Source organism: Labeo rohita, chromosome 18 (genome assembly GCF_022985175.1).
Source record: "Labeo rohita strain BAU-BD-2019 chromosome 18, IGBB_LRoh.1.0, whole genome shotgun sequence".
NCBI lineage: Eukaryota > Metazoa > Chordata > Actinopteri > Cypriniformes > Cyprinidae > Labeo > Labeo rohita.
Genome location: NC_066886.1, coordinates 7,714,995 through 7,859,173, shown reverse-complemented (window position 1 = coordinate 7,859,173; position 144,179 = coordinate 7,714,995). Strand labels below are relative to the sequence as shown.

The window sequence follows — 144,179 nt, the reverse complement described above, 5'->3', positions numbered from 1 at the left end:
AATGATATAAAGCTACGACAACACTTTTTGTGCACAAAGAAAATAAAAATAACGACTTTAACAATTTCAGCTTCATAAAATTATGGTCACATGGACTATTTTAAGGATGTCAGTTGCATTGCTGTCTATGCAGAGTCAGAAAGCTCTTGGATTTAATCAAAACCATCTTAATTTGTGTTTAGAAGATGAATGAAGGTCTTACGGGTTTGGAACGACATAAGGTTGAGTTATTAACGACAGAATTTTCATTTTTGGGTGAACTAACCCTTTAATTAATGTGTTGTTCATTGTTAGCTCGTGATAACTAATGAATTAACTAAAGGGACCTTGTTTTGAAACACAAACTAGTATCAAAAAAATCCACCTAAAATAACAAACTGGCTCCGTTTTGCATTTTGCTGCAGTAGTCTCATATTAAAAAAACTTGTTAATTTATTTAAAGGCAGGAATGTAGCTAAGAGTGAGTCGACTGCTGATCAATAGAAAGCTTTTTAAAAGGATTACATCTCACGCTCTAATCAATAGAAGGGTATTAGAGGTGAAATTACCACAGATCGCATGTCTTGCAAATATTACAAGTACCTGAAACCTTTTTACAAACAGACAGAAGTTGTGTAATTCTGACATATTCCTGTCTGCTTAAATTGAATAATCCATATTTCTGAACTATATTTAAAATGAATAAATATCCACCTTATTCTTCAACGGTTCATTAGCCGCTATAGGAAAAAAACGAGAGGAATAACAACGTGCTGTAAACAATAAGACTGTGCACTACAAACCAGTGTGTTCGTAATTAAGATAGCACATTATAATAATATCAAGCAGCAAAACAAGCTGTTTTGTACAGCTAAAAATAGCTGGACGCAGATGAGACCAGAAGCCAAACCCTTTTAATTTACAAATGGCCGCACCCACTCTTACGGAAGAAATAAGGTGGATAGATTGAAAATAACAAAAATAAATAAATACAGAAATTCTAATCTTTGTGTCCATGTATTAGTAACACATACCAGCTATTATAAGCCAAAATAACCAGTCAGAGATAAATAAATTCTAATTAGGATGGTTACTAAGTCAAAAAGCTGTAGACTAAAAGGGTAGCGAATAGGTAATGGACTCATGACCAAGTCATGAACCTTTGTGTGGTCGCATTAGATCTGAAAGTGCTCTTTAGAAGCATGACAGGATTAGGTCATCGCCATCTTGCTTTTACCCCGGAGACACATGCCTCATCAAAACTGGATGAAGGGTAAATATTCTTGTCTGTCAAGATGAGGATGTCAGGGTTCGGAGGAGTTTGCTCATGTTTGTCATGAATTAGATCCAAGGACCATGTAAAATTAAAAGCATACATGTATAAATTCATGTATATTAATTGCATTGAATTGTTTTCCCACATTGTCTTGAAATGTCCTGTCTTTACAATGTTACCAAAAACCCATTTTTGGTGACATAAATTGGATGGAATAATGCAAAAGCATTATGTTTTCATAGCATGCTTTAGAATTCAAAAATTTTATGTTGTCTTTTGCTTAGGATTTCTCCATCAGAGGGTGACTCCATAGGCAGTGATCCACCCAGCGACAGAGGATCCCCCGAGGAGGGCATGAGACCCTCTGGTCTGCCCACTGATCCAAAGCAACCACGCAAAGTAGCTGTTAATGGATTAAACGGTAAGTCGGCATACCTTTTTGACACTGGTGGTACAGTCATGTATTGATTTTGCAATTCTTTTTCTCATGCTATTGAATCGCAGAGAGATTGAATCTGGTCCCACGCATTTGACACAGTTGCAATTGTGACCTACGTAATTGTGATATGACAGACACATGTCCAGACAATTATGCATGAAATCGTGAAGGTGATAATATAACCAATGGAGTACTAGGAGTGCTACAAATAATACATTTGAAAGTTAATAATAATAATATTTTTATGAGGTAGACGTTTAGTATTTTTATCTTAAATGTCTTCTTAGTTTAGGAAATTTAAATTAATGTTTAAAAATATAGTATAATTTGATTTTATTGTTTACTAAAACGATTACAAATATTTTTAGTTTTAAAAAAAATTTTAAATAAAGCTGAACCAAAATAAAATATAAATTTCAGATGAAAAACACATGAAAATTAATTAATGCTAATTAGAAATATTTTTTAAAAAATGTATAAAAATAACAGAAGCACATAACAAATTACTAAAACCTACACTAAATTATTTTATCACAGTGTTATTTCAGTATTATTTATATATTATAATAGTGTTTATGTTTTGAATTAGCTTTTTTATATCTTAAATTTAATTAAAGCTAAATATAATTTTTTTTAATTAATAAAAATAACAAGCACATAACAAATTACTAAAACTTAAACTTAAATGATAACAAAAGTTAAAAAAAGCGGTAACATTACAATAAGGTTCATTAGTTAACGTTATTAATTAACTACTTTACTTAACATGTACTAAGAATGAACAGTACTTCTACAGCATTTATTAATCTTAATGTTAATTTCAGCATTTACTAATGCAATATTAAAATCACAAATTGTGTTTGTTAACATTAGTTTCTGCACTGTGAATTAACATGAACTAACAATGAACAACTGTATTTTCATTAACTACCATTAAGAAAGATTAGTAAATACTGTAATAAATTTTCATTGTTTGTTCATGTTAACTAATGTACATTAACTAGTGGAATCTTATTTTAAAGTGTTACCAAAATATACAATACTATCATAATATATAAATAATACTGAAATAACATTGTAATAAAATACATAATTTAAAATGTAACTTTTACATTTAATGACTAAAATGCTTTTCTTGTGAATTTCATTTGTGAATTTATTTCTACTTAAGATGGGTAACACTTTACAGTAAGGTGTCATTTGTTAACATTAGGAAATGTATTAACTAAAATAAATGAACAATGAATAATACAATTATTACACTATTTATTAATCGTTGTTAATGTTGGTTAATAAAAACAGACTAATGCATTAGTAAATGCTGAAATTAACATTAACTAAGATTAATAAATGCTTTAGAAGTATTGTTCTGTATTCTTACTTCATGTTAACTAATGTTATTGTAAAGTGTTACCACAAAATGTAATTGGACAGTTTACCTGTGGAGGTTAAGACACGCCCCTTTTGTTTTGTTTTTGTTGTTTGTTGACTGCCAAGAAAGGCAAATGATTCCTTGTTTTTATTAAGTATCAGTCCTAGTCCTCCATAATAGCCAGTGGAAGAAGAACACACGATGTAAGATGTACAGAGAGGGGAAAGTAATAAAACCTGCATCTTTCAGCTGAAGATTTGTGGCTCTTCCTCTTGATTTCCTCTCTAGTCAGCCCAGCCTCATTCATCCTGCCTCCTTTGTGAAGAATGACTAACACTCGTCTTTACTCTTGGCTGCTAGGGCTTTTTTTTCCACTCTCTTGCTCTCTTTGCCTTTATCTCTCTCTCTCTGTGTGTTCCTCTCTTGTCAAACAGTGCCTGTGGCGATGACCCTCTCTCAACACTCATTTCTGCCTTACCAGACTAAATAGGCTACAGTCTGACTAGCCAAGAAATTACATGGAATTCAGTTGTAGCACCTCACATTCTCTCCTTGTCTGATGGCTGTTCGCTTTTAACGCCCTTCCCTTACGAAATCCTTTTCATCCTCCTCTTCCCAGTGTTTTCTTACTGTCTTATCCAGCATTCCACTCAAACGTGCTTTTATGTATAACTTATGCTATATTCCATCTCAGTAAATCTATCTCCATTACATCAGCCATCATTTAACTTTTCTTTCTCTCTTTTACACTCCCTCCATCCGCTCATCCATGTGTTTCTGGCGCACAGGGAAAAATAGAATTGGTAAGAGTGGTGCTGATTTGTACAGTAGCATTAGATTTCATAGTTTTTATTTTTAATGTTCAGATTTTTCTTGAACATCATCCTGCTGTATTTTTTTTAAAACAATGTATCATCCTTCAGCTCTTTCACATTTGATTGAAAGCGAGTCTTTTTAGAACCAGTAAGACGCTGCCCCCATCTGGTGTGAAATGATACTCAAAATTCAGATGCTTTCTTTGTTAGTTGTTGGCGTATATGAGGCATATATATGTATATATACAAACAGTTGAAGTCAAAAGTTTACACACACCTTGTAGAATCAAATTGCATGTTCTTTTAGTACTGACCTGAATAAGATATTTCACATAAAAGATGTTTACATATAGACCACAAGAGAAAATAATGAGTTTATAAAATTGACCCTTCAAAAGTTTACATACACTTCTTACTAACAGTTAAACTGCCTGCTGTTCTTCAGAGAAATTATGCAGGTCCCACAAATTCTTTGTTTTTTTAAATATTTTTGTGTATTTGAACCCTTTCCAGTTATGACTGTATGGTTTTGAAAACCATCTTTTCACACTGAGGACAACTGAGGGACTCATATGCAACTATTATAGAAGGTTCAAACCTTTAGAAGGAAAAATAATGCATTAAGAGTAGGGGGTGAAAACTTTTGAAATTTGAAGTTCAGGGTAAATTTAACTTATTTTGTCTTTTGGGAGACATGTAAGTATCTTCTATAGCTTCTGAAGGGCAGTACTACATGAAAAAAATATGATATTTAGGCAAAATAAGAAAAATGTACACATCTTCATTCTGTTCAAAAGTTTTCACCCCCCAGCTCTTAATGCATTGCGTTTCCTTCTGAAGCATCAGTGAGCATTTGAACCTTCTGTAATAGTTGCATATGACTCCCTCAGTTGTCCTCAGTGTGAAAAGATGCATCTCAAAATCATACAGTTGTTGTTGGAAAGGGTTCAAATACTATATACTATATAAAATAAATGGTGAAAAACCAAACAATTTGTGGGACCTGAAGGATTTTTCAGAATTTTCTTGAACTGTTCAGGACAAACAAGGGACTCATGAACAACTAACACTAAACAAAAAAAAAAACACATCCATGTATCATTCAGGTAACAACACAGTATTAAGAATCAAGTGTATATAAACTATGTATGTAAACCTCAGTTGTGCTGTTTAATGTTATTGTGGAAACCATAATACAAATAATATCAGTCTTTTGAATATAGGTCTTTTGATCAATTTAATGCATCCTTGCTAAATAAAAAGTATTGTCTTTAAAAACAATTACTGATCTCGAACTTCTGAACAGTCATTTGCATCTGTGAAGTCTGACACTTTTTTATATTCGTTCCTGTAGGTCCACCTCCAATGAATGGCATGGATGAGCCTTTATCTTCAGCCTCCATTTTTGAGCATGTGGATCGAATGTCTCGCCCAACTGACGGCCCTAAACGCCCCCCTAATAAAATCCAGCTCATCGCGATGCAGCCGATGCCAGCCCTGCCTTTACCCAGCCCTACAGCCAATGACAGAGCTGCAGAGAACGCCAAGCTCAACAAAGAGGTATCTTTCAGCACCCATACATCTTATCCACATTCATTTCATTTGGCTTTTCCTTAGGGACCCATTTTAAACTTCAGGGTCCCTACGATTATGAATTTGATTCATAGCGTCTAAAAAGCCCCATCACCAATAATCAATATGTGCTTCTCATTGACTCCAAGATCTTGACTGTTCTTTCTCCTCCAGATCCAGGTGGCTTTAAGGCACAAGTCTGAAATCGAACACCATCGCAATAAGATCCGCCTGAGGGCCAAAAGGAAAGGCCATTATGACTTTCCGGCAATGGATGATCTCATCGATGGTCTAGGCGACCCCAAAGAGCAGGACCGAATCTACCAGAAGGCCCAGATGCAGATAGACAAGATACTTGATCCAGATATTCACATGCCGTCACTGTACACCGAGCCTAAGAAAAGGTAAAAAGGGCCTGCAAGTGACAATTAAAATAATCCTGAAGATAGAATTAAAGCCTTTTCTGAATTTTCTCCACAAAATAATGCTCAAGAAAAAATAAAATGCAAAAAAGTATCTTTGTGAATGTCTTAAATATCATACTCTGATAGTACTTTTCCATTGCAACAGTTCTAGAACAAGAAAGTTTTCATGTAACTTAAATATTTAATGGCCAAATGCTCACTTAAGTGTGTTTGTGTGTGTTTTGCAGCAACAGAGGCAAGCGTTCTCCTAAACAGAGAAGGAAACAACAGCTGAACGGTGATCTGACAGACGCTGACCGAGACAGGCTCATAACAACGGACAGCGATGGGACATATAGGAAATACCCAGGAGTCAATAACATTGCATATGTGGTCAGTGTCCTGAAGAGAGCTGTTTATTTTTCTCACTAGACTGTACTTCTGCATGTGACTGTGTAATCAACTCCACGCTGTTTCTTCCCCTTCTTTCCATATATTTGTAATTCAAAACATTTTGTAATCAGCTCCATGTAGTGAATTAGCAGGTGCTAATTTTCTTTATTTTCTGGGAAAATGCTGTGTAATTTTAGTCAGATTTAATTTATCATATTTGAATAAATATAATAAATAGTTTACTTTCATTTTAGAGATTAGAGAGTAGATTTGTTTAAAGAAATTAATCATTTTATTTGACAAGGATGCTTTAATTTGATCAAAAGTAAGATTTCTACTTTAGATAAATGTTGTTGGTTTTTTTATATTCATCATATAATTTTTAAAAAAGATATAGCAGTTACCACAGTGTTTTTCAACAATGATAACAGCAAGAAATGTTTCTTCAGCATTAAATCAGCATATTAGAATGATTTCTGAAGGATCAGGTGATGCTGAAGGCTGCTAAAAATTCAGCTTTTACAGGAATAAATTTGATTTTAAAATGTATTTACGGAGAAACCAGTCATCTAAAATCATAATAATATTTCATAATATTACTGTTTTTACTCTGTTTTTGAACAATTAAATGCAGCCTATATATGTGACCCTGGACAACAAAACCAATCATAAGGGTCAATTATTTGAAATTAAGATTTATACATCTGAATAAATAGGCTTTCCACTGATATAGTTTGTTAAGATAGGACAATATTTGGCCAAGATACAAAAAAGTATCTAAATTAAGTTATCTAAATTAAGTTCTTAACAATGCACATTACTAATCAAAAATAAAATTTTGATATATTTACAGTAGAAAATTTACAAAATATCTTGATGGAACGTGATCTTTACTTAATATCCTATTGATTTCAGTCGGACCCAGACCAGGGCCCCGAGCACCCTAGCCCATCCCCGACGGATGACGTGTTCCACGGTCCGATTTCTCCTCCTCCTGGCCACCCTCCTCCACCACCCCCATACCTACCCCCTCAGCCCTCTATAGAGGAGGCCCGGCAGCAAATGCACTCTCTACTGGACGATGCCTTCGCCCTCGTGTCTCCTTCGTCTCAGGGCAGCACAGCTGGCATCACTCTGCCTGGGGTCGGACTTAACCCTGGACCCCCACCAGCCTCGAGCCCACCATCCCGTGGCCCGCGGCCCTGGGGCCCAGGATACCTGCCCTTAAATCCCTACACAGGGGTAAGAACAATCTGCAGTACTTGGGTATAGAGATTTGAGCACTGTTAAAGGTCCACTGAAGTTGTTTGAGAAACACTGTCATTTCATGTGTTAGCATCAACTGAAACAAAAAGACAGGGTGGGACATATCAAGAAGCCCCGCCCCCTTTTTTAAATAGCCAATAGCATTTCGTCTATTTCACAGCTTGGACCAAAGCCGCATTTGACAGCCACAATCTCAACCATATCGCTATAAATAATAGTATTGTGTGTATTCAAATGGGTCTGAGTGCAGGGTGATGTCATCGAAATCACTGATCCATATTGGCAGAAGTTAAAGACTGGAAGTTTCTCATATCTTCTAAATGTGAATTTTGTCATTGTTTTGGAGCACACCAGCTTATGCTAAAAGCCAAAAAACTTCAATTTTGATTTCATGGGGACTTTAATGCTAAGCATTTGCCTCATAAATTGTCCTGCTATGCCTCAAATTGTACGGTTTGTTAATAAGAGATGCTATTGCTTTTCTAAGCGATTAGACTATGATTTTCCAGTGTCTTGAGAACACAGCCTGTTTGAGAAACCACTAGATGATCCACATTTATGCGTTTAAAAAGCTTTATACAGTCCAATACTTAAATGATTTCCCCTTGTCTAAATCTGCGGTCAAACTAGACGTCACGCTCCATTCACTTGCATTCTCTTCCAAGATTTGTCTTTCATTGCATACCAAAAATTTGGTGACCTCAGACCTACAAATTTGCATGTGTCTGGAAAATAAAAATAAATGAATCAGTTATTTAATATGAAATAAATCTTTTATAAAATAATTTATTTTGGCTTCACAGTATTATAATTTACATAATGAATCTTTTGCTTAAAATTAACTTTTTTAAAAGATGTTTTTTAAAGATTAACTTAAAGCGAGCATAGGATGTGCAGGGCAGCAAAAGTAATCTAAAAAGTAATCTAAAAATACCAAAAATGAGCATTCACAATTAAATATCAGTCTATTTGATTAATAAAATAAAAGAAAGAAAGAAAGAAACTATAATATGTGACCCTGGACCACAAAACCAGTCTTAAGTAGCACAGGTATATTTGTAGCAATAGTCAGCAATACATTGTATGGGTCAAAATTATTGTTAATTATTTTTTAATCACAAAAATCATTAGGATATTAAGATGTTCCATGAAGACATTTTGTACATTTTCTACTGTAAATATATCAAAACTTAATTTTTGATTAGCAATAAACCTTGCTAAAAACTTCATTTGGACAACTTTAAAGGTGATTTTCTCAATATTTAGATTTTTTTGCACCCTCAGATTCCAGAAGGCTTATTTATTCAGCTTTCAGGTGACGAATAAATCTCAATTTCAAAAACAAATTGACCCTTATGACTGGTTTTGTGGTCCAGGGACACATATTGGCTGGTGAACATTATGGTTTCATCACAACTCAAAGCTCAGTTAAGCTGCAAATGTGGGGCATTTAGAAATGCAAATGCATCACAACCATGATCATATTAATATAAGACCATCCATATATACATATGAATGTTTAAGCATGTATAAATCGTATATAAATCAGCTTTTTCAATCTAGAGATGTAGTAACTAAGTACACTTGTGATTTCTGGTTATGGTGGTTTTCAGTAAGTTGGATTCAATAAGTTGATTTGTCGATTTCATTATGAATGTGTTTTGGTGTGTGTTAAACCGTACTAGAGTGATTTAAAGCAAATTGGATGTACTGGAATCACATCAGAAGAACACACTCTTGGGCTTTTCCATGGATTGAGAATAAACTACCAAGAATGGAAGCCTCATCTGTCAACACTGTGTCCTGAATGAAGTATTTCTGTCAGATTGAGGCTTTTTTCGTGGAAGGGGAAAAGGAGATTGCAAAGGCCAACCGAGGCAAAATATGAACTGTCTAATAACTCAAAGGTTGATTTAAGAGTCAAGATGAAGTAGGGAACGGTCCGCTGTCCTTAAAATGGCATTTCCAGCTTAGCTATGTAAAAGCTTTTCAGTTTTCTGGGTCACAAGGTTTATTTAGGCTGATAATGTGTGTTTTTAGACTTAGCAAAGTATTAAATTAATCCTTTTATGCAGTAAAGTACAATAACATGCCAAGAATTATCAACGTTTTAAGATCAACGACAGCATGTTTGTGTGTATTTCTTTTTCAGAGATATGCTGAATTAGGTCTGCCACTTTCCAGTGTGCAAGGTTTACACAGGTGAGTATATTGAGTCTATTCAGGTGTATACAGAGTTAATGACTGTAATGGGAAAGATTAAGTCTTTTTATTAGAGTATAGTGTGGTCTAATATCTTTGTACCTCTACAGACAGGGTTTAGGTTCCGGCTACATCCCATCAGCAGAGGCCCTTCCTGTTGAACAGATACAGCCGGAGTCGCTTTACACTGGTCGAGGCGGAAACACAGATGAGCTGCCCTCTTCCGCCAGGCCACGACCTGTAGGTGGGACTACAGGTATGAGCTCAAAACCTCACAAAGTTTCTAGCAAAGCCTTTATGTCACAATATAAAGTATACTTTATGCAACATATATGTCTGTTCACAGGTGCTCAGCTACATCATTTAGCCCATGTTGGTCTGACAGGTCGTGTAGGTGACGGCCGGCAGCCGGGTGGGTTAAACTGGAGCCCGTATCATGAGGACGACAACAAGCTTGCTAACAACAGAGAGCCTGTAAGTCCTGAAACACTCTCTTGCTTAGATTAAGGACCAAATGGGATGCTGGACCACAAAACCAGTCCTAAGTAGCAGGGGTGTATTTGTAGCAATAGCCAAAACTACAGTGTATGGGTCGAAATTACATTTACTTCCGTAAATATATCAAAACTTAAGTTTTGATTAGTAATATGCATTGCTAAGAACTTCATTTGGACAACTTTAAAGGCTATTTTCTCAATATTTAGATTTTTTTTCACCCTCAGATTTTCAAATAGTTAAATCTCTGCCAAATACTGTCCTATTCTAACAAACCGTATGTCAATGGAAAGCTTATTTATTTAGCTTTCAGATTATGTATAAATCTCAATTTCAACAAAATTGACACTTAGGACTGGTTTTGTGGTCCAGGGTAACATATAATGTATAATAGGATTTTATTTCCTCTTTTAAAATGGTGTTTAGAATATTATTTTAATATTTTAACAACACATTCACATATCAATGGTTCTGTGAGTAAGCATATATATTTTTATTATTTTATATTTTTTAAATGAATTAGTTATTAGCTTTCCATCTATTCACAAAACCCCAGTTTGGGAAATAATAAACAAAAATGTAAAAAAAAAATCTGTTATTAGACTTAAAATTTAAAGTTAAACATCTTCAAGTATATAATGTTACAAAAGCTTTTTATTTCAGATAAATGACAATCTTTGGATCTTTCTACTCATCAAAGAATCCTGGAAAAAATGTACTCAACTATTTTAAATATTGAGAATAATACTAAATCTTCTAAATAAAGTTTAATTTACAAAACCACCGGACTTACAAACATATTTAAAAATGTTACAGAGTTACTTCCTGTGCACCAAACAGCTGATGAAGGTGTTTGGATGAACACTGAAACGTCTTGTGTTTTTTAAATATGTTTGTAAGTCCAGTGGTTTTGTAAATTAAACTTTATTTAGAAGAAACTTCTACTTGGATGAATGAATCTTCACAGACAGTAATACTAAATGTTTCTTGAACAGCAAATCAGCATATTAGAATGATTTCTAAAGGATCATGTGATACTGAAGACTGGAGTAATGATGCTGAAAATTTAGTTTTGATCACAGAAATAAATTACATTTTTAAATATATTCAAATAGAAAACAGCTATTTGATATAGTAAAAATATTTCATAATATTACTGCTTTTGCTGTATTTTGGATCAAATAAATGCAGGCTTGGAGAGCAGAAGAGACTTCTTTGAAAAACATTAAAAAAATCATACTGTCCAAAAACGTTTGTGCTCCCTAATCTAAAGTGTTTCTACTTTTTCTAACTTTACTCTGTCTTTACCAAACTCTATAAACTAACTTTACTAAACTCTTAAACTCTCTAAAATCTGCTTTCTGTCCTTCCTTCCTTCCATCCTTTCTTCCTTTATTTTTTGTTTAGGTTCTTGGCTCTCTTGACTACAGCTCCATCTCTCTATTCCAGACCTCCAGGAATGGCTTGAAGGAGCCATCTGCCACTCCTGCCCACCTGGACTCCCTCGGCCTGGGCTACGCTCCCTCCGCTCCCCTGGAGGAGCCTTCCCCTCCCAACCACTCTTCCGCTTCGCTCATCAAAGCCATTCGAGAGGAACTGATGCGCCTCTCCCAGAAACAGGCAGCGGTACCCAGCTACCACAGCTGAGACCTGCCCCCCCCCTTCAGCTCCATCAGGCAAAAACTGCACTACACTGTACTTCCCATGGAAGTGGCTTTTTTGAGAGGACGATGACTGTACGTCATGCAGCCTCTGCTGCCGCCCAGTGGCAGAGAGCATTAGGACAGGAAGAGCAGACGATTATCCTTTATTCCCACGTTCCTCTCTGGTTTTCCCAAAACATAAACAGCGTCATGAGACTGAAAACTGATGGTTTTTTTTTTATTCCTTTACAGACCGGGATAACAAAGCTAAAATATGGCTGCCACACATTCCTTTGGTCTTCTGTTAGAAGTGTGCGTGTGTTTTTCACATTGTGTTGTTTCTTTGCTGTGTACACTGCCTTCACATTTGAACAATTTTATACCTTGCACTGGCTCTTGTAGATTTTCGTCACTGAAAATTGAACTGCTTTTGATACCTTAAATTAATCTCTATGATCTGCAATTTTATTTTTAGGTTGTTTTATTTCTCTGTGCATCTCTTTCACGTTCTCTCATGGTGCTGGTTCTTTTATCTCCGTTAAATGGCCATCAAGCACACATTGCCTTCACAATACAGTATTGAACCCTACACAGTATTGTCTTATACTTTAGGGTCCAAAAATAGTATTTGAAGTAGTGATGTTTTCCATCTTCATATGCCTTCATTTGGTTTGGCATCTACAAGAGGACATTGTGTTAACATTAAAGAAATGTTCAGTACAACTTGACATCGTAAACAAATAAAAATGTTTTCAGTAATGTACTTACAATAAAATAATCGATTGGTGGTCCATGAAGGTGGTCCAGCAAGTTGATTTGCTGATTATAATAATAATAACAATTAATTAATTAAAAAATTAAATAAAAAATAGTTGAATTATATTGATTAAATAACAAAATGATTATAAAATATAGAATAATAAAAAAATGTAACTGACTGTTCACATTAATTTGGATAAAGTAACTCATGTCTGTCTTCAGTATATACATTACCATTCAAAAGCTGGACATCGGTAAGATTTTAGTAATATTTTTAATTATTCATAATGTATTATATCTTTTCACATATAATTCAAATGCATTATAATAATGGTTTAATGCATTATACTTTTAAAAGTGTTAAATGAATAAATAAACATTATAATGTATTATAACTGTGCTTATAATTATTCATGAGATCATACAATGCATTATAAGGTGCATTGCAAGGCATAATTACTGCATTAAAAATAATTTTATAATGTATTATAGATAAAGGCTTTAAGTAAAGTGTTACTGAAGTCTCTTATACTTACCAAGGCTGAATTTTAAAATCAAAAATACAGAAAAAGAGTAATATTATAAGTAATATTTGCTAAAAAAAAAAAAAAAAAAAAAAAAAAAAAAAAAACCTTACTGACCCCAAACTTTTGAATGGTTGCATGTTGCATTATACAGGGCAGATGATCTGAGAATTTCTGCAATAGAATTTCACTTCAGCAAAAGCAAAAATGCCCATTTTGGCTCTTAAATCCACCCGGAATGCCTTGCTCCCATTGTAAGTGCATTAATGTGAACATGTTTTATGTTTTACAAACTGAGGGACGAGCCAAAATGATTGTCTGTGGTAATCAACATGTCACAGATGCTGGAGAGCATCTGCATATGGAGCTTAACTCATTTAGATCCCAAAATTTTCTCTAAACTGTCCATTTGTTCGTTTTTAGTCCATCTGTTTCTCAAAAACAGACATTGGGATAATTGAATCCTGAATAAGTCAATACTTCCAGTATTACCACTCTGTGTAAATGGTATTGCATTTTGAATTATTTAAACAAAGTATTGATTAAGATCAGGCTTACGTTTTTAAAAAAGTTCATTTTTAAGTCTGACTCCTTTTCCCAACTGTATTTTTATTGCCATGAAGTGCTTATCATTTCATAGCGGAAAGTGTTTTTTATTATAAGATGCACTATTGCTCATTAAACTGCTGTTGATTAAATGGGTGCAGTATATTCCTCTGTCTTCATGCTTTTGATGTGTTAGAAAAGCATAAAACTGTAGTATTAGACTGGCTAAAACACTGATCCCTTGGCTGTTTGTACTTTATTTCATGCTGAAATTGTTCTTGCCTTTGTGCTGAAACTATTTAGTGTTCATGTTGCAAACAGGAGCATCATTTGCTCTACGAAAAAGGACACTTTTGTTACTTCGTCACTTGATCTGCCCTTGTTTATTTGTTGGAGTTTTTTGATTTTTGTTAAGTTTGTCTCATTGGAACTACCTTGACCTGTAGTTAAAAATCTGCTGATTCTTTATTTAAGTGACAATTAAAAATGATTACCGTATGATCGACTGTTGTTTGTCTTATGAAATTTTACCAAGTTATAAATACTGAGTGCCGAATACTGACTGGTAAGTGTTCATGTTTGAATTAAATTACAAAAGCATTCATCAAAACTAAAATGCATGTAATTGCTGTTCACTTCAAGAAATACTTAAAGAAAGTTGCTTTGAGCTGATTTATTTGTGTATGAACTGGATTACTTTGTAGTTAAAGTAAAATTTCTGATGCATTCTTACTAAAATGCATTTCCTATTATTGCTAAATATTAGGGGTTTTATATGGTGTATGTACACTACCGTTCAAAAGTTTGGGGTCAGTACATTTTTATTGTTTCTTTTTCTTTCTTTTTTTTTTAAGAAATTAATACTTATATTCACCAAGGATGTATTAAGTTAATAATTAAACGTTTATTAAAAGTTCATAATAAATAATTTACATTGTTATAAAATATTTATATTTTGAATAAACACTGTACTTTTTAAACTTGTTATTCATGAAAGAATCCTGAAAAAAAAAAATCACAGGTTCCAAAAAATATTTGGCAGCACAACTGTTGATATTATCCAACATTGATCATTCTAATAATAAATCTGCATATTAGAATGATTTCTGAAGGATCATGTGACACTTAAGACTGGAGTAACAGCTGATAAAAAATCAGCTTTTCATCACAGGAATAAATTCTATTTTAAAGTATGTTAAAATAAAAAACATTATTTTATATTGTAAAAACATTTTGCAATATTACTGTTTTTTTTTTCTATATTTTTAATCAAATAAATGCAGCCTTGATGATCATAAGAGACTTTTTTTAAAGACTATTACAAGTCTTACTGACCCCAAACTTTTGAACGGTAGTGTAGCTTTTATGGGGTTAAGCGTTATGCTTATACTTTTTAATCCTTAAAATACATATTAGCTCATGCATTAAATAATGCAGAAAAAGTGACTTCTCTAAAACATGCCTTTATATGGTATTTTTCATCTATACAAATTAGTCACTTACTTCATTTTGCATTTACAGTTTAAAACCAATAGATGGCGCCAAATGCTTGTCTTGGTTAGTTTAGTTAGTTGCTCAAAATGACCCATTGACTACTATTGTATGGACAAAAAAATTAAAATAATTTCTCACAATATCTTTTATGTTTCGCAGAATACAATTTTGGAACAACATGAAAACTTATAGGGAACTATCCTTTTAAAAAATTAATTAAATAACTTATTTTTTTACCTTTTTTTCTTCATGTTCTTGTTATTTTTTTTCTACGAGACGTTATTTGCAACCCATCCATAATACTTATTTACTTTTGTATTTTATTATTTATACAAGGTTGTGATCTGCAGTGTTTAGAATTTCAAACTGTCTTTTTTCCATGCACTAATGAAAACTAACGATGGAACAACTGTATAGGATCATGAGACAAACCAAAATAACTCCAGGCTTGTTGTTTTCTTTAATTATGCAGGTCTAAATAAGCAGGCTTTCTCTGAAAAATTCCACCCACCTGCACAGCCTGTCTTTTAAAAATACACATAAAAGCATTGTTATTAAGTCATAGTAACTTCACATCACGATTCAGACGCTCAGACTCCCTGAGCTCATGTTTCTCTGGTGCACATATGGTACCTCGGCTCCTCGTGGAGTGGAAACTGCAGTCCTGTTTACATTCTCGAATAAAAGGGCTCATCAATGTTTCAGCGGCTCCGCATTGTTCAATTTGTCCACCTTGTGTAATGTGGCGACCTAGTGCTAATATTTGCCTTGTCCAATGTGGACATATTTTCAGACCAGTCTATATTTACTCCCAAAGGGTGTAACGCATATTATATTGAGTCGTAGTATGGCTGCCTACCTGCCTTTATATTATATGCTCTTGTTTTCACAAGGTATTTTTTAAGTTTTAGTCTCTCAAACGCTGGGGGCGTGTCCGCTGTCACTGAAACCACGCCCACTCACGGGAAAGCCGCCGCCTCTCTCAACGGTCAAATACAAATTTGAATAAGGAGACCGAGCTATTTTGTAAATTATGGCAATCAGGTAATATCATTTACGTGGAAGGCATAGCTAGCTAGCAAACTGTAGGTTGTAGTAACTAAATGTAATGACTGTACTGATGCACGTACTTCACGGTTGGGTCAGTTACCCGGATGCGCGGCCATATTGGAGATATTCGGATGTTAACAACAGCATTGATTGCACGGTTAATGTACTACTGAATACGTTGCTCTGCTAATTTATGGTCTAAACCACAGAAAAAACGTGTAGAAGCTGCTAAATCATATAGAGAAGGACTTAGTAAGCAGGAAAGGGCGCAATAATTTGACAAACGTAAGTTAATAGGTGGTAAAGATACGTACGAGGAGTGTTAATTAAGATATTAGCCTAATATTTCACCTACGTGACTGGAAATGATAAGAACAAACCTGAATGTTGTCAAGATTCTTGCCTTGGAAATCCTGGTTCAGTTTGGCCAACCACAAACGCTTTTTGTTCCTCAGTTTTTTGCACTCTTCTTGATTTGTTATAACTTTTGACACTCGATAGTACTCCAAATGTCTATCCTGGTCTGACCGATTAGATTACAGTCCAAGACATGACAATAATTGACCATTTTCAGCAGCAATAATCAGCAAATATGCAAGTTTCGCTCGGTTCAGTGGCATTGTTTACATTCAGTGCAGCCAATATGGCCGATTGACGACGCGTCATGAAAATACTTTATAGTGTTAGGGGAGGGGCCATGCTCAGTGGCTTCAGTACGCCATTGAGACAAAATTTCAGGCTGCCTAAAAAACCCTGAACTGTTTAACTGTTCAACGGGAACTTCACATGAATGCTTGGCAGTAAATTCGGCAGTACACTTAAAACCATATTTCAAAGAAAATATGGGCTAAGTAATTACTCTTTTTAAAAACTATGCTAAATTGTATTTTTTTCACAAGGGTATGCTAGTATGGTGCTAGACTCTAAACCACTTTTAACTTTTATTAGTGCTACCTGTAAACATTCTGTTTTATAGACAATTCATAATCTTAACATATTAATATTTCACATTCAGTGACCCCTGACTAGTTGACTTTGGTTTTTTTGTAGCCAATTGTTTTTGTTCAGTCCAGCAACCGGTTCTGATGTCTCTGATAACGCTTTCTCACTCTTTTGCTCCCTGCCTTAACCCACCACAGTTGAGTTTCACTAAGAGCCTATCAGTTACCGTGTCCCTGAAACCCAACACCTCCGCTTGGCACAGTGGGATGCGCAAGGACAATGCCACAGGCCCTTGGCAGGGGGAGTACCTGCTCAGGTAACCAGACACTCGGACACCCCCACGAACCCATCGCTCGCAAAAGCCCAGAGCCTCACATTCACCCTCAAAGAGACCAGGTTAGGAGGAAGAACCAGTACGGAGGAGACTTAAGTGTTTTTTAGCAGGTTTTTAATTGATAATGTGACAAGGATGTGTTTAGAAATTTCTCAGATTCACTCATGGAGAAGGTTTATGTTGCTTTACAACACACGTTGAGCCTGTGAGCACAACTTGATCGTTTGCCGGAAGGTCTCTGGAGGTCAATATTTCTTGCATCTTTTGCGTGGAACCAAAACTGTCAAACTGTGATGGTATCCTGAAATGTTTTTGCGTATTGGGATCTCATCCATAAACTGGAGCTTCATTATCTGATTGGACGCTCAAAGCTTGTATCTTCTGGCGTGATGCATGGGCTCCCGTGCTCAGCACTACAGTACTGTTTTGGTGGTCCTCCAGATGTTTCTGCTGACCCTGCTTCATACCAGGACCCAGAACTCTCAAAAACTGGGCCGGATCCTGCCATGGGCCTGGCTGTTCTCACTCAGCCTGGTCCTATAAAGCCAGTGAGGACTGACAGCCAGCCTTCATTTAGCTGCATTTCCGTCCAGACCAAGACTAATGGGACTAACTCCAAAACCAAAGAACTGGACACAGAGAACCAGGACACACTTTATTCCTACCCAAGCTCAGAAGGGCTCTCAGAAGAAGATGATGCCCAGGATAAGAGCCCTGTTCTGGACACAAAACGACCACATATTCCCCGTCCATCTATCATCAGGCCACAGAAGGTAAGAACTTTATATTACTAGATTTTGCACTCAGGTTTTAGCTGGTTATATATTGAAAACCCATTTCTGCCACAAAATTAAAAAAAAGAAAAAATCAAAAATCAAAAAGGTAATTGCAACTTATTACAAAATTTTTACCTTTTTGATTTTTTATAAGTTCATAAAATGTGAAATTACAAGAAAGAGTAAATTCTAAGTTTTTATCTTCTTTCTCAGAATTGTGAGGAAAAAGTCTGATTGTGAGATTTTTACTAAATTGCAAGAATTTTTATTATATATATATATATATATTTTTTTTTTTTTTTTTTTTTTTTTTTTTTAAATAAATGACTATTACTATTCATTTTTTGTTCTGTGGTTGAAACAGGCTTGGCTTAACTGGTTCCTGAACTCTTAAAGCTCCTTCTGAGATTCTAGAAAGTTCAGACTGATGTTCATTGACTCATTGAATTATTTCATTAAAAATTCCATTTTCTGCTGAAGTTCTTTTTTTAAGTTACATTCAAAAAACGTAACATTTCTGTCTTCATATGGCAGAAAATTGTTTATATGGCAGAAATAGTATGCAGTTCTGATGAACTATGTCACTGCCTTGGTTCGTGATTAACTACTTGCTAGTCAGCTGAAGATTCTATTTAATAAGGGGGAGGGGCATTCTTATTCTAGAGAGCATTTGATTGGACAGAAATCTTTGTAGTGCAAGATGATGTCATCAGTATGTTGGTTCTTTATCCAACAAGAGCTGAAGCTATTGTTGTGTACCAACTGACGTACTGAACATGTATAATATGCACTACACTACTGTGAATACATTTTAAAAGGTTATTTTGTAATATAGCATCAAAGTCTGAATCAATATAGCATCAAAGTGAGTCAACACACTTTTCACACTCTTTACTATGTTGTAAAAGTACATAAATTGGGACACAATTTGAATGCAGATGCCTCAAAGCTAATAGACATGGGCTGATTTCATTCAGCTCTTTATCAATAAGTGTGCATGTTAAGACACGCCATTTAACACAAGTCAAACTGGTTGCACTTTAGCTGAAGTTTTACATAACTGAACTAACGTTGTCTTTCTTAGTTAAGTCAGATGATCAACTTAAACAACCACTAACCATTTTTAGGCTTGTTTGATGTTTAAAAGAATGAAGGCTTTTCAGTTGGCTTGGCCTTTTAAGTTTAACGTAATTGTGAGTCACTATAAAGGTTAGGACTAGCCAGGTCTGCTATTGAGATTTATTGAGGTCTCAGACTGTGAACAAGACTTAAAGGCTCCTCATTAGCAATGCTATTAAACTTCTGTGTGTGCGGGTTTCTGACTGCTAAAGCAATGTTTTGCTAATTAAAGCATAGTCTCTCCGTGTGAAAGCATTTTCTCATTCTAATGGGCAAATTTACTAATATCATTTCATCAGACGAACAGTCATTGCTTAAACTGCTTTCTTATGCAGAACACAAAACAAGATTGAAGAATGTTGTGGACCAGACAACAATTTTGACGACAAAAACAACGCACGATTAATCAGTGCATCACGATTCATGGATTGATTTTAGGCTTTTCGAAATGCTTCACGATTCTCTCTGGAATCGATTCTAAGCCTTTTTTTTAACAGCAGATCTAGTCTTTAACCACAAACTCAAATGTTCATGAAGAATAGCGCTTAAATTCGTTTTAACGCAAGATTAATGTAAACACAGCACACTGTGAACACCCTTGTAATTCGCGTCTTTGAACTTTATGAATGATTATTTGAGGTTCAAGTGTGTGTAACGAATTAGAAGCAAGCAGAGTATTCTAAAGCATGCAGTGCCTGTTAGAAAAAATAAACAAATGATTCGAGAGAGAATCGAGATGCAGAATTTTAGAATCGATGCAGAATAATTTCTTTTAGCCTAATATTTCACCTACCTGACCGAAAATGAGATAAATAAAATAAATAAGAACAAACACAAATGTTGTCAAGATTTTTTACTGGAAATCTAGGTTCAGTTTGACCAACCACAAACGCCTTTTGTTCCTCAGACAGTTTTTTGCACTCTTCTCCTTGATTTGTCATAACATTTGACGGTCTATAGTACTATAGTATAGTGTTTTTCCCGGTTTGACCGATTAGTACAGGCCAAAACATGACAGTAACTGACCATTTTCAGCAGCAATAATCAGCACAAGTTTCGTTGGATTCAGTGGCGCTGTTTACGTTTAGATTGATGACGCATCATGAAAACAGTCTATTGTTATTTTTTCGGGTGAACTATACCTATAAGGACTGATCTATAATAGATTGATAGATCTGTGCCTATAAGTTATATTATGTATAATCCTTCTCGGATAGTTTTCTAGTGTCTAAGATTAAAATATGAAGAGGTGAGATAAAAGATGAAAGAATATTTAAGAAGTATACATTTCCTCCCATCATAGCATTCAATTATAAATAATGGACATTTCCTGTCTGCTGTCTTTAACGTCACACTTCAGTAAAGTCCTGAAGTGCTTGAGTTTCTGTGTTTTCTGTCCAAAACTCAGTGTCCATGAGCAAAGATGGCAGATTTAAAATCCTGTACTTCCAGAACCGTCATGGCATTGAGATGAATGGGAATGCTAATGGATAGCAGTCTCCAGGTATTGTAGAGCTCCATGAATGCTTCTCATCCCACGTCATCACTGCCCATAAATCCAGCATCCTGCTCTCCTTGAGGATGATTGATCTTCCCCGTGTTTAACCTCTAGGTGAACACCCTGTCCTTAACATCCCCTGTTGCGACAATGACTCTGTTTAGATTTATGCCAAGAGACTTTTTCCATTCTTTGTGTTTTAGTTTAATTTAAATAAAGCATCTCTAAAGGCACACACAAACTCTCACATGGTGGTGAGCGCTCATGTTGAAGTAATAATATGTTAGTATAAGACACCTGGCACCCACAAAGATAGGTCAGCTACGGTCTCGAGTTCAAATGCAGTGAAAATGTGTGCATGGTCAATTAAAGAGAAGTGGGGGAATGGATGCCATTAAAGGGCTATCGCTTTTCAACGGGAGCCTCTAACTGCTGCATATGTGTATGTGTGTTTGTGATGTGTGCTCATGTACACACTCATGAAACATGATTCAGAGATAAAACCATGCTATAGCTATCAAGTTTTCAAGGCCTGTATATTTCGTGCCTCATATAATAGCCATGAAGTAACTATTATATAAACCCCTGTATGTATGTGTGTGTGTGTGTGTGAGATAGAGAGAGAGAGAGAGAGAGAGAGAATGTATAATATGCAAATAGGCCTATATGGGCTATTCTACAGAATTGGTCCAAACTGCTGTCCCACAACCAAAAAACACATTTAAAAGTATTTAAGTATTCAAGTCTTCGATGTTTACTAAGATACTTCTATTATCTATTGAAATAGGGAGGTGGCTGTCCTGAACCCTTACCCTAACCCCTAAATTTCAACTTATGATAAAGATTTTGAAATAATTTTTGTGTTTTTTTCCATTGCATGCATTTCCATTCCATATCTTTTTGATGCTTTGAAAAAGTGAAGTTCAAAAAAATATTTATTTTATATTTTCTTTGTAAACATTTTATGTAAAAAAAAAATAAATAAAAATGTTCCGCATTTTCATATCACTACCAAAACAGTGTATTTTTTAGTCCATTGGCTGAGACTGATTTTAACTACACTCCTACATTTATGATCAGTAAATATTCCTGTGTCCCTCTCTCTCATACCTACAAGGTGTGAGTAGATAGGTCCCATAATTTTGAGATAAATGTGTTCAAACGCACGCTTTTTGGGGAAGCACACTTTTTGGGGAGTTTGTAGTGACATTATAGATTTTATGGGTGTTATTCCATGCAATTGTCACTACCGAAACAGTCACGACCAAAACATGTCATCATTGTTTCAGTAGTGACAAAAGGGAACACATAATCCTCATATCTGAGGGGACATAAACAAAATGTTTGTACAGTTATGCAAATTTTTTGTATTTTAGTATATTTTAGTTGTAGTATGTGAGTTAAAATACTGTAATGTGATGTGGTCACTACCAAAGCATTACTTTTACTACTGAAAATGTCAAGTCACAACCAAAACATGGGATGTTTTGTCAGAAATAAAGTATACTGAATTATCAACTAAGATGTTTTTGGTTCAATGTATATTCAAACTAACGAATCCTTAACTTTGAAATCAGTATGATGAACTTTTCAAATTTTACAAAGAAAAATTGGTTTAAAAATACAACAAACCTCATAAATTACTCTTGAAATAATGTTAAAAAATGTAATTGTTATTAATTTACCACTTACAAAAATTAATAAAATAGCAAATAATATATATTTACACTGTAGATGTAAGCAAATTCTTAAAATATCATTATAACCCCTCTAATTAAATTATTTGGGGAGAGGACAAATATCCCAAAACTTTCTAAAAATACAATATGAGAATTAACTGAACAATTGCTAGAAATGTGTACCTTGGATATTATACAATTTGCATACAAAAAGACATTTACAACTCTGACTTTGGACCAATTCTGTAGAATGACCTGTATCAAATTCTTGAGATAATATAGTACAAATGCACTCCTAACTAGATTAACAATTCTAAAGACAATGTGAGTGGTGCTAAGGTGTTATGAGTGGTTGCAAATGATTTGGTCACTAAATTTGGCTCACATCCCTCTTTAATGCTTAATGTGGTTAATACTTCCAGTTAGAGGTTTATTCAATCCATTAACCAAAATACAAGCAATAGTAATAGTCATGCCTGACTTGCAAACACTTCTGGAAACAAGAACCACAGCACGGTTATCGTAAACTTTAGTTTGACCGCGATATTTGAAAAGAAATCTGAGAGTATGTGTGAAGTGTGAAGATGTTTTGTGATGTTCAGCGGAAAATCCAGATGAATCAAACCACACCTCACTTATCTAGGCTACAGGAAAAAGGAAAGCATGTCAAACAAGGGGAAACCTGAATGTTTGTGTGCATGTGTGCAGTGGCGTGTGTATGAACTTCTGAGAGCCAGTTTTCAGAGTTTTGTTAACATGTTTGTGGGTTTGGCAGTTCTCTGCAAATATTAAAGTAGGGCAAGAGATGTTGTGGCGAGGCAGTGTAGAAAGTAGTACTTTTAGCTGAATGCTACAAGGGCAAAACACACAAAAAAGGCCATTAGAATTTCATGCAATCACTGGGAGTTGAACCCTTGACCTTGATGTTTCTAGCAACATGTTCTACTGTTTGAGCTACTGGAAATATTGAACTTGTAGTAACTTGCATTTATATACACATTCATTGCAATTTCACCCACATGTTTTCTATTATATTCGTTATGTAAAATTATACAGCAAGTCACTCTGGAATGCAAGTTTCCTTCCTTATTCTGGAAGTCATAGTGCTATTTTTTCATGTCATAAGTTTGGAAAAAGAGCCATGTTGACTAGCTGTAGCAGGAATGTCTGCCTTCAGGGGGCTGTTATTTAGTCCTGTGATTATTATGTCACTCTGGGTCACAGCATTAAAATGATGTGTTTAAAACAGATTGATTGACAGTGTTCTTGTTTCTGTGTGTTCTGGAAATAGGAACAACCAATCCAGGACAGCCTGCCAGTCAGAACGGATTATATTGTGCCAGAGGATGGACCGTTATCAGGTACAGAAAACACACATGCACACACTCCAAGGGCAGATAATTACAAAAGGGCAAAGGATAGACAGCTGTCAAAAAAACAACACAGGTTTCCTCCTTTTCTTTCCGAGCTGGAGATGGAGAGGAAACCAATTCAAGCACACAGTGGAAAAAGGCAGCAGTTTTGCAGTCTTTGTGGAAAATATAATCACACTGAATCATGGCCTTGAATTTTGGGCTATCTGCAGCATGATGCTTTGAGTGCTGACCTAGTCTCCTGCTCGGTCAGGGACCTTTAATAAACAAGGGGAAACTCGGTTTTATTTCTTCTTCCACGTCTCATTATGGCTGGACCGTGAGGGGATGTTTTAAGGACATATGGCAGCGTAACAAGACATTTAGTCTGTCTGTGACTCAAACATTGGCTAAAAGCAAGAGCACTACACTGAAAAATTGCCATGGATGAAATAAAATGTTTTACCAGCATTTTTTAAGATTTGTAATGTTTTTTAAAGAGTTCTCTTCTACTTCCCAAGCATGTATTTATTTGATCCAAAGTACAGCAAAAATACTAACAAATAGTTTTACTATTTTAAATTTTAAAAATATAATTTATTCCTGTGATCAAAGCTAAATTTTCAGCATCATTACTCCAGTCTTCGGAGTCATTCTAATATGCTTATTTGCTGTTCTCTAAAAAATTTTTTATTATTATTATGAATATTTAAAACATTTTTTCAGGATTCCTTGATGAATAGAAAGATCCAAAGATCAGCATTTATCTAAAATAAATAAATTTATAATGTTACAAAAAATTTCTATTCCAGATAAATGCTGTTCTTCTGAACTTTCTATTCATTAAAAAAACCTGAAACATTCTGCTCAGCTGTTTTTAACATAATAATAAATGTTTTTTGGTTTTTTTTGTTTTTTTGAGCAGCAAATCAGAATATTAGAATTATTTCTGAAGAATCGTGACTGGAGTAACGATGCTAAAAATACAGCCTTGAAATCACAGGAATAAATTGCATTTTAAAATATATTTAAATAGAAAACAGTTATTTTAAAGACTAAAAATATTTCCAAATTTGACTGTTTTTGCTGTACTTTAGATCAAATACATGCAGGCCTGGTGAGCAGAAGAGACTTCTTTAAAAATGTTAAAAATCTTACTGTTCAAAAACTTTTGACTACTAGTGTAGATGTCAAAAAAATGCATTTTCATTCAAAGGGATATATATATATATATATATATATATATATATATATATTGGTCCATTATGACAAAAGTGAAAGACTAAACTTTAAATGTGTATGTCTACAAAACATTTTGCATACTATAGATCCTTAAACCTAACACACATGCGTTATAAACCACAAAACTCCACTTTTGATTTCATGGGGTTTCTGTGGTTTTCCATAGTTTAGATCAGTTTTGAGGATTCTTTTCACTCAGTTCTCATATGCTGGATTCTTTGTGTGTGTGTGTTTGTGTGTTGCCAAACTGCATGGAACAAAAGTGAAGCATTCACGCACACATCTGTCCCATCCATCTGCACAGGCCTTTAAGTCAGTTCATGCAATGTAGACAGTTGTGACCTTACAAAGACCCAATTAACACTCATCAGTGATTGATAGAAAACAAGCAAATGTAATTATACACTCCATCTATGCATGTTTTTTCTCAGTATGGAGTGTGTTTGTGTATATGTGAGCATGTATGTTTTGGAAAACATGCTGAAAAATCATTAGTGGCTTCAGCACTGTTAATTCAGCAGAACAATAAACCACAAGGGAAACCAAATAAAAATCATCCTACATCACTGCAGAAGTACCGACCCAGTCTTTGCAAAGTGAACATGCAAAGAAGATCAAACACCCTTAACAAAAAAGGTAAAACAGCGATATAGGATGTTTTTGAAGTTGAGGGAGAACATGAGATGGGAGTTTTTCGACATACCCTAACTGTCATGAACCAGAAAAAAACAGTCCAGGCAGAGTAAGACAAGACGAGCGTGTGACATTAAAAAGTGTATGAATTGTATTATTTTTATAAAAATAACCGATCGTTTCACTAGTTAAGACCCTTCTTTCTCAGCTGGGATCGTTTACAAACGCATTTGGGATCGTTTGAAGCCGCATTTAAACTGCATTTTGGAAGTTCAAAATCGGGGCACCATATCAGTCCATTATATGGAGAAAAATGCTGAAATGTTTTACTCGAAAAACATAATTTTTTTTACGACTTTCACTTTAAACCATCGCTTCAGGCCAAAATATGGGTCCATAGTACATAATAACGCTTTCCTTAGTTAAAAAAGTCCATCGCCTGTTGTCCTTTCACATCAAAATCCAGCAACATATTTGTTCAGAAGTGTTTTGGACTGTTTTCACTTGTAAACGGTGCGTAATCTGTGCATATTTCTCTCCTGATTTAGACAAGACAATTTTTTTAACTGGAAAAAGCAATATTATGTTAATTGATGGACTGGAGACAAGTGGATTACTTGTGGATTATTGTTTTGTTTTTATCAGCTGTTTGGACATTCTGACGGCACCCATTCACTGCAAGGATCCATTGGTGAGCAAGTAATGTCATGCTAAATTTATCCAAAGCTGTTCTACATTTTGGATGTCCTGTGTCAGTAAATTTTAATTTTTGGGTAAACATTTCTTTCAGTGGTTGTTTTTGACGATCTGCATGTGTGTGTGTGTATATACGCACACATGCAGGAATGCATCTGTGTGTCTGTTCTGTCAGAGGACCTGCTGATTCAGCATATTTATTGTCAGCTGGTCGGTCAGTAAGGCTGCTCTCTATTGTTTTCTCCGGTTCTGTCCACCTCCAGTGCGTCACATGTTTGGTGTCCCCAGAGGAGCAGATCTGGCATACAAAACCTTTGTTTATGCTACACGTCTAAGTGTATGTTTGTGTAACCTTATGAGAGGAAATCAGTGTGTGGTAGATACAACAGACAACCTTAATTCAGTGTTTCTTGTCATGTCTCACTAGAATATAAGTGAGGAAGTGGACTGTACAGTGCAACAAAGTAGACCGGACCCCGTGACCTTGTGGCAGATTTTGACGTCCAAGGGACGTCAGCTGAATATGAATCAGAAGCTGTAAAAAAGTAAACAATGAGAATATTACAGATTCAGTTTTTGTACACTACCAGTCAAAAGTTTTTTTTTTTTCCTCTTCTGCTCACCAAGCCATTTATTTTATCCAAAATACAGCAAAAGCAGTAATATTGTGAAATATTTTACTATTTAAAATAACTGCTTTCTAATAGAATATATTTAAAATGTAATTTATTCCTGTGATCAAAGCTGAATTTTCTGCATCATTAATCGAGTCTCCTGTGTCACATGATTGTTCAGAAATCATTCTAATATGCTGATTTGCTGTTCAAGAAACATTTATTATTATTATTATTATTATTATTATTAAAAATATTTAAAACAGTTAAGTATTTTTTTTTCAGGATTCTTTGATGAATAGAAAGATCCAAAGATCAGAATTTATCTGAAAAAAAAAAAAGCATTTGTAACTTTTGAGAAATAAATTACAGAAGTGAATAATTCTGTAACGGAAAGGATGCTTTAAATTGATCAAAAGTGATGATAGAGACATTTATAATGTTACAAAAGATTTTTATTCCAGATAAATGCTTCTTTTGAACTTCAAAAAAAAAAAAAAAAAAAAAAAAAAAATCTACTCAGCTGTTTTCAACATAATAATAAATAATAAATAATAATAATAATAAATAATGTTTTCTGAGCATCAAATCAGAATATTAGAATGATTTCTGAAGGATCATGTGAGTGGAGAAATGATGCTAAAAATTCAGCTTTGAAATCACAGGAATAAATTATATTTTAAAATATATTCAAATAGAAAGCAGCTATTTAAATCAGCAAAAATATTTCAAAATTGTACTGTTTTTTTGCTATATTTGGATCAAATAAAAGCAGGCTTGGTGAGCAGAAGATAATTCTTTAAAAAAAACATTTAAAATCTTACTGTTCAAAAACTTTTGACTGGCAGTGTATATTGATTTGAAAGCTGTTGTAACAGTTTTTCAGTTCATGTCCTGTGTTTTCAAGACTTTTTATTGCTCACAATTTGCTTTTATAGCTGAGGAGATTTTATGCAGCTCTCTATTGTGTTCAATTCAAATATCGACCTTGTCTCTTAAAATATCGAGATGTGTCTTTTAAATAGTATTCGGAGACATAAAAACAGACACAAATTGGACAATTGTAACTTTTAAACTTTAACATTTAAAAAAAAAATATTTAAAAAAACTGATCATGTTGATTTAATAAAATAGAATGCATACAGTGTATAATGTATAGAGTATAAAATTAATTCAATTTCTAATTGCTCTCCATTTCATCTTGTGGCAAACAAACATTAGATATTAAAGAGATACTTTCTGTTCCTTTTTTTCTTTTTAGCCAACCATAAAGAGGCTTCCTTCCTTCTGTCCTGCTACATTCACAGTTATGCAATATTTGTGTTTTGGGCTTCCATGTACATATGCGTTATATGTTTCAGTTCTGCGTTAAGACTCCAGTGTCACGCTGCAACCACGCCTGCATCTTCTAATGTGTGTTCAGCTCTTCATCCTGATTGATTGTCATTGATTTAGCTGGCAGGGTATTAAAAAACCCCTATTACATCATTCACCTCTGCAGCGGCTCTGGCTCTGCATCAGCCTCCCCATTCATACCAATCAGCTCCATTAGCTAAAGTGCTCGGAGAGTACACAGACTCTGTGTGTGACTATTTCAAGACGGAGTGACAGATACAGCCTGGACACACAGAAAATTTTAGATTGAATGCTGTCTTTGGAAGCACTGAATGATCAATCAGCTTTAAACACCATGGTCTTCATGTTACTTATGTCAGTCAGATGGTCTTATATACTGTGTATTCATGATGACATCAAGCCCTCTTAAATGGATGCTCTGGAATGATGCAGACATTTCTGTGCAGACATCATGGTATGCATTCTGAGAACCAAAAAATAATGTTACCAGAACATTCTGTAACAAAAAATAGTTAGCTGGTGACTGAGCTGTCCCATGGTATTGTGTAATGTGATAAATGAGGGTACTACAATACATTATGTTCAATACAATAACTGATTATTTACAATAATGGGGTGGGTGTGTGTGGCAGGATGCAAACACAAACTAATGATTTACTGAAGCAATATCACACGAGTGCTATGGCGTATATCAACACAGCTGTGACACTGTCGTGGGCGAACTATTGTATACATTTATAAGGTTCAATAGGCAAGTACTTAATTTTGTGTAACTTAGATTTTAGATACGAAATTGTCAGCTGCTTTGTCTGTTTTTGCTTCTCCAGCTAAAAAGTTTTAAAACGAGGCAGCTGCAGAACCGCACCACAGCGTGTTTTGTTTCGAATGAATCAGTTGAACGATTGATTCAAATGACTCACTCAAATAGAAATGGCTAGATTTGAACAGCATACTAACCTACTGCTACTACAAGCAGGGCTATATGTTAGTATGCTGTTCAAGTGTTTTTGAACGAATGAGAAGGTGAATGATTCAAATGACTCTGGCGTTTTCGAATGAATCTGTTTAATGAACGATTCAGTGATTGACTCGTAAAGACAGTCACTTGTCGCCACCTAGCGTGAAAAACAAAAGAACCAACACAACTGAAGCACACACTGACAGTCTGGAACACAGACAAGCAGAGTAATGCAAACACAGGGTTATATATTATAAATGTGACAAATATGACAAGTCCAAATAACTATTTCAGGATCAATGCATACTGTAGATGTAATTTTCCATTATAGAATCTACAGGTTAAATAAAATGAAGAGGGTTTTATGGTAAGCTGTGATTGCACTTTTTAGAGTGCCTTTAATTATATTCTGGCAGTATTTTGGCTCATGATCAGCATCAGGGCCATAATATGATGATGTCAAAGTGGGGCTGCAAGCAGGGTCATACAGAAATGCGGGTGCCGCCCATCCTGCATCGTGACTCAGAGTTGGTTTATTAGATTAAAAGAGGCTGAGCTCCTCATCAGTCGCCCATCGTCTGCCCAGCGCTCATGGTAACAACAGGAAAGAGAGGGAGAGAGAGAGAAGAAAGAATATTCACTTGAAAATAATCAATTGATTGATTGATTTTGGGCTGTGCATGGCATTTAGGTCTGTTTTGCTTTCTGAACATCACATACTATTGCACCCATAAACCTTTATAAATATATGTAGCTTACATTATCGTATTGATTCTACATGCATTTAAATGCTACATATAAATGCATATTAAATACACTACCAGATTAAGATTTAGAAAAAGTCTCTTTTGCTCACCAAGCCTGCATTTATCTGAACCAAAATACAGCAAAAGCAGTAATATTGTGAAATATTTTTACTGCTTAAAATAACCGCTTTCTGTTTGAATATATTTTAAAATGTAATTTATTTTTGTGATCAAAGCTAAATTTTCAGCATCATTACTCCAGTCTTCAGTGTCACATGATCCTTCAGGAATCATTCTAATATGCTGATTTGCTGTTCAAGAAACATTTATTTTTATTATCAATATTTAAAACAGTTGAGCACCTTTTTTCAGGATTCTTTGATGAATAAAAACAGGCATTTACCTGAAATAAAAAAAAAAATTGTAACTTTTGGGAAAGAAAATATAGAATTTACTACTTTTATTTAGCAAGGATGCTTTAAATTGATCAGAAGTGATGATAAAACATTTATAATGTTACAAAAAAATCTATTTCAGATAAATGCTGTTCTTCTGAACTTTCTATTCATTAAAGAAACCTGATTTCTACTCAGCTGTTTTCAACATACTAATAATAATAATGCATGTTTTTGAGCAGCAAATCAAATGATTTCTGAAGGATCATGTGACTGGAGTAATGATGATAAATATTCAGCTTTGAAATCACAGGAATAAATTAGATTTTAAAACATATTCAAATAGAAAAGAGTTATTTTAAATAGTAAAAATATTTCGAAATTTTACTGTAGTACTTGCAAAGTACTAAGCAGGCTTGGTGAGCACAAGAAACTTCCTTAAAAAGTAACTGGTAGTGTATACACACATTTAGGTTTAAATTACTCTTGACAGCATGCATTGACTCTTTCATAAATAAAAAGAACTGAACTAATCAAATATTAATTACAGTGGAGCTGCAAATGTAAAACATATGCATGGCATTCATGTTACCCTGTTTTATTACTTCTTTTAATTTCTCTCTGTGTACCCAATAAAAATACAGTCTGACTATGGGACTGACTTGTGGTTTCATGTTGGAAAGATTTTTATGCTTTTAAATTTTAAAGTAACATCAAAGCTTTTAGATATTGCATTTTCAAAGAAAAAAATCTTTACATATAAAATCAATGTGGTACAATGCAATGAACTGTAATCTAAACAATCAAATACTCTACATTCATTCACATGTGGTAAACACACAGCAATGAAGACTGAGTTTCCAACACACTGACACATATTTCCTCATCAGGTAGCACAGCTCAATTAAGGATTGCAAGATATATATATATATATATATATATATATATGTACAAAAAAAAACCCACATTTAGTCAAGTATTCCCAACTCAGTTTCATTTTCCCCTGAGCCTAGTCTTCCCTAGAGTGTTTAACGCTCAAACATCTGTGACTCTGTACATTTGATATAGTGTGATTCAGACACAAGCCTCATTAAAACAGATGGTGTCTCAGTTTCTTGCAAAAACTCTTTGCAGATGTTATATTGCATACTTTTCATAAAGTAAAATGCCCTCATTCCATATTAAAGCAATTGTTTATCCAAAAATGACAATTCTGTCAACTCTCCCTCATGTCAGGCCAAACACGTGCTGTTCTTTCCATGGAACACAAAAGATGATTTTTTAGAATCTTCACACAGACGAATTCCAAATATTGTTTAAAATTCATCATAATATAATTCCAAGTATAAACAAATACAATTAAAATGCAGATGTGTGTCAGTTCTGACGGAAATACATTGACATGTTTTGACATCTTAGAGGCCTGTATTCTGTTACAGCACATTATTGTGAGGAACATAATGACAATGCTGTTGGTCAAACCTCTGAAGCAAAGATGGCTCCGTTCCAGTGGAAAACGCATAAAGATGAACTCCCAGTATGACTGCACTCTGGGCGTATTTTCCTGTAAGATGTAATCTTTTTGGTGAAGTGCGTCCCCAGTCCAGTCAAAGTAGGTCACAGACATACACTATATGGCCATAACTATTTATTTTCAGCGTTCTGATATACGGCAATTAGCCAACCTGATCAAAGCAGACATAGTTACAGTTTAAACTCTAGTTTAATCTGATGTACATGCACAAGTACATGAAGTTTGGGGGCTTTAGTGGGGGTTTTTTATTTGGACATTATCTAGTTGGTGCAACAACATATATTAAATATAATTTATGCATGAAAATGAAAGAGATAGCAGGCTCCTGCGTCAGCAGCACTATACATGTGCAATGGTACCCTCCTCAATGCATGTTGGAGACTGATTTTTGTTTACTTTGTTTACTGCACACAAACAGTATTCTTGTATCTTCAGAAAATTACGGTTGAACCACTGATGTCACATGGACTATTTTAACAATGTCCTTACTACCTTTCTGGGCGTTGAACGTGTCAGTTGCGTTGCTGCAGGGTCATAAATCTCTCGGATTTCATCAAAAATATCTTAATTTGTGTTCTGAAGATGAACAAAGGTCTTATGTGTTTGGAACGACATGAGGGTGAGTAATTAATGACAGAATTTTCATTTTTGGGTGAACTATCCCTTTATAAGTAAAGATATTTTTAAACCCAGGCACAGATTTTATATTCTAATCATTAAGGGAGTGTTATTAAAGTGTTTTTGCAGCGATGCTATAGAAAAGATAGAACGTTTTCAGTGAAAGAACCAGTTTTTCTTAGTGTGAAGAACATTTTTCTGCTATAATAAAAAAATATTTTCTGCAATGGAAAAGTTAAGAGGTTTTTCATTGAGCCATAGATGCCAATAATAAACCTTTATTTAAAAATAAAAAAAGATAAAAGCATTGTCTGTCTTACTGGTGTGTTAAACGAGGATGTACGCATTGATCTTCAAAGCGATGCCTTTGGGCCACTGCAATAGAGGAAGCCAGAGTCATTACCATGGTTTCAGAAAACTGTCATTTCCTGTTTAAAAGCAAACAGGTTGAAAGTGGTCAGAGAGGTCACAGGAAATCAACCGCAAGGAAAATGTCAAATTAATAATGCAGGACTGGAGTAATAATGCACACATTATCTAATAAAGCTGAAAAACCTAGCTATGACCTTCCTGTATTTTTTTTCTGACAAAGGTTTGATTATTGCGTTTAAGACCACATATGTTGTATATCTGGTTGTAAATGAATATTCTCTGTCAGATGTACAAAAAAAGTAAATTGATCAAATCTGATTCCATTTAGATTCAGAATGAATAACTATGCAATAATCTGGCTGACTACTTCTTATGTAAACACATACTAATAAAAGAGTTTTTCCCCTCCAAGCGAGTCTCTATATTTTCTTAGGGCTTAGAGATTGCGAAAGAATGGCTTTGGGATTGCCTGACTTTTTTTTCCACATCCAAACACTGGGACCCCTCCCAAATTCCCGTAACCTCTCGTCCACATATGTTCCCCGAAAGAGCGGTGGGACTGAATTCTAGGTAACCTCCGGAGCAGTTATTATGACTCATTCCCCTGTAGTTCTATAAAGGATCTCTCACATGAAGCATGGCAGTGGAATGCATTACATTCCACATCATACTGAAACTAGTTCTGAGGGAGCAGGCATTCATAAAAGCACATAAAATTAAATGTTAAAAAAGGCAAATATTTTAGATATAAGAAATATGTGTTTCATAAGATTTATTGAGTCTGTTAAATATTTAATTTTAAATAATTATATTTATTTTATGGAAGAGTGACTTGGACTCTACTTTAGGCTACATTAGAGACTTGTAAACATGTCTGCAAATAGTACGGACAGACAAGAGAAAGCTTATTACACAACCTGATACAAATCAATTTATTTATTACAGAAAATATGTTTACCATGTAAATATTGGTAATTTCTTTAGAATTTTTTGCTCTTCGCCTCTGTTCTAAATCTCTGGTGTGTACCTTACAGGAAATTCTACTCTTTCTGTACTTTCTGTATGACACAACTGTCATAGCGCCCCAGTAACCGGAAGTCCGGTGTTTTACAAAGACAGCACACGTTCCACATGAGTACGTGAATCAGCGAGGGGCCTCGAGGGCGGGGCTGTTACTGGAAAAAGGGGGTGAAAAAACGCAGAAATCCCGTCGACTGATGGGGGTAGTAGGGCTTTTGGGGTCCAGACTCAGCTGTCCTTGCTAAGCCGATTAATTTAAATAATCCACGCAGAAACCGGTGAACAAAGTAAAATTATGACAGCCTGCTATTTAAATGACTTGTTTGTGTTTTGAATAAATTGAATGAAAAATGCGTTAGAAATTAATGTAAAGAAGATAAATTCTGTCATCAAATTTGTTTTCTTCTTCTTCTTTTACTGGATAAACAATTTAAAATGTATCTTTAATGAATTGATTCTAATTGGTTCACTCTGTAAATAGCATAATGGATATTATGATCAAAGAGTTAAATTTGAGTCTATTCCTAGCACAATGCTACCGCATGGTTTAAGATTCAGAATATTATATATATAGCATATTTATGATACTTTTATAGTGATATTGACTCATGGAACCAACCAGGACAGACCAACCAGGACAGAATTTAACATTTCTCCCTTTGTGAAACTAAAAGAACAACACGAGAGTGAGTAATAATAACAGAATTTTAATGTTTGGGTAAACTATCCCTTTAACATATATTCGCGTTTGCTTTGTGTACGCTGCAGCCTTAGCTCCGCCCACCGACACTGCGCCACGCCCAGTCTGTTTTCGGGGTCTCCCCTGCTGATGAATAATCATGAGGGGAAATGGGCGGAGCATCGCATGTGACTTAGGCGTTGGGTCATATTGTCCGTCCGCCCCCCACTCCAAGTGTTAATTTACATTTCTAAGGGTCCTGTCTACAACTGAACAGTTTCCAAGAGAGAAAAACCAGATTTAACAGACACACCTTCATAACTGGGGAGATGAACTGATGTCTTTCCTTCTTCTGAGGTTCATCTGAAGTCACTTGCTATAGAGAAGTATCGCTCAGGACTGATTTGAGGTATGTGTGTGTTTGAATGTGTTTCTGCTTTCAGGACGCTTTGCATCGAAATGCGTTATTTGTCGTAGTGGAAACGAGACGCGCGGTATTTGGAAACAATGTTTATGCAAACAGTAAAGTGATACGTTTATTATATAGTAAATGTATCAGACGGTAGATCAAACAATGCGCATTAGAACAATAAAGCGCTCAAATCCGCGCTTCAGAACGCAGTGGAACAATGGCAAACAAATGTTTGAAATAATGAAAGTAGGCGTGTTTCAGATCAGTTCAAATAAGTACTTATTATTATTTTTTAAATAATCAGTTATTCATATTTTTTAAAAAAAAATAAATTAATTTTATTACGTAAATACATAAATTCAGTAATATAGCCTAATGTATATGAGTTAATCAAACGTGTGTGTATGTATGTGTATATGTATTTCTGTTGTTTTTTTAAAACAATGTTTTATTTTTGCATTCTAAGCAAAGTGCAATGTACATATTTATAGAACTTTAAGAATAATGCATGCAATTTGAGTAAAAAAAAAAAAGTATGAGTAGTTCAGTCAGCAATTCCAAGCACATGGGACATGTCATGTCTTGTCTTGTAATGTCTTCCACACTGTAGAAAAGTGTCTCTGCTGTCTGAGATTTTCATTATAAGTTTATTTATACATTAGACCTCCTCATTTGCTGTGCAAACTATAGCAGTTTCTTTAAAAATGGTGTTATTTTAATTCACTTTTACAGTAAATATCATGTCCATACAAATACAGTCTCAGCACATGCTTCACAGTAATTCTGACTAAGATCAGTTTATTAGTACACATGTTGCAGAATATGTTCAGTATGATCATATTGAAATGGGTTTTCAGTATTGGAGGGGATGTTGGGGGTAGGGAGGGGTTGGTTTCGACCACATGTGTTTGCAATTTAGAGGCTGTTTTGTCAAACGCCTTACATCTGTTTTTTGATCTTTGAACTAGTCCCCTCACTAGTGCTAGTGAAGTCTTCCCGTTTCTGTTTGCGTATCTCTCTATCTGTTTCTTTCTCACACACAGACACTATCTTTCTCTGTGTGTGGTTTCCGTTCTCTATAACCATGAATGCGACACAGAGAAAGTGAGATAGAGAGACTGACACAGAGTCATGACTTCAGACTTCCCGTACATGATGATGCTTGTCCCTTGTGGACGGGTAGGACAGTGGAGATGAGTGATTACAGGTTCTCTGGGTAGTCACACGGCATCCTAATCCATACAAAACAGCGTTTTAGGTTGTTGGTTATATTAGGTTGTTATGTTAACATCCTGTCCAAACTGTTCTGACTAGTATTCTCACATCGGCTCTTACATGTGAGCCCAAAGGTACATTATGTTTGCTTAGTTAGTTTGCTTTCTTAATAGATCTCCTTTTGAAAGAGAATTAAACCATGGATGTACTTCTTAAATCAGAAAGAGCTGACTAATAAAATACAGTGTTGTCCTTTTGCTGGAATTACCTTTTGTTTTTTTTAGCTATTTGAACACACTGTGAGTCAGCAGCATGCTTAGGTCTAGACTGATTTTGTCTACACTGCATATTGAGTGCATGCTGGCGTGCATTCATATGCAGCATATTGATTAACCTAATGAACATGTTGCTCTAGAGAAACTTCTTTCTCTTGTGGGACAGTGCCGCTTCTGTACACTTGATACGCACTGATATGGATCTTTGTTTTGGTCTGTATGTTCACATGTGTGTCTCAATGTGCTTTGTTCTGTTACAGCAGAGCTGTTCTTTGACAGCTCTCTTTGTTTCCCGCTTGTCTGCTCATTTATAACTCACACCTTCTCTTGTGTCTCATATACATATTATAAATTATGATAATACATCATTTTAATATCTGCATATGTCACACAAAGGATTCTGAGCTATATGTGCTCATTAAGGCATGATGCAATATTCATGTAGGGTTTGAAATCATAAAGCGTGGTGGATGTTTATGTTCTTTGTTTCTCGTTTCCATGGATTTCCGATGTGACGTTGACACCCAGGGGCTGGATTTCGAGTTGTTATGCTAAACAGCTTGCGTTGATGTTTTGAAGAACGGGTCGACGTTAAGATTTGTTGTGGGGAATTGTAGAACAGCATTCACTGCATTCATTATTTTGTCAGATAGAAGTGCATACTGTGTTTTTGTTGGGGCATGAACAAAGAGTTTTGCCCTGAACCTGTTATTAATGTCTCAAGCGTCTTTGGCGTAATGTTAGGTGAGAGGCTGAAGAGAATGGAGATAATAGATAATATTCAGTTGGATGTGTAATGCGGGATAACGGTTTGTTTTTAATGAACACATGCTTTGAATATCTTGTGCATTTTGAAAGAAGTCACCAGTGGGTGAATAAATCTAGGTTAGGATGGGATTCATTTAGCGTAACGTTTAACAGAATCATAGTTGCTTAATCTAATTAAAATGGTTTTAATTTCATGTGATTTGTGATGTAGGAAATTGCATGCTGTTTTCTTTTTGTCTTCTTGTGGTTATCATTTGTATAATTTACAGCATCTTAAAAGTCTGTGTCTAATTTGTAGCATTCGCATGCTGTTAGCCCATGAGTTTAGGTGTATGTTTATGTGTGAATTATAGATCCGTAGTGTAATCCAGACACGGACAGCTGTCTGTAAATCCTTTAGTCGGATCTGACCAATAGCTGCTTGGCATTCTGTTGCTGACATTGATTCTCCCCCCTTTAAATCAAACAAAGAAACATGACTATCAGATACCTCTTCTTCTCTCCTCACCCCACGCGGTCCAAGAAAGCTCAGAGGGCACGGGGAAGGCTGGACTAATGGATGCTCAGTCTGATTCATGACCACAAGATAAATCTTAGATCTAAATTAGGATGTCACAGACTCGAATGAAACATTCTGTCCTGTGGAACATTTCATATTGTCTTAATAGAAGCCCAAAGTGCTTGAGGAGTGATGTGCTGTCGTAAATAAAACTAGATAGTCTCTGTTTTTTTGAAGAAATGTTGCTAGCTAATGATGATACTGAGGTATTCTAGGTGGTTGCTATGGTTGTTGCAACTCACTAGGATGTTCCTAGAGTGTTCTAGGTGGTTGCAACTTGCAACAATGTTCAAGGTGGTTGCTATTGTTGTTATAGATGATTGGTATAATGATCTAGGTGTTTGCTAGGGTGTTATAGGTGGTTGTAAATTGATAGGATGTTCTAAAAGGTTACTAGGATGTTCTAAATGATGCTAGGGTTTTCTAAGTTATTCTAGTCGCAACAATATTCTGGGTGGTTGATGGGTGTTCTAAGTGGCTGTTTTTACTAGAATGTTCCAAACAACTGCTAGAATGTTTTAAACAACTGCTAGAATGTTCTAGGTTTTTAGAATGTTTTAAACAACTGCTACAATGTTTTAGATTTTTACTAGAATGTTGTAGGTTTTTTATAATGTTCTAAATTTTTACTAAAAATTTCTGAACAACTGCTAGGATGTTCTAGGTTTTTTTTTTAAATAATGTTCTAAACAACTGCAATGTTCTATATTTTTACTAGAATGTTCTAAACCGCTGCTAGGGTGTTATAGGTTTTTATGATATTCTACATTTCTGCTAAACAACTGCTACAATATTCTAGATTTTTACTACAATGTTCTGAACAACTGCTAGGATGTTCTAGGTTTTTACAGGAATGTTCTAAACAACTGCTAGAATGTTCTAAACAGCCGCTACAATGTTCTAGATTTATGCTAGAATATTCTAAACAACTCCTACGATGTTCTAGATTTTACTAGAATGTTCTAAACAACTGCTACAATGCTCTAGATTTGTGCTAGAATGTCCTGAACAACTGCTAGGATGTTCTAGATTTTTTGGTAGAATGTTTCTAAACAACTGCTACAATGTTCTAGATTTTTACTACAATGTTCTAAACAACTGCTAGGATGTTCTAGGTTTTTACAGGAATGTTCTAAACAACTGCTAGAATGTTCTAGGGTTTTAGAATGTTCTAAACAGCCGCTACAATGTTCTAGATTTATGCTAGAATGTTCTAAACAACTCCTATGATGTTCTAGATTTTACTAGAATGTTCTAAACAACTGCTACAATGCTTTAGATTTGTGCTAGAATGTCCTGAACAACTGCTAGGATGTTCTAGATTTTTTGCTAGAATGTTTCTAAACAACTGCTACAAAGTTCTAGATTTTTACTAGAATGTTCTAAGGTTTTTAGAATGTTCTAAACAACTGTTGGGATGTTCTAGATTTTTACTAAAATGTTCAAAACAACTGCTAGTGTGTTCTAGGTGGTTACTTACACCTGTTTTATGAACTGTCATGCAAAAATTGTTGATCTGATCGCTCTTTAACAAGCGGCATGATTTGAGGTATCTTTATTTTCCATAGCACAAATGGTGCAGAAGTGTAATCACTTTACGTGTTTGTTTTATATCTCTTCATCTGACTTCCCTTGTATGGACAACAGTAAAAGTGATACTTCCCTTAGCAAATAACACTAACAAAACCTGCTGTCTGTTTTTAAGCAGATGTACAAATGTCATGCAGACACCTGTATTTTTTTTGTCATTCGGGATAAATGCATGTGTCTGTGCGGACAGACGCTGGGTCAGCAGTCTCTTTGATGGCTTATTCTCTTCATCATGAAGGCAGCAGTTGGCTTTTGGATGTGTCACTCCTGTATTTACATCCTCAATTGCTTTCAGTGTAAACACTGGATTTAGTGAAATGTGTTCACGTGTTTGGGTGTGCGAAATTGTGTTTTATCACGTTAAGTCATAGTAAAATGGAATAGGATAGCAAATGATGTGGGAATGAGATGTAGTAATGACGAAAGATAGATTCAAAGTCATGATGTCCACATGAGCACCATGGATCAATGTGTCAATCTAGTGTTCGCTGTGGTTTTTCATTACTTGAAATCATTAGTTAGTAATCCTAAATGTCACATCCTAATACATGCATTCACACACGTCCCCAAACATACATTAGCACCTCTCACACGCCCCTTTAACGTAAGCCCTGACCCAGCAGGTGCTGGCCACAGCTGAGCAGAATCAATGGCCCCTCTGTTCCGTTCTCTTTGTTCTATAGCGCACAGTTGCTGGATCCCTCATATACATACTCACACACACCTGACCCGCTCTGGACAGTTGCCGCACCCCTGATCTTGTCCCCATATGGACAGAGAGTTCAACGGGTGACCTAAGCATAAAGATGCTGGTTTAGGTTTAGTTTTCATCATTTACCCACCCTAATGTTATTCAAAATTTTTGTTTTTTTTCTGCAACAGATTTTTTGAATATTACAAATTCTAAAACAGTTGCAACATTCTTTAAAATACCTTCTGTTGTGTTCCATAGAAGAAATAATTATTTGATCAATGTGTGTATATCCCAGATTAAATGATTGCTTTAGTCCAGCCGAAATTAAACTTTTAAATGCACGTAAACTTTATTGTGTGGTTGGGATGCCATATCTATTCAAAGAGTTAAGGTGATGTCATATTCACTGTGTCTGCTGGAAAGCCTTTGCAGGTTCATCACATTCCACTGTTGTGACATAACATGGTGTTGCATTCACTGAATGATCTCCATTCATGCAGTACCTCTTATTTGGAGCTTTTCTTCCATAGGCCTCTCTAACAACACACACATACACAAAACCAGCACAATCTACAATTGATAATGCCAACACTGTTCATTCAATTCACTGCGCTCTCATTTTACCCTCACGTATGACTGTCATAAGACAGGTTTTATACTCATCTGGTGTTTGGTCACAGCTAAAACAGAATCAAGTGAAGACTTGAACCAGCAAGAGCAGAAAAAGTTTGAGGTGAATTCAAAAAAAAGACTAGTGGGGTTGGTGGGTGAGACGAACAGGAAGCCAGTTTTCCTTTACAGTTAGCACTAAGCCCCCACAGAATTGAAAAGAGGCACAAATGTCAGCGTGTTTAGCACTAGGAGGTGGCGTGACGGATGTTTGAACACGGATCTGTCGAGATAGTGTGATCTCTAGCATCTAGTAAGTTGTGACACAACCCGACCCAACTTGTTGAGAAAGAGTGAGTATATAAATTTAGCTTCTGCACTAGTCTTTTCTTGTACATGTAGCATATGTGATAAATTTGTATCTGTTGGTAACTTTTTACAGTGGGGGAAGACATTATAGAAATTAATCATTTCATTTACCAAGGATGCTTTATATTGATCAAAAGTGATGATAAAGACATTTATAATGTTACAAAAAATTTCTGTTTCAAATGGTGTTCTTCTGAACTTTCTATTCATAAAAGAAACATAATAAAATTCTACTCAACTTTTTTCAACATAATAATAATGATAATAATAATAATAACAATAATGTTTTTCTGAGCAGCAAATCAGCATATTAGAATGATTTGTGAAGGATTGTGTGACTGGAGTAATGATGCTAAAAATTCAGCTTTAAAATCACAGGAATAAATTATATTTTAAATAGAAAACAGTTATTTTAAATAGTAAAAACATTTCAAAATTGTACTGTTTTTGCTGTGTTTTGGATCAAGTAAATGCAGGCTTGGTGAGCAGAAGAGACTTCTTTAAAAAACATTAAAAATCTTACTGTTCAAAAACTTTTGGCTGGTAGTGTATTTAATGGAATTTAAGCAGGAGAAATCATAAGAAATCTTAAAATCTTCATTATTGGCTGACATGGAAAACATGTATAAAAATGTATAACATAAAATGACTCTTACGGAGGAAAAACCTGCCATTTCACTTCCATTTGTAACCATATGCACACATAAATAAGTTCTTCTTTTTCCCAGTGTGCAGCAGTGACCTGACATCTCATCACATGACCTTATTCTCTTGTGTGTTACTTAAGGTCAAGCCTTGAAATGCCAGAGGTCTTGCCTTTACTCGGACCAGAAATTAAAATAAATCCAGTCCAGATCTTTTATCCAGATCCAAAATGTGACAGTTTGCCATACTGTATGTCAACACTGTTTCAGTAATCAATCCTATTGAATCCCATTGATGTATTGCTTTTGACATCCACAGCCACCAGAGAGCAGCACAAAGAAACGTTATTTTATTTGATCAGTTCGACCGTGAGAATATTGCAGTCCAGATGCACTGTTCTCTGTTTGACCTGATTCATGTGTTTATTAGAGTATATCAGAGCTCTTCTCCACAGCGGCAGATTCACAACCCCCACAGCAATGCCCAGGTGCGTCCACAGATGGCATGAGTGTTGGTGTTTGGTCTCAGCATTGGCATATGGACTGGATCAGTTTTTGTTGTTATTTTGTATTTTGACTCTAGTGTAACGAGTCGTAACTGGGTTGTGCTTTGCACAAGTGACTTGTTTTAATTATATGGACAATAGACAGCAGTTTAGGCTTCAGTCCTATTGCTATGGAGTCCAATTATTGTTTGTTTTTCATTTGAATGCAGTGTGGTGAGGATGATGCAAGCAGTTTAATGCTAATAAGAAGAAGTGTCTGACCTCTAACCCTTCAAGAAGAGCTCATAAATGTTTATTTCTCTCTTTCTCTCCTGTGTGCTGTGGGAAACCCCTTGGTTTATGCGTTTTAACATTTTCCATTGGCGCAGCTAAAGGAAATGGATGAGATTCAGCTTAAAAATCAGTTTAGGATGACTGTTTTTGCTATTGTCCTCTACTTTTAGGAACTAAAACCTTTGTATTTGTGCATATGTTCACTGATTCACAGATGTTCAATGACTGAATAATGTTTAAAAGATTTAAAAATGTAAAAAAAAAAAAAAAAAAAGTAAGCTCTTTTAAAGCATTCTACTGCATAGAAAATAAAATGGTTAAAAATTACTAATTGAAATAAAGCTAAAATAGCATCAAATAAAAATAATAGGTGAAAGCTAGGGCTGTCAAACGATTAATCGCAATTAATCGGATCCTAAATAAAATTTCTGTTTACATACTATATGTGCTATGTATATTTAATATGTATATATAGACACACACACATACATGTATATAATAAGGAAAAACATTTTAGATTTATATGTAAAATATTAATATTTATAATCTAAAGTATACACAAGTATAAATATATATATACACACAAATATTTTTAAATATATATACATGTCTGTGTATTTATATATATATATATATATATATATATATATATATATATATATATTAAACACACATATAATATAATCGTGATTAATCGTTTGACAGCCCTAGTAAAAAATAATAATAAAATTAAAGATTAAACAATCAGTAAGACTTGTTAACTTGTACTAAAAATGGAAGGGTTAATTTAAATATTAATAAATACTGTAATAGTATATGAATAATACTGGAATAACACTGTTTTAACTCATGCCTCAATTTGTACTAGCAAGCAAAATTTTATTTACTTTAATTGTAGGTGCATAATTGTCAATCCATTTGTTTGTGTAGACAATTATGTAATTTTTGTGGGCATATTTAGCCTGAAATGTTCATTTAAAGTATTACACGCAATCAGTTTCAGATCTCTAGCTGGTTAGCGGTGGCCTCATTCATTTTTATCAAGAGAAGACAGGCGGTTCATGAGAAAATGAGGGGGAGAAATGAATCGTCTGGAGGACTGTTGATACGAATTGATACCTCTGTGGCCTGTAATGAGTGTCGGGTGGGCCGTGAGGTGGGGGATGGTCCGGAAAGGCCTTTATGCCAGAAATGAGATTTAGTCGTTTTTAGAAAAGTGTGTGAGGAATTTTGAGTGTTAAGTTAGAAATGAATACATTATGAAGAATAGGTGAAAGTGACAGTGCTACAGTGCCAGTGAAAGGGCTTTTGGGATTGGGGAGGGGCTAATATACCCTCCTGCTGTGTGTAAACGGTGCCCAATAAGGGTCAGATGGTGCAATAGACTGCCAGCTGCTCCCTTCCTCCCTGCATGTCTCTTTCCCTAATGAGAGCGGAACAAAGAAGTGGCATCCTTTCCACCTCCTCCATCTCCCTCTATGTGTGTCCCAGTGCTTAAGTCTCACAAATAGCTTATCTCCAAAATGGCAAGGGATTTTTTTTTTAAGTTTGTCTGTTTCCTGTTATTGCCGCCCTATGTCTTCATCCAAGGTCTGTGTGTGTAGGCATTGGAGAGATGACTGGAAAAGGAAGCTGAGGGTGATTGATTGAGGTGCGCCCGCCCTCTGCTCTGTCCTTTTATGTCGCAGGCTATAAAATAACAAAAACAAATACATATCGTTGAAAGTATTACAGCAATCTATATTGAAATCCCCTATCGTGCTGTTGGGCTCACTTTTGAAGCATGTGATTTTTGGATGTCGTATTTAAAACAACCACTCAACCAGCATATCTGCACAAACAATGATCTAAGTATGTAAACACTGTAAACGAAATCATAATGATCTCATAATGTGATCATTTACAGTAATGGTTAGTGCTCAGAAGGAGTTGTGGGTGATTTCCTTTATGCAGTTCTCCAGCTTTTTATTGTGGAAGTGTGTAGGCATAAAAGGATATATGAGTTTGTGCAATTTTAATGCATGTGTGTGTCTGTGGGAGAGGGTTAATAAGGGCCATCCAAGTCATTATGAACTCTTTGAAATAAATTTCTTCCACCTTTACAGTGAACTCCCTCTTTAGTGCTTTAGTGTCCTAATTAAAGGGATAGTTTACCCAAAAATGAAAATTCTGCCATTAATTACTCAACCTCATTTCGGTCCAAACCCGTAAGACCTTCAGGACACAAATTAAGATATTTTTGATGAAATCCAAGAGCTTTCTGACCCTGCATAGACAGCAACGCATGAACGTGTGTTGAAGACTGACACAGAAGAGAAGGAATTGTTGAATGAAGTCGTTATTTTTGTTTTCTTTGCGCACAAAAAGTATTCTTGTAGCTTCATAAAATTAAGGCTGAACCACTGATGTCACTTGGACTATTTTGATGATATCCTTACTATCTTTCTGGGTCTTGAACATGGTAGTTGCATTGTAGTCTATGCAGGGTCAGAAATAGGATTTCATCAAAAATATCTTAATTTGTGTTCAGAAGATGAGAATCTTAAGCATTTGAAATGACTTGAAGGTGAGTCATTTTTGGGTGAACTAACCTTTTAGCAGTTTCTAAAAAAACAGGAAATGCAGTTTACAAATGATTCATAATTATTAGTTTAAAATAACGGTTTTCTGTTTTAATATACACTGCCGTTCAAAAGTTTATCAGTAAGATTTTTTGTTATTTTTAGACGTTTCTTATGCTCATCAAATCTTTTGTAACAATATAAACTACCATTTAAAAGTTTGTGGTCAGTAAATTTTGTCTGTTTTTTTTTTTTGTGGAAGAAATTAATACTTCTATTCAACAAGGATGTGTTACATTGATAAAAACTGATAGCAAAAACTTATATTGTTAAAAAAGATTTCTATTTTGAATAAATACTGTTCTTTTTACCTTTTTATTCAATAACGAATTCTGAAAAAAGAATAAGAGGTTCCAAAAAATATTAAGGAGCACAATTGTTTCCAACATTGATAATAAAAGTAATAAATCAGCATATTAGAATGATTTCTGAAGGATCATGTGACACTAAAAACTGGAGTAATGATGCTGAAAATTCAGCTTTGCATCACAAGAATAAATTCTATTTTAAAATATATTAAACTAGAAAATCGTTATTTTAAACTGTAATAATATTTCACAATATTACAGTTTTTTTCTGTATTTTTGATCAAATAAACAGCCTTGATGAGCATAAGAGCGTTGTTTAAAAAACATTACAAATCTTACTGAACCCAAACTTTTGAACGGGAGTACATATTAAAATGTAATTTATTTCTGTGATGGCAAAGCTGAATTTTCAGCATTTTAAAAGCAAGTATAGAATGAGCTGTTTTTGCATCTTAGTACCAGTAAATGGACTTTTTGGATTGCAGAGGAAGTTTTGAGCTGTGAAAGTTACAGCGTGTTTTGGTGTTGCAATGACCTTTTTCAAAATCTCAAGGAAAATGAGTTTTGTAATGATATACCCCACCAAAGTCACACATATTGCCTAATTTTAAAGACCTACCATGTAAACTGATCTTTATCAAACCGTCTGTTTCTTGATCTAACTTCACTTTTCAGTAGAGCATGAATAAAACCACTGTAGCTTTTAAACATTAATGCAAATCTGGCTGATATGCATGATCGCCATTTGCATTGTGATATTAAATGAAAGCTGCCCCCTCCATCTGCTGGAACAAGGTACAAGTCTGAGGACTGGCAAACACATGCTTGCCTAACAACACCTCCAGTTATACTTAATGACTGACTAGGCAGTTTAAAGCATTCCTTATATGTACAAACACAGAGATGCATGCACTTATATGCTCTGATGCATCATTATCAATGCATAATCAGCGTGAAAGTATATCGAAACGACTGCTCAGCCGTGGACACACCCGTGTGCTTAGTGTTGTGGTGGTCACCATAGAGACGTCTGTGCCCTGCGCAGGGTTGAAGAGTGCAGCTCTGTAATTAAAAGCTGGATGTGGGCCTTTTATTAAACGCACTTGTCCTGCAAGACTCCCTGTGCAGAGACGTAACCGGATAAGCAGCGAACAACCCATGCAGAAAGTATTACTAATGCTGTGGCATGAAGTTTACATGTCGTTCACACTATAGTATTTGAGCATATTTATAGAAATGGTTGGTTATGTGCTTGTTAAAATGATAAAATCATGAAAACGGAAAAAGCTGCAATTATTTACTCACCCTCATGTTGTTCCAAATCTATTTGACTTTCTTTCTGCAGAACACAAAAGTAAAAAAGATAAATTAAAGTTTAAATATTCGAAAAACACTGAAAAAGTGCCATAGAACTGATCTATATGACTTGTGGGCTATATTGAAGCCATATGATAGGCGTGGGAGAAAGTAACAGAAGGACAGTCTTTATTTACTGATAAGCTTATCAATAGCCACTTCGTGAAGATCACTGATATGAGTAAACACATTAAAATAGAGAACTGAATCAGTCTGAATTGGAAACTAATTAGTCAGAGTGATAAGAGTTACAGTTAAACGCCCAATATAATTTTTTCGATTTTTTTACTAGTGAGCGCAGGACACTATAGTTTATTTATTTTATAAGTGAGGATAGCACAATAAAGTAAACTGTGACATTTTATACCCAAAAATTCTTCACACAGTGGACTACCAGTAAAATTAATTGGACCAAAAATTAAATTTGACACTTTGACCTGACCATGTTTTGTTACATACCTTACCTTTCTATCAAAGTTATCCGACGTTATCAAGATGAATTTATTCTGGCACGGTTTAACTCTTGAGTTCTTGTCATATTTCATTACCATTTTCTGAACTATAGCAAATAAACTGAAAATGTGTGAAATTTCGAAGCTGTCTGAATAAATTTTGATTTGACTATATATATAATGGTGCAAGCTAGGACAGATGAGTAAATATAATGACAGAAGATTCATTTTTGAAAATGAAAATTAAATTTGTCATCATTTACTCACCCTCTTGTTGTTCCAAACCTCTATGAGTTTCTTTTTTATGAACACATATTGGTAATGCTTGTAACCAGTTGGTGGTAGCCATTGACTTCAATAGTATGGGGAAAAAAATCAATGAAGACCAGCAACTGTAACGGTTAACGTTACAGGAGAAGTTCACTTTTAGAATGAAAATTTCTTGACAGTTTACTCACCCCCATGTCATCCAAGATGTTCATGTCTTTCTTTCTTCAGTCGCAAAGAAATAAAGGGTTTTGAGGAAAACATTCCAGGATTTTTCTCCATATAATGCTTCAAAGGGCTCTACATGATCCCTGCTGAGGAATAACGGTCTTAACTAGCAAAACAATCGGTCAAAAAATGATATACTTTTTATTCACAAATTCTAATTTTGCACTAGCTTTGGGAATCACATTGGAAATGCGGTTAGTTCTTCGTTCTTCGTAAAGGGCGTTTGACTTTCTTTGCACGTTCGATTTCTAAACACTGGGCCGGTATGTCCGCATTTGTGGTTAGAAAGTATATAAATTTGTATTTTTCTTAGAAAATTACAGAAATTTATTCCTTGGCTGGGAGCAATGCAGGAAGCTGCGTTGAAACTGCAGTTTGGACCTTCAACCCATTGATCCCCATTAAAGTCCACTGTAATGAGAAAAATCTTAAAAACTCTTCAAGATTGAACATCTTAAATGACATGGGAGTGAGTACATTTTCAGTGTTCTGCAAGTGAACTTCTCCTTTAACAGAAGAACCTCATACATGTTTGAAACAACTTGGTTGAGTAAATGATTACAGACTTGACATTTTTGAGTGAACTGTCCCTTTAACTAGATAAGATCAATGTACCATGTGAAGTTGAGAAATGACACTTCTTGTTCTTTAGACTTTGTGAAATGTTAACGTTTCAACACTGCAAAGTCAACAGGAACTACTCTTCAGCTGAATCTGGAAGGGAAGTTTGAGTGCACATACAAACATTATGGGCATTTGGATAACAGCACCATCATAAAAGTTCACTGAAGTGTTCTTCCTTAATGCATAATGAAATTACTGTTTATAAATAACACCATGTGCACGTGCAAACGGGAAATACTTAATGCAAAGCAATTGCAATAAAACGTGTTGCACGTGTGCAGCTCACTTATAAACAGTGACCACAGTTGCTGTCAACAAAGAGTCCTTGAAGGAGTGCCACACACTTCAGGCTGTGCCATAATTTAGCCTTGAGACATTAGGATAGTGTTTTTTAAAATTAAATTATGGCATGACGAGAACAACTCGTTGTTGGTGAGGATGACCTCTAGTGGTCAGCAGATGACCTGCAGTTTACAAACTGCATTTCACGTGGCACAAATCCTCAGGCATCTTTTATTCCGTAATAAACTACAATATTGTTATTGTAGTTCTTTTATGGTTTGTTATAAATGCAGCGTGACATCTTTGTGATATTGCTTGACTTTTACTGACTTTGCTTGTGGGCTGAAACCCCAACTGGAAATCAGTTTTGACCATTATAAGATTATGAAAATGCTATGCATTTAATGTGTTATTTTCACTCTGGAATATTGTATACATTTCTGTAGCTCTATCATAATTAATATTTTCCTTTCTTTTGATAGCTGTAATCTCTAAGTGTATTCTATGGAAGCAGACCTGTGACCTCTGTAGAAGGGAGTGTCCATCGTTTGTATTTGAGGACACAGTCTTTGATGTTTATATCTCAGGTGATAAAAGACTGAGCGGGATGTTTGAGGAGCTGTTCTGGCAGGGCTGGGTGGGCTGTTAGGTAATAAACCATCAGGCGGAGTCAAAAGAGCTGTTTATAGAGCACAGCACTCCGTCAGAGATACAGAGCTGCAGTTTGATCTAGCTGTGGGAAGTTGTGCTTCATATCCTGAGATTTTTTTATCAACACTCAAACGCAGAGATGACTACCATGTTTAGATACCCCGTGTTTCCAGTCCTTCCAGGTGAGATTTAGTTGATAAATAACATGGAAATGCAGTTTTAGGCATATTATTGTATTTTTATTATTATTAATAATTATTAGAATAGACTCTGGTTGACGTATATGTACTTAATGTATGATTTTGTTTGTAATTTTACATTGTTAGGATGTGTGTCACGGGATGTTGTTATCAAGTGATGTGGTCATGTTTAGTCAGATATAGTTTGGTTATTAAATTGCTGGTTGTTTCAGTCTTTCAGCTTATATGGAGCTGTGTGCTGAATGATGCATGCTTGCTTGTTAGTGTAAAACTAATGTGTAAACAAAGAACCATGCGAGATAACGTCACATCTTTTATCATCCGTTTAATGATATCAGAATAAACGATAAGATAAACCGGTGAAAGAGAGCTTTATTTGTTCACCGATATGACAGTTTCAGTGAAACCAAAGTTATGGTTTTTTGGTATATATCATTGTTATTATTTTGATTATTTGTTAAGAAAGAAAGAAAGAAAGAAAGAAAAAAAAACCCTGATGATAATGTGATTATATGCACATATTATTTAATTATTTTTATTTTAATATATTATTTTATTTAATTTTATTATTTTAAATTTAAATTTATTGTATTATATATTGTATTATATAATTTTATATTTTTTTTATTTTGGATTTTATTTTATTATTTGTATTTTATTTTGTTATTTAATTTTAATATGATTTTATTTATTTTTATTATTTAATTTATTTTATTTTAATATAGAATTGTATTCATTTTTATTAATAAATTTTTTTATTATTTTATTTTATTATTTTATTTTATTTTATAGAATTTGATTATGTTTTTATTTTTTATTTGATGATTTTTGTTATTTTATTCTTTTGTTTTATTTTAGAGATTAAAATGCAAATATTCTAGGAAATATGGTTTATGCTTTAAACACTAGTTTTGTCCTATTATGTTTATCAGGATTGTTTAATTGTGTTGCATATGTTGCTATATGTCAGTAAACACTGATGTGTTGATCTGTGTGCATACTATTTATATCTGTATTGGACTTATTAATGTGCATATTTAAAGAAAGTTCAGTTGTTTTTGTAAAAGGAAAAATGAAAAACATTTTCATGTATTTGCTAAGGTAAATGTAGCACCTTTGTTTAGGTTGTAACAGATGTTAAAATTAATGTATTTGTGTCTTTTTCTCAGGTCTGGACCAGACAAACTTACCAGAGGGACTGTCCCGTGCGCGGAGCATTATGGCAGAGCCAGACTATATGGACGGTGATGGCGAAGAACTCATTAAGCCCAAGAAACTCCTCAACCCGGTGAAGTCCTCCAGAAATCACCAGGACTTACACAGAGAGCTCCTCATGAACCAGAAAAGGTGACGCACATACAGCCTACATTACATCAGTCTTCTCTGTCTTTCCTCTCAGAATTCCTTGCCTTTTATAAACTATTTTAGATAGGACTTTAAAGCTAAATCCTTGTTCATAGAAATGTATAAAATTGCTTTATTATGTGACAACATTTGGTCACATTTGACCAATCGGAATCAAGTATTCTCTGACAAATGCCTGTATGACTTATGCGTCAAATAAGGGTCAATTTCTGCCATTCCACTGTTGCATATTTCTCAAATGAGTTCTTAAAAAGTTGCAGTCGTTCTGAAAGCTGATTATACCCAGAGGACTTTCCGGAGATGAATGACTTTCTAGGCAGTGGAAACAATTTTGTTTTAGTCCTCTCATTCTTTTTTTCCTCTGTCTCTCTCATTCTCATTGGTGATGAATTGTGACAGTAAGGGTATACACATGTTCCCTATTACGTAAAGCAGTTTTTTTCTTTTGCATTTGGAAGTTATTAGGGAGATCCCCTTGAGGATAGAAGTTGTTCTTGCAGCTTTGATGCGAATAAGAACGGATAAGTCACAGCACAAGTCATTTATGTCGGATGAAAGTTATAACACACACGCCTTCTACCAGTGTGATTACATAAACTTCTGTCTACTGATTCTCACCTCCTACATTAGTTGAGCATGAAGAGATCAGTTTGTAGAATTCTTACAGATATCAGAATCCTCCACTGAGGATTTATTCCAGTAATTTCTAATTAGGTGTATGTGTATACTTAAGTTATACTTAAGTTTCCAGTCAAAATACACAACACAGAGACTGCAAATGATATTACTTTTGTACTGATATAACGTCTTATCTGGTTTCATTTACAAATACATTTGTTAGCAATGTCAAATAATAATAAAATTAATAATAAAAAAGGAAGTAAAAATTGGCATGACTGTATTATTATTGATAATTAGTGTATTTATTTATATATTTTTAATATGCTTAATTGTATATTTACATATATTTACAAATTAAATTAAATATTTATATAATTTTATTATTATTTTTTTATTTAATTATTTGCTTTGTTTACTGTAAACATTTAAATAATGTTTATACACACACAAATATTTAAATTCATTTTTAAAATATTTGTATTTTATATGCATATACTAAAACAAATTATATTAATAAACCTATTTATTATCATTTAATATTATTTATATATTTAATAATTTTTATTGTAAATGTATAAGTGTGTATATATACATATATTTAAAAATATTTGATATTTAACTTTTTTTACAATATTTAGTAATAAAACAAATTAAATAATATATAAATTTTCTATTTATTTAATTATTTGATTTTTTTTAGTGTAAATATTTAAATATTCATGTAAATGTTTATACACACAAATATGTAAATATATATTTTAAATATTTTTATTTTATGTGTGTGTGTGTGTATAGTATTATACAAATATTTATTTACAATATTTAGTAATAAAACTATATATATATATATATATATATATATATATATATATATATATATATATACACATACAGTATTTTACATATATTTATATACAATAATAAAATAAAAACTATTTCATAAAATAAAATGAAATAATTTAATCTTATGCTTTATTTTATTTTCATTTTTTTTATGTTTTTAAAACACTTTACTTTTTAATTAATTAATTAGTTAATTAATGAATTAATTTTATTTATATAAAATATTTAATAATAAATAACTTAATGATATCCAATATATATATATCAGCATTTTTCGTGCCCAGAAACTGGAGATTTGCCTCTTTAGCTGCTTTTGAGGCAGTCATGAACTGTCCATTGTCCCTGTTAAATAAAATTATTGTACTAATGAAGGGTTAATGATTAATGAATTTATTGATGGCAGTGTGGGTGTGCATAAGACCTAATCTCTGCACAGTCCTGGAGATCACAAACACCCTCCAGACAGAGGAGCTATAATTTCAATTTTCATGCTTTTGTATTTTTCCTTAAGATGTTATTGAGTCTTACTTGATAGAGAGTGTGGAATTGAGTATGTGTGCTTGTTTTGGTTTTGGAAAGGGGAACATTTCCATAATCTAAATGGGATTAGTTCCAGATGTGTTGCTCATAGGGATGCTGAAAGATGTAGAGTTACATAAGAAGGATTACAGCATCCCCTCAGACATTCCTCCCACCCTTTCTCTGTTCTCTTTCTCTGATACCCACCTTCTGTCTGCCTCCCACCCTGCTGTACACGAACACTCCAAGTGTTTCTGAATGTTATGAAATCACATCTACAGCCAGGCCAGGAGGTGAAGAACACAGAGTGATGGAGAGATAGAGGTCGGGCTATATATAGTCCGTTGCATCATATATTAGATAATGTATTGGGTTGGGGGCTGGGGTGGGCTTTTATGTAATCGAGGCCAGCCTCTTATTTGCTTTCTGTTTCTTTCTATCGCTAATCATCTGTCTCCTTTTCTTTTTCTGTTGTTTTGCCCAGCTGTCTGTGATGAGTAAGTACACATAACGACAAAGTGGCTGTTTCTAGCAGTTACCAAGGGACCAGCGTGTTCCAGTTATATAATCGGTGACGACACGCACTGGCATTCCTGAAGATGTTTGTACTTTACAAATTCACAGAACAGAAGTATTTTTAATCTTTTCATCCCAGGTACAGTGACGCGATACCATAAGTCTTAAAGGGATAGTTTACCATAAATGACATTTTTGTAATCGTTTACTCTCCCTTATGTCATTTTAACTGACTGTGACTGACTTTTTTCTAAATATTATTCAAAACACTGGACCTCACAGACTTTCAATGTACAACACGGATGGAAATGACATGATGGTGAATAAACTATCATGTGATAAAGTATCCTTTGACACTAGGGCTGTGACTAACAATTAATCGAATTAAGAGAGTGATCAGATAACTTTTATTTATTTATTTTTTTGTGGTAATAAATTAGACCCAAGCAAACAATAGCATTTGAAAATTACTTAAAATACATATATGATAGCAAAGATGCAGTAGTTTACAGTATCAAAAGCAAGTAATCATATGGTTTTATTGAACAAAACTGTTCATAATGTATTATAAACTAATGTAACGTACATTACGTCCATTACATTACAGCCTGACGATTGTTTATATACTTTATACCGCAATCTAAACCTTGTTTAATATTCACTAAACAACATTTAATTCAAATGCCCACTTAGTCTTTAATATTTGACCATTTCTTTATGACAGAAATGCTACAGCCATTGTCATTTCATTGAGTAAACTCAGAGTGAGGGTTTGAGCTTTTATAATCGCGATGAACTGATGTATTTTCCTGTGTTTGCGTAGGTTTCTAAATGGTTTACCTTACAAAACTGATGAAACGGCCCACGTTGTGTTAGCAGATGAACGGTATAATAACCCAAACTCACAACAATATCCAGAGATGCAGTTTAAGACACTCCACACGCGTTAATAAAACGCATATACGGACCTTTCTCACATTTCCGGGCTTCTCATAGCGGAAGTCGTCATAGTTGGGTAAAATCCGAGAGCAGAGAACCGCAAATATATTTTTTGCATTCCCATTTGCTCAAATAGCAAAAGAAAAACTACACGATAGTGTTTTCACGACTTTCAGTTAAAGGAAAAAAATTGAGAGAGACTGATATCGGTAGTCAGAAGAGAGAATAATGTCACATATACCGTCCTTCCCATAGACGCGGCATTAGAAACACTCTCGCATAGAGTTAACTAGTTTTTTTGTAACTTGATGAAAAGGTGATATAATACAAAGTATAGTGTTATAAATGTACATGCAAAATGCAGTCGAGGATGTTTTTTTAAAATCGAGCACTCGAATTCAATCGAGGAATCGTGACAGCCCTACTTTAGAAAGTCAAATTGTTATTCTACAGTCAGGTCACTCAAGACACATCACTTGTTTACTCAAACCCAGCCATTGTTCCTGTTAACTCAATGACAAAGAGAAAACAGCCATAAAACCACACCTTTGGACAAAAGCACACCCTTATCTCAATACTGACTCAAATAACAATAACTTGAAGGAAGCTCGCTAGTCAGACTAATGCACAAACCGGCAAAGCTCAAGAGGCCAATAAAGTGTTTACTTTGGAAAGGCTGCATTTACACAGCCTAACTGTGGTAATGGGTTTGTTTTGTCTTTATTTTAAAATTATTTTAGTTTAGACTGGAATAGTTTAGTCTCAGAGTAGAGAACAGTCAAATAAGTCAGATCAGTTGTAAGACAAATTTGATTGTAGTCCTATTTTTGGCATGGAAACACAAATATATTAGCTTCCGTTTGGCAACATGGATCGAAATAGATTTAATCATTAACAAGAAATGTGCTCTAAATCATAAACCAATAATTGTTTGTTTTCCTCTTATCACGTTTGTGGGATGTACCTGAAGTTACCTGCATAACAGATACATACCACTCATGTGATTTAATGTCTGATGTGCTGCTGTTGTTCTAAGAAGAGAGAATAGTTGGAGGGAGAAAGTAAAATACCATTCAGAAACTAAATCAGGGACATGATCGAAATGGAGAACAGACAGAAGTGTGTTTATTTTACACTCACCTGGCAGAGATTCTCAGAATTCCATTTTTTGGAGCCATATAGTTATATAACTCCAGTCCAAATAGCCAAAACATTTCATCTCCCATTTTCTCAGCTCTGATATTTTCATCTGCTCCTCTCATTTTTTCTTCATAGTAGTCTAGACAAGTCTACAAGTTTTGGAAAAATGGACAAAATTTAACAAGTCTCTGGTGTGTTAGGCAGAGAGCTGGATTATGTTAAAATACAGATATTTGCTTTGCTATAAGTGTTATTTTTACTTGCGTAGTATGTAATATTTATTAATATACTGAATTAGCTTTCAATTTAAATATAGCATATATATATATAAAAAATATAGCATTCAGTGCTATAGTTTTAGCAGTGCTTTAGTAACCCTTATTTTTGGTTAACTGCCGTGGCATCATTTTCGTTTACGTCTTAAAGATGCAGTCTTATTTCAGCCTTATTTCAATTTCAGATCTGCTTTTCTTGATATCGCATTGGCATCGGCCAATCCCATCAGTTGACATCTAGTCCAAATAGGTTTTCTTTGAATTTTGTTACATATGAGTTAACTGGAAGTGTTTCATAAACTGGTTTCTGACTTGTTAATTTGTAGAAACATGGGATTGAAAGTTACACAACAAAGATGTCACAGCAAAGTAGTGTAATTGAAATAGTTAATCTCCATACGCTCTAAATGTACAGCAGCCTCTGGTCATTATAAACCAATTCCAATCCCTAAAACCCATCCAGGAACCCATCCATACTGGATTAGTATCCAATATGTGGGGCAATCAGGATTTTCACAGGGACATGTTCACAGTCACATTATGTAACCCTACGGATTACTATCCCTAAACTGTGCTAGAGTCATCAGTCATCTCATCTTTCGCACTCTCATTAAATCAAACCTCTGATCATGAAATCATGGAATGGAAGCGGTTATGGTTTTAAACTAACCCCTAATCCTAAATTTTACTCAGATTGTGCTCAAATTATGCAACTGTTTGATGAAAAGTGTGCTGGTAGTTTTCTAAGCGATCAGACATAATTTTTTCTGGTGACTGATGATAAAATGAACAAAAAAGTCTCATTTGAAGGAGCCATTTCTTACGGTGTGTCTGAAATCACATATATTGTCTGAGTGGGTACTAGATTTGAATTTGAAGTAACTTTGCAATGGTTAAATAAGTATGTTCCATCCATCTTATTTTTCCTGTTTCCCGCCATTTATACATGTTATGGGTGTGGCTTCCAGTCTCATCCACTTCCAGCTATTTTTAGCTGTACAAAACAGCTCATTTTGCTGCTTGATTTTGCAAATTGGTGTGTCTTACCATATTATTTTAATGTACACTATCAGTCAAAAGTTTTTGAACAGTATGGTTTTTAATGTTTTTTTAAAGAAGTTTCTTCTGTTCACCAAGACTGCATTTATTTGATTAAAAAAAAACAGCAAAAGCAGTAATAATGTGACACATTTTTACTATTTAAAATAACTGCTTTCTATTTGAATATATTTAAAAATGTAATTTATTCCTGTGATCAAAGCTCAATTTTTTACTCCAGTCTTTAGTGTCACATGATCCTTCAGAAATCATTCTAATATGCTGATTTGCTGTTCAAGAAACATTTTTTTTTATCATTATTAACATTTAAAACAGTTGAGTACTTTTTTTTCAGGATTCTTTGATAAATAGAAAGATTTATCAACATTTATCTAAAATAAAAAGCTACATTATACACTATACTATTCAAAAGCTTGGAGTCAGTAAAAAACTTTTTTTGTAAAGAAATTATACTTTTTTTTTATTTAGCAAGGATGCTTTAAATTGATCAAAAGTGATGATAAAGACATTTACATATAATGTAATAATGTGACAATTTTTCTTTTATCAAAGAATCCTGGAAAAAAAATTCTACTCAGCTGTTTTCAACATAATAAAAATAATAAATGTTTTGGAGCAGCAAATCAGAATATCAGAATAATTTCTGAAGGATCATGTGACTGGAGTAATGATTCTAAAAATTCAGCTTTGAAATCACAGGAATAAATTACATTTTAAAAAATATTCAAATTGAAAACGGTTCTTTTAAATAGTAAACATTTCAAAATTGTACTGTTCTTGCTGTACTTTGGATCAAATAAATGCAGGCTTGGTGAGCAGAAGAGACTTTAAAAAAACATTATAAATCAAAAGCTTATCTTATTATCTTAATTATGAACACACTGTTTTGTAGTGTTTGTAGTGACAGTTTTACTGTTTACTGCACATTGTTATTCTTCTCGTTATTTCCCTATAGCTGCTAATAAACAAGTCTTGCTTAGAAGCTTACTTCCTTGTTAAAGAATAAGGTGGATCTAATATGATTATGGTGTAGTATGAATGAAGTTTGGACATACTACATCTGCCATGCTGTTATTGTCATGTGACCTACCAACGAAGTATTTCAGAAATTGTAAAATTCTGTTTACTTCTTGTCAGGTGTCTCATCATCTCCTTGTTTTTCTAATCACAGGGGTCTTGCGCCACAGAATAAACCAGAACTCCAGAAAGTGATGGAGAAGAGAAAGCGAGACCAGGTGCTAAAGGCTCAGAAAGAAGAGCAGGAGGCGCACAAGAAAAGGTCAGACCTTGAGATCGAGCTCATGAAACGACGAGAAACCCTCGAACAGGTATGTCCCCTCGCATATAAAGACACAGACGTATAACGGGCATATTTATAAACGACTGACTGAAATTATCTTCTTGTTTAGCTGGAACTGGAGCAACACAAGAACGAGGAAGAGCAAGAAAACACCCCAGAGTTTGTCAAAATGAAAAGCAATCTGAGAAGAACCAAACAGGAAGTGGAGGGGCAGGAGCGTGCCACCTAGAAACCACCTAGTTTCCATGGCACATTTATTGACTGTTGTTTGTGGGGATTTCCTGGTGTTCCTCCCCCATGTGTCCCTGTGAAACAAGTGACTATAGACGAACGGTTCCTGTTGCCTGCTCGCAGACACAACCAGTATTCACGCAGCCTCTTTTCCTGAACAACCACCACAAAGAGGATTGAAGAATAAACGACACACATACAAAACACACAAACTCTTGCACATGGGCGCAACCTCTTTGCCACTGGTTGACCGGCTTCAAAGAACATGCATGGCGGAACAAACAGAGACCACACGATTACTTTGTTGGGTGTCTTTTTTTATTTTTTATTTTTTTGAAGGGGGGGCACATAATATTTTACTATTTTACTTTAAAAACCCGAAATGGGTCACTGGATGGACTCTTTTAAGCCAAAACAATCTTCTCTTTTATTTATGTTCAGTGAAAGCTTTTGTTCGAAAGGGCTTCTTGAGGCCTTTTCCTCTTGGTTGATGTTTAAAGGAAACGAAATATAAAGTTCCAGCAATGCAAGTTGTGACGCATCAAGCTTGCTTTTTATGAATTGTACTGTTTGTGCGCTCCCTCTGCTCAATTTCATAAGCAATACTAGTTCTAGTTTCGTGAGTTTTCTTTGCGAGTATTTTTGTTATGACTTTTTTTAATGAATACATTACTAATAAGTTAATACACTTTAGTTCAATGTGATATTAAAAGCAAGTGCATCTGTTTTCTTTCACTTGAATGGTAGTTGTTCATCGGAAGAGTTAAAGGAGAACATGAAATGTTTATGAATGAGGAAAGACACATGGTTTTGTGTAGATTTGAGCCAATAAATAACCACTCCTTGTGTTCCCTTAAAATCTTCTTTTAATAAATATTATTTTATCATGTTGAATTCTTGGTTTGATGTCTATATAAATCTCTGTGTGACCAGATCATGATAATCCATGACTCCAATCTTTCAGTTAACATCTTATAAAGTAAAAAGCTATGCACAAAATGTGTTTCAACTTTAAACCATTGCTTTAGGTCAAAATAAGAGTCCATAATCCATAATAACGTTTCCTCCAGTAACGAAAACGTCTGTTGCATGTTTCCTCTCACATCAAAATCCACCGACATATTTGTTTAGAACTGTTTTGAACTACTTTTGCTTATAAACAGTGCTTGATCTGTGGAAATTTTCCTCCTGAGTCACACAAGATGTTAATTGATAGACTGTTTAAACTCCCATTCTGACAAAGATCCAATCATGAGCAAGTGCGATTTTTATGTAGATGAATATCTGATGAGTGAATGGAACAACAGCCTTGAAATGCTGCAACTTCAAGAAGAAAAGTAGGTGTAATGAGTCATCTGGTCTGCACCTCCCACGCCTTAAACTTAGAATGTCCATATAAACGGATCAGCATGAGTCTGAACGATTCACAATTAACTGCTTGAGACTTCAAAAGCATTGTGAGGTTTTACTTCATTTTTTCTATCTGGCAATCGCATAGGATGTTAGTTAAATGCAGTGTTGGGAGACTGACCCCTTAGTTACTCATAAAATGGTTTCCGAAGCAAAATAAGCTACAAAATGAAAATAGAGCAAATCTTAATTCCAGTTGTTCTTATGTAACTGTACTGTGTTAGACAGCTGGCAGCAGAAGTAGGACTGAGTGAACTGTGTCACAGACATGAATGAAAGCCTGTAGATGTACTTATCATAGCTGAAATAACATGATCTGATATCAGCCTTCTCCTTTCCAAAGGTTTCTCTAAATAAGTCACTATTTAGGGCACTGGGAATTTCCAGTAGTCTGACACACTTTAATTTGGGGACCAGTTCTCACTATTAACTATTAACCATGACTTTTGCCTGAGTAAACAACTAATTTGCTGCTTATTATTAGTTAGTAAGGCAGTTGTTAAGTTTAGGTATGGGGTAGGATTTACTGTGAAACTGAAATTGCTATGTCACTAAGCAAATAAATAGAAAAGGCAAGTAACTAAATGAAACATTAAATTTTGAAGCAGTAAGACCAAATTGTATTTTCCTATTAAACATTCCAGTAATCTTTGTTTTACTAACACTTAGAAAAAAATGTATATACACTACCAGTCAAAAGTTTTCGAACAGTAAGATGTTTAATGTTTTTTAAGAAGTCTCTTCTGCTCACCAAACCTGCATTTATTTGATCCAAATGACAGCAAAAACAGTCAAATTCTTATTTTTTTCTATTTAAATTTCTGTTTTCTATTTGAATATATTTTAAAATGTAATTTATTCCTGTGATTTTAATACTTGAATTTAATTTTTTTAAATCTGCTGATCAAAAAACATTTATTATTATTATTATTATTATTATGTTGAAAAAAAGTAATTTTTTTCAGATTTTTTTGATGAATAGAAAGTTAAGAAAAAGCATTTATCTGAAATAGAAATCTTTTGTAAATATTACATTTGATGAATTGAAAGCATCCTTGCTAAATAAAAGTATTAATTTCTATAATTTATTTCCTATATATATATATATATATATATATATATATATATATATATAATACATAATACTGACTCCAAGCTTTTGAATGGTATAGTATATAATGTTACAAAAGCTTTTAATTTCAGATAAATGCTGATCTTTGGATCTTATTATTCATCAAGAATCTTAAAAAACATACTCAACTGTTTTAAATATAATAATAATAACAGTCACATATATAATAATAGAAGATGTTTCTTAAAACAACAGCAAATCAGCATATTAGAATGATTTCTGAAGGATCATGTGACACTGAAGACTGGAGTAATGATGCTGAAAATTCAGCTTTGATTACAGGAATAAATTACATTTTAAAATATATTCAAATAGAAAGCAGTTTTTTAAAATAGTAAAAATATTTCACAATATTACTGATTCAAATAAATACAGGCTTGGTGAGCACAAAATACTTCTTTAAAAAAATATGGATCTGAGTCCACCAAAAATAAAATAAACCCCCAAAATAATACCATAACATTTACTATACAGTAATTTAAAAATATGTAAATATTTATTTATTTATTGATATGAAATTAGTTCAGGGGGTGTAAATTGCACCCACAATAAATGGGTCTAAATAGGTATAAATCTTAATTTGAGAGACTAATATCCACTTGCTGGGGTTTCAGAAAGCAGGTATGTATTTTCGAGAAAAGCACAGGGTAACATATTGTGCTGCTGGTAAAATTTAAGTGCAGGATAGGATTAGTTCTCAGGCAGTTCATCAGGCAGTATGTGGGACACCTGTCTCCATATTTCCCTAAACTGACTCTGGCTGTTCCTCCAGGGGGCGCTCGGCGGCTCAGTAAACTGAATCCTCCATTGAGTCGCATTCAACTTTCAAGACGTTTTTTTGCTCTTACTGAATATGCATACTAACATTATAATCGTTTATTTGTAATAAATTCCGCATTCGGCCTCCGTCATACAATTACAAATACGACGGAGGACCCTTTGTAAAATGATTTTATGAAACACCATCTCCCTGTCATCACAAGTGGCTGTGATTAGTCTACTTTTAAAAAGCGGTGAAAAAAGTAACGCGTAACATATGACAACGTTATCTCCGTTGAGGCGGCAGCCGGAGTCTGGACGATCATTTAAGCGGAAATAACAATATAGTGACAATAAATATAATTAAAAAATTATAAAATAGAAAATATATTGTTTGGTCCAAGTTGTTTCTGTTATTGTTAGTTGTTTATTGACAACCGTCCGGCCACTAAACTCCTCGCTTATTTCAGTTTCATACCGACTTCCATTCTACCCACTTCTATATCTATGTCCAAATACGTTATTTATGCTTTACGGCTTTACCCGACAACACAACGAATCCATATTGTTAAAAATAATAATAATAATAATAATATATTTATAAAATGAAAAATTACACAAATGCGAATTTAAAATAAACTCTTTACAAAAGAAACCGAAAGTTGTTTTACACAGGCAAAATTCGGGGCAGCCCTCTCACGCTTCAGACATGGCGACGCAGATGGCGGTAAATTCAGGTATTAATTTATAAATGCTATATTATAAACATACTTCATATCTTTTACAGTACATAGTATTGATTAATGCACGAGCCATGTAAACTAATGTAATTCAATAGAATTAAATTACAAATACTTAGTCAGCTCTCCACGTTACCCTCATTAGTAAATGCTTAAAGTGTGTAGCTATATGCGTCACACTACATAAATTATTATCTATCCACAATACTATTATTATTGATATTATTATAGGAAATTTTGCTTTCTCTGTGTGACCAGGCAAAGCAGTTTATCTGAAACATTAATGTGCGTGTTCTTTACTTGTAAACAACTTTAATAGATTGAAGATAATGTCTGATTTAAGTCTAAAATTTGTGTTTAAGAATAAGGATTAAGGTGGTTTTATTATATAGTAACTTAAATATGAGTCTTTTTTTGTGGCATGGCCTCTGTTTTGAATTATTTTTCACTTCCAGTAATCAGACTGTCGGTTGTATTTAATGGTTGTTATTGAATGTTGATATCCATGCTTCATATGTGCCTTTTGACAGCCTCCTGTGTTAATGATCGAGCAATAATAATCATTCTTAATTTTTAAGTCATACCAACTCCAAGGCATTTTGTGACCTTTTGACCATTACTTTCCCATTGATAATGTGTAAACAGAAAGAATTGATTTGATGCATTTTATGTGACATTGTGAATCTGTTTGCAGGAGCCAGTCTGTGGGGCCCGCTGAAGGAGCTCTGGGAAGCCGTGGAGGGGGCCATATGGAGACGACAGCCGGAGAGTATTCATCTTTTAGATCTGCAGTTGAAGAAACACAAACCCTCGTTTCTCACCCTCTTCAAAAACCCAGTAGGTTTTACTTTTTACAAATTCAAAACATTACATGTGGAAAACTGTAATTGTACTGTAATTAAGTTTGGTTAAAATGGTTTATTTGCAAAACAGATGAAGAGTGCAGAACAGAGAGAGAAGGTTCGGAAAGCCAGCACAGAAGGCATTGCTGTTCAGGGCCAGCAAGGAGTACGACTACTTCCTGAGCAGCTTATCTCAGAAGCCTTCATCCTTAGTGACCTTTTTGACCTGGGAGAACTAGCTGCCCTTGAACTGCTGTTGGCAGGTACACACTTAAGATACACATTCAGTACTGCTGAAATGCACATTGCTCATATTGTATCATTACAGTGAAATTGCTATGCAATAATGAAATCTTCATGTGTATTTTTTAGGAGAGCACCAGCAGCCACATTTCCCCGGCCTGACTCGAGGCTTGGTAGCTGTGCTACTTTACTGGGATGGCAAACGTTGTGTGGCGAACTCCCTTCGCTCACTCATCCAATCCAGACATGGGAAGACTTTCACGCTTGACTTGAGGTTTGTTGCTTTTCCTTTGCGCAACAAGATCTAGCTCATTCTCCCGTGCTTCTTTCATACTTTCTTTTTAGGAAACATTTTATCAAAGAAGTTGACCGGTTATTGATTGCACACTTCAACAAAATGGAAAATGCAAAATATATTACAGACCACATGAAGTCTAAATTGAAGTTTGTTAGCAACTACTGTTTTTTAAGACATGTAAAAGGTTAAAATTCTGTTTTCTTCCAATGCAGTCCTGAATTGGTGAATCTCACCACACGGTTCACGGATGAGCTGATGGCTCAGGGTTTGACCAAACAAATCTTGAACTTGATCTCCGATATCAGCGTGACCCGTGAGTTTGAGAGGCTTCAGAAAGAGCGTGGCCTTGGCAATGAGAAGCACAGGAAAGAGGTGATGCATCCTACGCAAGTTGATGCTGAAGATATATGCAAACTATGTAAATGGACGATATGTAATAACTGTTATTAATATGGGACAGGTATCCGACCTCATCAAAGAGTGCCGACAGTCACTGGCAGAGTGTTTGTTTGCATGGACGTGTCAGTCACCTCTAAGCAAAGAAGACACCCTGACCCTCATCGGTCACTTGGAGACAGTGACAGCCGAAGCTGATGGCTCACTGGATAGCGTTAACCTTGCTTTAGTCATGGCGTTGCTTTATTGCCTGGATGTTAGTTTTCTGGAGCAAGGAACAGAAGATAGAGATGGTATTATTAGCTATAAATGCTTTATTATTATCCATACTTATGTTGTTTATTTCCTAGCAAAGTAGGAAATGTTACGTTTTCACAAACACGTTTTTTGTGTCTTCATTAGACTTGCTCCAGGCCTTGCCTCTACTGACGGAGAAGCAGTATGTGGCGGCAGTGCACAGTCGGCTGGTGGAGGGTCAGGGCTGGAAGCTTCCAGGACTGCAGGCAGTGGTGCAGCTGGCCTGGGCTCTGTCTCTGAGGGCCCTGTCACAACTTCCACAAGGCGCAGGTATCAACACATCTTTCATAATTTAGGCTGTTGTTAATTTCAAAATCAGATTTACTTTAGCTCTCATGATCTCTCATGCTCTTATGATACATAATAGCTACTGTGTCTTTGCATGCTTTCTATATACTGTATATACAATAGTACATGCAAATAGTAGCTTAACTCTGAAAATCCATGACAATATTTAAATTGTGTAAAAAGTAGCTTCATGACTTTATAGATTAATATACTCTCTCCCACTTTTGTTCATTTTCTTTTCAGCTCTAGTGGAGTTCACAGAGGCAGATGAGGCTCTGGCAGACCAGGCGCTGTTGGGAGGTGTCTTCCTCTTCCTGACAGAGGGCGTCCTAGGAAGTGATGGCTTCAGCCAAGAAGAATTCTACACCCGCCGAATGCATTCCCTTATTACTGATTTCCTGGCTCTCATGCCAATGAAGGTGCTTTTTTTAGTATTCTTTGATATAAAGAAAGTTCAGATAAACAGCATTTATTTGAAATAGAAATCTTTTGTGACATTATAAATGACTTTACTTACACTTTTGATTGATTTAGTACATCCTTTCTGAGTAAAAGTAATAATTTCTTTAAAAAAAAATTATACTAATGCTAACAAGTGCGTATGAAGGTAAATTAAGTGAAAAGTGTTATTTGCAGGTGAAGCAGTTGCGTAACCGTGCTGATGAAGATGCTCGACTGATCCACATGGCTCTGCAGATGGGCAGCGAGCCGCCATCATCTCTAAGAAAAGACCTGGACCACCTCATGATACTTGTGAGCGTCTCTTTACATTTATCACAAACTACATACATAATTAGGGCCCTATGAAATCCTGTTTTATTTTTTCCCAAATTCTGTTCTTTTTTTCTGTTTTAACTTTTCTGGAATCCCATTTTTTCTGTTTTAATTTTTCTAGACTCAGTTTTAAGGGTTAAATTTAAAAAACATTAAACAAAAATCATGTCTAATTAATTGAAATCATGAAACTTACACAGTTTTTTTTGGTAAATGAATTCCTTATAATATTCCTAAAAACATACACTACCGTTCAAAAGTTTGGGGTCAGTAAGACTTGTAATAGTCTTTAAAGAAGTCTCTTATGCTCATCAAGGCTGCATTTATTTGATTAAAAATATAGAAAAAAACAGTAATATTGCAAAATGTTTTTACAATATAAAATAATGTTTTTTATTTTAACATACTTTAAAATAGAATTTATTCCTGTGATGAAAAGCTGAATTTTTATCAGCTGTTACTCCAGTCTTAAGTGTCACATGATCCTTCAGAAATCATTCTAATATGCGGATTTATTATTAGAATGACCAATGTTGGATAATATCAACAGTTGTGCTGCCAAATATTTTTTGGAACCTGTTATTTTCTTTTTTTTTTTTTTTCAGGATTCTTTCATGAATAACAAGTTTAAAAAGTACAGTGTTTATTCAAAATATAAATATTTTATAACAATGTAAATTATTTATTATTAACTTTTAATAAACTTTTAATTATTAACTTAATACATCCTTGGTGAATAAAAGTATTAATTTCTTATAAATATAATATAATTAAAATTAATTAAATTTCTTATTTCAATAAAAATGTACTGACCCCAAACTTTTGAACGGTAGTGTATGTTTTAATAATAAGTTTATTATTAGTAGTACTGTCATTACATTAAGTAATATTTTTTTCTGTGCCCTTTCTCCAAGTTAAACCGAACTTTTATTTTGAAGGGTTGCCTTTAAGTTTCTACTCTTATATGATATGATAATAGTTTTTCTTAAAAGAAACGGTAATATGCTCATGAAGGTACTATCAGAGCAGCTCTAGAGATTGTTTATATACTCAGATATTGAGGCAGCAGAGGCAGAAAACATTGCGAGCGTCACACGCTTTAGTATGTTTGTAGTAAATATAACCACGCGTCTGCCTCATTCATTCACACAGATACACGTAGCACTTGCAGGTTTCATATTTAAATAGTATTTTGTGCCGTAATATTCACAGGCACTAGTCCATATCACGTTTTGATTCAAGTGTATTGACCTACTTTTGATTTATTCATCCACATGATATTCTGCGTTATGCAGTAAATTCTGTTTTTATGACTGGATTCCGTGATTCCGTCCAAATTCTCCGCATCGCGGAAATCATCGAGCCCTACATAATGAATTCTTCATCAGTGCATATCTCTCTACAGTCAGGAAATGACTTGCATCTTCACATATTGCTTCTAAATGTAATTCATTCTATTTTAATTGGCTCTAATGCACTGAAGCATTATGTCACTCAGTAGCACTTTTTGTAATTAATGTTGAAGAATGCTGTGTTTTTTGTTTCAGATTGGAGAGTTTTACAGTAAAGATCCATTTGAACTTGAGCTGGCCCTGGAGTTCTGGTGTCCTTCAGAGTCTCTTCAGCACACGTCCCTCACCGGATCTTTTCTTGGAGTACCTCTTCAAAGACCCCCTCACAAACAGGTGTCAGAACAAACCTCATTCTTACTAAAAATCTATTTTTATGGACAATATACAGTTCCTAAATATATTTAACGGTAACGTGAGCTGGTAAATGAAACATTACTGGTATTCAACTCCAAAGGGTATTATGCATCACCACTGCTTTGAATAAAGTGTCTAATTTCAGTATATATTTGTGTATGTTACCTCAGGTGGTTCTCTCCAAGTTTGTGCGTCAGATGGGTGATCTGCTTCCTGCTACTCTCTACATCCCTTACTTGCGCATGCTGAAAGGACTTGCTAACGGTCCTCAGTGTTCCCACTACTGCTTTAGTCTGCTTAAAACCAATGGAGCTCCCCATGGTAACTACACCCTCAGATCTTAAAAGAGAATGGTGTGATATGAATATGGTGGTCAAGCATTGCGTAAGTTGTGTGTACCACCATATACATTTGTTTCTGATGGCTGTTTCAGGAGAGAACCGGCAGGCTGGAGTGTCAGGCAGTCTTGTGTCATGGGAGCACTTTTTCCATTCTCTCATGCTGTACCATGAAAACCTGCGACGAGATGTGCCTAGTGCTGACAGCACACAGTACCGGCACCCACCCATGAGAGGCATCACTCAAAGAGAGCTGGATGGCCTTACTGCATTCCTTCAGTTGCTCACCACTATCATCACCTGGGTATAGCACACATGCATCACTATATAATGGCCAGTTAAAGGGATAGTTCACCAAAAATAAAAATTCTGACATTAATTACTCACCCTCATGTCGTTCCAAACCCGTAAGACCTTTGTTCTTCTTCGAAACACAAATTAAGGTATTTTTGATGAAATCCAAAAGCTTTCTGACCCTGCATAGACAGCAATGTCATGTAATAGCAATGTAACAGCAAGGTAGTAAGGACATCGATAAAATAGTCCATGTGACATCAGTGGTTCAGACTTAATTTTATGAAGTTACGAGAAAACAAAAAAATAACAACTTCATGCAACAACATTTTTGGGTGAACTATGCCTTTAATTTAACAATTTGAAATCTAAATTTAATGGAAATGTGTAGTATTAGGCTATCAGCCACCCTACTCTCTAGATATTTTAATTTTTTTAGTTGGTGAGTAAAAATTATGACTAGACATTATTTGTAGTATACCTCTCTTCCTAAAAGGGTCACCGTCTGAAACTTGGTTTATGAAAGTTACATATTTTGGATAAATAAGTAAACAATTGGCCCATTTCACTTTCATTTCAAAGCAAAAAAACACTGAAGTTCAAATATTCCAAAATGAATCAACACTGAATCAAATTGAAAGTGAATCAGAACTTGTGAATCAGAATAAAATTGCTTCTGGTATATCAGTGTTTAAACATATCCTTATATTTTTTTCAGAGCGAGAATGCGCGTCTGGCTCTTTGTGAACACCCTCAATGGACACCTGTGGTGGTGATGCTGGGATTGCTGCAGTGCAGTGTTCAACCCGTGCTGAAAGCTCAAGTGTTGCATGCTCTTGCTGCCTTTGGCAAATCTCCCGAGATCGCTGCCTCCCTCTGGCAATCGCTGGAGTACACACAGGTTGGCTAAAACTTCAACCTGTAATGCCAAACTGAGCTACAGTAGAAGAATAAATGTTTAAATTGAGTTAGCTGTACTAACTTCAACAGGAAATAGTGTGTTTTTCCAACTTCAGTGCCTATTTTGATAATGATCATTATGGTTTTTCTTCTCAGATCCTGCAGACTGTGAAAGCCCCTGGACAGAGACAGGCTGCTGGGATTGAGGTTAATTCTGTTTTTTTTTTTAAATATATATTATATATAATATTATTAAATAAAATCTTTTATTTTCTTATACACATTTGTTTTGCTTATTCGTAGGGCGTTGCAATTTCCCCCAAATGACAAAATGAGAAAAAAAACAATAATAATAGTTATTATTTAGTTATTAGTTATTATTAATAGTTCATCTTCGGAACACACATTAGGATATTTTTGATGAAATCCGAGAGTTGGTTGATGGATGTTGTGTTCTCAGATGTACATCATGAACTGTATACTGTAAACCTAGCTGCTCTGAGGCATTGAAAACATTGGATCGTGACCTGCTTGTTTATATCTATTCAATTACACCACAACTTTTGCATTTTGATAATAATGGCACTAAGCCATATCATGATTACGCTTCTGTTTTGGTTATTTATGCAGTCCTATTGAGTATTTATATGTGCTTTTATTGTGGCACTAATTTAGTTTTCCTCTAACAGGTGGAGCTGAATGAGATCGAATCGAGCTGTGAGGAGTATCCTCTCACAAGGGCCTTTTGTCATCTGATCAGTACTCTAGTAGAAAGTGCTCTTCCAGTGAATCTTGGAGCAGGGCTGCGTGCACCAGGCTTTCAGCCTTATCTTGACTTCCTGCGTGACTCTGTGTTTCTGGCCTTCCCCACACGTGCCTACCGGCGGCCAGCAGAAAAGGTTTGCTGCAGCCTGTTGGACTTAACATATCTCTTATCTCAATCTTGTTTACATTTATGGTCTTGTATCTTTATTGACTGTTTAAATTTAACACTATGTAGTGGGAGGTAGCTGAAGCAGTGCTAGAGGTGTTTCATAAACTTCTACGAGAGTATGAGCCACAGCCAGCGGACTTCCTGCAGGAAATGGTGGAACTTCAGGGAGAGCAAGTGCCGGCCCATAAGCCCCCTGGGCACAGCCTAATGTTTCACCTGCTGAATGACTCGCCAACGCTCTCTCTCTGCCTCAGCCTGCTGGAGGAGGGCGCTCGCCAGCTAGACACCTATGCCCCCTTTCCTGGTCAGTATGAGAAGTGTTTTTTATATTTCTGGATCTGCATCAGTATGGATGAGTGTATTTGTTTTATACACTGTGCTGGTGCTGTTGTTGTAGGTAAGAAGCAGTTGGAGTCTGCAGTGCTGCACTGTCTGTGTTTGTTGGAGCTGACTTTACAGAAGGAGGTGACTTTTATGGATCTACTGAGAGAAAGTCAGACATCGCTGCTTGTTTCTCCTGTGGAGCAGCTCCTGCAGGGCGTCAGTGCTCAGAGCAGACGAGCTGATCACATCACCAACATCGCCAGGTCTGCTTCCTTACATACATACAGTTGAACTCAAAAGTTTACGTACACTCTGCAGAATCTGTGAAATGTTAAGACTATAGGTCAGGTCAGTATAACATGCATTTTGTTTGATCCCTCTTTAAATTTGTTAAAATAATTAACATTTTGCAGATTCTACAAGGTGTATGTAAACTTTTGACCTCAACTGAATATATCTGGCATATAGTGCTACCAGCAAATCATGTCAGGAATGCTTTAATGTGTTTCTGATTCAACAATACATGGGCTGATTTTGCTTGTTCTGGCCTTCATAGGTACCTGTACCATAGCAGCTCAAACCCTGATGCTGCTTTCCAGAGTGCCAAGATTCTCCGCCGCATCGCTCGCTACCCAAACATCCAGGCCAGACTGGTTGGAGACTTCACTCATGATCAGGTAAAATACCTTACATTCTTTATAGATGATAAAGTGAATCAGAATTGCTTTAAATATAACATAACTGTTTTGTATTGAGCAGGCGGTGAGTGAGAAGCTGATGGCTGGCTTTGTGGAGTGTCTGGACAGTGAGGAAGCTCAGGAGTTGGTGGCTGCAGATGGTGAGTGCTTAACCTGAAAATAGCCATGTATCATCTGTGATTGGTTTAAAGTATCATCTAAGAACCGTTTTTTTCTTGGTTTAGACTCAGACCCTGAGAAACGGGTGGCTAGAATTCGTCATGAAACCAAAATCCACATCCTGAACCTTCTGATCACCTCTCTGGAGCTTAAAGGCCCCAGTCTGGGCTTGTATCTGCTGGGGTATGAAGTGAAGAAGCCAGTTTCCTCTACTAACCTGCAGGACCCAGGTAAGATCTCAGCATGATTCAAACTCAAATTTAGGACTCTTATGTGTACCATGCTATGCATGAAACAGTTTGGTTTTGTCGCTACTACTAGGTGTTCTTGGCTGTCCGCGGAGCTGCCTGCATGCGATCCTCAGTCTACTCCAGAGGGGAAGTGAGTGGCGCTCTGGACCTGTGCTTACCAAACAGGCCCCTCAACTAGCTGAACTCTGCTACCAGGTACACACACTTGAACTGATTCACACTCAGACATTGTGATGCCATTTATGTCAGGTTAAAGTATATATTGTGTGTTTGTTTACATACCAGGTGATCTATCAGCTGTGCGCATGTCCTGACACTTCGGGACCCACTATGCGATACCTCAGGACCAGTCAGGACTTCCTGTTTTCTCATCTGCAGCACCTGCCTTTCATTCTACCAGGTATGGTGCCTGTCTGCATACTTTGAATTTGACAGACTAGTGTGTCAAAATCTAGTGGGACGTTATGGCAAATCACCATATTAGAATGTTTTCTGAAGGATCATGTGACACTGAAGACTGGAGTAATGATGCTGAAAATTCACTCTGGATAAATTACGTTTTAAAATGTATCCCTCTGATTGATTCCATCTTTATGTCTCACAGAGAATGAGATTGCTGCTCTGTCTCAGATGTCCTGGCTGATGAAGACCGCAGCCATCGAGCTCAGAGTGACCTCACTAAACCGTCAGCGCTCTCACACACAGAGACTGCTCAACCTCCTCCTCGATGACCAGCCACACACATTACATACTGGTAATACACACACCCAGAGTTCCTCTATGACCAGCTGGCCATATTGAAGTTAACGCAATTGTATCTGTCTTACAGCAGATGGAGAGACAGGCATGGAGGAGGAGAGTAGATCAGTCAGTGGTTTCCTGCATTTTGGCACCGTCTCCAAAGGTAAGAGAAACCCTGGTTACATTGCAGTTTGTCCTGACCATTTAGAAAGGCAGGAGCCATCTGATTTGAGTACAATTAGTTAAGCGCCCATTGCTCTTTTAGTTCGCAGGAGGCTGCTAAGTGTTTTAGATGCCATAGACTTCAGTCAGGAGGCCCCGGAGCTTCTGCAGCTGGACTTTTTTGAGCGTGCACAGATTGAACAGGTCATCACTAACTGTGAACACGTCAACGAGCAGGGACACACGGTCTGCAACGTCAAGGTATGTAAATCTCTCACTGATGTCCTGCATGCATTAGACCTTATGCTGGCATTTATTTATTATCAATATGCAATCATATTTTCTCTAAATCATGTTTTCAGTTGCTCCATCGAGTTTTAGTTGCAGAGATCAATGCACTGCAGGGCATGGCAGCCATTGGGCAAAGACCACTGCTGCTGGAGGTGAGTGTGTCTGATATTTGTAGACAAGCATTACAATTTTTATAATGGCGCTGATTGTTTTGATTGATTGTGAGGTCAAAAGTGTACATGTTGCTGTGATGTTACTGTGATGTCAATTTTTTTGTTTAGTGATAGTTGTTCATGAGTCCCTGTTTGCCCTAAACAGTTAAACTGCCCGATGCATTAAAAGCTGGGGGATATAAACTTTAGCCAGGGTAAAGTTAACTTACTTTGTGTTCTGGGAAACATGTAAGTACCTCCTGTAGCTTCTGAAGGGCAGTACTAAGTGGGGAAAAAAAGATATTTAGGCTAAATAAGAAAAATGTACACATCTCCATTCTGTTCAAAAGTTTTCACTCCCTGGCTCTTAATGCATCATTTTTCCTTCTGGAGCATCAGTGAGTGTTTGAACCTTTGTAATAGTTGCATATGAGTCCCTCAGTTGTCTTCAGTGTGAAAACATGGATCTCAGAAACATACAGTCATTGTTGAAAAGGGTTCAAATACACAAAAATGATCAAAAACCAAAGAATTTGTCATTTTTCTGTTGAAAAAAGGACAAGGTTCAAATACACAAAAATCAAGATATGTAAAAAAATTCAACTTAACTATATGTAAATATCTTATTTAGGTCAACACTGAATAAAAATTAACATGCATTTTGTATGATCCCTCTTATTTTGGTAAAATAATTCACTTTTTGCAGATTCTGCAAAAGTTATGTAAACTTCTGACCTCAATTGTAAATGTGATCTGTTTTTTACACTGTCTCTGTCGGTATCAGGAGGTGAACTCAATCCTGCAGCAGGTGGTGGAGAGGAACCGCGTGCGGCGTAGTCTCAGTGCCAAGCGTCATGCTCTGCAGAGCTGGAGGAGTTTGGTGGAGACCATCCTCACAGCCTGTCCTTCAGAGCTTATCCCTGCCGACCAGCGCCAGCTGATCATCAGAGACCTGCTGTTGGATCTGCACGACAAGGTAGAAAACCTAATATGGAGGAAGTGTGCTTGTTTTTGCATTTAGCATGAATAAGGAACAGCAGTTGGACTCGCTTCTCTCTTTCCTCTAGGTGTTATCAGAAGATGCTGCTGGTGAATTGATGCCAATTGTAGCTGGGGCGGTCTTCACATTAACAGCACACCTCAGCCAATCAGTGCTGTCTGAGCAGCAGGGGGCGGGGCCAGAGGGTGGATCTGGATCAGGATTTTCTTCTATTGCTAACTCTGCCCTCCACCTCATTCTGAGGAAGCTACTGGATTTTATCTTGTGCACAGGTTAGAAGGGTTGCATTTTCAGGGTTGACTAATTGCCTAACCTGGGTAAATTAATTCCACCATGTTAGAGGCTAAACGGTTGAACTTCTTGTTTTACTCTTTGGTATTTGTTTACATGTAGGTGGAGGTTTCCAACGTCTGCGGGCTCACCTTTATGGCGCTCTGCTCTACTACCTGCAAATTGCCCAGAAACCCGAGGAGCCGGAGACACTGCAGACAGGTATAAAAATTCAGATAGGATAAAGTAAGGGCATTCATATATGTATATCCAAAAATTCTCGATTTTTCTTTCCTGCCAAAAATCATTTAATATTAAGTAAAGATCATGTTCCATGAAGATATTTTGTAAATTTCCTACCGTAAATATATTAAAACTTAATTTTTTATAATATGCATTGCTAAGTACTTAATTTGGACAAGTTTAAAGTCAATTTTCTCATTTTTTTTTTTTATGTTTGTATGTATGTATATATATTTCCTTTAAAATATGTATGTGTGTGTGTGTGTGTGTGTGTGTGTGTGTGTGTAAAATAATATCATTGCTCATATAGAAAATATAATTTTATATATGTAATTTATAATTTTTTTTAATCAATTAATATTTAATTTTAATATATATTTTGTAAGTTTTATATACCAGTATATTTTATTATTATTATTTTATTTTGGAACATGTGATTCTTCTTTCCGGATTCTTTGTTGAATAAAATGGTAAAAAGAACAGCATTTATTCAAAATAGAAATCTTTTCTAACAAGTCTTTGCTATCACTTTTTATAAATTTAGCACATTCTTGGTGAATGAAAGTATTAATTTCTTTGAAAGAAAAGAAAGAATAAAAATTTACTGACCCCAGATGTTTAAGTGGTAGTTTATATTATTACAAAAGATTTCTATTTTAAATAAATGCCTATCTTTTTAAGTTTTTATTTATAAGAGATCCTGAAAAAGGGCATCACAGGCTCCAGCAAAATTTTAATCGGCACAACAGATTTCAACATTGATAATCAGCATATCAGAATGATTTCTGAAGGGTCATGTGACACTGAAGACTGGAGTAATGTTACTGAATATTCAAACTTGCATCACAGGAATAAATTACATTTTAAAAGATATTCACAAAGAAAACAGTCACTTTACATTGAAATAATATTTCACAATATTAAAATTTTTTTCTGGATTTTTGATCAAATAAATGTAGACTTGATGAGCGTAAGAAACGTCTTACTGTTCCCAGACTTGATGGCAGTGTATACTAATATATATAAAAGTAATATGTGCAATTATTATAATGCTGAATTTACAGGTAACTCCATGTGGGAGCGTTTGACTGCCCCTGAAGATTGTTTCTCCAAGCTGCAGAGAGAGAACCTGGCCATCATTGAGAGCTATGGCACTGCGCTCATGGAGGTTGTATGCAGAGACGCTTGTGACGGCCATGAGATTGGCAGGGTAAGAGCAAACAAGTCAACATCATCTTACTAAGTTATTGAAAAATGAGAGATCTCCAAATGCCTGTTGAGTTAAGGACATGATTACTTTTCCAGATGCTTGCTCTAGCTGTATTGGACCGGGTGTTGTCTATAGACAGACAGTCCCAGTGGCTGGTGTACCTGTGTAACAGCGGGTACCTTCGTGTGCTGGTTGAGAGCTTAAGACAGGATGACGTCGCTCTGCAAACTTTGCTCACACCTCAGCCTCCACTGCTCAAACCACTGTACATCTACGAGTCCAAAATGGCGCTGCTGACCCGTGTGGCTAAGACCGCACAGGGTGCGATGGAGCTCCTGCGCTGTGGGCTGGTTGGTCAGCTGGTGGAGTGTCAGGTGTTTCACATGCTTCCTCAGAATGACGCACTCAGGTTTGTGCTCTGTAATATAGAGACCAAGATGACATGAGAGTGAAAGACATTTGTTTATTTATACTTACTCTGTGCATCTTATTTGCAGAGTGTTCGGGCAGAGAGATCCATCAGGGTTTATTCCTAGTCCTCTAGAGCGATACAGACAGATCCTGCTGCCTACTCTCAGACTGATGCAGGTCATCTTGACCTCCACCACCACGCAGCACCAGCAGGGGGCGGTACAGGTACTTAAACATCCCTGAAAGGCTTCCCCTGAAACAAGCTGAATCCAAATTTAAATATCTCTGCTATATACTAAATGGGTTTCGCTAGTTTTTTAGGCAAGCACATACTTGAATGTAGTGCTACATCTTAAGGCATACTTAAAGGGATAGTTCACCCAAAAATGAAATTAATTGCTCGCCATCTTGTCATTCCTAATCTGTAAGACCTTCGTTCATCTTCAGAACACAAATGAAGGTATTTTTGATCAAATCTGAGAGCTTCTCTCAGAGAGACTATGCGTAGATGGCAACACAACTGAAACATTCAAGACCCAGAAATATAGTAAGGATATTGTTATTATAGTCCATTTGACATCAGTGGTTCAACCTTAGTTTTATTAAGCTATGAGAATTATTTTGTGCACAAAGAAAACAAAAACAACAATTTATTCAACCTTTTCTTGAACGTGTCAGTTGTGTTGCTGTCTGTACAGGGTCAGAAAGCTCTCAGATAAAGAAAGCTTATTTAAACTATTGTTTAGAATTTTGGGGCTCATTAAGGCTGCATTTATTTGATTAAAATTACATTAATATTGTAAAATATTATTACAATTGAAAATAATTAATTTCTATTTTTATATATATTTAATTTCTATTTTTTTTTAAATAAAATATTTAATGAACATTTAAATATAACAAATTATTGGGAAAAAACAAAATAAAATTTAAAAAAATAAATGAGAAAATTAAAAGCTCTCGGATAAAGTTTATTTATTTCTAACTTTTTTTACACTTGTTAAGAAGTTTGGGGGTCAGCAAGTTTTTTTTGTGTTTTTGAAAGACGTCCCTTGTGCTCATTAAGGCTGCATTTATTTGATCAAAATTACATTAATATTGTGAAATATTATTATTATTATTATTATTGTTATTAATATTATTATTATTACAATTGCTTTTTAAACATTTTTAAATATTTTCTATTTTTGTATATTTTAAAATGTAATTTATTTCTGTTTTTTAACTTTTTAGAAGATATTTTTGTGTGTGTTTTACACAAAATATTTTATGAACATTAAATAGTTATAACAAATTAGGGGAAAAAAACAATAAAATAATATAAATGAGAAAAATTATTAAAACTGAATAACATGAATACATCCATGTTATGAAAATAATAATATATTATTTTATATTATATTATATTATATTATGATTTATTTTAGACATCAGCGTACAGTTGATTGAAGTAATCTGTGTGTGTTGATTTAATAGGTGCTTCAGTGGCTCATCGTTCACTCTGATGTCATTCAGCCCATCCTGCATGGTCAGGATATGAGTATGGGTGCTCTACAGGAGCTCTCTCTCCTCACTGCCATCATCAGCAAGACTGCACTGCCAGGTACAGACACACCACAGCTGCTCAAATGCTCTACACACTGATGGATGACTAATACTGTGCATCTAAATTTATGCTTTAGGAGCCCTTGAGATTGGACAAGAAATCAACAGCGCCGCCCTTATGGAATTACAGGGACACATCGGCAGATTCCAGGTAAGATATTCTAATATTCTTTTATTTAGGAAAAAAAAAGAAAAGAATAGTTATGTGATTTGTAAATAGTTAAGTGAAAGTCATTAAACCAATCACAGTTCATTATGATGTCATCAGTACTGTCAATTGCAGTTCAAAAGCTAAAAACTCTATAAATGCATAAGATAAATGTATCTATTTATGTATGAAGTATATAAAATGACTGGTGTTACTTTCTCTCTCCTTCAGCGTCAGTCGTTGTCCCTGCTGGTGCGGCTGGTGGGAACCGATCGCGCTCGCTACCTGAAGCAGATTGAGGAGACCGTCTCACCAGGCGACCTTGCAGAAAAGAGAGAGGAAATGGAGGTTGCCATGCAACAGGTGTTACTATCTTTAGCTATTTTAATAAATATTAAGTAAAATATATTTTAAAAAATTACAAAAATTTACTTCTAAAATTAAAAATAAAAAAACTTAAAAAATCTGCATATATAATATATATATATATATATATATATATATATATATATATATATATATTAAACTTAAAATTTTAGAATTTAAGAAATTTATTTTAGGTTCATTTTTTACTGCATTTTCCTATATATATATATATATATATATATATAATATTTAATAAATAGTAAGGAAAATAGTCAAAACATTGAGCTAAAATTTTGTTCTAAAATTAAAACAATAAATGTTTTTCCTTTAATATATTAAAATGTATAATATTTAATGAGTATTAAAGAAAATATAGTAAAAAAAAATATATTAATCTAGTTGCCTAGACATCATTTGTCCTTTTTAGTTTAACTTCAGGTACTGAAATTAAGGTAACTAAAACTGAAATAAAAATTAATAAGAACTTTATAGTTCATTTTAATTTGAAGGTAAAGTAAAACTTATAGTAGTTCACTTATAGTAGTTTTTTTTCATTTTAAATTGTGTATATACATTCTCTCTTTTTTTAAATTGTGTGTATATAAAAATAAAAAACAATTAAAAAAAACAATAAACTGTGACATATCATATCATGTCATATGCTTAAATAACACTGTTCTTAATAACTGTATTACTGTAGCTAAATTGAGCGTTTGATCTCTGACTAGATGGAAAAAAGGTTAAAAAGTCCAAAGTGCCCATAATACACTATGATACACAGGCAATGATTTTTATGCATCTGCTGCTCAAAAATCAGGGCAAAAACTGAGTAATTGAGTAGTCCAGCCTTGTTTCACTGATATATGTACATATGTGATTTCTCAGATTTGTGCCAATATAATGGAGTACTGCCAGACGCTACTGCTGCAGAGCTCAGCTGAAGCCCAGTTCACTCTCTGCCTGTTCAGCCCGTCAGCAAGTGAACCAGCAGGTCAGCCTTTGTGATCGTCTAGCGCCTGTCTATGTTAAGAAAGCACTGTCTGGCTTCTGTAACCTAACTCTCTGTATGTGATCATGTATCAGATGTGGCCGTTCCCTCCGCACGGGTGCCCAGTCTGGGATTGGTTCTGCTCCTGCTGAAGAACAGCGCCACTGACTTCTTCCGATATCATGACAGCCACAGACAGAGCCTGAACAAACTAGAGCGAGTAGAGCAGCTTCCCCCTGAGGAGCTGAAGGAGGTACATCTGCAAACACAGAACATTTGTGGTGTTGCAGTAGTACTGCTTGTTTCATTTAGATGCTCAAATTGTCTTTTTGTGTACAAAGCTGTGCCAGGGTCTGGTATCTGGTTCTGGTGGAGTGGAAAAAATCTCATCAGTGCAGAGAAATGTCCTTGCCAAGCGCCGACTCGTCCAGCTGGTCAACAACCGAGCCAAGCTTCTTGCCCTCTGCTCTTGTATCCTCACATACAAAGATTGCTTGAGAAATCGAGTTGAAATAACTTTTAACTGTTCATTCTGTATAATTCATTTTGATACATGTTGAGAACAGTTGCATGTTTTTTCTTGACATTTGTCTGAAGATATCATTGAGACATGCCTGTTTGTGATCTGGCGCCACCTAGAGTTCTACTTGCTCTACTGCACCCCCACCGACCCCAAAGACTCACTTCTGCCAGGTTACAGAGGTCAGCTGTCTCTCAGTCTAGTCTTCAGAGCTTAACCAGTTTTGGGTTGTTTCAACTGCATGACTCATTTATTGCTTTCTGTTTAGATCCTAGTGGCAGCCGAGGTTTAAGCGTGTCAAGAGTGAGCCGGCAAGATCTTGAACAGGTACATTACAGAAGTGTTTCTTTTTTTCTGTTTTGCATTGCTTCTTGTAAGGCTCTATGATTTTCACGATGCGCAAAAATGTGGGCGTAACTCTGAATCAAGTCATAAAGATGCAATTTACTGTATAAGACGGAATGTCACGGAATTTGCCAAATTCTGGATGAATAAATTAAAAGCAGGCCAGTACAAATGAGTCAAGGTTTTCACAGCAACCCGTCAAAATAAATATATATATATATATATATATATATATAAATAAATATATAAATAAATCAGTTTAGACATGCTTTGATCAAATTTAATGGAATCCAGAATATTAATGGAAAACACTGAATTTGGTAAAAAAAAACAAAAACTATTTTGTACTATTTTCGTCCTTAACATTTTTTTTTTGTTAAACTAATAAGTTGCTGTTATGTTGTGTAAGTTTAATGATTTCAGTTAATTAGACATGCTTTTTTTTTTTAATTGACCCATAAAAAAGTAAAAAAAAAAAATTTAAATGGATCTAGAATCTAGAAAAATTAAAATGTAATTACGGGGGCCGAAACACGTAATTTGGGAAAAAATAAAATGGAATTCATGTTCCTTTTTTCTACCTTTTCTTTTTATAATGCTGACTGTTTGGGATCAATTTCTTTTTTCCTTTTTTTTTTTAGAAATGAATACTTTTTTTCAGCAAGAATGCATTGCATTAAACAAATGGGACAGTAAAGACTTTTATAGTGGTACAAAAGATTTCTATTTCATAAATGGTGTTCATTTTAACGTTGTATTTATCAAAAAATTCTGAAAAAAATTATTGTGGTTTTCACGGGGGTAAAAAAAATCAGCAGCACAGCTCTTTCTAACACTGATAATGAGAAAAGCATATACTGTATGTGACCCTGAACCTAAAAACCAGTCATAAAGGTCAATTTTTTTTTTGAAAGTGAGATTTATACATCATCTGAAAGCTAAATAAAAGTTTGTTAGAATAGGAAAATATTTGGTCGAGAGACAACTATTTGAAAATCTGGAATCTGAAGAAAAAAAAACAGCCATAAAGTTGTCCAAATAAAGTTCTTAGCTATGCATATTACTAATCAGAAATTAAGTTTTGATATATTTATGGTAGGAAATTTACAAAATATCTTCATGAAACATGTTCTTCACTTAATATCCTAATGATTTTTGGCATAAAAGATAAATTGGTTATTTTGACCCATACAATGTATTGTTGGCTATTGCTGCAAATATACCCGTGCTACTTAAGACTGGTTTAGTCATTAAAAATTCAGCTCTGCCATCACAGGAGTAAATTAAAATGTTAAAACACATTCCATTATAAAAAACAAATATTTCTTTCAAAAACATCAAAAAAAACCCGTTGTTTTTGACACTTCTCTGTGTGTTTAGTTGCAGAGTGACATGGCGAACAGCTTCAACGAGCCGTTACAGAGGAAACTGCTGGAGGTGGAGGGCCTGTATAGCAAAACCCGCTCCCGTCATACCTTCATCCAGGCCCTGACGCGCAGGATCCGAGGCCTAGTGCATCACGCCAAAGGCTGAACACTCACATACATGTATATTCCCTCAAACAGTGCGAAACATTACTCTTTTGAATTAGGTGGGAAATGATTTCTTTTTGCAGTTTTGATTAGATCAACACATTCAATTTTCTTGCTCTGAAGCTCTCTGTGTTGGATATCTGCTTTTTTCTAATGTGGTAAATAAATGGTTTTCTAAACAGATAGTTTGGTTGTTTCTTAATTTTTTTTCCTTTGCAGAATATTTTTTTAAAATTTTAAAATTTTGTCATTAATTACTCACCCTCATGTCGTTCCAAACCCATGAGACCTTCATTCATCTTTGCCACAAATTAAGACATTTTTGATGAAATCCAAGAGCTTTCTGACCCTGCATAGACAGCAACGCAACTGACACGTTCAATGCCTAGAAAGGTAGTATAGTGAAGAGCAGAGGCACAAAACCATTGCAGAATAATCTTGTTTTATTGTACAAGGTACACTTTATAGAAGACAGTAAAGTGCGTAATCTTCAGTTTCGTTTGTACGTATAAAACAGGGTCTGTCTCAGGTTTGAGAGTTGATGTAGCTTTACTGTGGAAGAGATTCTGGGAGAACCAACAGACTACATTCAGATTGCATGGTAAGGATTGTTTCAAATGGCAACAATGAGCACACGTTCACGTTTTAATACAGAAACTCACGTTTAATATACCAACCTAGTTGCTTCCTTAGTTAATGTGTGCGTAACTACATTTATAAATGTCATAGGCACGTCCTGTTCTGAAAATATGGACTATGGAATCAACAACTGGTTGATGAAGACAAAAAATACGACATTTAATAGCCATGATATGTTTCAAGGTCAAGTAGTTTTTGAATTGTTCATGTTTCTCAGAAACATCAAACCAAATAAAAAAGTAGCTTAAGATTAATATATGAAAAAAAAACATTGATGTAAAGCCAAGCCAAATCAATTTCCATTAATGCTAAGAATATGCAGCTGTAGACTGCACATGAATGAAATACATGAACATGCTATTTCTTAAATACAAAAGGATGAATGGTCCAAGACTGACTGAAAATGTAATTTTGTGCTATGTAAAATCATGCATTTCCTCTATAAATTATCTTAAATAAAATTATAATTACAGTATTTAAAGAACATATACATGCGTCCCTGTTCCAGCGGGCCTACTGAGCGTGATTGTGCTGGCCACAGTAATTACACAAAACCGTCTCACACCCGTCCACATTTGTCAACTGACTGCTTATGAATAAAAGGTCCATTACTGAAGCTATTACACAGATTTGAGTTACAACCAGTTATTTCACTAAATACTGAATCTATTATCATGATTAGAGCTGATAAATCACACACTGTCCATCTTTGATCATTCAATGGAAGTGACTGCTGAGCTACTGACACCAAAGCCACAAGTCTGTTCATGTTTGATTTGAATGTGCTTTGAGGGAAAAGTGAAACAGCTTATGGTGAGTGTGACATTATTCACATTATCTCGACTGCTGTTGTTCGTTTCAAGGACTAATATAATAATACAGCAGACTTCTGAATCTTTTAAAAGATTCATAAATGATGTGCTGAAGCACTGCAAATCAGTAGGTGGCGTTGAAGCACACATGCTTACGTCGTACGTAAACGACATGCTCCTAGATCTGCATTCTTATTGGTTCTGAACTGCCGTTAACGGTTAGGGTTAGTTAATACTTGTCATAGGAGGGTTGCAACGGTATGACATTTTAACAGTTTGATAACTGTTTCATAGCTTTACGGTATAAGGTATTTCATATTTGATTTCGTATTTATTTAGTTGAGTATATTTTAACGGCACATCAGTTTTTCTTGATCTAAAAATTATCCAGGCTAATGCTTTAACGTTAAACTAAACATGGAAACCTTCTCATTGTAAATGTTAACATTAGACTAAAATGAGTTCAGTTGCTACAGGCCAACCTTACTCGTTCAAACAAAACTGTTATTTCCCAAAACTGCCACATAAGGCCGTTTTTACAAAAAAAACTTCAAACATACAACGACAGGGTTGCCAGGTTTTCACGAGAAAACCTGCCGAATTGCTACCCGAAACTGCTACTTTCGGTAGGGATCCTCCTGATAAAGTCACACTCCGGCAGGTAAAATGCACATTTTTCGGCTGGATTCCCCCGGTAAAATCCACATCACCAAATTATTGGGGTCGCTTAAACCTGCGGACGAACCCGAGGCGCAAGTGTGTTAAAACAGCCTAATTGGCAACACTGAAAGAGCGCCAAAACAGCATTTATACTGTGGATTTCATAATAAAATTGACAGAATTGAAAAGCTTTGTTTCTTATCTTTTAAACAGAGCTATATTTGAGATATTTAATGAAGCTTCAACCTCACATCTTTCACACGTTTCTGCATGTGTTTCAGGGTTGCCAGGTTTTCACACGAAAATCCGCCCAATTGCTACTTAAAAATAGCCCAATCGCATTTCCGTGCATGTTCAGAGGGGTAAAATCCATGTTTTTTGGCTAGGTTCCCCTGGTAAAATTCACATTCCAGGGGCTAAATATCACGTTATTTGGGTCGCTTCAACCCACGGGCATGAAAAACAACCTGTGGCAATAGTGTTAAAGTAGCCCAATTCCAAAATACCTTTTGTTTTCTGGATTTTGTGTGAAAAATTTTTTACAGAATTTAAAAGCATTTCTGCATGTGTTACGCCAGGGGTCCCAAAAGAAAACCTGCCCAATTGCTACTCAAAACTAGCCCAAAACCAGGGTTGCCAGGTTTTCGCAACAACACCCACCCAACTGCTACTCAAAACTAGCCTCTCCGTGTTTGGAGAGGTAAAATACAAGTTTTTTTTGGCTAGGTTCCCTTGGTAAATATCACGTTATTTGGGTTGCTCCAACTCCACAGACATAAAAAACAACCGGCGGCAACACTGAAAATAAAAGCGCCAAAATTGCATTAATTATCTGGATTTCATGAAAAAAATGTAGAGAATTTGAAAGCTGAGACTTTGTTTCTAATCAGAAATATGTCATTGCGCTACAAATTTTGTGAAGCTTTATTCAGCCTCGCATCTTTCTCACATTTCTGCGTGTGCAATTTCAGGGTTGCCAGGTTTTCACACAAAACCTGCCCAATTGCTACTTAAAACTAGCCCTGTTGTGTTTTGGAGGGGTACCCAGTAAAAACTGCATTCCTGAAGTTAAAATACATATTTTCTGGCTGGGTTCCCATGGTAAAATTCACATTCCAGGGGCTAAATACGTGAAAAACATCCTGCTGCAATAGTACTAAAATAGCCCAATTCTGTGAAAAAAAAAAGTCAGAGACTTGGCAACACTTAAAAAGAGCGCCAATGTTGCGCATGTGCAGTTTCAAGGTTGCCAGGCTTTCAAAAAACCCACCCAGTTGCTACTCGAAACCAGCCCATTTTTTGGAGGGGTTCCCCTGGTAAAATCTGCATTCCAGGGGCTAAATATCACGCACAAACATGAAAAACAACCCGCAGCAACACTGTTAAAGTAGCCCAAATCCACAAACTTGGCAACACTGGTTAAGACTCTTAGATCGGTTGCATTTTCCCCCCAGTACTGTAGATAAGCAAACTGTCAATTTTAATACCATGATATACCGGTATACCGCTGCAACCCAACCTAGGATCAACAGCGATGTCAACAACATGTCTGCTGGCCATAATGGAGTTGCATGCAGAGCATTTTGCATCTGAATGCAATTTATGTTTGCAGTTAATTGCAATCTTGTCTTTTGAAAAGAGCTCATGTCCTGCATATACAAATCATTTTTCTAACACATCTGAATTTTCGCCTCAATATACTATACATACAACATGTAAATGTTCTTAGAATTGTACAATTTTTACATTAGGCATAAAACAGTGCTACGTCAGCTGTAGTATTGTGTGATGATGGATAGCATGTCTTATTTCCTCCATGTACCCCGTTTGCATCCATTGTGAACTTTAAATCTGCCAGGTAAGGGTTTGATAAGCTGATATCCATGTGCTTTAAAGCCCCAGATCCTGGATGTGTTCAAATCCACATGGAACTTTACGACCAGCAGTGATGGCGCAGCAAGCGAGAGCGTCAACACTTTTCCTACCGACAGCATTGACACGTCAGTACAAAAATCTTCAACAAGAGTTTGCTCTGTTATGTTCAGACGCCGTTAGAGCTCGGCTCTTCTGTGATTTCCGTAGAGTGGTTTTCTTCGGGCGATTCTGGTACCTCGCCTGTCACCGCCATACGGATCACTTTGAGCCAGCGCTTTTTCAGTTCCTCGCTTTCTGCAGCGAAGCTGTGGACTGATTTAGACTGAGAGAGTCTGAAGCTCGCGGGAGGGTCGGTGGGTCTCGGGCTGTCATCCACCTGGTAGCCGAGCAGAGGAATCGTTGACTGGGCCTTGACATCCTGTAAGGACAGTAAGTCTTTGTTAGTAAAGGGAAGTGCTGTGCAGGAACAGAAATAGGACGGTTCAGTAAGATAAAAGTGCAGTGACCTGAGGTGCTCCGTACAAGTAGAGAACTAGAGCTTCTTTCTGAGGAATGACACACCAGACTTTCTGCCAGGGCTTGTTCTTCTCACAGTACTGCAGGAAGCCACACATGATACTGTTGCCCGAGAACTGAGCTGCTTCAATCTGTGAGGGAGGAGAAGTGAAGTTTAGCACTAGTGTAAATGCTTTATCACTCCTGTATGAGATGACAGCGTGAATTTCATGACGCCTGTCAAGCAGAAGCCTGGCAATCCTGTCTGGGTCATATTTCACTTCAATACGTAATATATAATATATAATATATAATATAATTGAATATATATATATATATATATTTTAAAAAAGAATAATATTTATATTAATGCTGACAAATTGATTAATTACGATTAAACGCATCCAAAATATTAACATTTAGGTATGTGTGTGTACTATGCATATTTATATACAAATACACACATACATGTATATATTTAAGAAATACATTATTTTTTTTCACATACAAAAATAATATTTATATTAATGTTGACAAATTGATTAATCACTATTAATCACATCCAAAATATATTTATAAATGATTTGCTGTCAAACCAATTAATCACATCCAAAATAAAAGTTTACTCAATACTTGTGTGTGTACTGTGTAAATTTATCTTATTTATAAATACACGTACATACATACATGCATGTATATATTTAAGGAATATAATATTTATATTTAAAAACTAATATTTTATTAATGCTGACAAATTGGTTAATCACATAAAACCAAAATATTTATATATAAAATAAATACATAAGTATTTAAAAAATAAGTGTGTGTATATATATACACACACTTATTTTTTAAATACTTATGTATTTATTTTAATTTATTTATGATAGTTTCTGTAATTTATTTACAATTTCAGTAGTCAAATAAAAATTAAAAATTCAAAACAACATTCTGACACATTTCAGAAATAAAAAACATAAGAATAATTTGCTTAAATAAACATGTTAAAACGTCCTAATTATTGAGGTATTTGCTGCATTTCCCTAATTTATACTATATATGCTTAAATGTATAATTTGTACATTATATCGTACATAGTTAAAAATGTTAAAAATATATATATGTAAAATCATCCTGACGAATATCAATGGCAAACAAAAAAAAGTAAAATAAAAAGCAAAATATCTGAATACAATAAGAATAAGGCTTCATTTAATTTTTGAAAAATGTTTTTTTATTGTCATTTTGAGGTGAAATATGAATCTGACATTCACTGAAAGTGAGTAAAACAAAAAGAAGTTCAAATAAAAGGGTAAGTTTCAGTTTTTCATTTTTTTAATAAGCCAGAGCATTTCATCAAGAGTCAGTTTGCTTCAGTGATTTATAAAGTGACAATTTAGAACAGGGAACAAGCTAAACTATTCCTTCACAAATTATTTAAGAATGATTTGCATAATCAACATTGTAGCTTTGCTCCTTGTCCTAAAGCGTTACCAAACCATATAGTTAAAACATCAGGGTACCAGTGGTAACACTTTATAATAAGCTTTATTAATAATATTAACATGATGCTAAACAGATCATTAGTTCATGTAAATTAGTTAGAAATGAAACTTAAATTTGTATTTTTTATACATACTCATGGATGCCCATCAACTGATCTGTTAAGCACTGCTGAATGTTTGTTAATGACTGATTACTGCAAGTTATTACAAAGTGTTACCGACCGATCTTACCGCTGGCGAATTCACCACAACAGTTCGTGGACGTCGTTTTTTCTTCCGTAACTGTATATATATAAAGGTTGTATGATGTCCTTTTTTCTGACAGTACAGTGTGTGGTAATTGATACATTTTAGAATGCAGTTCCCAGGTCACATGATTCTAAACTCACCTCTAGAATGCCCTTCTTCTTGCCCTCCCTCTCCTCACCGTCTATATGGCCTCTCATGATGGAATAACAGTCTTTGCACACCTTGTTCATCCTATTCCCATCATATTCCAGAGAAGCTTTGTAGTCTGAACACTTCGCACAGACCACCTGAAAGAAATAACAGACATCTTAGTACATGAAAAGCATTTGAAAACTGCGGAAGCACGTTTTTGGTTTGCTGCTGCTTACGTATCCACAGGCCCGACAGTGATGTCTCCTGCGCGTTAAGGCATTAAAGGCCTCTTTGCACCTCATGCACATGGTCACCTCATTGTCTCGGATCCAGCGAGGGGCTCTTTTACCCAGTTCTGATATCTTAAGATCCTGCACAGAAATATAGACAAGTGTAAACAATAAAAACAAATCTGGACTAAAACATCCAATTAAACTAACATTATCATTCATATAGTACTTATTTCTACATAGAATATACATAATTTTAATTAAATTAATATTCAAATAACTTAATCATTTTAACTGATTAATTTAAATAATATATTTAAATAATATACATATATATACACTCACATACATATTACAAATTATATATAAAAAATGAAAAATTATGTTATAAAATGTATTTTTTAAATTAAATTATTAAAATAAAAAAAATTAAATTAAAACAATATTAAAACTTTACAATTAAAAATATTACAATTTATATATATATATATATATATATATATATAAATATTATAAACCATTATATAAACATATATAATATATAAACATTACAAATAATATTGTAAAAAATATATATAATTTTAATAATTGTAATTAAAATGATAATTCTAATAACTTAATCATTTGAATAATTGTATTGATTTAAATATTTTAAACAATTAATACATTTTAATTTATTAAGTAATTTGTCATTTTATTGCTCATTAAATAATAATATTTAAATAATTAAATATTTAAAATATTCTCTCATAATATAGTCCTGATGAATTTTATACTTCTAAGAATACAGAGCAAAAAATAATTAAAATAAGACGATATGATTATATTATTAAATAATAATATTGTCTTTAATTTTATTCATTTAAATATTTTAAATAATTAAATTATTTTCATTTAATTACTAATATGAATAATTTAAATAACTTAATATTTGTCATTTTATTAATTTAAATAATATTTAAATGATTCAAATAATAGATATTTTAAATACTCTCTTACAATAATAATTTTACTATAATTATCTTATTATTTAATTTAATTTAAATAATATTTAAATAATTAAATATTTAATTGATGTAAATATTATGAATAATTTAAATTTAATTTTAATCTGAATAATTTAAATGACAGAATATTTGTCAATTAATTGTTAATTTAAATAATATTTAATATTTTAAATATTCTCTCATAATAAAGTCCTGGTGAATATTACGCTTCACTTCACTTACACTGACCGGTACTTCTTCCACATCTTTGAATGCTGACTTAAAGGTTTCATTTTTCTGTAGATAGATGTGTATTGTTTCATCGAATGCCTAAAACACAAATTTTTAAACAATATTTAAAAATGGACTTGATGACAATTGATAATAATTCAAAAGTAAAACAGTTAAGATTACATTTTTACCTTTATCCAGCTTTCTTTATCCTGTTCAGAGCTGTAATGAGGCAACAATTAAAAACACCCACTACTGAAGAATACACAGTATGCATTATAAATGCAAGCACAGATGTCTATACCTGGCCTGCAGCTCCAATGTCCGTTCCTTTCCGGAAACCTGAAAGGTGTGAGGATAATCATCATTGTACGTCTCCGTCACCTTCATGCCGTCAATGCCGATACGCGTGCGAACCGTAAACTTCTGTCCCACCAAGCTGAACTTGGGAACGCAGTACAGCAGCATGTTGTTGAACTGTGAGAAAACATTAATAATAGAGATTTAGAATAATACATGGCTAAAACGATCACCAGCATAAACAAAATTCACTCGTCCTTACCAGGAAGAGATATCTGTCCATGGCTGAAGTGTTTCTGGCTGCCAGTTTCAGAATATGGCCCTCTTTTATTAACTCATTTGAAGGGTTCACAACGTCCTCTTCCTCCCCCAGCATCTCATAAATCTCCAGCAATTTTTTAAGGTTTTCCTAAGAGACAGAAGACAGTGATAACAGCCAGCCAATAAGCATTAAGAAGCATTTCATTTGTACAGCAGAGGAAGAACACTCACTGTTTTCCTAATGGCAGTGTTGGAATGAGTGGCAGCCATGGCAATAATCTCTAAAGACTCTGCAAAGACAAAGATTTCACATTTAGAAAAGGTCATGTTTAAATTTTGTTTCAGGAATCCGTTCACTCCTGAACTCACTTTCAGCATCCCGCCGGTCTATGTGATCCTGAGGAAGTTTCTTGAGATAGTCTTTGAGCAGCATCTCGTATCGTGGCACTCTCTGAACCGGCTCCAACATGTGATGCTGCAGCGTCAGACATCCACAAACTTCTTGCCCCTAAACACACAAACACAAACACGTGAATTTACAAGCATTAAAGAAGGCGAAAACAAACAGATATATCCAGAAAAAATAGGGCTGGATGATTAATCGAAAATTTGGAACCAACATAATTTTCCCATGTCGGTTATTTCATTTTTTAATCTTGTTAATACTTTCTAGAGCTGCAACGATTCCTAGATTCTATTCGAGTATTCGATTTTTAAAAATCCTTGAGTGCCCGTGTCGAGTAATCGGCAAAATACCGGAAGTGCCGCAGTCCACATATTAAACCTATTTAAAAATCATAATAAAGCAAAACGTTATTAAGAATTCACAAACGCTACGATTCAGTTAAATAAATATATGCGATGCAGGTTTGATATATGCACTTTAATTATTTACATGTGTGTACATACGTGCATTTCAGAGCGGCTCCGTTGATAAACATTATTTATTATCATTTACATGTGTGGAGCGTTGTTGTTGTATTATAACGTTCATCTGGGAACGCAATGTACATACACATACATTTTATTATATTTTGCTAAAATAAACGAAATGACTCGAAAAAAGATTCGTTCATTTTGCTGAACGAGACTCAAAGGTCCGAGTCGGTAAAATGATCCGAACTTCCCATCACTAAAAAAACAGGCCGTTGGCGCCATCTGCAGGCATTTGTTGTAATGCGTAATGTACATTAGTTCTACTTTTAATAATATAGTAGGTATTTTAACAGTTTTGTTCAGTAAAACCATGATTACTTGCTTTTGATACTTTATTTGAACTAATTATTGCCTCACTGCTATTATATATGTATTTTTAAGTCCTTTTAAAGGTTATTGTTTACTTGGGTCTATTTTTATAACTACAAAAAAATAATTATAATTATCCGATTAGTCCGTTAATCATCAGAATAATCGAATATTCGATTACCAGAATATTGTGTTTGATCGCTGCGCTTGTGTCTTTTGCAGCGTCTCGCGTTTAAGATGCCTTGTCAAGTTAACAGAATTTAAACTTCAACACGCAGCCGCTCATCAATGTCAGGTCCAAAACAGTGGGCCAATCAGAAGACAACAGAGGCGGGGCGAGCATTGCAAGCTTTTGTTTACAGTAGCAGGCTGGCATGGCAACTTTCTTATGTGTTTAAGAGTAATAAACAGCAGTTTAAGACTATATACAATAATGATGACCTGGATTTCCAGAATGATGGCTTTAAATGGAGGCGATCGGTCCGTCCATAGCTTCAGCAGCTCCATGGCATGATCAAAGTTCCTCACATATTCAGCGTACATCTTCAGAAAGGGCGTGAGTTTCTGTAGGATGTCCCCAATGCGAGGTGTTGTCGTCCTGGAGAACAATCTCAGAGCATTAAGACCATATTAAACCCAAAATTACGTTTGCAAAGAGTGTGAATGTCTTACCATTCTCCCATGCGTTTTTCCAGGTCGGGCAGAAGGAACTGGCTGTGGAAGGTATTAATGGAAGTGATGTTGGAAAAGATGTTTTTCACCACATCCATGGGGAACGTGTCTTTTTTCGCCTCTTCTAACAGCTTGGTATAGAACACCTGCAGGGCCAGAGTTAGATGATGTATGGTCTGTGTGCATACTACTATATTTAACATGTTCAGGTTGCCATATTGAACAACAATGCTGCAGTACTGGTTTCAAACTAAGGGAGTTGCAAGGGTTTGGTCAGTCTATGAACAAAAGCAAAAAACATGCCCTCATGAAAAACAAAATGAGCACTTACCTTATCTAGTAAGTTGAGTCGTGCAACATAAGCCTTTTCTGTCTGCAGAAGTTCATTTGCTATCTTGTAGAGCTTCTGCTCATTAGTTTCCTAAACAAAAGAAGTTCAGGTTTAACATAAATACTGTATCAGATGCAAATCAACATCATTTTTTATATTTCTGTCTCTGTTCTTGGCCGAATGTTTAATACAACTGCTATAATTTTACAATTATTCAAAAATCTTTGATGGTGAATAATGTCATATTTAAGACCACAAAAATAAATAAATAAATAAAACAAAATATCAAATATTTTACATAAAATTAATAATTAATTAATTAATAAAAGCATTACTACAAACACTAGTACCATTTAATTATAAAATAAATATTTTGTTCACATTGCATAAATGACAATGAAAATAATGCCAAAATTACAAAAATATGAATAGTCTTTTAGCAAAATACAAATTACAAATGGAATTATATAGTGACCAGAAATGTTAACCAAATAATATTATTAATTATACAATAGATAATTAGAAACAATTAAATATTCTAATTAGCATTTTAATTAATATTAAATTAAATAAAACTAAAATTTAACAAATGGAAGTAAATTAATTATGTAGTGGCCATAAATGTTAAACAAAAATATTAATGATATTAAAATAAATTTTTTTTTAAAAAAATTTTAAAAATATTAAAATAAATATGTAAAACAATAAAATATTCTCTTTTTTTAAATTAATATTTGAAAACTTAAAACTATGATACAACACAAAAAAAAGTAAGCGAATTATTTAGTGGCCATAAAGTAAAACAAATAATAATAATAATAATAATGTAAAACAATAAAATATTCTAATTCTATTTTTTTATTATTGTTAAAATAATTAACACTACAAAATAATAACATTTCCATTACATCCACTTTTGTTATGTAGTGACCAAAACATGAATAATAATTAATAATAATAATAATAATAATAATAATAATAATAAAAAAAGCTACAAAATAATACAAATGGAAACAAGTGTATTATCTAGTGATTGAAAACGGTATGATGGAAAAAGAATATTAATAATAATAAAAACAACAAACAATAAAAAAAACAATAAAACATTATAATAAATATCTTAATATTTAAATATTTAAAATATAACAAATGGAAGTAAGTGAATTATACAGTGGCTAAAAAAAGTTACACAAATGATACTAATAATTATTAAATAATATATAAATCTAAATAATTAAAAAAATAATATTAATAATTAAAAAATAAATATCTAAAACAATAAAATATTCCAATTCCATATTTTAATTCTTATTTAAATAATTAAAACTACAAAATAATTCCATTACAGCCACCAAAACTGTTAAACTAATAATAATAATAATAATAATAATAATAATAATAACTACAAAATAACACAAATGGAAGTAAGTTAATTACATAGTTGGCAAAAATGTTAAACAAATAATATTAATAATAATAAAATAAATATGTAAAACAATAAAATATTCTATTTAACATTTTCATTAATATTAAAATTAACTATGAAACTATGAAAGAACACAAATGGAAGTAAGATAATTATTTAGTGGCCAAAGTGTTAAACAAATACTACTACTACTACTACTAATAATAATTAAATAAAAACAAATTAATATATTAGTGAATATTTGAATATTTAAAAATATGAATATGACCTCTACTCACTTTTTAAAATGAAAAGCGATCCAAGTTTACATTTTACTTCACACAAGTTTGTTTTCAAATTTGCCGTTGCCAGCTCTTCTTGAGGCACTATAAATCATTCAGATTGTCTAAAGTACTGAGCTTTAACCTTGTTTTAACTTAAATTATACAAGACATTTTTGTTGAATTTGCTGAGAGGGAACTATAAGATGCAGATGTCCTTTGGAGACCCAGCTCAGCACAGCAGTTCACATGGCTGAAGGGAAACTGAGCTCTGAACATAAGGGTCAAGGGCAAAGCCAATTCAGAGGTTGACTCCCACTCCACCTACATTCCTCGCCTCGCCATAACATTTTTGTCCCCCTCTTTCTATTTATCACACCCATACACAAGTGAACACCCACTGGCATACGCACGCTGTACACGCTGAGGTCTGTTAAAGGAACTTCCTGATGTACACTGCCCACAAACAGTGCTGCTATCTGGCTGTCAGCACTTTGAAGACACACAGCCTAGCCTTCTTATCAGAATCTACAACCTCAGCTCACATAAATAACCTTTGAACTATTTCGAACACCCTCCACCACTTAGCTGATGAAAGAAACCAAGCTAACTTCTAATACATCCAGCCTTTGTCAGACGACAGCAAATGAAAGGATGGATAAGAGGAAGTTAAGCCAATAAAAGAGGGACTGGTGTGGACAAAGGATAAAAGATCTGCACTTTTGAAGCCTCACGCATGTTCACATACACAGAAAATCTGGTCTTTGAATTTAAGAATTAAATTAAATACCATTAATAAGTAAAACTATAAAATAACACAAATGGTAAGATGTAAATTATATATTTACCTAAAAATGTTAATCAAATAATATTATTAATGATAAACAACAACATATTTTAAATAACATTTGAATTAACATTAAAAAAAAATTACAAATATGATATAACACAAATGTATTAAAATGAACATTTTTTTAATATTAAAACAATAAAATAAATGTTAAACAATAAAATATTCTAATTTCTTTTTTTTAATTATTATTAAAATGACCAAAATGTTAAACAAATAATATTAAAAATAATACAAAAAAACTACAAAATAACACAAACAGAAGCAAGCAAATTTTAATTTGCAAACCAAAAATGTTAATAATGTTAATAATTAAAATGTAAAAATGTTAATAATTGAAACTGAGATAAAACACAAAGGTAAGTAAGATTTGGTAATCAAATAATATTATTAATGATAAAATAAATAATACAAAAAATAAAATATTCTAATTAACATTTTAATTAATATTAAAATAATTAAAATTATGATGTATCATAAATGGAAGTAAGTGAATTTTGTAGTGGCCGAAAATGTTAAACAAATAATATTAATAAAAATAAAATAAATATGTAAAATAATAAAATATTCTAATTCATTTTTAAAAATGTAAAATAAATAATAAAAATTAAAAAAATAACAATACAATAAAATAAAAATAATAATAACAATAAAAACTACAAAATAACACAAATGGAAGAAAGCAAATTATGTTTTGACCAAAAACGGTCTAAAAAAGAAAATAATACTAAAAAAATCTAAACAAAAAAACATTGTAATTAATATATTAATTAATATTCAAATAATTAAAACTATGATATAACATAAATGGAACTAAGTGAATTTTGTAATAGCCAAAATGTTAAACAAATAATATTAATAATAATAAAATAAATATTCAAAACAATATAACTTTCTAATTAATTAAATATATATTATAAAAAAAAATACAATAAAATAAAAAATAATAGCAATAAAATAATTACCAAAATAACCAAATAATATTATTAATTACAAAATAAATCATTATTAAAATAACAAAAAATAAATAAATAACAATACAATAAAAATATCACTAACAACAAAAACTACAAAATGACACAAATGCAAGCAAATAATGTTTTGACTAAAAATGGTCAACAAATTGACCAATATATTACTTAATATTCAAATATTTAAAACTATAAAATAAATACAAATGGAAGTATGGAAACTATTTAGTAACCAAAAATTCTAAACAATTCCAAACAATTCTAAAACTGTCTTATATTTAAATGTATTCTGTTTCTATATTCCAGCATTGGACATCCTTGCAACCAACTTCAGCAAGTGCATGCTGGGATGCTTTTTAAACTCTATTGAAAGCATTCACATGCATGCTGGACACTTGCCACCTGTATTTCCATCACTATCCAGTCCAACTAATTCATTCCAAACAAATCATTTCATTTATTCATCAATTTACTGACCACATGACTAAGCATTTAAGCATGAGCTTTCAGGTTTTTAAAACCACAACATACATTTCAGTGACTATATCAGAGACTATATCCTCCAGAGGAAGGATTTAAATAAAATTCATTTGCTTGATAAAAATATACATTTAATTCATATTGGAAATACATAGCAGCTGTTTTCCAAAAGCAAATGCACTTAAGTCACCCAATAGCCTTGAGTGCATAAATGTACTATAATGACAGATACTGTAATCAGACTAACTACGAGTTAGTGAAGACAAAACTGAAAGCATTTATACATCTGCAATGTTTTCTACAGAGGAAATGAAGGCCTGGCTTGTAAGACTAAAGGTTAAAGAAAAAAAAAAGTTTGAACGTCAGCATGTAAATCTGGCGGATGAGACAGCACTTTGCTCAGCTGTGCCTGAGGTGTCAAATAACTGTCACTACCAACTCACACAAACAGACTCAGACTCACACAGACAGACAACATCTGAACAGAACAAAATACTCCTCAACAATCCTTTCAGCAAAAACATCTTACCTTCTGCTCCGGGACGCTGTTCATCACAACGTCACCCTGCTCCGGCGCTTTCCTCTCTTCCTCTTCGGCCTGAATGTGAGCGTGAGGTGGATCTACACAATCCTCGTCCATAATTTCCCTCTTAGCCACATCTCCAGCATCTCCGTTCACCAGTTCCTGCCTGTCAATCCTCACGTCAGGAACCGTGTCGTGCGTAACTCCGTCCATGTCCTGATTCTTGTCCCTTTCTCTGTTCTTTTGGGCTAGAACCCCATTGGGGGGTTTGAGCGCATGGCGCGGGGTGTTCGCAGCAGAGCCGGAGTCTGTGGGCTGCTCCGTCTGTCTCTGGCAGTTTTTGTGAGCCGGGCTGCAGTTAGGAGATCTGCTGACCTGCTTCAGAGGAGCGCCCTCCCTCCGACTGTCTGTGTGACTGAGAGAGAGAAAGCAGAGGAAGGTCACCTTCTTTAGCGCTCCAAAAAACTAGTAACTTTTAGAGCTGGCGAGCAGAAAGAGAAAGATGCAGAGAAGAAGAGAAAGATGTGTTGCTCGTGTGAATGTGATGCCGTTACAAAAGTGTTGAACAAACTTCCTCTGTCTTGTGGGGCGGCGATGTGTGTGCGTTTGTAGGGGACGTGTGAATGAGCGGGTCATGGGAGGAGTGGAGGAAAAGAGGATAGGATGGGAGGAACTGGGAGGGTGAGGAGAGGTAGAAAGCGGCTGCAGAGCGTCCCGTGAGACACGGCTGCCCTACTTCGGAATACATGCCAACATGCAAGAACACACATTTACACACTCGAGAGGGAGACACTCAAGTCTTTCTCTTTTGAACAAAATGCTTTCAGGAACAGTGGGAGCAGACTATAAAATATGTAAGAGATCATGTGCGGTGCATCCAGACAGTCTGGTCACTCTTTTATCACCCTGATGGGGTTTATTTTGTGATAATGACCGGATGACTGGACAGGATCGAACTTATTACACGGCTGCTTAATAAATAAGTAAATAAATGGATGTGAAATATTAATTTGAGCTGAAATCATTTTACTACGAGACTTGCTTCATCAAATTGAGCTGCTTTGAACCAAAAATATTTTACATTTTATGCACTTTATTGAAAGGGAACGTCTCATTTTTTTAATAATGTCATTATGTTTTGACTCAAATTCAAGATATGAGATATAAGAGATTTGGTTCACACCTCATTAAAGAGAATCAAAATGACATTTATATTTTAATTTTTGCAGTAAACTGGTAACATTTTGCAATAAGCTCCCATTAGTTGATGTTAGTTACTAAAATTATCTAATAATGATACATTAATTTGGTAACATTTTACAATAAGGTGTCATTTGTTACCATTAGTTAATGTATTAACTAATATGAATGAGCAATAAAGAATTCATTTATTACACTATTTGTTAATCTTTGTTCCTCTTAGTTAATAAAAATAGAGTTGTTTGTTCATGTTAGTTCAGAGTGCATTAACTAATGTTAACAAACATTCCAATAATGCATTAGTAAATGGTAAAATTAACATTAACTAAGATTAATAAATGCTGTAGAAATTTTGTTAATTCTTAGTTCATGAACAACTAATGTTGTTAACTAATGTTAACTAATGAACCTTACTGTAGAATTTTACCATTAATTTGTTATAGTTTTCATTAATTTTTGTTTATGTCAGTTCATAAAAATACAACTGTTTATTGTTAGTTCATGTTAGCTGAACAACCATTACAACTTTAAATGCTGAAATTATTGGTATAATTTTACAATAAGGTTTCATTAGTTAACTACTTTAGTTAACATGAACTAAGAATGAACAATACTTCTACAGCATTTATTAATCTTAATGTTAATTTCAGCATTTACTAATGCATTATTAAAATCACAAGTTGTGTTTGTTAACATTAGTTAATGCACCGTGAACTAACATGAACTAACAATAAATGACTTTTATTTTTATAGATGTATTGTTCATTGTTTGTTCAAGTTAGATAATACATTAACTAACATTAACTAATGTAACATTTTTGTAAAGTGTTACCATTTTGGTTAATGATAGTTAATAAAAATACAACTGTTTATTGTTAGTTTATGTTAACTGAGGTCCATTATTTTTAACAAATACAACTTTTAATTTTATTAATCTATTAATAAATGTTCAAAATTAACATCAACTAAGAATAATGATAATAATTTACAATAATGTTTCATTAGTTAACATAAACTAAGAATTTATTTATTAACTAAGCATTTATTAATTAATCAAAATGATAACACTTTACAATAAACTTCCATTAGTTAATGTATTAACTAACATGAACAAACAATAAACAATATATTCATTACAGTATTTATTAATCTTAGTTAATAAAAGACTAAGTGAGCATTTACTAATCACAAGTTGTGTTTGTTAACATTAGTTAATGCACCGTAAAACAACATAAAACTAACAATGAACGACTGTGTTTTTATTAGCTAATATTAACAAAGGTTAATAAATACTGCAATAAATGTATTGTTTATTGTTTGTTCATGTTAATTAATACATTAACATTAACTAATGGAACCTTATTGTAAAGTGTCACCATTTTGGTTAATTTTAGTTAATAAAAATAGAACTGTTTATTGTTAGTTTATGTCAGTTGAGGTCCATTAATGTTAACAAATACAACTTTTAATTGTATTAATTTATTAATAAACATTAGTTAACTACTTTAGTTAACAGTAACTAAGAATGAACAATACTTCTATAGCAATTATTAATCTTAATGTTAATTTCAACAATTACTAATGCATTATTAAAGTCGTTGTTAAAATTATGTTTGTTAACATTAGTTAATACACTGTGAATTAACATGAACTAACAATGAATGATTGTATGTTTATTAACTAACATTAACAAAGATAATAAATAGTGTAATAAATGTATTGTCCATTATTCGTTCATGCTAGTTAATACATTAACTAATGTTAACAAATGACACCTCATTGTAAAGTGTTACTTGAATAATATATGCTTTGGAATGATTTTTAATTGTTTGTTCCTATTAAATGTAGTTACCAAACAATTAACATAATTAGAAAGCTGAGACTTTGTTTCTTCAAAATGCACATTTGTCTCCACAAATGCATTATTGCAATTTCTGACTCAAAATGATAAATATAGCAATGGACCAATCAGAATCAAATATTCTATGCCGCCGTGTAATAAGAATATTTTTTTGACACAAGAACAATAAATAATAGAGATGCACAATATAGAAATCATGACAATACCAATAATAAATATGTTTATATCATATAAATAAATAAATAGTTTATATCATATCATATAAAACATATCATCATATAAAAAAGCAGCATTCATATCTAACATCTATCTATTTTTGTATGAGCATTTTACAAGTACAAATCAGGCATTAGAATATAATAATGTACAATAGAGAAGATGAATAATTGTTCCAAATGAAAAAAACAGTCTCGATAATATTTGCTTCTTATCCAGACCAATACTGATATAAATTTATGATGATAATATTGGCAATGTAGTCACTGATATATTGTGCATCCTTAAAAATCATCATAACTCCACAGAAGTACACTGTAAAGCCATTATCCATTCATAACTTCACATAAGCGTGCATAAACCGAACAAAATTAAGCCACAATGTAAGGCTTTGTGGTTCATGCACACACACACACACACACACACACACAGATATCCTGCACCTCCAGCTGTTTCCCTGTCTACGGCCCACCTGCCCTCTAGATCAGATAGCGTTTCCTGTGAGATAGAGAATGGAGATGTGGATCTGAGGGTACGGAGCACTACAGTGAACACTCTAGATTACAGAGGGCTATTAATACACCGTTGAGCTCTGGACCCGTTAAGACTGATTAATATGTGCTATCTAATATCTTGTTCAGTGCATGACTCGAAACATTTCAAATCTGTCCCGTGCAAAGAACAAACGCTATTTATTAATCTGGTTTGATGAAATGTAGTTACAAACAAGTTCAAATTAAGCAATCGAATGAAACCACACAAGTAGGGCGGTATAGATTTCATTGTTTTTTCCCATGAGGTTGTAAACCAACCCCCTGCAGTTGTCTGAGGTCACGGCTCTTCGGTCAGCATTTATAAGTACGTGTTGGCCCAGGCCAGACAGCTGCAGGAGTTATCAGACCCCGGTTTGCTCCATCAACCCGTGCGCTCTAGAGCTTACAGGATGAATTCCTGCACAGATTCTGACCCACACACAACACAATGGCACTAGACCGGCAGGCAAAACAGGATAAGGGCTTGCAGGGATATATTTGTGAGGAACTGGGGTTAACGGTCAGCTCATTTTGTTATAATGGCCATATGGTTTCATATGACCTGAGCACACCGATACTGAGCTACAGACTTACAGCAGATGAAGGGAGTGAGTATTAGTCAAACAAATGCTTTAAACTAATTTTATCATGGTTAAGGGTTAGTTATTAGTGTTTAAACCCATGCAACTGTTGTAAAAACAGTAATGCACTGTTTTTACGTGGCTTATTTCATAAAACAGCATGTGATAGAATATAAATAACTGAATGCATTAACAATATGTCACAACAAATATTATTTTACAGATAATATAGTATATTGCAAATTTCATGTTACTTGAAGAGACTTCCACAATTTTTAAATCTTTCAGTGATTTCAAAAATTATATTTAAGGTACAGTCTGTAATTTATGTCATAGAATAAAACATGAAAGTCTCTTCAAATAATGTGAACCTTATTTTACTCTTAAAAGCCCATTAGAAATTCCTGAGGGAGGCCACGGTGAATTAGCTTCCCAGGTTGGCCTACAAATGATTGAACATCTCTACTGGCAGCAGTAAAATATAAGGCATGAGCCATTATAAAGTATAAATCATTGCACTTATGTTGAATTACAGCAGTTTTAAGCATGGTTGTGTCTGAGCTAACAGTGAAAAAAAGATTACTAGGTATAAGGTAAAATGTTAAATCAATCTTACCTCCTGTGTTGAAGTTTTATCACACACAAGAGTAAATGTCTCATACAAAACCAGTTCTTTTCACAATGCTTGAGAAATACTGAACAGAACGTTAAAACCTAGCTTCTGCTTTTTGATCTTGTGTAATGTGAAGACATGGGAAGACATTTCTTTACAGTAATTTAAAGTTACACAGTGGTTTCTGATTTCACAATATTCCCCTCTATATCATACAAACAACATGGAAATGAATACTTTTATTCAGTAAGGACACATTAAATTGACCAATTTCTATGATTTCTATGTCATAAATGCTGTTCTTTTAAACTTTCTATTTAATAATGCTAAAAAAATGATTCTTGAGCATCAAATCAGCATATTAGAATGATTTCTGAAGGATCATATGACACTGAAGACTGGAGTAATGGCTGCTGGAAATTCAGACTTGCATCACACAAATAAATTACTTTAAAATACATAAAAACAGTTACTTTAAATTGCAATAATATTTCACAATATTAATGTTTTTACTGTATTTTTGATTAAATAAATGCAGTCATGGCTTTCAAAAACATCTAAAAAATCTTTCTGAAGTGTAGTGTACTAATGAGAAAACACTAATCTACCTCATATTTCTCTAATCTTCAGCTAGACATGTGTTTGTCCAAAACACCTTACAGTCCCTGAGAGATGGTTTAAGCTGGTCCTTAGCTGGTCATGAGCTGGTTTAAGCTAGCCATGTGCTGGTCCTGAGCAGGAGCAAGTTGTTTAGGAACAGCTTAGGACCAGCACATGACCAGCTAAGGACCATCTTAAACCAGCAACCATGCTTCAAAACATACCTAACCAGCATATGCTGTTTTTTTCAGCAGGGTGCTTTCAAGGTATATCTTTGCAAATACAAACAAGATCAATGTCAGTATCTACATATCCATGAACAGAGGAAAGAGAGATTTCCAAGTTTACCTGTTCTCCTCAAAGCGGCTGATGAGGTTGGACACTAGGCCCTTCCCTATTGCTCCTCCTCCTACTCCCCCCTCCATGTTAGGATTGATGGGTGACGTTCCAGCAGCCAGAGGAAAGGAGACTTCCGTCACCGGACTCTGAAGGTGTGCTGGCTTAGGAGGCACTGCAGGAAAAGTCACAATGAGGACAGAGACTGTAAAAAATAGCATTATATGACCAGTGTGAGTAAAATCAGGTTCCACAAACTCCATGCAATGTCACTAGAGTGGCACAAGCATTGTGAACTTAACAGGGATAAGTGCCCTGGATCATGTAAGGTTAAGCGTGTTTCTTAAAGGGATAGTTCACCCAAAAATGAAGATATTGTCAGTAATCACCCTAATGTCGTTCCAAGACAAGTTTATCTTAGAAACACAAATTAAGATATTTTTGATAAAATCCGAGAGTTTTCTGACCCTGCATAGACAGCAAAACAACTGACACGTTCAAGGCCCAGAAAGGTAGTAAGGACATTGTTAAAATAGTCCACGTGACATCAGTGGTTCAACCATAATTCTATGAAGCTACAACAACACTTTTTGTGTGCAAAGAAAACAAAAATAATGATTTTAGTCAACAATTTCTTCACTAAAGATTTTTCTGGTCGACTAGTAGTCGTTCATTTTAAGCATTAGTCGCACGTTAATTAATAAATCATATAAATTGTAATTATAAGCCTTTAATTTCCTACATAGCCTAATACGTGCTCAAGCGCACGCAAAAAAGTTTCCCACAGTGCACCGGCAGATATAATAATTAAAAATGTGTCAGGAGAAACAGTAAGGAGATTGCATTAACGTTTTAATAATTTATTGATAAACTAGTGCTTTCTTTGTTTTTGGTTTAAAAGATGAAGTCGTCGACACTGACTCGTCAACTCCGCAGTAGTGATGCGCCTGTATGCATATTTCATTAGATTACATAATCTGAGAATATCTGTTTTCTATTTGAACTGGTTCATTTAAAAGTAGTTTCACTCTCTATAGGTATATTTTTCATGTCTGTAAGGCAAGTATGCATAAAGTTTTGAAATGACACGTGACCAAGATGGCAGAAAGCGCATCCCGTTGCTTTAATTATTTTACAAAAGCACAACGTTTCGTTGTTATTCTGAGTGCACACAAATAAACAGAGTCTTCACAGAATCGAAAGGTGTATTACTTTTATCTGTATGACAAAAAAGATGTGAGTGGCAGCCCTACTTCCTTGTCAGTCTTCGACGTACATTCATGAGATGGACTATTTTAATAATGTCCTTACTGCCTTTCCGGGCCTTGAACGTGTCAGTTGCTTTGCTGTCTATGCAGGGTCAGAAAAATATCATTATTTGTGTTCTGAAGATGAACGAAGGTCTTACAGGTTTGGAACAACAAGAGGGTGAGAAATTACTGACAGAAGTTTAATTTTTGGGTGAACAGCCCGGAGCTTTCACTACACTCTTAACCGCATGTAAGGAAGTGCAAAACAAAGTGCCCAAATAGAACATATACATGGGAAAACCCCTAACAGTAAAGTACAGTAAAGGAAGCATTTTTTTTTATTGCAGGAAGGCCCACTGTTCTCCACAGTTTAGCTCCAACCCCAATGAAACACACCTGAATCAGCTAATCAAAGTATTCCGGCTCACTAGAAATGTCCAGCTGGACTTTACAGGATATTGGTCCACCAAGAGTAGGATTGGAAACCCCTGGTTTAGTGCTCTTAAACTGGAAGCTGTAACTGTAATCACCACAAGGTGGCAGTGTAACTTTAGTATGTTCCAGTGGAACCTGATAATACTCAGCAAGGCGAGATGAAGTGCATCTGGAAGCCAAAGAGTCTGTCTCTACCTGTGGAGAGCAACTCACAGCTAATCTCAATCTGATGGGGTGGAGATACTGCAGAGCTCACGGCTCCATCCAGTCTGTCTCAATATAAACAGTGTCCGCCCCTCTCAATTCACACATCTCTAATTCAGTAAGTGTGGTCTTTGAGGTTTATGCAAGTGGGATTTTTGCCTTTAATTTCACATGAGAATACAGAGATACATTAAAAACGATTCTAGGAAGGAGGAAGTCGGTTATGACTTGATCTGATGATGCATTTTAAAAAGCAGTCGATGTTCTGAATACTTCTCAGCAAATATGCAGAGTGATGACAAAAAGCAAAGGAACTTCACAAATGTTTAACCGTGACTCTTATCACTAGGAAATTATTCACACTTTTCAAACACGACAGACAATCTGCCTAGTGACTGAGCCGGGGTTCAAGGATGCTTTAAGGTTGCCGTACTTATTACAACAGTGCTACTTCAGCATTAATCAGTAGCCATGCTGATTTGAATCCTGTTAATGGTAACATTCAGTGTTAAGGGCTTGTTATAAAAGGAAAGATGAGTTTCCAAGGATATGAAAGGTTCCTTATGGAATCATAGATGCCATAGATGTTATGTGTCTGTGCATATTCATAATATCTCCATACCTTGTGGTTTGGGATGCACTGGTGGCCGTCGGCCTGAAACTCTTCCATTTACTCCAGTAAGGCTCTTATTGCTGAATCTGCATCCACGACTCAACTTCTCACTGCGATGACCTTGCTCATCAGGACTGCTGCTACCAACAGCTGAAGAAGAGAAAAAAGGGTTGAAAATAAATGGTGTGGTAGCAATTTCAATAGCAGTTTTATCTAATTGCTTCAAAGCCATGCTAAGTGCAAACTTCAGTTGAGTATCAAGAACATGCAAAAAACAGCACTAACAGTGTTCTGGTAAATACACTTTCTGTGCAGAAGTGAAATGCAAAAGGTCTGTTTTTTGTGCTTCTGATATCAGTCAGGGGTAGTATAAAAGTGGCCTTGAAACTAAAAGCGACTTAAACTTGAAACAAAGACTAAAAATAACCACAAGTTCCTCTGCGTCAATTGCGGAACATACAAAGTGCTTTGGATTGTTTGGATGATCAATATTCAACCTATGAGGAAGCTTTTTTGTTCACCTCAACCAAGAAATGTTTCCTGAAAAACAGCTTTGGCAAATACTGTAAGGCACGCAGCCATGCACGTATCTTTTCAACAATGACAGCTGACCTCGAAAAGTTCAGATCTAAAAATGACAGAACTGAATTTTTCATGTGATCCATTTTAGATGTGAAAAAACTGAAAATGACCTTGATTCCCATGTTGTACAAGAAAAACTGCAAACTTTCCAAAACAACAAGAACTAAATATCAGTAAGCTATTTTTACTGGAAAAGTTGGACTAGTGATAAAATCTACTCTCAGAAGAAATAACAAGGCTTTTTGAAAAAAAAATATTTCTTTATTAATATACATCAACATCTAGTCAACATAAATTGCCTTTGCAAGTCATTATACTTCAATAATGTAACATATTTGTGAGTAAAACAAGATAACATGTTGGGACTCAGGTTTATCAATGAGAAAAAAACTGGATGGCAAAAACATTCTTTGACGGGTTTTATGAAAAAGGGGTTAAAAAAATACGAGGACCTGGTGATGTCATGCAAAAAGTAAAGTAGTTTCAGAGGTGGAGCAAATTGTTTCTTTATAAAAGATTCTGATGTTAAGATTTTCAAAATTCCCCTTTTGTTTCCGTAATGCATTTTCATGTGAAGCAGGACATGCAACAAGAAAAAAATTAGGACGAGAACTAATTCAAATTGAATGTTACACACCAGAATGAAGCCAGAACAAAGCAAATGCAAGTATGCAGTCTCTGTTAGCTAACACTGTCTGTGGCGATGTAAACAGAAAAGAAAACATCATTAGGATTCGATGATTAAATAAAGGCAAATGACATGCATTATGGGACAGTTCATTTAAATAATATGTTATTTAAATATGAGCTTGGCAAGCAGTTTTTGACATTTCGGTATTTCCCCTATTAGTTAGTAGGTAAGCAAAGTAGGTACTTGGTCTTGCATGCTCAAAATAGATGCGTGGAGCAGTTGCAAATATGACTGTGGAATGAACTGTGCTCTGTCATACAAAATGAAATAAATAAAAAACAAATGCATGGAGTTTGCAGACAAATAAATGCCATTGCAAGAGCTTCAAGGCCACTATGACATTACTAGTGCACACTAAAGTCAAAACACCCTCCAGTCATAACACTTTAAGGCTCACAAACCCACTGAGGGCTATGTAGGTGCAATTCTGGTTTAGATTCCTCTTTCAGGTTACTCTTTCTGTTTGACCACAGCACTTAGTGAATTTAGAAAGAGCCAAAGGCAACTCACACCAAGAATGATGGTTATAACTATATGTGCATCCACACCAACGGACCATAGCTTTCTGTTTATTAAAAGCACGTTGCTTATTAAATGCCTGCTGCTTTAAATGCTCCAGTACTTTAACGTCAAGTGGATTCTGATTGGCTGTCTATGTCTTTATCATTCATTAGCTGTAAATAATTGTTCTGAAAATGATTGTTCCTGTGTTCTGTTATCGTTATAGTGGTGTGGACTTCCTATTAAGGCCTGTTCACAAGAAGAACGATAACTATAAAGATAACTACATTAATAACTATATTAGCGTCCACACCAATGGATGACAATGCTCTGCATATTGTACTACAGTTATGTCATCTGCTGTTTTAAATGCTTAATGCTAAAAAAATGAATAAAGTAAAAAAGTAAAAATTGTCTGATAATTTTTGCACACCTTAGTCATCCAAGTTGTTCATGTCTTTCTTTCCTCAGTCAAAAAGAAAGTAAGGTTTCTGAGGAAAACAATCCAGCGTTTTTCTCCATATAGTGGACTACAATGTGAGCCAATGGGCTGAACGACCAGGCAAGACGAGTGTTTGAGATTAAAGTATTTAAACTGTATTTTTTTAAAATGAAAATAACCAATCGTTTCGCTAGACAAGACCCTTCTTCCTCAGCTGGGATTGTTTACAACCACATTTGGGAATGTTTGAAGCCGCATTTAAACTGCATTTTGGAAGTTCAAAATTGGGGCACTATATCAGTCCATTATATGGAGAAAAATGCTGAAATGTTTTCCCAAAAAAACAATTTCTTTACGACTGAAGAAAGAAAGACATGAACATCTTGGATGACAAGGGGGTGAGTATATTATTTGTGAATCTTTGTTTTGGAAGTGGACTTCTCCTTTAAGACGAGCATTTGTGGTTAAAAAGTAAATAAATTTGTATTTTTTTTTTTTTAGAAAATGAGCGATCATTTCACAAAAAAAACCCTGGAAAGTAACATAAAAGTAACCTCTCCAAAATGTCTTAAGCTGACTTGCCGACTCATAACCAGAACACTAATATGTTTTCAAAAGTTTCATTTTGAATCCATAAATGTAAAATTCACAATTACACACACTGTTAAGTTATTTTGAAAGTCTTGAGCTCTTTTTTAATGACGGTCTTAGAATTCCTTATTTGGGTGCAACATTTCCAACATTTCTTAAGCTGACTTGCTGACTCATAAGCAAAATGCTAATATGTTTTCAAAAGTTTCATTTTGAGTCCATAAACGTACAATACACAAGTTCACACAACGTTAAGTTATTTTGAAAGTCTGGATCTCTTTTTTAATGACAGTCTTAGAATGCCTTATTTAAGTGAAAAGAACCGGACAACCAAGTCTGTCGCTTTGCTTTGTAAACCGTCTTGTTACAGGCACTCATGCAAATGATGTCTTGCCCATGTCTTGTTAAATTAAAGCATGGGGATGTTAAATGCATTAGGGAGCACAAAGACAGGCTTTCTATGGCCTTCCCAGCTTCATCTGGCCCTCTTTTCTTCACTGCAAACATCTTAGGCCAATAGGCTGCATGGGACTGTCCATGTCTGAGGATGAATGATGCTGTTGTGCTGGAAGTAAATATATGGTGGTGGTGTAAGGACAGATTCATGTGTGATTGGTCTATTCATCTCAGTTTTGGCTCAGTTTGTGGATGGGATTGAAACAAGCTTTCTTTGACGGACCAGAGAATGCCTCTAAATGCCTGCATTACACTGATATCAGATTATTTTAGTGTCTACAAAATAAATATATATATATTTTGGTAATATCCTCAAGGCTATTTAATATTCATTATGAATGTCTTTTTGTTGCCCGTGTGTACATAATGTTAAGTCTTGTATAAACTTTTTCAGTATTTGAACAAACCCTAAGCTTATGTAATAAAGCAAACACCTAGCAACCATTCAGAATACTCTAGTAACCAACAGTGAGATTTGCACAGGCATGTTTCCTAGGGCACTATGATTTCCGCGATGTGGAAACTGTGGACGGAATCACAAAATCCAGTCATAATAATGGAATATACTGTACAACAAAGAATGTCATGGAATTTGCCAAATTTTGGTTGAATAAATCAAAAGTAGGTCAGTAGAATTTACACTTAAAATGCAATATGAACTAGTGTTTGTGAATATTAAGCCACAAAAAACTACTTAAATATGAATCCTGCCTGTTCTGCATGTCTCTGTGTGAATGAATGGCGCAGATACACGGTTTCGTTTACTACACACATACTGAAGCCTCTAGAACTGCTTTGAGAATTACTTCATGAGCATTTTACCATTTCTTTAGAGAAAACATATCCACAAGTTTCCTACGCCCCATGAGGCCTTGCTTCAAAAGTGGGAGCGTCTTCCGGTTCAAAGTAAACAAGCGGGACGTGACACTCATTCATTCAACAGTTGACAGGAGTGACGGGCAAATGAAGCCTTGTGAAGCACCGAGACTTTCCTCTGACTGTTTCGGGAAAAGATTCAAAGCTTCGAGAGTGTCGAAAACAGCGCGATCTGGTGGTTAGTAAAAAATAAAGCAGCCAAAAGCCTGTGGAGCTCCGTCGGAAGAACCACAATTTCCATAGATCGATCCATGGAACAAATAAAAGCCTAACCATTTGTGTGTTTTTTTGTAATTTCTGACTCTAAAATTAATTTACCCACTGAACAGTGCCATTAAATGCCAGTACGAATATCACTATGATGTAATAAAAGAATGTACACATATGTTAATTGCATATGGCATATATTTAACTTTCCTGAAATAATTTGTATTCTTCATATTACTTGTATGACTGGGTATTTAAAAATGTAATTATTAAATAAGTCCCAATGAAAATGTACTCGCAAAGTAAGATCTGGGGGTCGAACATTAAGACGCAGTGAATTGCGCACATGACTGAACAGGAAGTGAGGCTTCTACGAAAGTGATTTCTACATTAACAAGCCTCGAATCGAGGCTTCATCTGGCATGCCCTTTAACACAAGCTCTGAAGTCTCGGTTCAAATGTAATTTCACTAGCTGACAGTCATTCAAGATTTAGCGATCCAAACTTGCTAACGATGTGGGAATACAAATTCAAAAATCATATGTTGTCCATAAGAATGTAATGACATCTCTCATAAAGGTGTGCATCTTTACAAAGTAAACAATGGTCTAAAAAAACGCGTAGCCTCTTTGCTAATTAGCGCACAAAATACCATTGGTATACTACGTCCGCCACCTCACCAGAAGTTGTACCCACTTTTTTTTTTACAGTAGCACCCCTCGGAAACTTGTGGATACAAACAGAAACTTAAAGGCCTTCACAGCAACTCGTCAAAATAAAAGTTTGGTTTATCTTGAAGAAACTGTGACAGAAATATATTATGTAATGTAATGATAGTACTACTACTACTACTAATTTTTAAAATTTCTTATTAAAACATTTTTTAAGGAATATTTACCAGAATTTATTTACCAGAAAAAATTAAAAACAGTATTTCTGAAAAATAAAAAATAATTACAATAACAAAAAAATTATTATTATTATTATTATTTTAATAAAATCAATCGATTAGAGATGAATGGAATCCAGAATTTGGTAAAAATAAAACTAAATGTGAGACAGGAAAAAAACGCATAGGGCCTTAAAAATTAAATTTTTGCTGAACTTTTAATAAATTGCTGTTAAACTGTGTAAGTTTCATTATTTCAATTAATTAGACATGCTTTTTAATATTTAAATATTTAAATATTTTTTAACATGCTGTTTAATATTTTTTTTATATAACCCTTAAAACAAAGTCTAGAAAAATTAAAACAAACAATTAAAAAAAAAAAAAACGGAATCCAGAAAAATTAAAATGGAAAAAAATGGAATTTGGGAAAAAATAAAACAGATTTCATACAGCCCTAGCTTCCATAAAAACTGTGTTTGCATTAACAATTTTTATATAAAATAATAATTCAAAATGGCATAAAAGTGCTACAAAAAACAACAATGACAGCACTGTCAGTATCAAAACACCTCCAGAAATGTGCAGAAATTGTTGCCATTAAGAGCTTTAACACATTCAGCCTTATCAGCACATTCATCAAAATTTTTCTATTTAGAGGTCCTGTGTGAAGAGGCCGCTGACAAAATGAAGAAGTTGCAACATTACCGGAAAAGTTCTGATGCTACGTGTGAAAATACATTGTACACATGTAAGGTTGGATGACTGACTCTAACATAACAAGTATACTGTCAAACTGTTTGAAACTATGCTCTATAGGAGCCGATGCAGTTACTCCATGCATTTTAGTTGTAAACCTGTCACACGGAACTTGAAAAATTATAACTATGCTGTGAAAAGAAATTCTTCACGCTGGATGAATGCTGAAATGAACAGCTATCTGAGCAAATGGGACCAATTATTTTACTGAAACTCGTTCTCTAACAGTTATGTAATTTTGAGCGTTGTTATGTAACACAACACAAATTTCAAGATTTTTTAACCTTTAAACCATTGACTTTTCTACAGGAAGTGTTTAAAGGCCAATCAAATAGCAAATAGCAACAAAGTTTGACCAGAATTTGGGTGCTGATGTGTGAATGGCATATGAATACAAGAGACAAAGCTACTGCAGACGTGGTAGATTTACTGGAAAAGTCAGTTTGACAATTAAGCATGAAAAATTGCATTGATGTGTGAATGTGGCTATTGTCTACCTCAGTGCGTGCAAGCATACTTTATCTCCCTAACAAAACAATGAAAGCATCCTCAGGTGAATAATGCACTCCATGGCATGGCCTTGCTCAGACTATAATAAGTTACCATGGCAACCTCGTCCCAAAATCCTCTGTCTGGGAAAGCAGACGAAATCGAAACGGTGCACATCATAATAGAGAAACACCTGCATGTAGATCTATTAGAAATGTCTCGCTGGGTTTTTTCAGCTGTAATGAGTAGAAAAGTAAGCCAGGTTGATGTCAAACCATGTGTGGTCTAGGGAATGTAAATTATGATAATAATTGCTGGTAAAATGTTTGCATGGGAAAAAGCACAAATGTTCCGCATTCTCATAGTCTAAAACACAGGCGTGTGCCAACTTTGGCATTCCTGGCAAAATAAAGAAGGGAAAAAAAGTCTGTGGTTTGACCTGACATATCTGATTTTATACATAGCTTAAATCAGATCAACATCTGAGTTTAATAATAGCAGTTTGTTCCAGTAAATAAAACATAATGTCTAACCTTCGGCCACTAAAACCATTCCAGATGTCTTCACAAGCAAGTTTGACACTTAAAATCCAGTTTTAACTAGTTACAACATCACAAAACGACCTTAATTTAAATAGAAAAATGTTCAGTTTATGGGAAAGCCACCATGCCGTATATATATATATATATGAAAATGACTGACACTTTGGTACTGTACTGTCAATAAAAACCTTGTGGGAAAGTACCAGCCAATACAGAACAGATAAGACCAGCTCATTTAATTTGCAAACCGAGGTGGGAACTGACCATAAGGAGCAGAAATAGTTAGCAAATGTTTTTGGAGCTTGCCTTGCAACAGAGGAACACAGAGAGGCAATACATAAACGTGAAGGAAGTTAGAAATGGACATATGTAAAATGCATTCCTTTAACCATGCAAAAGTGCCAGACGAAAAAAAGCAAACTAACAAAACTAAAAAAATGTGAACTGCTTGAACTTGTTCAGGCAAACAAACCCATGAGAAAGTCGAAAATAAAGCTAGCAGGTGACCAAAATATGAATTATTCAGTCGCAGTGATGAAAGAATAGCAAATTTGCGAGTCCAGTGTCCTCCACCAAGTGCTGTTGCCAAGTTTAATTATACTGTCACAACATCTAACCAAACTATGTTAACCAGTGAAAACAGCACTAGCAGGGATAAGATTTTGATTGTCAAGCCAAAGTAATCTCACCTTCTGTCCGTTGTAATGAAGCCAAATAATCCAGGACTATGAAACAAACATAAGAGCAGTTTTCTTCATTCAAGCCTTCCGGTCGTCTATAAACCACAGACTGACTAAAACTGTCACAAAGACATGAGGAAACAGCCCCTCCCCTCCACTCACACATAATGCACTCTCAAACACAACACTGGTGAAGGCCATTTACATTGTAGCATTTAGTGGTTTTGATGCACAGTGCACATAGTGCTGTGTGTTAGTGGCATTTTATGCACCTCAATATGATAAATAAGTGAAAAATATTCTCTTTCTGGTTATGTGATGATGGTAAAAAAAAATAAAAAATTAGAATATTAGTTAAATTAATTTTTTTTAAATTATTTTTCTGTTTTATTATCGTCTTTATGTCCATCATTGTCAAAACTAATAGTCTCCTTAACGTTACTTGTAGTAAACAAGCAAAAATAAATAAACAAATAAAATAAAATATGTATATACAGTGTTGTTACTGGGAGCAGTTACATTTTTAATGTTATTTGAAATCTTTTCTGCTCATCAAGGCTGTGTTTTTTTTATTAAAAACACAGTAAAAACAGTAATATTGTGAAATATTATTGCAATTTTAAAAAGTGGTTTTCCATTTTAATATACTTTAAAATAGAATTAATTCCTGTGATGCAAAGCTGAATTTTCAGCATCATAACTCCAGTCTTCAGTGTCACATGATTCTTCAGAAATCATTCTAATATGCTTAATTTTTCTTTTCTTATTTTTTTTTTTGGGAACCTGTGATACCTTTTTGGGTATTCTTTGATGAATAAAAAAACATTTATTTAAAATAGAAATCTTTTGTAACAATATATACTATCATCCAAAGCTTGGGAGACGTCTTTAAAAATCTTACTGATCCCAAACTTTTGAAAGCCAGTGTATATCAGTAAAAGTATAAAAACTCATAAACATATTAAATACAGAGTGACTCAGGGGTTAGAGTGTGAGCGTAAGACATGTGATGAAACAAATTTGATGGTACAAATGAGGAAGAAATGCAGCAGACCTTAGTCAGTGCACGACATACTGAATTTAAAGTGGAAGAAAAGGCTGTGTGAGGTAGTCTTTCTTTATAATAGCATGCACTGTGTAAAGGTCATAGATCAGACGTCATTTTCAAAACTGTTCTGTACTGTTTTTGTCTACTGAACGTTTTCTGGAAAGATGTTTCATCAGAACAATCGGCATGTTGTTAAAAAGCAGTACAATCCATTGAACGCATTGTACTTCTATTTCTCACAACCTCATTTTCATTCCAGTAAAAAATGAAATACAGCAGAAGACTAAGGTGTACTGTGCCCTTTCAACAGCCTTGAGCAGCATCAGTCTTATTCCCAAAACCTCTTGGCACACAAACACTCTCATGTTACAAAATACTGAGAGGAAAATTCACATGGACTCAAACAGGCTAAAATTAAATGAAGCTCTTACTTGAGAGGCACAGATTGAATAGCAATCATTCAGTGGTGGGAACTGATAAATGCACACACACTTTGAACATGAACTGCATGCACTGACACACCTTACAAGTTTATTAAGCTGTTTACCAGATTCCACTGCAGATCTGATTTACTTTAATCTCATTTTGACATCGAGTGGAGACAGAGAAGAGTTCTCCTAAGGATCTGGTGTTGCACAACCATCTTGACACATCCCAGACAGCCACAGCTTAACTCAAACCTGAGGTTTGTGTAAATACGGATGTCCTTTCTGTTGCATGCAGTTAATGAAGTAAAATGTTCATATTCTGCTTTGCTCTCGGATCACTTACAGTGACAAGTTGAAGCTACTTTTAGCATTTCCTCTTTGGAGGCTTCCAGACATGATATCAGAACATCAACCTGTCATAGCAACAGTTTCTACAACAATCACTCAAGAGCTGTCAGTGTATAACCTATGATGTAATGATCTAGGCAGGTCAAGTAGGAATTTTTGCTTTGTCAACCATTGCCCAAAGAAAAACTGAATCAGTTTATCTTGGTACACTGTGAAAATGACTTGTAAATGAAGTTGCAACTAAAACAAAGCCTATCGGAGTACATTTTACAAGAAAATACTGTTTCAGCTTTTCTACTTCAGAATTTCATGTTTGTGTTGGAAAGTTCACAATGTGTTATTTGGTGAATTTTCTGAATGACAATTATCTCTGCACTATTTTTTTTCAAGGTATGATTAGTGGCTTTATGTTGTGCTAAACATACCCACTACACCACCAGCTATGATGCAAAAAATTCAGCTTTGAAATCACAGGAATAAATTGCATTGTAAAATATATTTAAATAGAAAACAGTTCTTTTAAATGGTAAAAATATTTTAAAATTGTAACGTTTTTTGGATCAAATAAATGCAGGCTTGGTAAGCAGAAGAGACGTCTTAAAAAAACAAAAAATATTACTGTTCAAAAACTTTTGACTGGTAGTGTATATATACACACTACTTTACGAACGTTTGGGTTCAGTACGTTTTTTTAGCGTTTTTGAATTCACTAGTAACTAAGAATTAAACACACTAAAATTAGGAAATATTATTGCAAATTTAAAGTATATTTTAAAATGTAATTTATTTCTTTGGTGGCAAAGCTGAATTTTCAGCAGCCATTACATTTCCGAAGGATGTGGAGGTGTCACATGATCCCATGATGTCAAAAATCATTCTAACTATTCTAATTTAGTGTTTCTTATTATCAATCTTGACAAGCTGTTTTTTTGTTCAAGATTTGAACTTTGAGTAAAAAGTTAGATTCTTTTGAAATAGAACTTTTGTAATATTATAAATGTTTTACTATCACTTTTGATCAGTTAAATGCATCCTTGCTGAATAAAAATATTAATTTCTTAAAGGGAACCCCAGGTATTAATACTTGTATTGCTTTATATAACGTAAATGATGTCACTTATTAAAATTTGTAGTAGAAAACCCATGAAAGATTTACGTTACTTAAAAAATCCACATTGTTTTATACATATTTTGGACTACTGCCGCTACCTGTTGATATTTTCAACGCAACACAGCTCGGAATATAAAATACTGTACACAAAGTATATAAGCAATTATAAACCACTCAACCACTATAAGTCAAATACTCAAGACCAAAATCACATAATTAACCACCAGGTTATAAAAATCACATAAACTCAGTACAGTGTTCCCATCTCCAACTACTATAATGTCCATTTGTATTCTCATATACTGTCTGGAGAACAAAAGCTTTCTATTTAATATCGATCTGACAAATGAAAGCAAACTTTGTGAAGCTGCTGAGGCCTTTGTTTACACACAGAGCTACTTACAGCACTGTTTTTGAGTGTTATTTATTGAACACTTTTATCCAAAGCGAAGCCAAAGCAAAAAATATTTTGTAGATTGCACTGTTTCTATTCATGTGGTGTTGTGCTGGGTAACTTACCATTTAGATTCATTGGTCCAGTGATCTTTCCTGGCATAATTGTACATTAAACATCAAATCTGGTCTGATATAACTACAAAATTCTCCAAATTTGTCTTCACGTTAACCTTCTTCTTCCATTAACCAAGAGAGACGAAAACAGAACAATGTTGTTGAACACTGTGGCTGAAGGATCATTGTCCATATTCCATGTACAGTAAGTGTTGCTCAGTCACGCCTATTCATTCCCATAAACCTTAAAACCACTATTACATAACATAAAATTATCTCTTATCTCTTACAGCAGGTTGTAAATCCAACAGCTCACAGATACAGGTTTTTATAAAAGCTTTATTCTGATGTACAATATTGCTGATATGCATCAGCATCTCCAATAAACACTTTTCTCCTAAGGATCCGAGCTAGACGATGTTTTAGTGAACGTCTAGAGAAAGGAATAGACAGATTAAGAAGCAGAGGAAGGGAGGGTTGTTGCTTACCTTTGTTCTGAGCGATCTTCACTCCAACACAAAGCTCCTCTTCATCAGATTGTTTGGAGGGGAAGCAGCTGGGGTTGCCAGATTTATCTGAAAGACACCAAGAGGAATATTTAGTTAGTTTTATTCTCAACACTTTTTTTTTGGGAGTTTCCAGAATGCATTTTGAGATGGTGAGGGGGATTAAGAAACTGAGAAACGTGGGTGGATTAAAAATAAGAACAGGAAGAGATCTGCAAATCTTAGTGCCAACGTGTAAATGACACTAAACCACTATTATTAATAGAGCTGGTTCTGCTATCAGCCTTAATTCTTCTAGAAAGACTTTTCATTAGATGCTGCAAGATGTCTGAGGATTTGATCCCATTTAGATATGAATGCCATTGTATCCCAAATGTGTTCAATGGAGTTCAGATTGTATTTTTGGCCAGTTCTTAAACATAGAACTCATTAAATGTTTTCAATATAAACCTTGCTTATTGCACAGAGCATTGTCCTGTTGGAATAGAAAATGACCCTTTTCAAATTATACTAAGTTGGAATTTTTAAATAATGTAAGAATGTAAAAAATAAAATAATAAAATAAAATAAATAGACTATTAATTAAAATTAATAGAAAATTTATTAAAATTACATAAATTATACAAACTATAATTTACATATAAGTTATACAAAGTTGGGTGCTCAAAATAATGTCACATTACAAAATAAATAAATAAAATAGGCTAAATTAAATTACATAAAATTACACAATTTATACAATGTTAGCAGTTTTAAATAATGTCACAATAAACACACAAATAAATGAATAAATAAGCTTAATTTAACTATACAGTCATATAATTTGCACACATTTTAAGATTAAAATGTCACTATACAAAATAAATAAATAAATCAATAAACAGAATATAACTCACTTAATAATATGAGATTCTATAATGTATTTGAAGTTGCAAGGAAAAAATAAAAATAAATAAATAAATAAACATTAAAATTTAAATTATGTAAATTATACAAAATATATAATTCTATAAACTATATAATTCTATAATGTATATGAAGTTGCAATAAAAATGAACAAAATAAAATAAAATAATAAATAAATAAATAAATAATTAAATACAATTATTACAATTATTTATATTATATAAATACAAACTATGTAATTAATATATATTTTTTTTTTTAAAAAAGTAGGGAGTTTAAAATAATGTTGCAATACAAAATAATTAAAATGGGCTTAATTAAATTACAAAAAATTTTACAATTTATACAATATTAGAAATGTAACTGTCACAATAAAAAATAAATAAATAAGCTTAATTTAATTATACAAAATCATATAATTCATAGAATTTTTTAAGCTTAAAATGTCACAATACAAAATAAATAAATAAATAAATACAACTAATTTAATTATATGAAATTCTATAATGTATATGAAGTTGGAAGCAATAAAAATTGAACAAAACAAAAATAAATAAATATACTTATTAAAATTAAAATTATTAAAATTATATAAATTATACAAAGTATGTAATTCTATAATGCAGCTGAAGTTGGAAGCAATAAAAAAATGAACAAAAAAAAAAAAAATTAATTTAAAAATATATGATTTATACACATTTTTAAGCTTAAAATGTCACAATACAAAATAAATAAATAATCAAACATGATTGTATTTATTTATTTATTTATGTGAAATTCTATAATGTACACTAAGTTGGAAGCTTAAAATTATGGTATAATGCTAGCTAGCTAAATAAATAAATAAACAAATAAATGCAATCTAAGCAAAATATAACGTTAACATTAAAAGTAAAAACATAAAACAGTATTATGTATAATAGTATGACTGCAAAACAATTAAAGTAGATAAATGTCTTTCAGACAATAAAAACAGCAGAAGCAGCAGAAGGTCTGTGTGTGAATAGAAAGGATGAGAGAACATTAATCCAGCATTTGTAGCAAAACAAAAGAAAAGTAAATCCCCAGAGACTCACCAGTAATTAATTCCGCAGTATTATCTAGGGCATGTGAGAGCTCGGTTAATGTACTCTATTTCTAACACACATAAAAGATGAAAGCCAATCGCTAAACAAGTGGCATGTGGTTGCCAATTGTAAACACATGTGTACATGAAGGCACACATTAACACGCATGCAGCTTATAAAGCACACAGCTGAATATATAAGACCACAATAATAATGCTACGCTACTGAGAGAAACCTAAAGAGAATGGGGAAGTATAAAGAGAGACAAAATGCAGTGATGAATGATGGAGAACTCATTGAATAAATTAAAGAGAGAATGTGACAAAACAGTCAGTTTGAAGGAAGTGTAAAGTTTTGAGAGGGACAGGGTGTGTGTTTGCGTTTTAGCCCGGAAGTCAGATTAAAGCAAGGCTTTTTCCTCATACCATCTGGAGCCCTTGTGACAGAAGGATCTGGCGTCCCCCACACACTCAAACGTGCACACATGCTCACATAATCACCATTTTTAACAGCAGCTTTACACAAAACACATTCTGTAAGCTAACACAACAACCACAACAAAAAAACTTTAATGAAGATGAAAGAGGGGGCTTTTGGGACCCTATATAAAGCCTTTTTTTATGAGCTATCAAAGAAATTCTTAACAAACACTGTACAAATGTGTTACTGGGATGTACAGAGCTGGATAACCATGCAAAGATGTTTCCATGACACTTCAGTTAATTTAGAAACACAAAATACAGTCATCTTTCATCCGAACGAGGTTATTTATGATCCTGTGTAGCATGTAATTTAGCATTTATGTGAAGCCCTTGTTAGAGCAACCTTGTTAGAGGAAATGCGCCATGAATCATGTTCACAGTCTAGTGTCATTATGAATGTAAATATTGTGGTTTTCAATAGGCAGTGACTTATGCATCCGGTCAATGCAAGTAATGCTACCCTAATTCAGGCTCAAGCAATTTTAAGTATGTACGCATGCATTTTAAACAACTGAAACCAACTAACAGAACAAATTATAATGCATGAAACCGATGGTTTGTCACTAGGGCTGGGCGTTATATCAAATATTAGCGATAATATCGCAATAATTTTCATGACGACATAAAATTTTTCATGAGTGCACTTTCATGAGTGCGGTTGCCAAACATCAAGTGTTCAAATCCCTGAATCACTAGATTTTTTTTTAACTGCTTAAATTTGCAGTAAACAATTTGTATTTACTCTGTAACAATAGCTGTTCTATCTAAATTATTTTTGTTGTTTTTTTAGTGGGGGCAGAAGAAAATCAGTTTTTTTTTATTATTTAAAAGCAAATGCAAACATATCGAGATATATACCGAATATAGTAAAATGTTGACAATATTGAGCTATCAAATTTTTTTAATATACACTACCGTTCAAAAGTTTGGGGTCAGTAAGACTTGTAATAGTCTTTAAAGAAGTCTCTTATGCTCATTAAGGCTGCATTTATTTGATTAAAAATATAGAAAAAAAAACAGTAATATTGCAAAATGTTTTTACAATATAAAATAATGTTTTTTATTTTAACATACTTTAAAATAGAATTTATTCCTGTGATGAAAAGCTGAATTTTTATCAGCTGTTACTCCAGTCTTAAGTGTCACATGATCCTTCAGAAATCATTCTAATATGCGGATTTATTACTAGAATGATCAATGTTGGATAATATCAACAGTTGTGCTGCCAAATATTTTTTGGAACCTGTGATTTTTTTTTTCAGGATTCTTTCATGAATAACAAGTTTAAAAAGTACAGTGTTTATTCAAAATATAAATATTTTATAACAATGTAAATTATTTATTATTAACTTTTAATAAACTTTTAATCATTAACTTAATACATCCTTGGTGAATAAAAGTATTAATTTCTTAAAAAAACATGCTTAAACATTGATTTAATATTGACACAATAAACAGAAAGAGCCAAAGCCTTACAAATATATATAGTAACCAGTCTCTACCAAGTATAAGAAGCTTTCAGATAGTTTAGGTTATTATTTTTTGATGATACTGGAGATTAGTACAATTTACCACAGCTTTATAGTAGTAATAATCAATATTAATAATAGCTTTATTAATACCTTATTTTGCATTTATCATTATTATCAATATTGTTTTATTATGATGTATTATTATTTCTGTATTAAAATGCATTATAACAACTATGATTTTTTTCTGAATTATCCTAAATAAATACTATGATCTATAAATATATATTTTACATTATGGTAATGAGAAATTGGGAAAAATATGCTTGTAATCAAATCACAATGCAACATATTATATATACACTACCAGTCAAAAGTTTGTGAACAGTATGATTTTAAATGATTTTTTTTAAAAGTGCATTTATTTGATCCAAAATACAGCAAAAGCAGTAAATACCGTTAAATATTTTACTATTTAAAATAACTGCTTTCTATTTGAATATATTTTAAAATGTAATTTATTCCTGTGATCAAAGCTAAATTTTCAATATCATTACTCCAGTCGTCAGTGTCACATGATCCTTCAGAAATTGGGAACTAAATACTTTTATTTAGCAAGGATGCTTTAAAATGATCAAAAGTGATGATAAAGACATTTTTTATTTTGCAAACAAAATCTATTTCAGATCAAAGATGTTCTTCTGAACTTTCTATTCATCAAAGACACCTGAAAAAAATCTACTCAGCTGTTTTAAGCAAAATAACAATAATAATAACTGTTTTTAGCAGCAAATCAGAATAATAGAATGATTTCTGAAGGATCGTGTGACTGGAGTAATGCTAAAAATGCAGCTTTGAAATCACAGGAATAAATTATATTTAAAAAAATATTAAAAAAGAAAACAGTTATTATAAACAGTAAAAATATTTCAAAATTTTACTGTTTTTGCTGTACTTTGGATCAAATAAATGCAGGCTTGGTGAGCAGAAGAGACTTCTTTAAAAAACGTTACAAATCTTGCCGTTCAAAAACTTTTGACTGGTAGTGTAAATATACTTTTTTGAGATTCATATGTTCATACATGCTTGAGTTTACAGCAAACTGTCCACAGATTAAAAAAAACATATATAGAAATATTATGATGAATTTTGTGTGTTGTTATTCAGACAAAAAAACAAAAAAACTCTGACAAAATGCATCATTTTACCTGATTATGAAATTTGACCAGGTCACAAAACTGATCTAAACAAGACATGTTACATATCATGAGCACAACGTAAGATTTTGACACAAATATATGTGTGGTCATGTCATTTGATACATAAAGAAATGCACTAAAAAATGAGGAAAAATACCTGCTCTGCTCTTAGTTCTCCTGTGTGTCCTAGTCTTCGTTTTTTTTCTGGTATTCCTAAGATGTTTCTCCATCTTAAGCAGACGACAATATGCTAAACAACGTTGAAATACCCACGACATGCAAGTCGTCTTACAAGTATTATAGCTGCAATTTTTTTGTCCTTCCTGTGGTGGTGTCTCACTCCTTCCCGTCTATGGTCTCAAACCAATTTCCCAGCCAATGTGAGAAACAGCAGGACACTGACTATAAGTAAATGTTCATTCAACAACAGCATAGACACTATAAACATAACCTTAGATGATGCACCGTGCTACCAACACTGCCAGAGAAAAAAAAATAAAACAAACTGCAGTGAAATCCTCCTATATGTGTAAATAAAAAAGGATCCAACTATTTCCTCAAAGTGCAAGTTACAAAATGTTATGTGTGCATGAATGTGCTGGACACTAAAGAATAATTACACGCACTGATAAAAGCTGCTTAGTGACAGATCAATGAGTATGAAGTATAAATGTGCAATAATATCAACAAACCAACTCACTTTTCAGCTTTCATCAATATAGTCTCTCTCTATCCCAATATGAACACAGCTATGGGCCTCAAAACAATTATAGCAGGAAATGGATGCAACACTTCGAAACTCTGTAGACGATACTAAGTTTGATATTGAATGACATAATCAAGAAATGACTCATAGACTGTGTCTGCCTTTGAATTTTCAGACTGGGTCCCACACATAATTCTGTGATGCTTGATCCTCTCTTCTGTTTTTTTTGAACTTGTTTTTATGTCATTTTCCTGCAGCACAGTTCTGCTTTTTGCTTTTAGCGTGTGTGCATGATTAACTTCACAACTGAAAGCAGTCACATGTGAGAAACAGATAATAAAACATTTCTGTGCACCTGTTCTCAGTACAAGACAGCGTAGGTGGCAGTGAGGTCATCGGTTATAGAAACAACCAAGTGTGTAGAGGGACGCCACCACCCTTAGGTGAGAAAAATGACAAATAAGATTGTATTAATGTCAAACGTTTCTCCTACACAAAATAGCATTAGAGAAACATTAGACTTTTGCTGTAAAAAAGTCCACTAGAATTGGTTAATAAAGTCTGTAATCAAAAGTCAAAATAAAAACCGAGACATTTTTGGAATCAAGACCAAAATATCCAATGTTATACACTACCAGTCAAAAGATAAGACAGTAAGATTTTTAATGTTTTTTTAAAAGAAGCCTCTTCTGCTCACCAAGCCTGCATTTATTTGATGCAAAGTACAGCAAAAACATTAAAAATGTTTTCTATTTGAATATATTTTAAAATGTTTTTATTCCTGTGATCAAAACTGAATTTTTAGCATCATTACTCCAGTCTTCAGTGTCACATGATCCTTCAGAAATCATTCTAATATGCTGATTTGCTGTTTAAGAAACATTTTATTATTATTATTATTATTATTATTATTATCAAAAACAGTTGAGTACATTTTTTCAGGATTCTTTGACGAATAGAAAGATCCAAAGATCAGCATTAATAAAGAATTTTAGCAAAAAGAATAATTGTTACATTATACACTATACCAGTCAAAAGCTTGGAGTAGGTATAATTACTATTATTATTATTATTATTATTATTATTATTATTATTATTATTATTATTATTATCATTATTATCATCATCATTTATTTATTTATTTATTTATGTTTTTTGGGGGAAAGAAATTATAGAAATTAATACTTTTATTTAGCAAAGATGCTTTAAATTGTTTAAAAGTGATTATAAAGACATTTATAATGTTACAAAAGATTTCTATTTCAGATAAATGCTGCTACTCTGAACTTTCTATTCATCAAAGAAACCTGAAAAAATTCTACTCAGCTGTTTTCAACATAGTGATAATAATAAAAATGTTTTTTGAGCAGCAAATCAGCATATTAGTATGATTTCTACAGGATCATGTGACTGGAGTTATGATGCTAAAAATTCATTGAAATCACAAGAATAAATTATATTTCAAAAAATATATTCAAATAGAAACCAGTTATTTTAAATAGTAAAAATATTCTTAAAAATGTACTGTTTTTTTCTGTACTTTGGATCAAATAAATGCAGGCTTGGTAAGCAGAAGAGACTTCTTTTAAAAAAAAAAAAACATTAAAAATTTTACTGTTCAAAAACTTTTGACTGGTAGCGTAGCTTTATAATTGTGTAAAATATACTGGTAAATTTTATTTTCTTTTAATTTTTGAAAGATGTGTGATCACAGAGGCTGCATTTATCAAAAATACAGTAGAACCAGTAATATTGTGGAAAATTATTACAATTTAAAATCTCAATTTTAATACATTTTAAAATGTAATTTATTCCTGTGAAGCTGAATTTTCAGCATCTTTACTTTACAAGAAACATTTCTTACTATCATAAAACAGTTGTACTGCTTAATATTTTTTGTGGAAACCAGGATACACTACAGATCTTAAGATTTGGGTAAGTTAGATGAAGAAATGAATATTTTAATTTAGCAAGGATGCATTAAACTGGTCAAAAGTGACAGTAATGGCATTTACAGTACAATGTCACAAAAGATTGTTATTTAAAAAAACGTATTAATCCAAAATAAATACATAAATAAATAAAATTAACAAGCATTACGGTTTCCACAAAAAATTAGTAAAGCAAAAACTGTCAAAATTGACAGTAAAAATAACCATTATTAATAACTGAGCACCAATAATAACTGATAATAACCAAATCAGCATATTAGAATGATTTCTGAAGGATCATGTGACACTGAAGACTGGAGTAATGATGCTGAAAATTTAGATTTGATCACAGGAATAAATTACATTTTAAAACATTCAAACAGAAAACAGTTATTTTCAATTTTGTAATAATATTACTGCTTTTACTATATTTTTTATCAAATAAATGCAGCCATAATGAGCATAAGAGACTTCTTAGTAAAACATTAAAAAACCTTAATTATTTTAAACTTTTGACCAGTGGTGTAATAGTAAAAGTTTTTTAACCCAAGAAGACAAAGTTTATACAGTACTTTAAAAAAGACAGACAGATTGACATAAAGCGCTTGGACTGAGGTGCTAAAGCAGTCTTAGCCGTCTGTGACGCTGACTACATATGTGTTATTTAGCACGTTAATGAGTCTTAACACTCCCCTGATCCTGTAAAGAGATACTTCTCTGCTTAATCTGATAACAGTGTGGTGTTTGCTGGTGTCTGGATACCGATCACACACCCATCACACACACAGATCTCCACCTGCTTCCATGAAGCACCCTGACCTGTTTCCACATCCATCTGTTTCTGCATCTGTGTCTGCGTTCGAATTAGCGTGGCTGATTCACCCCGGGATTGCTCATCGCTGTGACTCGAGCACAAAAAACGCTGTTTAAATATGTTTTTGCTCTAGGTTTTACACAAAAGCACCGTTCAAATCCACCCACGTACTGTCCAGACCCACGCCTCTGCTTCAGTGTCTGCAGAGTTAAATAGGCAAAAATGTCAGACATAAACATGCTCTAATGTACAAAACAGCAGGTTTCTATACAACACGACCCGAAAGACTAAACCATACTGTCTTCTGCGGTAAATCCGAAAAGCTTCAGGAGCCACAGCCCTTGTCAAATGTGGTCAGCTGTGTGCAAAGCAACGGTGATCTCGGTGAACATATGAAGAAACACCACTGACCTGAGTCTCCGAGATGGCAGCTGTGTGTGTGTGTGTGTGTGAGAAAGAGATTTCCACTTCAGTTCAGTTCCGTCGTCCTTATCCAGAGAATCACGGCAGACTGAACAGCCCTCTCATGAACCCTCCCTCTCCAGCCGAGCCGCCACACACTCTGCATCCTCCATCCTTACTCTCTCTCTCGCTCTCTCTCTATCTCTACACTTGCTTTACTGCTCCTCCTCCTCCTTCCCCTCGCTTGCTTCCCCCGCACACTGTGTTTTCCGCTCAGCCTCTGTTTTCTTCTCCACCGAGGATAATCACATTCCAGAGGAGGGACGGCATATGGCAGGGAAACGCCACACGCTCTTGTCTGTCCGTCTTTATGTGCCAATGTGTGTGTGTTGCATGGACAATTACCCCTATTGTGTTGCCTAAGGGGTGGGCCAACAAACAGGGATAAAGGGGTGGGGTGCGACTCGAAAGAAAAAACTAGAGGAATATTGATGAGTGGGTCTGATATTTGGAGAATGCCAGCTTTTCTCCTCTGATTGGTCGGGTCACTGGAGTCCACGTATCGCTGTAATTCAGCCGAGGGGTGAAAATGAGGCTGATTCTATTGGAGGCCACGCACCGGTCATGTGACGAAAGGAAAGGGCCACTTGGGAGACTGAGGAGGAATACAGATGAGTCAGTGATTTGTGGGGGAAGGGGACGGGGGTGGAGGGCACTGTCACCACCTACTATATTCTCACACTTTTGGATGATGAAACAAAGACAGTAGGGAGAATATAACACTGCGCTATACAAAAACAAAGTACTGTGGTAATAACATGCGTTTTTACCATGGTATCATGGTATTGTTGAAGGTATATGAATATGGTCATCGTTTAGTGCCATGATATACAGTATAAATATATGACTGGTATATACACTACCAGTCAAAAGTTTTTGAACAGTAAGATTTTTAATGTTCTTTAAAGGAGTATCTTCTGCTCACCAAGCCTGCATTTATTTGATCCAATATACAGTAAAAAAACAGTAAAATGTTTACTATTCAAAATAACTGTTTTGTATTTGAATACATTTGAAAACGTAATTTATTCCTGTGATTTCAAAGCTGATTTTTTGCTGATTTAATTATTATTATTAATGTTGAAAACAACTGAGTAGAATTTTTTTAGGTTTCTGAATAGAAAGTTCAGAAGAGCAGCATTTATCTGAAATAGAAATATTTTGTAACATTATAAATGTCTTTATCATCACTTTTGATCAATTTAAAGCATCCTTGCTAAATAAAGTATTAATTTTTATCATTTCTGCCAAAAAAAATACATATACACACACACTGACCAAAATTATAAACGCAACACTTTTGTTTTTGCCCCGACTTTTCATGAGCTGAACTCAAAGATCTAAGACTTTTTCTATGTACACAAAAGGCCTATTCCTCTCAAATATTGTTCACATATCTGTCTAAATCTGTGTTAGTAAGCACTTCTCCTTTATCGAGATAATCCTTCCATCTCACAGGTGTGTCATATCAAGATGCTGATTAGACCGCATCATTATTGCACAGGTGTGCCTTAGGCTGGCCACAATAAAAGGCCACTCTAAAATGTGCAGTTTTATCACACAGCACAATGCCACAGATATCGCAAGTTTTGAGGTAGCATGCAATTGGCATGCTGACTGCAGGAATGTCCACCAGAGCTGTTGCCCGTGAATTGAATGTTCATTTCTCTACCATCAGCCGTCTCCAAAGGCGTTTTTATTTTATTTTATTTTTTTAATTCAAAAGTCTGTATATGTTCTCTATAAGAGTCCATGGGAATGAATGTCATTTACTTCCTGTTTTTCACATTTACAGAGAATCAGATTGTGTATTGTCTCACAGAGCAGGTCTATAAAGCAATAATGCCAAACAGGAAACTAAATTAATCCTTTAAAAATTCATAGCAGTGTTTTTTTTCACTTCTCATTTAGACTGGTTCTGATTATTATAAAGCTGATCTGTCATCAGTAAAGCTGAGCCTAATAGCCTGAGGTGACAGTGTCAAACATACACGTACACATATACAAACACTCGCACACAATCACACTTCAGCACTTGACTATAAACCTCAGTATTTCTGTCATATGCCTTGGTGTGATAACCCTCGTGCTAATTCGACCAGTCAGGCCAAACACTCCTGACCTCTTTCAACTCACACTTCTTGTAAACTCTGTCTTGTTTTCACTCACTTGTCTGACTTCTCACACGCAAATGAACGCCACCATTCTTGGCCTTTGACAACTACACTTTATTAAGGTCACATCACGGCAAACGCACACAACACGTTTCCCATCTCCCCCACTCCCAGCTCCCTCACACTCCTGCCCTTACCTCCTCCCTCCTTCCATCAATACATGCTCAGTGCTCTCCTCCCCCTACATGACTTGTTGTAAATGAAGCCTCAGGCCATATCTTTTACACTGCCGTTATTCCCTACAGATGCTTTTGAATGATTCTTTGACATACTGCTCTGATAGTCAACAGGATTTAGTCTACACTGAGTGTACTAATATATTCACTAGGCCTCAAAAAATCTATCTATAAATAAAAATATAAAATTTTAAATATTTTAAATAAATGTTATTATGTAAAATTGTGTAATATAATGTCAGTTTTTGTATTTATATTTTTGTATATTTAATTATTTTTGTTATTCATGTACAGATCATGCAGATGAAATCAGTAAACTACATAAAGGTTTAAGACCTTTTTAAGTTTTTAAGAAAAACTTTTTTTACCTGTGCAAATGGCTTATCTATGGAAGCCCACCACTAAATAAAAAACAAAAATGGTAACTGCAAATTTTTATTTTTCAATTTTGCGAAGGGGCGAAAATGAGGAAAATTCAATTTCTTGCAATTCTGACTTTTTTCTCAAAAATGTGAGATACAAACTTGCAATTGCACATAATAAAGTCAGAATTGCAAGATATAAACTCGCAGTTTTTACTTTTTTCTTGCATTGCTATAAACTCGCAATTGTGAGTTATAAATGCATCAGAAATGCATAATATAAACTCACATTTGCAAGAGAAAAGTCACAATTGCAAGTTTATAATCTCACAATTCTGAGAAAAAAAGTCAAAATTGCGAGATGTAAACTTACAATTGCATGAAAAAAAAACAGAATTGTGAGATAAAAAAGTCGCAATTACCGTTTTATATTTTTTATTCAGTGGCGGAAACAGACTTCCAAACTTATCTGAAGATAAATGTAGTAAAGAGAAAGAGAAAAAAAAAGTCATCTGTTTTAAATTTTTTGATGACTAATAAGTCAAATCCGGCAGGAAATGCCACTTTAACCGCACAACATCGGTATAAAGGAGACCCTGCAAGTTTGTTGTTTCTCAACCCTGTCATTATTATATGGACAAGCAAATTTACTAATAAACTACATAATAAAAATAATAAGTATGTTGGAAAAAATAAAAGTATAATCTGTGTAAGTAAATGGTTTAAATCTAAAATCTTGGATTTAAGTTCAAATAACACTTTTATACCTGAGCAAATGGCTTATCTTAAGAACAACAAGGTCAAGAAAAAAATTGAGAGAAAGGTTTTTTATTTTATTTGGTTTTATTTTTTTAAACTGGATGAGTCCGGCAGGAAATGCTACCATAACCGCACAATATTGATATAACTAAAACCCTGAAGACTTGGTCATTGGTCTCAAGGACATGAAACACATATTTTAATAAAAAGTCATTTCAGGGTCATATGATACAGTAGATATCTCTAGCACATTTGCCATACTTTTTGCACCTGTCAATATCATATCATAACTCTTGCTTACAACTGTTGACTGTCCAGTAGGGAAGTATTTTGCAAGTCATGAACCTGGCATTTTCAGTCATTTACAGATCAAACCCAGCTAAACCATTCAATCCATTCATCTACCATCTCCTCTATGTAGTGTGTTCATGGTATTGATAAAAAGAGGAAATGACTCAGGTCAGTGAGTTGAGTCACTGAATCTGTAAACTGTACTACTGTCCAGATTTCATAAAGGCAGGTGTGGGTATTTGTATTCTTAAAACGGGTGCATTATTATTATTAACAAAAAGCCCTTCCTGTCCTTGTTATAAGCTCACAGCACAACCAAAATACCATCTCAGTGTGCACAACAACACAAACACACTAGCTCAGATTTCCTGTCAGACAGCTTTGTGTGGGTGTGAGTCTCAAAAGCCGACGAAAATGTTCCTCATTGCTGTCCAACTTGGCTCAGTTAATACTAATAGTCAAACTTGAAGGGAAAACAGAGCTGACACTCACTATGTGTAATACATTCTTTCATATTTTAAGAAGTAGTGTAATTAATAGGCTACACAAATCTCTTTTGTACTAGTCACACACGCACACACACTTGGAGAACAAGTAGCCTACACACAGACAAAGTAGCACATACTTGTCACTTATTTCGGGCACTGTGTTTTGTGAAGCATTCTTTTATAATGACTATGTGAATAGCAGTGCAGTGAGTGAGTTATTGCAAAATTCACAGGCTTCTGTATATGAGTGTCATGGCACCACTGACCCCTGCTGGACAATCAGAGCCATTTGTTTATTTTCTTATTTTTTCTTTGACTTAAAGTCCTATATACAGTATGTAATGGAAATAAAAATAAACTGTATATAGTAAGTATTAAATAAGTACTTAAAAAATAATGGTAAAATAATTTAATTGTAAAAATAACTATGTACTATGCAAATAAAAGTTAAATAATGAGAATAAGTGAAAAAATAAATACATGCAGTTAAAGTCAGAAGTTTACATACACCCTGTAGAATGTGCAAAATGTTAATTATTTTACCAAAATAAAATAAATCATACAAAATGGATGCTTACATATAGTCCACAAGAGAAAATAATAGTTTAATTTATGAAGATGACCTCATTCAAAATGACTTGATTCTTAATACTGTGTTGTTACCTAAATGATCTACAGCTTTTTTTTTTTTTTTTAGTGACAGCTGTCCATGTGTCACTTATTTGTCCTGATAAGTTAAACTGCCTGCTGTTCTTCAGAAAAATCGTTCAGGTCCCAAAAAGTCAGTGGTTTTTTAGCATTTTTGTGTATTTGAACCTTTTCCAATAACAACTGTATGATTTTGAGATCCATCTTTTCACACTAAGGATAACTGAGGGACTCATATGCAACTATTACAGAAGGTTCAAACGCTCACTGATGCTCCAGAAGGAAACACGATGCATTAAGAGCCAGGGGGTGAAAACTTTTGGAATGGAAGATCAGGGTAAATTTAACTTATTTTGTCCTCTAGGAAACATGTACTAAACATGTCTGATTGGCAGTACTAAATGAAAATTGATATATGATATTGTCCTCAGTGTGAAAAGATGAATCTCAAAATCATACAGTCATTATAGGAAAGTGTTCAAATACACAAAAAATGCTGAAAAACCAAAGGACAGTGGGCAGATTAACTGTACAGGACAAGCAAAGGACTCATGAACAACTACCACTAAACAAACAAACGAAAAAACACAGCTGTGGATTATTCAGGTAACAACACAGTGTCAACAATCAAGCGTATGAAAACTTTTGAACTGGATCATTTTTATAAATTCAACTATTATTTTCTTTTGTGGACTATATGTAAATGTCTTATATGTGAAATATCTTGTTCAGGTCAGTACTAAATAAAAATAACATGGTAAAACAGTTAAATTCTGTAAGGTGTATGTAAACTTTGGACAACTGTAAGAGTACATTAAGTATATAAATGTAAAAATTAATAGAAAATGATTCCAAAAATTGCACTTCAGCACAAATGTCATTTCGAAACTATACTAAACAGACAGAAAAGTGAATAAAATAAAGGGAAAATGTCAGAAAGAGACAAAAGGAAAAGAGTAGGAAGCTCTCAAAATGGGAGGTGAGGTGTCATCGTGGCTCGGGAAGTTCTACGGGAAGGATGTGATGTCATTATTCAGGTGCATGAAAGCATTTAATAACAAGTTTTTCAAAAGCAGAGACCAGGCCTCCCTCCAGCAGAACATTTGCATCTGTGGTTGACCACACGTGTAAAAGCTTTCCAATCACCCCTGAACAACTTTAACAATGTCAACAGAGCATACTGATCATCAATCTTTCTAAACAGCCTTGGAGCCTTTCTCAGAAGATTAAGCCTTGTCAAGCCAAGCCAACAGGATGAATCAATATTTGATTTAAAGCTGAACGGTAAATCGGGAATGATATGACTACAAACGTCTTCAGTAAGGAAAAGAACTACTAAATCCCAGGAACTAATGGGGATGATGTAATAGAATCAGCAGTGATGGTGCAATATAAAACAAATATTGAAACAATACAATACTACACAAGTTGTCACTTCTTTGATTAGTGGATCTAAACGACCCTTCGCAAAGACCCCACTTAGTTAATGTTGCTATGTCCGACATGCCATGGCGTTCATGTTTTCACCATCACGGAGCAAAGAGAAAAACAAGTCTCAGCTGTCAAATTTGGTCATTTTGTAAGAAATTCAATCAATAAATACCATTTTGTAGCTCTTTAATGTGCTGTGACAGCTCACTGTAGCGCCTAAGTTCAAGCAGCATGTGAACGATCATCTCTTTTGTTTTACTAGCTACAGCGCAAAATAAACATGAATGAACATCAGAATCTTCTTTCAACCGCGGAAAGACGTTAATACACCATTTTTCAAATTCAAGTCCACCAATGTTAATTTTAACTTATGATTGGTCAGATCGCCTGTCAATCAAATTCCCTGTACAGGGTCAATTTAAAGGAATAGGTAACCGAAAATGAAAATTTGCTGCAGATTTACTCAACCACTGCCCATTCAAGATGTACAGTAGATGAGTTTTTGTCTTCATCTGAACAAATTTGGAAAAATTTTGCATTAGATCACAAGCTCATTAAATGATCCTTTGCAGTGAATGGGTGCTGTCAGAATGAGTGTCTGACGGCACCCTTGGATGGCCTGACGGTGAGTACATTTTCAGCAAATTGTAATTCTTGGATTTGTGGGTTGTGTAATATTACACAATTAAATATTTCACACTAAACATCGTTTTGGTAAATATAATATTAGAAATACTAAATGGATTTCTGAGCTAATGGTAGATCAGTCTTTCAGAACCCTCTAATTTCATCAAGGTTTATTAGATTCTACATTATTTTATCAATATGCAAATCTCTGATGTTATTAGTGTAAAAACATTCTAAATAAATGAATAAATACAAACACACTTTAACAGTCTTTTCCTTCCTAACAGATTCGAGAGATAAAGAATAAACTGTGGTTTTTTAAATAGGCCATGACCAGTCCTTTACAAACCCAGAACACAATATAAACACACAAAATAATAGGCCAGTAGTTCCTGCCAAGCGGAACAGTTGGAGGACTCATGTTGGTTCCCAGATCTCAAGAGACTTGTGCTTTTCTTCTGCTTGGGTTGGTAACTGATTTTGGACACAGTCCTCATATAAACAGTCTCACATACTGTGCCACCATCCTACAATTATGCAGTGAAATAACTGCAAATTCAAGTCCGTGCTTTAGAGGGAATTATTATATAAACAAGGCAGTAGTGCATTCACTTTGCATAAACACTTAAAGGGTGATTTTCATGTAGGTCACATAAACATCTGTGAGTGGTGTTCACTTAATGTAGACATTGAGGACACTCAAATCTGACAACTACATAAACACCCACCTTCCTACTTTATACTCCTTGTCTGTGATCATGTGTGTATCCCTGTCACGTTAAGCCTTAAGCCATAGTTTATTATTGCACACATGGGGAGAAGTGTACTGTCTGGGCCCCCAGTCAGCAATAAGTCAGTGGAGGTTTAGATTAGTGAAAAGAAGCTTATGAGTTAAATTGGAGGGGGCGGGACAAAACTGTGTGTAAGAGAGAGAATAGGCTGTCTGGATTAGCCCTGAAACAGCTGCAGGCATTATTTCAACAGAAAACTGAGTTTCAATACAAACCAGCCAGTGGACAACAGCTCAGATTACTGTGTGCAACTTAAACATGGTGATGAGCTCATCTGCCACATGCGATACTCACAAATGCATGACCACAAATGCACATATTTACTCGGTGTACACTCATAAAATCCTAATACACACTTTTGTTATTGTCACGCTCAGACGAAGCACACGAACAACGACGTAAATAAACGAAAGGTATTTAATAAATCCAACAGGGAACACAGGGTAGTAACATTAACGTCCGACAAGGCAAGAGGGGAAACACACGCTTATATATATATATATATATATATATATATACATAGGCATAGATATAATATATATATATATATATATACACACACACACACACACACACACACACACAGACAGACTGATCACAAACACAAGTGTAGACAATGAGGGAGAAACCAAAATACACAGAACTGCAGGGGAGATGATGGGAGAAACCAACTAGAAAGTCCAGGGGTGTGACATTACCTCCCCCTCCCGGAAGGCGCGTCCTCGCGCCGACAAACAGGGACAACAAGATGTACAAAGTCTTAGGAGGGGGCTTCGGTGGAGGACGGACTCCCGGGAGGAGGGCAAAAGATGGAGTCCAGGGTGGTGACGGGATATTCCATGGAGGTGATGATGGAGGGAGGAGCCAAGGAGGTGACAGGAGGGGGCTGGAGCAGGAGGAGCCAGGTGAGACCCAGACCGCAGCCATGATGGAGCCCCACGGTGGAGCCGATGGAGGGAGGAGCCATGGTGGAGGAAAGGCTAACGACTCCATGGGGCCGACCGACAGAGGCGGAGCAGGTGGTGGTAGAGCCCGAGGCGGAGACGGAGAGCCGATGATCCTGGACGACCCCGAGGATCCGGAGGGCCCAGGCGGAGCCCAAGGCTCTGGCAACCGAGGTGGAGGCGGAGATCCGGAGGTCCGCGGCGGAGCCGGAGCGACAGAGGACCGAGGCTGTGCCCGCGGGAGGGAGGAGGTCCACAGAGCCGGAGGGATGGAGCGACGAGGCGCAGCCGGAGGAGTGGAGTCCAGAGGTGAAGGTGGGGCGACGACTGACCAGGGCGGAGCCGGAGGGACGATGGAGCCCGGTGGAGCTGGTGGACCGACGGGCGACGGTGGAGACGAGGGAGCTGAGAGACGGGGTGGAGCCGCAGGGTCGGAGGGCCGAGGTGGAGTCCAGGACTCAGAGGCTGGAGGCGAAGATGAGGGATCCTCCAGCCATGACACCGATGGAGACTGGCAGATCTGCGGCGAACCCACCGCACAGATGGTGGGCTGAGGGTGAGCAGATGGGCTGCCAGGAGACAGCGGTGGTGGGACTGAGGCCGCAGAAACGATAGACAGAGGGAGGGTGGGAGGGAAATCCAGGCAGTCAGGTAATTTAGATGGTGGAAGGAGAGCGGGCATGTCTTCATATATATCTTCAAAGACACTAGTCAAATTTTGTTCCAGAAAAATTTGTCCCAGATCCAGGCGTTGCTCACCCTCAGCGGTGGTGCAGTGGGCGGTGCTGTCCTCAGCACCCTCACGCCCATCAGGAACGTCCACCGTCGCAGGCTCTGTGGCCGGCTCTCGCACCTGGTCAGACGCAAATTCCTCCAGCTCCGTGGCGATCGCTCGCTCTGTCGCTCCGATGGGCGATGGCTCCTGGGTCGCGCTGGTAGCGTGGGATCCGTCTGCGGTGGGCTCGGGCTCGTGCTCCGCGTGTCGGGGTGGTGGTTGGCTGGGTTCTGGGTCCGGAGTGGCAGTAGCGAGACTCTCCAAGGAGCAGGCGGGGAACGAGGGTTTGTTTCTAACGCCGTGGCGATCGCGTTGAGGCTGGCGTTATAAAACGCACAGAGCGCGTCGTCCGGGTAGCTGGTGGTGTGAGCTACTACCTGGAACATGATGGTATATCCCTCGAGTGGTAAATCCCCCTGCTTCAGCCGAGGGAGGATAAATTCAGGACGGAGTAGGGAAGCCATGGGGGAAACACAACGGAAATAAAAGACTGTGGAAAAAATGACGAAAAATAAAACGGAGGGGAAAGCACGAAAAAACTGTTTCGGTCGGACGTTCTGTCACGCTCAGACGAAGCACACGAACAACGACGTAAATAAACGAAAGGTATTTAATAAATCCAACAGGGAACACAGGGTAGTAACATTAACGTCCGACAAGGCAAGAGGGGAAACACACGCTATATATACACACAGACTGATCACAAACACAGGTGTAGACAATGAGGGAGAAACCAAAATACACAGAACTGCAGGGGAGATGATGGGAGAAACCAACTAGAAAGTCCAGGGGTGTGACAGTTATGCACAATTTATCAGGAAATGTTATTTTAAAGAAAACATGTTTGTCTCAATAATATTGTTTCTAAAATGTATTAACCGACTTTCCTTTCTACTGATGTCATTTAACCTCTTCACTTCACAAGCATCTGTTATATTTGCTTCATATCTTAATTTACTCAAAAAATTAATTAAATTGAGTAGATAATTTATTTTGTGTTGATTCAAACCTTTAATACATTTAATTTTAATAATATTCTGAAACATTTTAGTGGATTTACTTTGCATCTTTTGTTTTGTTCACAATTAAGGTGGGGCGATAAACTGATACACACGATTAACCGGTAGATATTTGTCAACCGACAGTCATCTCTCATGTGGTTACACGCTCATGTGAGATTGCTGTGCTATGTGGTCATGAAAACATATCGTTTGCGTGCGTTTTTAAGCATTGAGGTTTAAAAACTAGTGATTTTAAGTTGTTGAAATGCAATAAGCAGCGAAAGAACTCATTCCGCTCTATGCATGCACTGCCTGAGAGATGTGAAGATGGTGCTCATAGAGCGTGGAAGTTTTGAATGGTTATTTATGATAATATTGACCTTGAACAATTACATACACACACTTGTATGTGTCTAAATGCCCATCTTTGCATGCATCCTTGTTAGTAGAAATTAGTAATTTAGGTCATATGTGAAAGCAAACAGCTGAGAAAGAAGACATGCAACAGTATATTGGATCTGGGCAGCTCTTAAAGTGACAGCAATCTAATATTTCTGCTGTCTGTTATTCATGTTAATCATTCAACAAAAGAGAAAATCCTTCACTGCCTTGACTAAATCCCTTTTGTAACTTAAATAAAAAGAAACACACATTCTCACTCTCTGTGTCTTTCTTTTTGTTATTCAGCTTCATTATTTTATTTCATTTAAGCAGACTCATGTACCAGTCTTTATTTATTTATTTAGGGATTCACTGTTTAAGTTTGTTATTTTATTTTTTATTTTTAACTTTTTATTTTATTTGATTTTAAAAATCGACTCATTTCCTGTTTATTTTATTTTATTTTATGTGTGTTTTTTTATTTACTTTGGGTTTCACTCCGTAGTTATAATGTATAATGTATTTCTTATGTTTTCTACTGTAGTTTTTTTTTTTTGTCCTATTGCTTGTAATTCGTTTCTTATTCTTATTTAATCGCTAACTGTTTCCTTGTCTTCAGTGAGCTTGAGTTTTGTTTTGTTTTTTGTTTTTTTAGTATTCATTTTGTGATACTGACACTGGCGACAAGAATTATGAAATTTTCATGATATCAAAAATTTTTATCATAAAGACCTTATTTAAAGAGACATTTACCAGTGTTTATTTATTTACTTAGGGATTCACTGTTTAAGTTTATGTTATTTTATTTTTAACTTTTTATTTTATTTTATTTTAAAAATCGACTCATTTCATGTTTATTTTATTTTAAGTAGACTCATTTACTGGTGTGTGTGGTTTTTTTTTAATTTACTTTGGGTTTCACTCCATAGTTATAATGTTGTATTTTTTATTTGTTCTACTGTAGTTTTTTTTGTCCTATTGCTTGTAATTAGTTTCTTATTCTTATTTAATCGCTAACTGTTTCCTTGTCTTCAGTGAGCTTGAGTTTTGTTTCTTTGGTTTGTTTTTTTTTAAATTTAGGTTAGTATTCATTTTGTGATGTTGACACTGGTGACAAGAATATCAAAAACTTTTATCATAAAGACCTTATTTAAAGCAAAAGTAACTGCATCATGATATATATCATCATTACTGTGAAATAAAATTACTCATATCGTGATATACGATTTTGGTCAGTTTAATGGTGAATCATTTTAACCCACCTTCCTGTACAGATAAACTTCTCCAGTCAGCGGGCACACTTTCTTTATGTGTGGCAATTTAAAAAGATAAAAGTTAAAAGTCAATGGGGTCCAAAACAATGCAAGAAGAAGAAACAGTAATTTTTCAAAATATGCTTGTTTGCATGTTGTTTGGAACAACATGAGGAGGAAAAAATAAATGACAGAATTTTCACTTTTTGTTAAACTATCCCTTTAACACATATTTACGCCCCAAACTATGTTGACCAACTCATGAACAATTACTGAAACTCAACATTACCTTTAGTCGGCCAAAACCAATACTTCCGACGATGCTTCACTTTTCTCAATCCATTCCCCATGATATGCTGTTTTGTGATTACATGAACGCAGCTTTCATACTCGTCAACAGATTCATTTTTAGATCTCAACAGGGTGATAATCAGAGTTCGGTTAACAGCCTCTTCTCCATTCTCTGACAACCAACCGCTACTTTCTTTCCGAGAGTCATGGTGAAACTTCTCATTGTTGGCATGTTGGAGCTCATTAAAGTGAGAACCGTTGGATCACCTACCGGAGGCAGTGCGGTGGAGGAGAGCTTTCCTGAGGCCAGAGCCCAGACAATCCATCACTGTCCATCAGCAAGACTTTACAAAAGAGAGAATACGAGTTAAAGACACTGATGGGACGAATCCTGGGGATCCACAAAAGGACTGCCAAGAAAGCAGGGGGAGAAAGTGAAGCCCGGCTTCCTGTAGATGAAGAATGGACAAAAATATCCACTGTGTCACCACTTCCTCTCTCATTCCCAATGGTGCTCACCTCTAAAAAGCAGTCCAGTTTACAAAACCAAACTCCAAACTTTTCCCTAATGGAAGATGAAGGATTTCTGCAGAAATCGTTTCACTTAAAAGCCACAGGATCCTAGTATCCTGTTAAGATTCCAAATTTTTCAATGTTTCTTCATTCAGTGATGTTAATTGGAGAAATATACATCTTTATGGCCTACGTTGGCATTCCAGAACTTTCTGATAAATCTTGGGTCCAGCAAGACTGTGGGTGAGGCTCCTGGTGCAGAAAAATCTCCAAAAATGAGTCTCTCCTAGACATGATGTTCGAGCTACGGGATTGCCCCATTCCTCCAGCCTGAGGGGGGGAAACTCCAGACAAAAATCAGGAAGCTCCAGCCCTTTGCAGTGTTTGCTAAGAAGCTGAGTGGATCAAGAGGAAAGGGGCATGGACAGGACTGCCCTGGGTGGAGGGGTGTGTTATGTAAACTCCATTACCACCGCTGCCACGCAAATTCTCATAGGTAAACAGAATAGAGATCTAACCTGGGTGAGCCTGAGTCAACTAAGAATGAAATGAATCATCCAAGCTAGTGTGTCAAAGTCTCTATAGTCAGGAAGACAAATGAAACGAAGGAAATAGGATTAAAATATCCTACACCCTTAAGAATGAGTCACTGTTCCCGATTTCTTATCGACTTTTTAACCCGATTACCAACCTACTGTATGATGTGACTAATATAAGACCTTGCATCACCTCTGTCTGCTGTGCATTGTGTTATTTTACAATAGGCAAGAGAGGAATTCACCCCCCACTCATCAGTACCTGAGTAGAAATTTTCCCTCCCTGACAGGAAGTGCGTCATTTCGGGTTGACCTTGCCTACCGGACTACCCCGTGCATGTAAACAAACCCTTAACCCCATTCCCTGCTTTGGAGTTATTTCAAATTTTGTCTTTGTGAAAACTGCATGTTTTGGGTGGCCCTGATTTTAAATTAACTATTAAATTAAATTATTTATTCACTTTAGTCTCTATACACTACAGTTTTAAAGTTTTAGCAAAAAAAAAAAAAAAAAAAAAAAAGATGAAAAAATAATCTATTACAATTTGAAATAACTGCTTAATATACACTATCAGTCAAAAGTTTTTGAACAGTAAGATTTTTTGTTTTTTTAAATAAGTCTCTTCTTCTCACTAAGCCTGAATTTATTTGATCCAGTCCAAGTACAGCAAAAACAGTACAATTCTGAAATTCTGATTGTAGAAATTAATACTTTTATTTAGCAAAAATGCTTTATGATAAAGACATGTAAAATGTTACAAAAGACCTATTCTATTCTATTTTAGATAAATGTTGTTCTTCTGAACTTTCCATTCATTAAAGAAAACTGAAAAAATTCTACTCAGCTGTTTTTAACTTAACAATAATGATTTCTGAAGGATCATGTGATTGAAGTAATGATGCTAAAAACTCAGCTTTAAAATCACAGGAATAAATTACATTTTAAAACATATTTGAATAGAAAACAGTTATTTTAAATAGTAAAAATATTTCAAAATTTTACTGTTTTGGCTGTACTTTGGATCAAATAAATGCAGACTTGGTGAGACTTCTTAAAAATCTTACTGTTCAAAAACTTGACTGGTAGTGCACTTGAATATATTTTTAAATTAATTATTTATTAATTTCTGTGATGGCAATACAGAATTTTCAGCAGCCATTAATCCAGTCTTCGCTGTCGCATGACCCTTAATTTTGAAATAAATTACATTTTTGAGATAACGAATCCTTGCTGATGAAAATTGTTAATTTTTCTTTAAAAAAAGTACTGACCCCAAGCTTTTGCACAGTAGTTTATATAAAATGTATATATATAAATTAACCATAAATTGCATTTATTATAATTTCAAAATAGCAGTGTATACCAAAAGAGATAGAAGGTAAAATATTACTAGTTAATAAATGATAAGGTTTAACTTCATTTACCAGAACACACAAACAGTTCTGATTGACATGAGCACACACATTAGAAGCTACACTGTCAAAACAAAGTTTTTAATGTTTCAATCTAGAAATAACATCAATGTGCAATGGGTTCAGGAAACAATATTGAGAGATTGCAAAACTTTTTTTTTTTTTGGTTATGCTGCCACCTGCTGGATATTTCTACATGTACACCCGCCTTGAAAAAGCTATGTAAAGATAAAGTATTAAAAATGAGTATTTAAGTCAATTCCTTGCTGATATAACCATATTTATTTTAGATTAGATCCCAGTGTTATACTTCAAAGTACGTCTCATTTCCCGTGGCTGGTCCACAGTGTCCTCAAATATTTACTAGAGGATAATGGAGGGTGTGTATCCATGAGTTATTTATAACCGCTCTCTCTCTCTCACATCATAAACTACAGGCCTGCAAGTGCAGAATACACCAATCACAGCCAAATAAAGTATGATTAGCTTTCGTGATGTTACGACAACAGGTACGTCTCACCTGACTCTGAACTCCTAAAACACTGAGTTCACCGCCATGAAGGAAGCACGGGATTCAGTGAAGCACCACCGAAAATTAATAGTTAACTTTAACAACAGCACACTTGTGTTAGTGCATGCCAAAAATAGTTATTTTACTCAAGTTTAAAGAGGAAAGCATTTCTATCTAGTATAATTTTTTTTCAGGCTCCCAAGGGTCCCTGATCTTTTTTTTTCCTGTTCATGTTGCATCAACTCTATTGTTTAAACAAGCTGCACCCTCATGTTGTTCCAAACCTGTACGACCTTCAGACGTTCATCTTCCGAACACAAACTAAGATATTTTTGATGAAAACTGAGAGCTTTCTGACCCTGCATTGACAGCAATGGTACTACCACATTCAAGGCCCAGAAAGGTAGTAAGGATATCGTTAAAAATAGTCCATGTGACATCAGTGGTTCAACCGTAATGTTATAAAGCTACAGCAAAAAAATTTGTGCAAGTAAAACAAAAATAATGACTTTATTCAACAATTTCTTCTCTTCTGTGTCAGTCTTTGATGTGCATTCATGAGAGCACCACAAGATTGATTATCAGTCTGATCATCTCTAATATATTGCTAAAGTTGGACATACCGCATTTGATTTAATATTTTTGCATTATTTTGCATGTCAGAAGTGAATTAACTAAACAAATCCCTCATGAAAGCAATGCTTTCAGCAAATAAAACCCAGCGTCTAACTCCCACAGACATCAACAACAATCTAACTCATTGAGTTCCTCATGCTCGTTCCGATTCACTGGACAGTTAAGCTCACAGGCGCAGAAAGTGGAACTTCACAGTTAAATAGAGACCTACTGCAGTCTCTTTAACAAGACACAGTACCAAGAGTCCTTTGGACTGACAATACTGATAAGCCAGGCTAAGGATAAATACTGTATTATAGAGAAAATCGAATCGGGTTGGTTTTTTACTTTTTTGCTTAATCTAAACAACACAAAAATCTTTAAAACTTAATTTCTATGCAACATTTTCTAAAAAAATACAACGTTTTGCTGTCACTGAAAAATTTGCATTGGCATTCGCCCAGTCACAAGACACACTGGACACTATGGCACCAATTGACTTTTATACATAAGTGGCTGTGTTGTGCCATGCAGAGTAGTCTTGACATGCTGTTATTCCTAAACAGACTCAATAGATTTAAAATATCTAAAAGACTGTGAAATAGCATGTCCTCTTAAACATTCCTTATCCTTAAGCTACAGAATAATGCAGGACGGTTCATACTGAGTCAGAGATGAGACATGTCACTATTGCAAACGCTGCAACACAACCCGTTGGGACTTGTTCAAGCTCATATCCTGAGCTTTCAGTACAAACAGAACTTTCTTCCAAGGTAGAAAATGGAGTCTGGCATGTTTTCCAATGAATTTTCCACGCTTTGCCAAATCCCTTATGTGCCGTCAGAGATTAAGGCAACCCACAATGATGAATTTAAGCATGAAAAGATTGACTGAGCTGGTTTTATATTAAAACTAAAAAATAAAAAGACTCGTTCAAAGTAGATATGTTACTAGTTTTTTAGATATGTTGCAAAATAAATATTTCATGAAGGATTCATGGATTTAACGTTGATCTAGCACTGTACATTCTTTCCAAAATGACCTCCATAACCTTCTCCATAACTTTACAGTGTTGTTTACTTATCATATAAGCTACATGTGTAGCAAAATGTCAGTGTTTATCAAATATCAACACAGTAAATCAAACACGCAATTATTTTACTAATATACACTATATCTGGAGGAGATATGTGTGAATCGATATTTTCCATTAAAAAAAAAACAAAAAAAACATTAACCTTTCAAAACGTTTCAGCCAGTGTCAGTGGTGTGTCGCTGTCACATATTGCAAATATTTCCACAAAGTTACGTATAAACACTCAAAAGTTGGCCTGGCAGCATAACTGTTTGCCTGAAACAAATGCATCCAGTGTTTCCAACGTTTGAGGCATGAGGATAAGCCCATAAGCCGACCATCCTCTCTCACCTGACCGACTCACCTGAGGATCCCGGGCATTCCTCCGCCGGCGAACCTCCAGTCTGCTTCGGCTTTGACTTCCTCCGGATAGCGTTTCTCCTCAATTCACTCATTTTTTCGTTAGTTCGTTCCAACATTTAAAAGACTTGATTTACTAAATGAATCCTTTGTGTGTAAATAAGAAATGTTTTACGTCCATGCAGCATTTCGGGTAAAGTCTATGTCTTAAGCGTCTGCAACCGTAAGAACTCTGTAACTTTAGTGTTACGCAAGAGTACAGCGAAACGCTTCAATGTAGTGTTTTCCTCAGATTGTTTGGCTCTTACAGTAGTAAACTGTTCTGAGCCAGTCATTATCGCTTTATCAGCTCATATCACCGCCCTCTAAGTGCTCTGATAGCACGATTGGTCCAGTCATTTCCTCTGTGCTCCGAACTCCTGCTGTACATTTTGACTCACAGCCGAACTCAAAATATTAGTTTGTGGGAATTTTGATTCATCTCAATGAGTCGAAACGTTTGAATCATTTTACCTGCTTAGCCAATCAAATTAGGGAACCGGTGTCGTGGCGAATTTTGACTCCCTGTCAGAGGATTGTCTGCAGTACTCTAACTAGATATAAAACTGTATAGGTTATGAAATAAAATAAATAACTGTTAATAAATACGTTATTAAATTTAAGTTTAGCCAGTCATTTTCACTGTGCTCTGACCTTCTTTAAGACTTGAAAACACTGTTGGTGATCCAATTAACTGTTGCATAATGTTATTTGGGATTATCAGCATTGAACAACTACAGTACCTAGACAAAATTGCAACCAGCAAAATTAAATTATTACATAAAAGACTTATTTATAAGTACATACCAGTCAAAAGTTTTTGAACAGAACATTTTTAATGTTTTTTAAGTCTCTTCTGCTCACCAAGACTGCATTTATTTGATCCAAAATACAGCAAAAGCAGTAATATCGTGAAATATTTTTTAATATTTAAAAAACTGCTTTCTATTTGAATATATTTTCAAATGTAATTTATTCCTGTGATCAAAGCTAAATTTTCTGCATCATTACTCTAGTCACATGATCCTTTAGAAGTCATTCTAATATGCTGATTTGCTGTTCTAAAAAAACATTTATTATTATTATTATCAATATTTAAAACAGTTGAGTACATTTTTTCAGGATTTTTTGATTAATAAAAAGATCCAAGCATTTATCTTAAATAAAAAGCTGCAATAAGGGGGATAA

At 34.6% G+C, this 144,179-nt stretch overlaps 4 protein-coding genes across 12 annotated transcripts in view; 3 read left to right on the top strand and 1 right to left on the bottom strand.

The window, feature by feature from the left end:
* The window catches only part of si:ch211-1e14.1 (UPF0606 protein KIAA1549), a 62,984-nt gene extending 50,450 nt beyond the window's left edge, over positions 1 to 12,534 (top strand). The window contains exons 13-21 of one of the 2 annotated variants that reach the window (XM_051135569.1): positions 1,540 to 1,676; positions 5,236 to 5,441; positions 5,628 to 5,857; positions 6,106 to 6,250; positions 7,166 to 7,492; positions 9,669 to 9,718; positions 9,829 to 9,974; positions 10,065 to 10,192; positions 11,663 to 12,534. In XM_051135569.1, the coding sequence (XP_050991526.1) occupies positions 1,540 to 1,676; positions 5,236 to 5,441; positions 5,628 to 5,857; positions 6,106 to 6,250; positions 7,166 to 7,492; positions 9,669 to 9,718; positions 9,829 to 9,974; positions 10,065 to 10,192; positions 11,663 to 11,860 (1,567 nt within the window). In that variant the 3' untranslated portion in view covers positions 11,861 to 12,534. Of the gene's footprint in view, positions 1 to 1,539; positions 1,677 to 5,235; positions 5,442 to 5,627; positions 5,858 to 6,105; positions 6,251 to 7,165; positions 7,493 to 9,668; positions 9,719 to 9,828; positions 9,975 to 10,064; positions 10,193 to 11,620 lie in introns of both variants that reach the window. The other variant, XM_051135568.1, reaches the window with a different exon arrangement.
* Positions 12,535 to 35,004: 22,470 nt separating this feature from the next.
* fam107b (family with sequence similarity 107 member B) lies at positions 35,005 to 59,397 on the top strand. Of its 2 annotated transcripts, none has more exons than XM_051134897.1 (4): positions 35,005 to 35,201; positions 50,865 to 51,042; positions 58,144 to 58,300; positions 58,382 to 59,397. In XM_051134897.1, exons 2-4 carry the CDS (start codon positions 50,915 to 50,917, stop codon positions 58,499 to 58,501), a joined length of 405 nt encoding a protein of 134 aa, XP_050990854.1. In that variant the 5' UTR covers positions 35,005 to 35,201; positions 50,865 to 50,914; the 3' UTR covers positions 58,502 to 59,397. The 2 variants fall into 2 exon arrangements, with proteins under 2 accessions (XP_050990854.1, XP_050990853.1); XM_051134896.1 differs by lacking the exon at positions 35,005 to 35,201 and adding an exon at positions 49,517 to 49,677.
* Positions 59,398 to 62,488: 3,091 nt separating this feature from the next.
* Positions 62,489 to 81,453, top strand: nup205 (nucleoporin 205). The gene is made up of 41 exons (XM_051135382.1): positions 62,489 to 62,541; positions 63,239 to 63,381; positions 63,478 to 63,649; positions 63,759 to 63,903; positions 64,140 to 64,299; positions 64,388 to 64,616; positions 64,726 to 64,890; positions 65,152 to 65,327; positions 65,545 to 65,661; positions 67,230 to 67,367; positions 67,559 to 67,709; positions 67,822 to 68,030; positions 68,739 to 68,921; positions 69,077 to 69,127; positions 69,610 to 69,819; positions 69,921 to 70,158; positions 70,252 to 70,441; positions 70,735 to 70,855; positions 70,938 to 71,016; positions 71,101 to 71,265; positions 71,357 to 71,481; positions 71,572 to 71,686; positions 71,891 to 72,040; positions 72,116 to 72,190; positions 72,293 to 72,450; positions 72,552 to 72,632; positions 73,417 to 73,608; positions 73,700 to 73,904; positions 74,026 to 74,124; positions 75,210 to 75,355; positions 75,451 to 75,764; positions 75,853 to 75,991; positions 77,243 to 77,369; positions 77,449 to 77,522; positions 77,751 to 77,882; positions 78,771 to 78,876; positions 78,969 to 79,126; positions 79,215 to 79,344; positions 79,471 to 79,575; positions 79,662 to 79,720; positions 81,119 to 81,453. The coding sequence occupies exons 1-41, from the start codon at positions 62,514 to 62,516 to the stop codon at positions 81,269 to 81,271; spliced, it is 5,913 nt and encodes a 1,970-aa protein (XP_050991339.1). The 5' UTR covers positions 62,489 to 62,513; the 3' UTR covers positions 81,272 to 81,453.
* A 347-nt stretch (positions 81,454 to 81,800) lies between these two features.
* fgd4a (FYVE, RhoGEF and PH domain containing 4a) lies at positions 81,801 to 143,263 on the bottom strand. 7 transcript variants are annotated; one of them, XM_051134989.1, is made up of 18 exons: positions 142,957 to 143,263; positions 116,484 to 116,570; positions 104,855 to 104,995; positions 102,356 to 102,518; positions 96,410 to 96,818; positions 91,894 to 91,983; positions 91,563 to 91,708; positions 91,332 to 91,488; positions 90,015 to 90,153; positions 89,877 to 89,935; positions 89,647 to 89,793; positions 89,389 to 89,561; positions 89,276 to 89,306; positions 89,097 to 89,183; positions 87,874 to 88,008; positions 87,646 to 87,792; positions 85,763 to 85,903; positions 81,801 to 85,674 (listed from the first exon to the last, which is right to left on the bottom strand). In XM_051134989.1, the coding sequence occupies exons 1-18, from the start codon at positions 143,069 to 143,071 to the stop codon at positions 85,423 to 85,425; spliced, it is 2,619 nt and encodes an 872-aa protein (XP_050990946.1). In that variant the 5' UTR covers positions 143,072 to 143,263; the 3' UTR covers positions 81,801 to 85,422. The 7 variants fall into 7 exon arrangements, with proteins under 7 accessions (XP_050990946.1, XP_050990949.1, XP_050990948.1 ...); XM_051134992.1 differs by lacking the exon at positions 142,957 to 143,263 and adding an exon at positions 138,201 to 138,721; XM_051134991.1 differs by lacking the exon at positions 142,957 to 143,263 and adding an exon at positions 137,928 to 138,181.
* Between the last annotated feature and the right edge of the window lie 916 nt (positions 143,264 to 144,179).

Bases quoted from the DNA above. Each gene is read 5' to 3' on its own strand.
- fam107b (XM_051134896.1), top strand. From the start codon at position 49,635: ATGACTACCATGTTTAGATACCCCGTGTTTCCAGTCCTTCCAG. The intron at 49,678-50,864 runs GTGAGATTTAGT...TCTTTTTCTCAG, and splicing joins CGTGTTTCCAGTCCTTCCAG to GTCTGGACCAGACAAACTTA. The intron at 51,043-58,143 runs GTGACGCACATA...TTCTAATCACAG, and splicing joins CTCCTCATGAACCAGAAAAG to GGGTCTTGCGCCACAGAATA.
- nup205 (XM_051135382.1), top strand. From the start codon at position 62,514: ATGGCGACGCAGATGGCGGTAAATTCAG. The intron at 64,300-64,387 runs GTGATGCATCCT...AATATGGGACAG, and splicing joins ATGAGAAGCACAGGAAAGAG to GTATCCGACCTCATCAAAGA. The intron at 71,687-71,890 runs GTATGGTGCCTG...TATGTCTCACAG, and splicing joins CCTGCCTTTCATTCTACCAG to AGAATGAGATTGCTGCTCTG.
- fgd4a (XM_051134987.1), bottom strand. From the start codon at position 121,902: ATGTCGTGGGTATTTCAACGTTGTTTAGCATATTGTCGTCTGCTTAAG. The intron at 90,154-91,331 runs GTCATCATTATT...TTGTGTGTTTAG, and splicing joins CCATCATTCTGGAAATCCAG to GGGCAAGAAGTTTGTGGATG. The intron at 85,904-87,645 runs GTGAGTTTAGAA...CCTCCCTCACAG, and splicing joins AGAAGAAGGGCATTCTAGAG to ATTGAAGCAGCTCAGTTCTC.